Source organism: Platichthys flesus, chromosome 21 (genome assembly GCF_949316205.1).
Source record: "Platichthys flesus chromosome 21, fPlaFle2.1, whole genome shotgun sequence".
Classification (NCBI taxonomy): domain Eukaryota; kingdom Metazoa; phylum Chordata; class Actinopteri; order Pleuronectiformes; family Pleuronectidae; genus Platichthys; species Platichthys flesus.
In genome coordinates this window covers 17,502,356-17,646,534 of record NC_084965.1, presented here as the reverse complement: position 1 = coordinate 17,646,534, position 144,179 = coordinate 17,502,356, and the positions used below count along the sequence as shown (strand labels likewise).

Here is a 144,179-nt window from a genome sequence, read left to right as displayed (position 1 = left end):
AGAATCAAGAAAGTACAATTTCTTCAAGATAAAGCAAAACTACAAAACTACAAAGTGCTCTAAGTAAGTGCCATTTAAGTGCTACTAAAGTGTTAGTTTCAAAGAGTTGTTAATTTTTATTTTTTTTTGTTTTTTTTTATTCAAGGTAAAGTCGGAAGAGGTATGTTTTTAGTTTTCGGCGGAAGATGCGTAAACTTTCTGATGTCCGGATGTCAATGGGGAGCTCATTCCACCATTTAGGAGCCAGGACGGAAAACAGTCGCGTTTTTGATGAGTGTTTAGCTCGCAGTGAGGGAGCAACGAACTGATTGGCCGAAGCAGAGCGGAGTGAACGGGGTGGGGTGTAACGTTTGACCATGTCCTGGATGTAGACTGGACCGGATCCGTTCACAGCATGGTACGCAAGTACTAGTGTTTTGAACCGGATACGAGCAGCCACTGGTAACCAGTGAAGGGAGCGGAGGAGAGGAGAGGAGGCTACAACAGTAGCAGACCATTTAAAGAGGTAGCTGGGAATAGATGTTGGTAGCTAATACCGCTGATGTTCTTCTGAATATTCTGAATATGCCTCCCTTCAGCCTTAAATATTATATTGTTTAATTGAAAGTAATGAATGCATCTTTTAAAATTGAGTTGTAATAGAATATTTTCTATGATGCATTAATTTGACCAAATGGTGAAGTCACTCAGTTTAGGACTTTGACTTGCATTACAAGAAAAAATATGATGTTGTCCCACATCTGAGTTGTTAAATACAATTGTTGTTGCTTTTTGTTCAACCCCAGCAGGGTCCATCCGGTTTTGATTATCTGCTTATTATTGTCTTTTAGTATTAATTTTTAAGGTTCAGTCGGTAAGATTTTGGTGAAAGTGATCTATTTGCAGTAATTTAATATCAAATAATCCTATTGGTGTTTTCACTAGTGAGTTTCATCAAACTGTTACTATTGGTTGTTTTCTTCGCCTAGAATGGGCCCGTTATGTTTAAATATTGTATATTTACATCGGGAGAGGGTCCCTACTATGTTTTTTTACAGTAATTCAAAGTGGACAAACTAAACACCTTTTCAGATTTATGACAACTGAAGGCTGCTTATTCTTTGTTTGGTTTATTTGCCCATTTCTATATGATATGTGAATATATATATATACAACTGCTTATAGAAATTGAATAACTCCTGATTGATTTATGAGTAAATGTAAAATGAAGCCCACGTTTTTAGACTTTTGGTTATACTAAGTACATGTCTTCTTATTTAAGCTACACTTAAATTTATCTTAAATTTAGTCTCTATGTAGAGTAAATATATTGACTTAATAATGTGTCTATACAGCATTGTGGACTTCTAGTGGTTATACTGCAGCATTTTAAAGCCAATGGGTGCACTTCACCTTTGACTTATACTTATACACTTCAAAAATTGAGCATAGGACTCAGCCAGCATGTGCATGCAGCATGTTTTTCAGTGAGTAGTGTAGTATGTCTTTGGGGCTGTTTATGGTCGGACAGAAGTGCATTGTGAGTCTTATCAGGACAACCAAGAGACAACAGATTGTCCATGTAAATAAGTCATAAAAGTCTCCATGTTGCTCTCAGCAGTTACATTGGAGTCGAGAGGAGATGTGTCATGCTGCCTTGGCAGCTGCGGAAGAAGTGATGGGCTTTCACAGCCACAGCAGGAAGGCACTGTCAACGGGACATTCGTACCAGCTTTGCATGTAAAGCAAAATGTCTGAGTTTATTCCTTGCACAGTTTGCACTGATAAGGTTGTACTGTTGAAGATGATTCGTGTATTCAGTATGTATGTGTTTTGCAGGATGTCAGCTCTGCCATAAGCCATAAAAAAAGATCCTGTACACCACACCTCTGTGCTGTTTACAGGGGGGAAGGAGCAGCACAACATACACAATTATGTACCATAGTCTTCTGTTTCATCAGTAAGTGAGTGCATTACAGTTGTGCTAAATGTGGATACATTAAACTTGCCTTCCAAATGAATGAATACCACTTGAAGTAAAGTCAATGTATTATTTGTCAAATTTCTCTATGACAGAATTAAATGACCGCTAACAAATAAACCTCTGGTCTACCTGAGCGGAACATATTTATCATTTAGGATCCTCAGTTCACATGTTCCTCAGAATTCAAGGTAGATTCATTGAGGAGGAGTGTTTTTGCCTTTAAATTTAAATAGGAGATGACAAGGTCCGTGCCAGGTGTTAGGTAGGCCGGGTAGACCTGACAGGACCGCAGGTGCAGGCTTTGCGAAGATGCCCCTGAGACAAAGCTTATATATATATGTGTGTATATATATATATATATATATATATATATATATATACCACTAGTGTGTTAGATGCACGCAGGCACAGCTTAGTCTAGAGTATGGGCTGGAAGTTCCAGTGTCAAAATGGAAGACACCTAACCCCAATGGTCCTTGAGAATGACCAAGCTAAACTCAAGACCAATAAACTGGAGATGGCTATAAACATTGGATATCATGGTGGTCAACACACAGCAGATGAAGGCAGTTGTGATCCATCAAGAAAAAGGAACATGAAAAGTTAAAAAAATACTAAGGGCTGAACGACAGATGTGGATGTGTGCTAGAGAAGATGTGGAAAGCGGAGGGAGCAGTGGTTGCCAGTGGTAATTGGAGCCATATCTCTCAAAGTGGAAGAGTGAATGGATAATTGAATGCCGGCCTCCCTGGCACATGCCAATGGGCCCATGGAAACAAAAAGCCTCTAATCCTGAGATATTTTTGGAGAGTGCCCAGATAAGCGAAAAATGTCTTGATCATATTTTCTACTCTTGTCCCTTTAATCATGGCCCTAGATATCAAATACCTGACCCTACACAGTGCAACTAGGGAATTGTTTTTTTGTTCTAGTTTTTCCTACAAATACATTTCCATGCAGTTGGTAAACACTACTATAAGCCCCTTAATAAAATAGGTGGATTATGTTTGACAGCTAAGTAGCTTGGAACCACCAATGTAATATTTAGTTTACTGTTCTGTAGTATTTTGTGAAATATATTTACAAAATGTGCATATGACTGCAATGGTAGAATGCTTTGGGAAAGATCTGGCATGTGTTCATCATGAATATTGACCCACAGCAGCAGCTCATGGATTATGGACTGATATAGATACAAAATGATGGTAGGGGTTCATGTCCCGTATAATCCGGTGGCTTTCTTTGACACATCAACATGGCTGAAAGTGTGGAGACAACTTACAGACGGTCCGATCTTGACATGTTTCAGCCATGTTTTACAGTTTCTCAGCTCGCACACATCTGCAATTCACTGCACAGTGGTCAACTGTAACTCCACAAATGATGCACTGGGTTGTGACCTATGCCAACATCCTTTTTAAACAGGCTGATCACATTCAACATGAACACTGATGAAGGGCTACAGCTGTTTTTGTTGTTAAATACAGATGAGCTGTTATAAAATAGATACTGCACTAACAACCCTCCAGTGTTTTTTATTTGGATCTTTATTTTTATTTATTTTTAACAGTTTTACACCATTTAATTATACTCTGATCATAGTAGTTGTGTGCAAAATTATTTGTAGATACCCAGGTATCCTATTTGGATTAAACGATCATCTGCCAAGACAACAACCTCCTAAGGTTGTCTAAGTCGTGCGCTGACTATAGTGTCTCTGCCTGATCCAGAACATGTGTGGAATAGATCCTGACCCTCTTGTAACTGCAGTCACCATTACAACCATCTCCTGTTTAGATTTCGCTGCTGCACTGGATGCAAACAACTGGATTCCAGCCGGGATGAAAGCCCAAGGTCCTGGTTAAGTCAAACCACAGCCAGACAGGGCTTTTCCTCACAGTTGACAAGGTGGCAAGGCCCCCTATTGTCCAGAGTCATCTCAGCCCTTCCAACTAAAAGCCATTTTAGATGGGCAGCACTTTGCCCCTCCCATTGGTCATCAAACAGACTGTGTCTGATCAGTCTTTGTCTGTTTCTACCTTTGGATGGTGAGCCACACCAGCTGCATGCAGTCCACTGGTAATGCCCCCTGTTTTCAGTCAAGATCCTCCTGGGGCCGGTATTTCAAAACTTGTAATCCAGATCAGAATGATCCGGATAACCAAATCCCCCTGTCCTCAGCCACGGATCAACCTGATCTATCCCGGTATTTCAAAACTTTGCTGGATTGGATCAGAGTGATCCTGATACCGGCAGATTGGGATGTCCAAATCCGTCCCGCCCCCTGGATCACAGACAGGAAACAGGAAATGGAGCCAACATTTTACAGAAAAAGGAGAAGCTAGCTCAACTATTGTCTCTGAATTAAAGTATAATCTTAGCCAGTGTTGATGCGTCCTCAGACTAGATGAAAGGCAATCATTATATTGAGTTAACCAATTATGTAAATCAGCACAAAGTTGAAAGAAGAGCTCGGCGATCTCTAATTAAGCAGAGTACGCGCTAATGCGAGCTAACGCTGCTCCATTGACTCCTGTGTTAAGGAGCTAACAAGCTAGTAAATAGGCTAGCGTCTGTATGTCGCGGTCCACAGTCCATTTGAATGCATTCACTCGCAAGGCATTGTGTGTAGATTTTAAAATGTGTTGTACATATCTTTTTAGGAAACAGTTGTTAACAAAGGGGACAGCCCTAAAACCTTAATATTAGATTTTCTTTACAGATGTCTGTGGGAAGAGACTTGCACAGACTTGCTCCAAATGGCATTACTTTTTGAGCTTTGGCTATGAAAATTAAGTGTGTGTGCTGAATCTATGTGAATAAAAACATTTGACAGAGTTTCAGTGGAGGCTTTTATCAGTGGGTAACTTAACAAAAAAAACTGTTACTTAAATAAGGCATTCATATTCAAACTTAAACATACAAATCGAAGTTTTGTTAAACAAAAGCACCAGACCTTATCAATGAGGATCAAGAGAAACACAAATTAACCATGGCATTTCGAACTGCTCTTCCTGCTGGTTCATCTGCTTGATGTGGTGTTGGTGGTGGTGGTGGCTGCAGCTGTGGTACTTCTGCCTCAAGTGGTGGTCTGTCCAGGATGTCTTCATTCAGAGGAACTCTTCTCAATTGGGCAATGTTATGAAGAACAATGCAGGCAGATATTATATTGCAGGCCTGCTTCGGCTCCACACGAAGATAGTTCAGGCAGGCAAATCTGCGTTTTAAAACACCATTGATATGCTCAATTGTTCCCCTTGTTGCGCTGTGTTTATTGTTATACCTCTGCTGTGGGTCACATGTGACAGTAGCAAAGGGGGTCATAAGCCACCGTAGAAGTGGGTAGCCACTGTCACCCAGGAGGATACCATCCGGCGCAGTTTGTTGCAGTCTTCTGTAGAGATGACTTTCTCTTAGAATCCGTGCATCATGTACAGAACCAGGCCATCTCACAACACAGTTGGTTATTTTAAGGTCAGCATTCCCTATGAGCTGCACGTTGATACTATGCCATCCCTTTCTGTTGACAAATTCCCATTCTCTTTCATGGGGTGCCTGAATGTGTATGTTGGTGCAGTCAATGGCACCAATAGTGTTAGGCATCCTGGCAATTGAGAAGAATTTTCTCTTGGTTTGTGTTATTTCTTCCTCAGTATCTGGAAATCTCACATACTGGTGAATTAGACCAGCCAGGGCTGCTGCCACTGAATGCATGACGTGTCCCACTGTAGACTTTGTCACAGCCAGGCCATCTGCAATGACTTCATAGAAGGATCCACAGGCAAAGAAACGTAGGGCAATAAGCACCTGCTCCTCCACAGTTAAGGCATGACTCCTTCTTGTAGGACGTTGAAGATGTGGGCGAAGAATTTCACATATATACAAAATATCTTCTCTTCGAAATCTAAACCGTGCATAAAGCTCATCATTTGAGTACTGCTCAATGAAATTACCTCGTTGGACATACTGACGAGGCTTGTATTGTCTCTGACGGTGCCGCAGGACATGTACTATGGATGTCATGTTGCAGAAGCAAAGGTCATTGACCTAACGAGCCCAGTTGTAAAGTCTGTGACCTGTTCTTTCTCACCTGCTTTCAATTTAGCTTTATGGTATTTAAGGCCTTCCTTAGTGATAGGGCTTTCTCAGACAACATGGAGAAGAATAAAGGAAGTAATTTCACAACAGCAGAGACAACGGCCCTTTTGGAGGGTGTTCGTGCCAATTACCAGGCCCTTTTTGGAGGTTTTAGTGGTCCTGGACAGAGTTGTCTGTCCTCAAAAGTAAAAAATAAAATATGGGCCGACATAACAAGGCAAATTAATGCCACTGGTAGTGGCCAACGGCGGAGTGTTGAGCAGGTTCGGCTTAGGTGGAAAAACTTAAAGCAAAAGGCTACGAAGGACCATTCTGAGGCGAAAAACCCCCAAACAGGGAACAAGTCCATAAAACGTGGGGAGTTCACTGATACGGTTTTGGACATCATAGGAGGTGAGAGTTCCCAAGCCTTGTTTGGAATACTGCCAGCTGGTACAGGGGAGTCAATCGACCCCACGGAGCCTCTGAACCTGTCTGCTGAATTGGTCACCCTCACCCCTGTGGAGCTTGCATTTGAAGAGCCCAGTACAAGCCAGATCCCTGTCTTGGAGGAGATGTGGAATCCACCGGCACCACCACCACCATGTAAGCGCAAAAGGCAAGCTGAGAAGGGGGATGGCTACAATGAACTACTGAAGGTGGAAACGGAACGGGCTCAGCAACAAATAATTCTAACAAATGAACAAATCAAACTAACACTTCTTAAACAAGAAGAAGTGAAGTTAAGAATTCAGTTGCTGGAAAAGCAGTTAAAAGACTGAAATGTATACTGCATAGTTTAACACTGTTTGTTTAATAAATCACATTGTTTTTCCTTCATAATTCCTTGTTAATTGGAGTTTGTAATGTCACTTACACGCAGTAGTGTAATGTTTATTCTGTGTTGCACTTCTGACGCCGATTTGTTAAAGCATTGCAGTGAACAGCGTGCATGTTTGCAGAAAAAAAAAAGGAACATGAAAAGGAAATAAACATTGATCAAACAGCAGTGAAGCTTAGTTGTATTAAACAAAGAACTTTGGGAGCAGTTACACTTCAACTGTTCAAATCTTAACATGTAATCTCAAATCCACCTCTGAGGTGGGATCAGGGTGATCCTGATTTTTAGGATCAAACTGATCCAGATTTCCCACTTAAGTTTTGAAATACTCAACAGCAGCTTTTAATCCGGATCAAAGGCAGGATTGGATTGCCAAATCTGAATCTGAATCTTCAGGATCAGATTTGCTTTGAAATACCCGTTTTTAGGATCTGATCAGGATTTAATCCAATCCAGGTGGATTAATCCTGTCGGATCATTTTGAAATACCGGCCCCTGATGATCAGCGATTCAATATCAGGAACATTTAATGTAAAACAGGTGGAACACATTGCTTTCCCAGCGCCAACATCTTCTGAAAACATCAATGATTTTGAAACTTGAAAATACTATTCAGTGTCATCACATGCATGGCTACAGTCAGCATGTCCCTCATACAAGTTAGCTTTTATTGACAATTTGTATCTCTTCCGTCCTTTTTTAACGGCGATGCTATAAAGATAATGCATGGTGTGATTTGGCTTGATACAGATAGTATTCGATTGAACTGAACTGAATAGAGTGACTTCCACTAATGCCATCACAAATCAAAGAAAATCAAAGACGGCACATCCTTTCTTTATGTGGCCTCCAGCAGTGCTGAGCTCATTACAGTCCAATTTAGGGCCGAGAAAGACATCCTCTGCCATCACCGATTTTACACAGTGCCATCAATTCAACGAGTTTGCATTTTCAAAATTCACCCTGCAATGAATGTCATGAATGTCCAAATGACTTCAGGCCGTTCAGGCTGCCCTTGATAACATTAAGGGCTATTTTGTCTCCTGGTCAGCTGATGGGCAATGTCTGCTATTTAAGTAGAAAGGTGCAAATCAGTTCAAATCATCACATGGTGGAAGTTTGCTGCTTTCTTTTTACACAGTCTTTTTGTAGATGATTTAGTCTCACTGAGAGGGAATGACATGTGGGGCTGTCAACCTTGCTCTGGCCATTTTCACAAGCGATACCCCTGGTTTTATTTTTTCAGATTGACCATTAACCTCTGTGGCTGCTAATTAACACACCAGGGTGCCAGCTGTTACTTCTGCACCTTCCAAGGTTCAACCAGGCAACATCCTGGGAGGCTGACATTGTCACCCACTGACTGATTAGAATGGCTCTGGTACAGAATATATCAAGCACTCTGGCAAAAGACAAAGTTGTTCTCGGTTTATTTATGGTTCACATTTGCCAAATGAGATATCCTTTTGCGTTATGGTGCTCTGTCGTGCAGTGACGGCAATGACTGACGACGTGCATCAGTATCACTTGCAGCTGATCAGTTCCAGGGTCACTGACTGTGAGGACAGAGGGACGATGTCAGCTAGAGACACAAATAACAAGCTGAGAAGAGCATGAGGGCAGCTTCGACAATGACAAGCGGCAGCAGTTAGAGTGACAACAGCTAAGAAGCTGAAATGAAGGACAAAGCAAGAATACGAGGTGGGTACGGTCTTAACAAGCCTCTCATCATCGGTCCAAAGATGAGGATGTGTTTTGGATAAAACCACTTCTGAAAATTCCTAAGGAGAAAAATGACGACATTAACAACATGTTTAATAAATTACGAATAGTCATCTTGCTGCCATCTGGTAGTCATCTGCCACCTTTATTTCCAATAAAATGAAAATCAATTTTTTTTATTTAGATCTAAGATGTGAATGTATAGAGAAACGCTCCTGATTCTCTGGTGAATCTGAAGATTATCTACAAAGTCTGATTCACCGTGATTTACAGAAAAACAGTTGGGCCAGACATATCACTTACGTAATGTCACCAGCTCCGCTACACACATGAGAGGGTGTAAATGAGGAGCAGGGGACAACAAGATATTTCGTAAGTTAACTCAGAGGGGATGTAGCGTACACATGTGCTAACTGAATAGAAAGTTTAATTGAGTTTAAAAATATATGCAGAATATATTACTTTGATTAAGCCAGTCTCTGATAAATTACCATGCAGCAGCTGTCAGTGTTTGGAGGGAATAATGTTGACAGACAGAAGCCTGTTCTCTTTGTCACAGTTAAAAGACTTGAGCACTGATGTATCCTTGGCCACCTCTGAGATCCTTGGCATTGATATTCTCCCACAGACATTTCTCATTATACCGGTAGTGTCATAGAATCAATCAAGGCTCCATAGAGGTAAAGGACAGCTTTTATCATGCACTCGCATTAGGAAACAAATACTGGAATTGTACAACAACAACTGAGAGCACATGATGAAGTAACTACATCTTGATTCAACCCATATTCAGGATCAGACTTTTAAGATTTAAGATTAGTAAATTCTAGATGTAATTTCCTCATTATTTACTAAAACTAAAAAAAAAAAAAAAAATTATATATATATATATATATATATATATATATAGATATATGTATCCCTTTTATTCTACTTATCCAAGTCTAAAGGAGTTTATAAGGAAGGGAAACCATGCTTGCTACTATCTAGCTGCGTATTTCAGTTACCGAAAGGGATACCCCAGTTTATGTTCAGGCCAAATTGTATATGTAATCCTTTCAACAGGTCCTGAGTTTGTCCGGGGTCTCCTCCCAGTTGGATTTGCCCAGGAAACCAAACTCAGTATACCAAGAAATTGCATCGACATCGGATTGATTTTTATTTCAAAATGTATGTCCGATGCCAGTGTTTAGTAATGCAATTGGCTTTATGGATGGATCGTCACGCAGGAGATCAAAGTTCATTATATCCTTCCAATTTAATCATCTCAATCTTTTAATCACATCGACGATATTGATTCAAGATATGCAGGTACAACGATATATCCAAGAGATACAAGAGAGATGTTTAATTACAGTGTGATTAATAGGGTTTAAAAGCTTTTGTGATTAAACAAAGTAATGGGAAGAAAAATAACATTTTAAAAGAGAAAAACAAAACCACATAAAAGAATGAAATTTAAAGAATTACAAGGATTCAGCCACAGAAGGAAGAGAGGCTGGTTAATCTGGCACTGCAGTAACCTTGGCGGCTGGATGGTGGATAACGATTGATGTCTTTTCGCAGCTCTCTCTACCATTAGCCCTGTAATAAGAAGGAGCCCTTCACCTGTGTCACCTGCGGGGCCGACGCCGCCTCCACATCCATCAATACAAAACAAAACAAAAGTTGACCTGTGTCTTCCAGCTCTAATAACGCTGACTGCTTTGAGGTCGCTGCATCACTTACCATGGTAGCAATCTCACTCGCTAACTAGCAAATCTTTACATACCGACTTGAATTTTAATTATGAAAACCTAGTAGTAAACAGAGAATAAGCAGAGCTAAATCCAAGGTCAGTGAAATGTGAACTAGTGGATCTATAACAAGCCTGTAAAAAATGGCTGCTTATTGTGATAATAGTTCCATTTTACTGTTAGGCGAATTCTGGTCGTTATGATGGTGGCGACAGAGGACGTAAGGAGCTGTAGTTAGAAGGAGGAGGGTTGGGAGGGACGAGTGGGACGCAGGACTTTCACAAATAGAGACCGCTGTTGGTGTACATCCTCTAAACTTTTAGATGTTGCTGTCATTTTAGGCATTTGCAGCGTTTGCCGTTTTTTTTCCGTTTTACCTCTTTGGATCTTCAGGCCTGCCAGTCTCCCACTGCTTCAGGCCTGTGTGCATTGTGCTGCCACAGCAGCTATGTCACACTTAGGGAACATACATGCCCGTCAGTAAGGTAGCGAATGCACCTGAGCTAGAACCAGCAGCTTCTCCTTACTTTTAAAGCTGGCAGTGTTACATCCTTGATGTTGTGAGCTGCAGCCCAAAAAAGCACCTTTAATCGGTGGTCAGGAAACTAAATCACATGGCAAAAACAAATAAAGATATAAGAGGTATACTGTGTTTAATTAATTTAAAAAGCAGATAGGAAAACAGAAATTAAAGAACAACACCCTAACAATTACTGAGTTCCTCGTCAGAAATTATGCATTTCTCATTTGCAGAAGGAGAGTTGTACCATTCTCCGTAGTAATGAGTCACTGACAGAAAATCACATTAGAAAATGTTAATTAATAGCCAGTGGGAGCTGAAATGAGTAGAGATTGTGCAAGGAGCAGTGAAAACCATTCACAATGAAGTGCAGGATTAAAATTATTTTAAATATGGGTTATATGAAGAAGTAATTAGAATTAAAAGCAATGCAATAGAATACAAGTCCAACAGATCCACCTCAACAGATTCAGACTTTGACCACTCATTGGTTCCTACTCAAGACATAAAAAAACATCTCACAAATTAGTTTAATTGAAAATAAATTAATAAATTATATTATTTGTGTTCATGGTAATGAAGACATATTAAATTTAATGCAGCAGTGTGGCACACTGATGTGTTTTTAATAGCTTTTGGACAACAGTGGAACTCCATTGCAGAGAAGAATATGATATATCAGCCTTTGTATAGACAAATAAAACATGATAGTGGGATCTTTGCTTCACATGCTTTAGATGCATTATCCTTTGGGCAAACTTAGGCTAATTGCCCCGTAGCTTGGGAAAAACTCGATGGGCTGCAGTCAGTTGAGTGCACCGGACAGAGGTGCATATAGTCTGCAAAATCTAATCTGGGTTTCATACAGACATGATGCACTTGAATCAACAAGTGTTTTCTAGAGACCACATGCTCTTTAGACACTGAGACTGTTTCTAATTTACAGATGAATGTTAAACTCACTTATATTCTGCAGGTTTCTCTGACTCCAGAGTTGCAGGATCAAGATCTGACACTTCACTACTCAAATTATTATTATTATTATTATCAACTGGTGCTGCTATCAATAACAATAACATATTTTTCATGCTTGTTGTGGTAACTTTATAATTTTGTACGGTCTTCACCTTGCTATGTACAGTAACTTAGCAGATGGTGCAGATAATGCCAATTGTGATTTGGGGCGATACAAATAAAATCTAACAGAAATGTTGAACTTATATGGACTCGTGTCTTGAAACCACCACTTTGTCACTCTGTGTGGGGGCCACACTGGTGAGGGTAAACGTCTTGGACAGTTCCTGTGTCAGATCACATACCACGGAGCCCAGAGTGATTATGCCGCCTCTGCAGTCGTTCTTGACAGTCAAAATTGGATGTGGCAACAGGAATCAAAGAGAGGCATGGGAGTGGAAAGATAAACTTTCCAGGAAAAAAACTAAACATTGGCTTGAAGCCGTGTATATATAGCGCTCACCGCATTCCTTCTCTGATGTCGTGTTGGTGGCATTAACACATATCCCCTCTAACAATTTTGAACTTTGAATAATAAAAGTTGGAAAGAAAAGGAAGGCAGAGGCTTGATGATTCATTTTAGGCAGCGGAATATGAAATCTGTCTTGGTCTCAACTCCTTCCTCACATATTTCTTTCATCCGTCCATCTTCCAGCCTCCAATGCCTGTGGTCCTCATTAGTAGGAATGACTTAAACAAATGTGGAGCTCAAGGTTGGACTGCTGTGAGGCAACAAGCTGGACTAAGTGAAGATGCTGTCTATCAACCACAGTTACACAATCAGTTCTGTAAAAGAGAGCTCTGCTAGATTGTCCTTGAGCAAGTCATTGAATAAAGCTGCCCCCACTGTGGCAGAAAGACATATTCCATTCAGAATTGCCTTAGGCTGTGGAAGCAATTTACATTATGCAGTTTTAGAATTAGATGGTATTTCTTTCCAATGAAATCCAACAGGTTTGGAAGATTTTGGACATCACCTTTGCATTCCAATGTGTTTTATCTGCCCTGTCTCTGAAGGGGTCAATATGATTACATTCCAAACACGCACAATATTATAATATTGGCAATGTGAAGGCTACTACCACAACCTTTAATGACTTGAACACAACATTCTCACCAAATTCATGCAGTCATTGGCTGGGTGTGAAATGGGTGAAAAATGTTGGGTGCACAAAGAGAGACTGGACCTGGAAATTAGCACTTTGCTCCATTTGTAGGATTCAGCTCTTTGGGTGAGGTCAGAGAGCAAACCTGTCTCCTAAAAATCCCGTTTCTACACGTTTTCCTCAAAAGTCAGAATAAAAGACACACCCACGCAACAACCTCCAGATTACTCAGTGTAATGTTTGCCTGGCAGAAAAGTGATCCTATCTCTATGTACCTTTGCTTACCAGTCGTAGGTGCATTGCCTTACAGCATAATGCCTCACACGCCAAGAAAATGCATGTGTGTGATTGGGATCATGTCCCGTTATGTATTTATCAAACTGTTAAATAGAAAGGTTGAACTTACATTGAAAATAATAGTAATAGTAAATAATACAAAATGTATTTATCAAACTTCCTGCAGCTCATAAGCACTACACTAATTAGATAAGATATATTATTTGAGTTCAAGGTTTCGCTTGACACAGTTAAAAATATATATCGCAGGTGTTTGCAGACCCAGAGGCACAAACCACCAAGGAGGTTATGTTTTAACCCGATGGCCGTTTGTTTTATTGGCTGTTTCGTATGTTTGTTTGTCAGCGAAATTACACAAAAAAAAACCGACTGAGCAGATTACCAAAAATTTTGGAGGAAGGGAACCACCCATTAAAAAAGCCTTTACATTTTGGTGTTTTGGACCCACTGAGGGTCCAAAAAAATCTGGATTATTAATGGGACTGGTTTCTATGAATATGGGCAATTTTCTGCAGCTTTATTGAATTTAAGGGGGAATATTGGACCTTGGGGGTATGCGCTCAATCGAGTGGACTTCTTGTTAAAATCCCAAGTTATTAGTAGTATTTGCCATTTTATTAATTTATAAACCTTTGTGTTGTCATCAACAACAAAAACTAAAATGCAGCTGTAAATAAATGTCCCCATTATATGATGATGCTGCCTACTTATGTGCCAGCAGCAGTTTAGTTTTATTCCTAAATCAGCCATTTGCCTTTCATGTTATTCATATGAATATGTGACATTATAAATATAGATTATTGCCAATTTTATATTTACATACTTTAAAAGGAAAAAAATCATCTAATTTATTTATTTCATTCTAAAGCCCTTGGCTTTGATCAGTCATGCATGTGATTAATCGTGATCGCTTGATTTCTGCTTTTAAATTTCATAACTCTATCTTGATAATTATTATTCTTATTTGAAGCAGAGAAAAAGTAACCAAATGAGTACTTACTGTACTGTAGCCTTCCAGCTCTCTTGAACAAAGGAACATTCACAGGCTGCAAATTCTCATTCAAATGTTTTTTTAAGACATTAAGATTAAATGGTAATTCTCATATTTTGAGAATATTACACTAAGGAGTTATAAACTGTCTCAGAAAGGAATGACCACATTTGAATTGGTTCCAGTGACTGAGTAAGATGGCAGCGATCGAGCCCAGCTTTACAACATGGCCTCAGAAACCAATGACTGACAGCCCTGGGTTGTCAGTGCACTGAACCCTCACCAGCTCCAGAGGAGCTTCCCTGTCAGTGACCCAGTGTACTGACTGTGCCCTCCTCAGCAAGAGGTTAACAGAAGACTGAATTCCCACTTCAGGATCAGAATATAAAATATGAATTCTGTGAACAGTTTCCAGGGCTCTTGCTAATTTTTTGAAAGGTTGAGGCATCTACGTTACGTATTTGTGATTACTTCACGTCCTTTTTCAAAAGCGTCAACCAAATTGCACCGGCTATTAATTAGAGCTTAACTCTGCAGTTTCAAAGATGAGGGATCAATCCCATTATCATGGAAATCTCAGCCCTTGCAGCCCTTGTTGTACGGAGACTGAGCTCAGAGTGGTCTGTGGGAGCCAGCGGACAATGAATAGCTCATTTAATTCCTATGTACTGTATAGCTTCCCCCTTGCAGAAAATGAATATGTCATTAGCCTGGTTAACCCCAGAAGTAAATTGTTTTAAATCCAGCCTGCCCTGTATGCATTATGTAAAGCAGCCCTGAATCTGAGCTGGACCATTACTTTAAAGCATGGAGTCCACTCAGTAATTAATTTGAAATGATTGTTCGCAGAGAACAAAAGAAAACCTAATTTATTTTTGATTTACACGTCATATCGATTTCATGCCTGCATGGCTAACCTGGTTCGAAAAAAAAACCCTCTTCATAATTAATTATCCTCTGAGGGATTTGAGACCTTGTACATTGTTCTTTTTAAGTCTATCGAAAATCCCAAATATGCTTTTAAAAGCTCTTTGAGAGCAAATCAATTGGAATAAATATGTGAAAATTTCTCGATATACTGAGAACCGAAAAGAAAAGAGGCAGAATTTAGAAAGATTGAGCTTTGCTAATGAAAGATCGAATAATCCTATGTGCAGGTATTACATATTATCACAAATTCTCTACACACATTTACTCTTAAATATGTTCCCAGGAGATAATGTACCTTTTTATATAAGTAACCCATCAGATGCGTGATGGATACCAGCTGTTAAGAAAATACTTTTGGTTAAGGTTGGAAAAATATAAATGAATGAATGTAAATAACCACCTCGCATCTGAAGTCACAGAGATACATTTTCTATGCAGAGCATCATGAAGCAGCATGATATGACTGAGTATTCTGTAAATAGTTTTTAATATAATGTTCTTTCTTTACATACAGTATACATTAATGTGCTATCAGTGGCTCGAGGATATTTCAGGGGCCATACTTTTCACAGAGGGGGGCAATTATATGTCCAGCATACTTGCACAATTTCTGATTCAGTCGGATGTACAATCAAGTCATTCCCTTTTTCAAAATACACATTAAGTATTATATTTGTTATTATAATTGTTCAAGCACATTTTTGTCCTCAAACGAGGTTGGAAATAAAATTGAATAAAGACTACTGATGAGACAGGAGTGTTTCAGGGGCAAATCAGGTTTCAGCTTTGGCTGCCGCCCTTGCCCAGCCCTGGATCAGCCCCTGTGTGCTATTGAAGATGTCCCTCTGATTTTGTATTTCTTCAAATGTAGTTTGAACATGGCTGCTTGATGTGAAGCTGGAATAGTCTGGAAATTAAAGCGATGGATTTTGATAAACCTTCTTGATTCTCAGATAAAGTGTCTTGCACTCCTTTTGCTTACACTTCATAACATTCAATCGTTGCTGTGTAGGGTTTCAATAAATGTGCTGTGCATCCAGGAGTTAAATGAAACTGGTCAAATATAGTTTTGCAAGTATCAAAGCCGGATCGATAAGCTCCCAAATCCGGAAATGTGACACCTCAGTCAGCTCGACACCTCAGTCAGCTCGTACAAATTTAGAAACACCAATGATGAAGACGAGGGATCCAGAGAAGAGCGGGAGTTGGATTTAGCCGGTTTGATGTGATGATAAGCCAGTGAGGACGGCTGGTGCAACGCCTCCGTGGCCTTTCTGATAACGAAGCTAATCCATCCATCTTAACCTCCTGGCCTCTGCTTTGAGTCCCCTCATCAAACATCCCACCGCCCCATTGTTAGCCATGTTTGCTGCCTGTCCTGCTGCGGCACTCCGGCCATAACTCTTCACCCTGCGACGTGGCTAGCGGGTCAACTATTAATTTAGGTGAAGTACCACTGCGCCTGTACCTGCTGTTCAGCTCAGCAAGGCTAGACGCGCTGTGGGTCTTGATGAAAGAGACACGCCGCCTGTCATCTTTCACGAGCCTGGACCCACGCTCCTCTGGGCCTTCTTCACATTGTCTCCTCAAAAGTCACTTGTCTTGCAAAAAGTGCCCGTCGTGCCTGGCAAGACAAATTGCGATATTACAGCAAAACTATCAGCAGGACATTTACAGTGGCCAAGAGTTAAGCTGGTATCATAAGTCAGACCTAAAAGACAGCCAGACATGGAGTATGGAGGGCGGACAAGAGAGGGAGGAGGAGGGAAGTGGCAGGGATGGGGAAATGAATTGATGAGGGCTGTGTTTGAAACTAGACGGTGGCCACACACGTTAAGCTAAATTCTGTTCTGGTAATTTCTGACTACAGTGAGCTTTCAAAGGTTGGATTAAAGGGGATTTATAGGCAGAAATGGAATATAAAATTAATAATATGTTTTAATCAGCGTATAATCACCTTCAAGTTGTGTCGGATACTTTAGAAAAATCCCAGAATAGACACAGAATACATTACATATAAGGTGGGACAACAACCAAAGGCTGTAGTATAGATCGTAAACTGCGTAAAATGTTTATTAGTAATTTGATTTTATAAAAACAGGGTGAGACATTATGATCTGAAATCTGACTCTGTGTATCAGCAGCACCTCAATACTTTGATCAAAGCTGTGCAGACTCTGGCTCCAAATGCACAAGATGGCTGAATGATGGATGAAGTGGAGACTTGAAGAGGTTCTCATATACCTCCAGGCTTATGAACCCCAAGTGGTGACATTTGGGGAAAAACATAATAACTATATCATATTTTTATATGAAATGTGTTATTAATTTGTGGGAACGTGATATCGAACCCGTGGCCACATGATATGAATCTGTTCTTTACTAACAAGACCTGGCAAATTGATGTGAAGAAGCCTCTCGGATGAGAGATGAAACGTTTCACTTAATCAAATGATCAAGTGAAACGTTTCATCTCCTTTAGTTGGACACACATGGACTGCAATCCCTCTGATTGAGGTCACACTGTTGTGGAAGTGTTTACAATTACCAGTTAATGTCAATGTCAACTTTGTTTTTACAGCACATTTAAAACAACTTGGTCGACCAGAGTGCTTTAAGTAAAAGGTACAACAACAGTAAATAAAAACATAGGGCTCCACTTTTGTTTCATTAGGTAGAAACAACCCAAACTTGAAAGAGAACCTGTGGCAAACTTCAGTTGTCATGAAAACTCAAAAGGTGTTTAGTTTGTCCAGTTGGATGACTTTAAAAACATGGAGGCCTCCATAGAGAAGACCCACTCTCTGAGGAGCTGCTCCCTTTTATATGTTCCTTTAAATAATATATATTTATTCCTTATATTTACTTGGAATGAGAATAGTTTACATATTTACCTTGTGAGAGCCTCTCTCTCTCTCTCTCTCTCTCTCTCTCTCTCTCTCTCTCTCTTTCACTCAAATGACACTTCACTGTTGCTTTGTTCGTACTCTCCTTAAAAGGAAGGATAAGGGAGGTATAAAACAAAGTCAATTAAGTCAATGCCTGCTGCTAACACACACAGTACATCTCAATCTCCCATTTTCCAGATGCTCCAGACGCTTTTTGTTACCGCCTATACCAAATGTGCATTGGTCAATGTCACCAGAGGGACTTTGTGCAGGCCACATCTTTCTCTTTGACAACATTTTTCCTGAAGCCTATTTTCATTGGAATAACATATATTTGGATAAACAGGAAAGACATGTGTCACTATGTGTCACTCAAATATCATGGACCAGCACAGCACACTGAGCAGCTTTCAATGGTGCTGAATCTGTCAAGCAATTCTTATAAACGGTTTAATGACAAACTGAAAATCACTAAAAATGCTAATTAAATTAAGAAGAGCAGCCTTCTCAGCAGCTTTGGCACAGTTTACACAGCTTATAGCTTGGACACATTCGAAAGAAAGTGCATGTTTTGATCTCTGAGTGGTTTTATATATATTTTTCTCAACAAGTTTTGATTTGAATGTGTTTCAGCTTTCATTATACTTCTTATGTTTTCAGTAAAACTTAAGGTACGGTATCTTACTGAGTCTTGAGGAATACCATGTGTTTTATGAGCTAATACCATCATGGTTTTAATTTTGAACAGGATCCTGCTGGATGGAGCTTTTTCAGTTGTCGTGGAGATGTCTGAGTTGTTATCACACAAGGGAAGTACAGAGTCAGGGATACATCCAAATGTATTTTTAAACATAACACCAGATACCTTTTTATTGTAAGTGTATCAAAATAGTTTAATGCTTTTCTATTACAAAAATGCTAAATATATATATATATATATATATATATATATATATATATCAGCCTTTTGAGGTATTCGTTCACTAGGACACTGATTGAGTTGATTAAGTGGACCATTTTTCAGAGCAACAGCTAATGAGGCATGTCATTAATCTGACATGAAACCAGTCAACAGATAGTTCAAATAGTCTGACCTACAGTGATGAAGGATTTTACCTCGCATCAGCAACACTGACAACAAGGCAAAGACGTCATTCATCAGCTGATCAAACCTTTATCCATGGCAACTCGTTTCTAGGGAAACAATTATTCAATCATTCACTTGCCCACGTAACAGAGTTATAAAACAGCCCCCACTAAGTAACATGCAGTTACAAGTTGTGAGCTCTAACAAATCTTAGTGGAGGTTGAGATATCAACCTGATGTACATGACTTTGCGGCACATTGTTGATACTGATACAACATGGCACAGCGCATGTGTATATCTATTAAGTTAAACAATAATAGCATTAATAAAATATTGTTGTACAATAACTCTGAAAGGCTTTAGAGTTTTCTTTTGTTTTTGTTCATGCACAACCGACGAAAACTCAACATAGGTTGAAAGTAGCAACCTAACTTTAACTGTGGGGTGTTACTTAGCTACAGGACACCTAAACAAACACCAAAACCTAACAGGAATTGTTAAAAATGTATCCCTCACCTTGTGCTTCCTCTCCCTTGGGTCTCGCTCCATGTTGGATCATCAATTTTCTGAGTGTCAATGTTCTGATCTCAACAAACCCGGGCAAATTATTGAGGAGATACAGGCTGCATGTATCGATTTTCATTATTATGACGTCATCACATGGACGTCTCGCTGAAAGTATGTTACAGTATTTTGAATCCACAGAAATATGAAAACATGATTCTACAGTATTTCCATCAAACCTATCATTTACAAATTACAAAATACAATTTAGTATTTCTCATAAAAAAGAATAATACATGTATCATGAATAATGCCCAACCCTGCACAATGTTAGATATCGTGTATGATTTAGCATTAGTGTAAGTAACTTGTGCAGGAGAGAAAATATTCTAAACAAATAAACAATTTACTCAAATTACTAACCTTGAATTTAGTAATACTCTAAAGGGTGTGCTACTTTAGAACAGCCAAGGTAAAAGGTAAGGTTACAAGAATTCATAAATACATTTCAATCAATCAATCAAATGTTTTTCTATATCCTTAAATTGCCTGCATGCGATATGGGATTGGGCTGTTACTATTTTTACATTTGCCTCACACTGCCCCTGACGGGACAAATGAAGACTTTACTTTATTTTTTCTTATGGAATTGACTGCGTCCACTTGTATTAGTTTAATGGCTTAGTTTAGTTTACTGAATCTGCTTGGAATTACAATTTATCCTTGTTCCTGCCTACTTCACTCCACTGAGTTGAGCTGATGTATTTAAGGGGGGTAATTTGAGAGGGGCAGCAGAAGTAAAGCTGCGGAGGGAGTCGCTCTCATTGAAGTAAATTTTGTCTGATTACACAAATTGATGTGATCAGCATTCCACTGCCAGACTGCATTCCCTGAATTTCCTAATAAGGCTTTTAGACGCTTGAAATCATTGCACGATATGTGATGACATGTGGCGCTGCGCTCGTTTGAAGTGTGCCTGCTGCACTGCTCTGCTCAGCCGGCCCCAACATGCACACACATGCACGACATCCAACGACCCTTAAGTCTCTAATCTTGACTGGATGAGTTGCTAGTTGGTCTAGTGAAACTTAACTAATGCAGAGGACCAAGTCGGGCTTAATGAAGTGAGACTTTCATCAACAGATGTCTTGCTCTCCTCGAGCTTCCTCTGTGAAATGCCCCCCCAGGTAGCTGACAGCTGCTCCCTTGTTTGAACATCAATTTCATTTTTTAGCGCTTCTTTGCCCCTGCCATACCAAATCCCACAACAATTACGATACAGAGAAAGTGTTCTGAGGGGGCCACGCTGCTAATGAAATGTATGCACTTGTGTATAGTTATGTGACAATTCAGTGGAATTGCTTCGGGAGAGTAGTGCGTCACCGGCTTACCGTCAACATCCACAGGCATAAGGAAATATATGTTTAGCAATGTGTGTTCATGCCTCTATTTTAATTGAAACATTCTCCATCTCACACAGCATGTCTCTACACTCCTGCTGATATAACTGTATTATATTTATCAAGGCCACATGTAGGGTATTGGATGACATCTCCCAAGCTAAACCACGTCACCAAATGAGTTCTGTACATAACCTTATTGCAGAAAACGTGATTTCCGGCTGGATAATGTTCAGCAGCAATGCTTTTTTTATCTGTACAAAGTGCACACTGTTTCACCAGAGACCACTATCTGTGAACATTCGATCATCAATAGATCTGTAATACTAATTACTGCAATGTTACTTCATTCACCTTAAAAAAGAAAGTATTCCATTTGTTTTGCCGTATACTTACGGAGGTCTCAGGCTGAAAGCTGCTTTGAAATTCAAAAAAACGTGTACAGCTACTATGTGAAAAAAAAAATGTGGGTGTCTAGCCCCACCTAAACCTCTCAGCTATTTGCCCAGTGTCCGAACATTAAGTTAAAGGATTGTGAGAACAAAAACTCCATGTCATTGATCTTGGCTTGTTTATATTGCACACTCAACTTGCGATTCTGATGTTTGGCAAGCACCTGAAGGCAGCACTGTGCTTCTCTGTTGGGTTGAGAGGTTGAAAATATCTGCACCACAAAATCTGTCACTGTCAGCTCAGGGTAACAACCAAATTTCATTTTACAGCAATGCAGCTGGACTGACAGTCTGACCAGCAGAGGTACTCCTCCATGCCGTCTCCTCCCCTGCTGCTCTTGTAAAACCTGTGCTTTAACAGCCTAGCTAAACTCACGGGAGGGCAGCAGCCAGCCTTACGGAGACAAAGGAAATGATGCTATTACTATTACCCTACGTTACTAAAAGTGTCCCTGAAGGGGGAACATATTTAGCATGGATTATATTCTTTCCACATTTTTTGCTCCTAAGTATCAATTACACTAATCGTTCACAATTTTCTTTTTCCCCTTTGGTGTGACTGTGAATTTCAGTGACTAGTCCGACCTGTAGCATGAACAGCAGCGATGGATGTAATTTTAGTCCCATTGACTTAAACATGCGCTAACAGAAAACTGAGCGCATGTTTTTTATTAATATATATAATAAAAGTAAATAAATGTGTGTTTTCATAAAGTTGGGCTTTAGGAAAATCAGTCACTAGAGTTCAGCACATAGAATTATGCAAATATGATTATGAGCAGATTCTTTTTTCTAAAAGATTAACTATTTGGGTAAGTTGTGAATATAAAAAAAATTTCAGACACATCTATTTAAATGACAGGCTGATTCAAAGTGCTTGATAAAATCCAAGGAAATGGATTAGAGTAGTATTTAACAGAACAAAGAGAACACTGGGGCTGAATAAACTGCTTCTCAGGTTACAGTTTTGTGCAAATGTACAGGGAATTATCGGACATTGTCTGCTTTGGACTGCTATGTACATACCAGTAACAATTAAGTTGTGAATTGCTTCATTCTTATAGGTCAAAAAAAACGAATTACTGCCAATTATGCACCCAGACTGTTAATCAGGCAGAAGTCAATAGTCCTTAGAGAGGTGGCGGAATAGTGGCAGAAACTTGGACTCTCGGCAGAGAAGGTCTCTGGTTCGTCTCTGGTTCAACTCCACGGAGAGACGACAAAAAGACGAACCTGGATTGATCTGTCCAAAAAGTCTCCCTACCCTGTCTAGTGCCCCTGAGCAAGGCACCTTACTCCCCCAACATCTGCTCCCCGAGCACCGTACATGGCTGCTCACTGCTCTGTGTGTCCTGCACCAGATGGGTCAAAAGCAGAGATTAAATTTCCCTACCTGCATGAGTGTGCCTTTGCATGTCTGTGCATGTGTTTGGGACAAATAAATGCATCTTAATCTTAATCTTATGTGTGTCTATGTGGGTTCGGACTTTAGAACTTACAATCATGGGCCTAAACTTCTTGTTGAATCCTCTTACTCTGTCTATGACAAGTTTATGGTGTGGAATGTAAGCAGTTGAAAACTTTCCATATGAATATTAAGTGACACTGTTTGCTAGCTGATTCTGCAACGAAGGGTTGCTGATGTAGGTTAAACTTTCTAATGGTGAAATCAGCAACAACAGATTTCATTTTGGAAAATGACAGAAAATAAAACACGACATTTATCTTTTTTCATTCCCCAGACTCATGTTCAGTATAAGTTGCCTACTGCACTATATCAAAATGCAATAGAAAAAATGTATCCTGCAGGTGATGTCGTTGGCTGCTTTAATCATGAAGTTGGTGCCATCAGTTTTCAGCATGGTAACAAAATGTGGCTTCACCAAGTGTGATTCTGATCAAGAGAAAAAGGACTCCCAGTGTAGTTAAGTTCAATGAAACGTATACAATACACTCTGCAACATGATTAACGTGGGATTCACTGTCCACACTGTTGTAGTCTTGCAAAACAAACAAAAGCGGTGAGGATATTGATGGGAAATTAACGTTAATACACAGTCTTATTCTTTTTTTATTGTCAAATAATTTGCTAACACTTTAAGACCATGTCAGAGGCTTATAACATTAAGAAATAGTTAATTTCAAAGCTTTGTGGAATTTCTAATCTACACTATTGTTAACTAAGAATCCAACCGTGAATGCACAAGTTGGATTTGATGTGGCGCTCCACACCAGTTTCCCGGTCCTAGCTTGGCTGCCGATGCCTGGATCATCTGGCAGCATCGTGATGCAGCATCCAGGCCCGAAGCATGAGTGGTGGAGCTCATTTCCTCCAGCTCACTCCTCTGGGACCCACCCAGCTGACCAGTACAGTGCCAGTGTTCATGGAGGCCGGCCAGGGGAGCTTGCGCGGTGCAGAAGCCGAGACCATCTGGGACATTAGCTTGGACAGCAACAGTGGAATATGGCGAGGTGAGGAGAAGGAGCAGGCTAGCTTTCTGTGGCTGCCAGACCATGTTGAGTTTTGAATGGGATTAATTGGGACTGCAGACAAGAGACTGGCACCAACATTAAAGCGAGTGCATGTGAGGAATGTCTACCGGTGGTGGCGGCTTGACAGCGGTGTATATGGGGAAATTATGGATGCAATATGCTTGCCTGGGCAGCAGTTACGGAGACAAAGCTGAAAAGCAGCTTATCCTTCTTTTGGAGCTCTTACTCCAGGCAACTGATACTATCCCCTAACTGTGAATAAGCAAGTTTGTAGTCCCTATAAAAAGATATGGCTCTCATTGTTAATGTGACTTATAAAACAACACAATTCATAAAATCGGATACTAAAAACCGATTTATTCAAAACAAATTTAAAGATAAAAGTAATGCAACAATAGCGGTGAGATTTTAAATTTGTGAAAATATTGTTGGACAGGTAGAACAAAACATCAGTAAGTGTCCATATTAGAGATCATATATTTCACTCTCTGTAGTGGTGGACCTTTAAAGTAAAGGCAACCACAATATGTGCTGTGAGGTCCTAAAGTCTCAAAGTGGTCTCAGAGTGGTGTAAGACAATATTGAACAGACACACTGCAAAAGCTTCCTTAATGCATTAAATTGATTGGACAATCAAAGCCTTTCTATAGTGTGTTGGATGCATCATGGTCAGAGAACGGTGTCAGAACACAGGGGGCTTAAATTCCTCTTGCATGATGTGTCACATCATAGAAATATAATTCCCAGGGGATAGAGTTTATACACAAATTCCCCAACACAGCTGGGATTCACAGGAGGTCTGCCGAGGACATGTCAGTTTTCTCAGATAAAAATAAAAATATGCACAGATGGAGTTGGAGATGAGAGGGTGCTTCTATCTCACTGAATGAAGCATGCAGATAGCATCACTTGGCAAGAAGTGAGACAACAGTGGATGAAGAGATCTTTCCATAACTACACTTGTTCCTGACCATAACGGATTGTGGATAAGGGCAGGTTGTCCACTGATTGGCTGGTTGGTGGTTTGATCATCTCACAGTATCCTTTGACAAGACACCCAGCACTGATGAGTGCTAAATAAGTGCTATATATAGAACTGATGTATGAATGGTGGTAAATTAGTGAATACGGCTCACAGTTTAAAGCATATTGAGTGGCAGTTAAGATCAGAAATGCAAAATATAAATGCAGCCCATACCACTAAGTGCCTCTGCTGCCTTAATGGAACTACATATGTTGAATACCTTGTACACCTGATATCCAACCAAACCTCCTATCAGTGATTCTGTTGCTTTCCATATTTATAACGCTTCATTGGCTCCAAAACACATGTTGTCTGTGTGAACATGATCCAGACAGTGATTGTGTTTCCTTCTAATGTATTTGCAATTGCTGTTTGGTTGTATAGAGTCTTAACCTGAGGAGATAGGGTTGTTTTATTAACATTTTTACATCAAGTATAACAATGCAATAAGGCACAATGACTTTCAATCTTAAGTGCTTTGCAACACCTGTCTATTGTCAACAAAACTAGAAGCTTCGATCAATCACCACTGTAACACAATTGGTGATGCGGGGCTGCCCTTGGACACCGCTAGTGCTTTGAGAATGGAATAGCGTTTTATTTATGATGTATTGTACACAATTCTGGTTGATGCATAAAAGCTTAATAAAAGTTAGCAAGTTTTTGAATAAAGTAGAAATTAGGTTATACCTTTTGTGAGTCTCTGACAGTTGATATGTTTTTTGTTGTAACCGCTAGCCAGGCTAGATGAATGGCTCTAGGGATGTGAATGAATGTTGGTCTGTCATTCCACCACATTTGCCTGAACCGATTTTATTGATTTGCTGACTTTTCCTGGAGTAGCACTAGCAGGTTTTCATGAAGTTTTCTACAGACATCCATGGACCCCTCAAGACGAATTGTAAGAGGGTTCTCTCACTTTCAATCTGGGCCTTCTGGCTTGAATTGCAATATGCCCAGTTCTTTGGTTTGGTCTCCAGAGCTAGACATTCCCAACAGTCTCAGGTGTTTTGTAATACTTACAATATAATACAACATTATGCCTGCAACACATCAACATGCCCCCCCACTCCAAGGCATTGCAAACACCAGATACATTTCTCGAGCTGAAAACATGGTGTCAAAGGCTGTTCTCACCCTGGCCACCAGCAGTGTGACCTACTTCCCTCAGGCAGACGCTACAGGTCATTTAACCGTCAGACCAGCAGACAGTGTCTTTCCTCAGGCCATTAACTATCTTAATTAATTTACAAAAATAAAAAAAACATTGTCCTACATTTCATTTTACACGACACTCACTATTGAGAGCTGTGCAATAGTTATTAGGAACTGTGCGATAGCTACTCTGGGCTGTGCAATCTGTTATTGTATTGACTTATCCACATTGGGGTTGTATTTAACTGTGAGATGTATAGTGTGAAATAGGTTGTGAATATAACAGTGTTTTTTTTATAAATGTTCAATGAGCATTTGGCTAGGTCAGATACACAAAGGTGGTAATAATAATAATTTATTGTTCTGTTCAGTCTTGACTATTTCTAATAGATTGAATTGACGACTTTAGTGCTTGGCTTTGACTGCAGCGAGAGACAGAGAACTTCACCCGCTTTAATTATCTTTTAAGATTTAAATATAATATGGTCGATGGTTGGGATCTGAGCAATTTACCTTTTTAACCTAATGTTAAGAGTTAAATGAATAGAACCTGCTTACTGCTTTTCTCTGCTATTATACTGTATACCGTGTGGTATTGTACAGCCTTGATAATAACACACCACATTTGCTGACAAAATAACTCATATAACTAATATTTTCTCATCAGGTCTCACAATTATATTTGACATCCAAATAACAGTCGTCAAGCTATAATAATTTCATCATTTTGTCACATCAAAACATTCAGAATCAAACGCAACACATGTTTAATACTGTAAGCAGCAAGTGTGTAGCACCCCACTGAGCAAACTAGCAAGGCCGTAAAAACAGGAGCAGTATGTGATCTTGCATATCCTAGTGCTCCCTTAAGTATCTTGCTTTATGCTCAGTGTTTATCAGGTTGCCAAAGGAAGACTTCTTCAAAGCAACTGACTCGTGAAAATCCTGGAAAACTGAGAGAAATTCCACATTCCACTGCCCTGTAGCGGCTGTTCAGCAAATGGCTTCATGGAGGAGAAACCACTGCTGCCTGTGAATGAATCACATATGTACAACATACACAGAAAATCAAGTTTTATAACGCTAACTCTGGAAAAACACTCAGAATATGCCCAGAATATACAGTTCATTTCTGCAGCCTCTTTTATGTTCATATTTCTGCTCTGTTTGCTCTTTTCTGTGAGTGGATTAGAGGCTTTGGTCGAAATGTTCGACAATCTATGGGCATTCTATTTTCTTTACTTTAGTCAGCTATTCCTTGTGTTACCAAGGACCTGGTTCTGTGGGTCACAGGTGGCCATATAGAAATATACTGCACATTCAGTGAACAAAAAAACTATAATACAAATTGTTTCCGGGAAAAAAAGGGAAAGTGGGGAGAAAACATCTCATATTGTGCGTGCCCAGTTGTCCAGATGACAAAACAATCCATTTATGTTCATTGGCTGCATTCCAAACTGTTCTTTTGAAGCTTTATTGTGCGGACAAACTGGTATCCCGGCACCAAACTAGACTCTAGAATGACGCTCTTTGATTCCGGGAGCTTTATCTACGTGAAAGCATGTAGCACATGCCGGGGCTTTCTGCTGGCAAAGTGGTATTTAACTACCAACAACCACTCCCGAGATAGAAATATTCAACAGGACTGGTGAAATTAAAGGTGAAGCATGGGGACAATAGGAAAGATAAAGGTCAGACGGGCTGGAACTATGGACGGCGGAGCAAAGTGAGAGCAATGACGCACATTTGACGATTTATTCAGTGCTTTGGAGGTACTTGACTTAGAGTTAGAGACAAAGAACAGTCAATACAAAGAAAAGGGCATAAGAAAAAAAGGGGGTCGATGAAGAGAAAAGGACATGCTAGTTTAGATGGTTTAATTAGCAGGTTGCGGGGAGGCCAAGGCTGGGTTTGGTTTCAAAGTCTTTTTTCTCTGTGATCCCTGCGTGGTGCGAGCTGTTATATTTAAGCGCCGTAGAGACTGCTCGGGGTAAGGGCTACAGTGCAATTTGGGTTAATGTTAAGGGTAACATATATTGACTGCTGCAAAATATCTAATGAAAGATATGTTCTATACCAATGTCACCAGTAGGAGATTTATCATTTTTCTCAGCTTGATATTGGTGCAGGGTGATTCAATTCAACAGTTTTTGTTAAAATGAGACTATACCCCCATCAAAACTTTTCTACCTCTGTCTGTCTGTTTTTAGTTTTTTCCAATAAAGAACCCATAAAATGTTAGAGTAGATCCAGACCAATGATTTCATCCAGTGGCCTTTAGCACTTTCCCTCAACATTGCGAGATTGGGTATTTTTCGCCAATTTCCAAAGAAATAACACGTGGATCTTGAATGAAAAAACAAGTCATATTTAGAGTCTGAGTTGAGTGTGTGCAACTTACTGTGACTTGATTGAATTCAGGGAGGCTGGTGGGCCTTGGCAGATTTGTATCCACTAGTTTCTGCAGTTATGACCAAAGAACACATGTCTGTGATGTGTGTTTGAATGCCATCTGGCCTGTCAGTTTATGTAGTGTGTGTTGAAAAGCTTATCCTGTATTGACCCTTGACTCAGCTCTCAGAAAGGAGTACAAAATTACAACAAAATTGAGAGAAAATTATTTCAAATGAGCAACATTATCTGCTCTCAAGAGGCTTCGTTGCAATAAACAGATTTCCCTTCGTTCTACGCAGGTTATGTTAATGTGAACAGCACAAAGCACTGACTGTAAAAATGGGCCTGGTAAAGTAACTTAACCTTTATTTCAGGGTTGTCTCTCTAGTGTGTTCACAGTAGAGTTGGCCACAGTGCCAAAGGAGGTGAAGCCTTGCGTGGAATATTCCTCGTGATGGAACATGCCTTCAGAATATCCAACACACTGATTAAACTCAAGCCGTCGATGCTCTGCTCATGGTTATGCTGCGAAGCATGCCACTGCACCGCTCACATAAATGCTCTGCGGCCACTTGCTGCTGCTCGCGTAGAGTTTACAAAGCTCAGCTCCACCACAGCACACACCCGCAGGCTCCAACTCAACGTCACCTGTGAGAGAATTTATTACACTCCCCGCTGTGCTCAGCTCAGTGAGGTCAGAGAATGAATTTCAAATATCAATGTTGTACATATTCAGAATTGACATAATGATCCATGCCATTGCAGTTGGCTGATAGCACTGCAGTCTTAGAATGAACGATAATAAGTGAAGACATGTGAACACAAAGGTTTAGCAGCATGGACATTTTGTTGTAGAGATGGCTTGTTGACAGCCGGTTGTTTACCACGTTTAGGAATTCCACTGCTCATGTGGAAACTATATAAAACATTTTTTTCCCAGCAATCAGACTCGATGCCAAACTTGCCATTCGACCAACTGTTGATTGTTTGCGCTGCTGAAGTGGAAATTTTAAATTCAATTTGGTAATTTTGTTTCCAAGTGACTGAAAAGTTTGAGTTGCTGACTCACAGTGTTGTGATAAAGCCCCTCTACAGATTCCTCTTGCATTAGTCGTGGGGTGATGTTAAAAGCTCATTTCATGAGTCAGTTAGACATGCTGTAGCATTGTTGTCTCTGGTTTGTTTATACTCGGGGCAAAGGCCCATGTGGGATTTCTAGTTATTGATCGCCACAATGATTTATGGTTGGGGTGGACAGGCTGACTCTTCTGGTGGTTTCTTTGTACCGAGTTTCACTGCGAACTTTTGCATTTGTGTTAGGAAATTTCATATGTATATTGTCACCACTGTTTTAGGTTAGTGAAGAACGGAGCACTGAAAGAACATGTTTACTCTCTCTCTCTCTCTCTTTCTCTCTCCCTCTCTATCTCTCTCTCTCTCTCTCTAATTCTGAAGACGTTAAAACAGAAAATGGTAAGTGTAAAAAGCTGAGAAATGTCTTGAAACTGAAATATAGGTCTTAACACTTGTGAGTTACAAGTGCATCAGAAGTGGGGTGGCATGGTGGTGCAGTGGTTGGCACTGCTGTATCACAGCACTAGGTGGCCAGTGTGATGTAAGTTTTCTGGAAGCTGGTGAAAGGAGAACTCAGGCAGCAGCTGATGTCTTATGCAGAAGGTTTCAATGTAGACTTGATGCATCAAGGAGACCAGAAGGTGACACAATATACAAACGCTACCAGAGTAAAGCATGCATACCTAAATACGGTTGAGTCTTGACTACTTGTGTAATTCAGAAAAGAGTTGAAGTGTTGGTGCCTCTCTGTCTGTGGCCTCTGAATTAGATATAAAAGTCAATGAGTGTAGATAGTAAAATGTACTGCTATGTGGCCCTTTATCTTTAACCTGACCCTGGGTATTGCTTGGAGAGATTATGTGTTGAATGAGACAAGCTCTATTCTCCTTATGATGAACAGGTATAATTTTTGAGGATGGTCAACGATTATGGATGATTGGGCTTCTGCATACTTAAATGACACCACATGAGCAGTATGGAGACACAGTATGTTTTTTACTGTTGTATTATTACATCTGAAGACAGGTCGCTAATCAGGTACACTGTTTACCCCTGCAACCCCCAAAGTGTTGGTGTGTGAACTATTCCTTTAAATAGAGATCCTAAGATCCCTAGAGAGGGTTTCAGAGGCCCTAATCGTTCAGGTTCAGACGCTTCTTTCTCATTCTTCATTTTACACAGCCCAAAATCTAATTGGTTTCCAAAGGAAAAGAAAACTGCACAAATATGGGCAAATGAAAAGGAAGCAATTCAATTCTTTCCTCTGTTGTGAAGCATCGTGTATAAAACACAGGGTATTAAAAGTGTCTGCGATAAAGGGTGACATTCTGTCAGGAGGCTTAAATATCAGGAGTTGACTTTGGAGATTATCTGACAGTCATTTGCATACAGACACTTCTGACGGAATCAATGAAGCACAGCGCTCTCACTCTCTGCCCCGGTCTGCCAAATGTTGCTGAAATTTTCATGAAGGAGGAGACGCTCGTCTTCCACATGAGAGGGAAGCGCCACTTGCCGCAGAGTGATACCATGTATGTGCAATGATTGCAGGCGCTGCTTCGACATCAGTAGAGGGTGCATGATCAAACCAGCTCACCACTCTGACTGCTGTCGATCTTTAATGAATAAAACAGTATGCAGGCAATTCTTAATTAACGTAACATCCTTTTTTTGGGGGATCAAACTTTGATCATTTAGTTTTCCTGATATCAGACTGCTAATGGGATTCAGGCAGCTGTTCTTGGAAGTTTTAAACCACTACTCATCACATGTGCTTACCCTCAGAAAGAAGAAGGTTCTTATTTTCTGTGTTATAAACAATGTTATAACAATTTTCCTAATATTAGATATGTATATATACTGAACCCAGTAGAAAAAGTCCTGCCCTTAGATGCATTGTATAGCTGTATAATGTATCTGTACACAGATGTCCGTTCTTCCCCATTTGTCATCTTTTTTATATCTCCTATAGATATGAAATATTGTTTATAGGCTATTGTTCTAATTAAAGCGGAGAAAAACAATTAGGGATGTGTCAGTCATGCATTGATACTTTCAAATGTCATCTTTGACTCAATTTTAGACTACATTTATCACGGAATGTTGTTTATCAATAATTTATTATTAGCAATAAAGAAAGAATTAGGTGATTTAGATGCACAGGATGGAGAATATGGTTTAGCCGTTGAATATGTTGTAATTCCATTATTTAAGGGTGAATATGTGAAATGGTTTTGAAGCTTTTTTTTAACCAGCAGAAGATAAAAACAGCATGAAAATGTGAAAAACTGGAAAGCACATTAACATATGGATGTGTATTTATAAGCCTTTACTCATTTTAACATCTGTTGAAAAATATAGCACCTTTTCAAAATTTCTCCGAGGTATGTTTTTTATTACAGCAATCTTATAGTAAAATCACTTTCAGTTCAATAGACTCTCTCAGTGCAACTTGCAGGAGACACATGAAGAAAGCAATTGAAATTGAAGCAACACTCTGGTGCCACTCATATAGGATACTAAACCTTTTCAGACATGGCCTCCGGAGGATTTCCGGAACATTGAGTTTGCCTTTCACATATGAACAACACAGTTGGTCATGCCTCGCTAAAAGGCATTTTGAATGGCACATCATGCAGACACATTGCTTTGCAGGTGTTTTTGTTTACGTCATATCAATATCGTCGTTGGCCCTTATCCTTAAAAACGGTCTTAACATCATCAAACAGTCCTCCACAATTTCTGTGGCCCCTTTACTCATGGGCTGGCTAGAGAGTCCAGAGGCTTACAGTCGGACATTTGCATTCACGTATACTGCCCCTCCTGAGAATGTCCAGAGGATCACCGGAGTTCAGTGCATGTCTAAGAGCAGATATACAGTGAGATCATGTCGTTCCGTTAGACCCTCCCTCTCTGGTAAAGGCCCAGGTCTTTTAAACTACTCAGGCTTTGAGCTCTTCAGTCAATGTTTTATTTCTTTTGACTTGAAAAAGATCATCCTCAGAACCACAGTCAATATTATCCATTTTGTTTTTCAACTGGTTATTCCTTATGGCAGGGGTGTCCAAACTAAGGCCGCCATCCATTTTAAATTGTCCTGCCTCAAAAAAAAAAAAATACTTATAATACTTTGTAGTTTTGCTGTATTTTTGAAGAAATTGTACTTTCTTGGTTTGCACCCTCGGGTACCCTTGAATGCACTGATTGTAAATCGCTTTGGATAAAAGCGTCAGCTAAATGAATTGTAATGTAATGGACTTTGGCCCACTGTATTGTACTTCTCAGTTTAGACACTATGTGGCGCCCAACTCACCACTGACCTGCCAGCTGTCCCTCAGAATGCCGCCCCGCCCTGAGCGACGAGATTGATGCGCACTGTCAACAGTCCGTTCCAGGGCAGGGGGGCGTGGCGGTGTGAGTGGCCCAGACCTTCGAATTTTTTCTGCATGTGGCCCTTGGGACAAAAAGTTTGGACACCCCTGCCTTATGGAAAGTAAACTGAAAGAGATTCAAACATTTCATTACTGTTACAAGTTTGTGTGCACGTCATGTATGTGTAATGTCCATTGTTGCTCTTTCATTTGAACCTAAATGTGCCTGGATATCACCCTGCATTTGAAAAAGCTAATGAAAGTTTTAAGCCTTGAATAGATTGCACTCTGTTTCAAAGCAACACCAGCACATCACTTCTTCTCCTTATACATCATTTTCTTACCACATAACATTGCACAAGTTGCATGTTTTCATTTAATTCACACTGAAGACAATATATCAGCGGTGCCTTACATTTCTCATATGTATGTTAACCTAATGATCTCAGAAGAGGGACTGATAATAAACACTGATACTTTGAACCCTATACATACTGTATATATATGCAACCATTTTCATATTTAAGCTCTCAGAATGTGAATATCAGACTGATTGTGTATCAGTTGTGTTAGTTTGTGCTCTCATTTTTCTTTTCATCTTCTGTTTTATCTCACTGTGATTTATGTCTGCTTGAAATGTATTAATTTGTTTATTGTTTTACGCTTACTCTTTCTTGTTATTCTCATGAGAAAGTACCCTGGTCATAATCAAAACTAAGTTCTTAAGATTTGTGCCTGGGTAAATAATGAATGAACGAATAATAAAAAAGAAATGTGTAAATCAAATTGTTAATTGGTAATGATCAACACTTTTGATCATGACCTTGTATCTTATTTAGAAGCAGTATGGATTTGATGTACTAATTAGTCAGTTGTACCTTTTCAGTATGGATACTATTGTTTTGCCTTTTATAAAATGTTTGGACATTTATTTCTCTACCATCTCACATTAAGGATTCCTGATATGTACATTATACCCTCTGTGAGCTGTTGTGGCACTGACGCAAGACTACTTGGATGTAAGTCCCCATGTTTTTCCCAATTACAGCTTTTTGTCACAGCTTACATGTAACAGCTTACATGTAGGAATCCTGCTATTCTATATCCTGTCTTTGCTCTCTCTCTAGTAAGGGGAAAGTAAAAGGACAGGGTTTGAGGAATTCAGGACCCAAGTGCAACACTCAACTAAGGCAAGTTGGTGAAGCTAAAAGTATTTGGACATAAATAAAAAGGCGTACAGACGCTATTGCTGTCATGAAGGCAAAATAATGGAGAAAATACATACAAAACAGTTCAAATTCTACATACTCTGTTAATCACCAAGGGCCAATGGACAGGGAGTTGAAGAAAAGAGCCAGGGATATCTTGGGAATGGCTTTCGAGCCGGGTGGGGGCTGAGGCTTGGGGGGGTAGCAGGAAAATTGGACAAACTGGTGTGGGTGAAAGCATAAATAATGACAGGACGACTGCTGAGGGCGAACAGCAGGTATTCCTAGGCCAAAGGCTGGAGCTCAGTGGAAACCCAGCAGCAGCAGCAACATTTCTCTTTAGACAGAGCAGACAGGTGACTGCAGATGTGGATCCACCCTGGAGGCTGAGAAGGGACAGTTGACTGGGCATATGGAGCAAATGTTGGACAGACCAACAGCATGAGACCAGGAGCAGGTGTTGGTTGGACAGAGGGATACATGTGACAGCTGGAAGCCCTGATGCTGGAGCAGACAGGATGGTGACAAAGGAACAGTAGGACTGCCGAGGGGATGGCCTAAAAAGGGTCCAGCTCTGAATCTGGCTCCAGGTAGACTGTAGTGCTGGTTAGCAGTGACTCTGGATTACTGCTGTTCAATTAGGAATTCAAAGTAGGACACTAGAATAAAAGAAAATAGAAGATGAGCTCAGCAGCTGCATAGTTTTAGCTTTGGTTTTATTAAGGTTGGGGTTTATTTTAAATGTTATTTATGCTAGCACTATGACTGCTGGCATCTCAGTGTCAGTAATTTATGTGGCGCTCCCTTGAATCTCAAGTTTAAATTTCTAAATACAACATTTCAATGCCATTAAACCTAAATAGTTTGAAACACGTCAACACTTAACTTCAAAGCATTAATAGAAAGGAGAAGCAATGTGAAAACTACCGTATGATAACGTAAAAACTTCATAGATTTTTCTTTTCTCTAACTGCAATTATGTAGCAGTGTCGGAATCAGCAGTGCCCCAGATGTGATTAACTGTATGATGTATCACTGTTTCAGGAGAGTAACTTAGAATCTCGGAGGAAAGTAGAGTTTTTGATATGAATACTTTCATTTACAAATTACAGATGTGTCACATTTTTACAAAGTACAAATCAGTTATCATAACTCACCAGCTGAAGGTGATATTTGTTCTGGGTGAATAAAGCCCACTTAAAACCACTATCTCTCCTGAAAAGCACCACACGGACGTATCTTTAACATGTGCAGCAGTCCAAAATTTGGCAATTGGAATACTGAGGCCTGATTCTCGCTCTTGTTGGAGATTGTCGGGACTTCACAGCTTATCCCGGCAACAAAAAAAAGAAGACTTATCGTTTCAGTAAGATTCCAGTTCGTGAAAGGCAAAACCTCAGCTTGGCTTTCATCAAGCTGACTCCTATTTGCTCGGGTTTATTTGCCAGCAGATATTCGCAATGTGACTGAAATTCACTCTACATCTGTAATGACAAGCCGACCAAATCCTGCAACTGAGGAACATTCAGCGGCCATTTGTAGATGCTGTGCAGCCTGCAAAGTTGCACATTAGTCATAGTGGAAAAAACACTGAGCCCCACTTTAGTATAAACTGAAAACAAACACCATGCTGTCAATGCTTACAGAAGGCACCAGGTACTTGGAGACGTGCTTTCCACAGATGGCTGACCCATCAAGGTTTGAGTTGATCTTTTTATTCCCTTCTTTTGTTAAGAATTCACAACGAGAGGGTTCGTGGTTTGTCTTGCGTCGCAGAGATGACACCCGAATTGTAACTAATGCCCCTAAGCTCACTGTGGTATAAACTCATTCTGCCTGGCGAGCCGTGCAAAATCAATCAGGAAACCATGACAAAGCGGCACTGTGCAGTGAGTCACTCAGGCCCAACATCACGATAAGCCAATCAATTTAATTACCCATACAATATCTGTGAACATTCTGTGTGCTTTGAAAAGGGAAGCGGTTGCGTTGAAGACATTTTGGCTGATTTGGTAGGACGCACTGGAGACCAAGAGGACAGTGGGGGTTCCGTTCCCACCCCAAGTTATACAAACTAAATGAAAGAATGATAGAGGCAAGGAAAAAAGGATGGTTGATTTGGGTAACGATCAGGGCGAAAATGGGATGAAGGGATGTGGATTGTAAGGATGGGCTGTGGGTAAGAGAATGACAGGATGTGGGTAGTGATGAGAGAAGGGGTTAAGAGAAGATGAATGGATGAGGGATGAGAGGATGAAAAGATGTGGGTGTAACGATCTGGCAGTTAAGATTTTGTAGAAGTGTTTTCTGTTAACTGTTAGATCTCTGTTGTTTTGTGTTTGAGTTGTTTTCATGTGTGCATTCTGTTTCCTGTTTTATTTTGTAGTCTCTGTTCCTTGTGGGTTGTTTCGGTCTTCACTTCCTGTCTTGGTGATTGTTTGTCTAACTCCTCATGTGTTTCACCTGTGGCCAATTACCCCTGCCTTCCCTGTGTATATAAGCCTCTGTCTTTCCCTTTGTCCTTGTCAGATTGTCTGTTTTGCTTCTTGGCTTTTGTGGTTCCTATTCGTCTACCCGCTGTCCTGGGTTCCTGTCCTGCCTTGTCCTGATTCCCTGAGCCTCTTCACTTTGAACCCCTCATGTAAGCTTCCTTGTCTTTTTGTTTAGTTTAGTTCTTTTACATTAAATAAGTTGTTTTTGTTAAACATCTCTGCATCTGGGTCCATCTCCTTCCACAAACGTGACAGTGGGTAGTGATGAGCCAAGGGGGGAAGAGAAGATGAATGGATGAGGGAAGAGAGGGTGAAGGGATTTGGGTAGTGATGAGGGAAGGGGGGAAGAGAAGATGAATGGATGAGGAATGAGAGGATGAAGAGATGTGGGTAGTGATGAGGAAAGGGGGGAAGAGAAGATGAATGGATGAGGGAAGAGAGGATGAAGGGATGTGGGTAGGGATGAGGAAAGGTGGGAAACAAGTGAAAATAATGTGGGTAGGGATAAGAGAAGAGGATGAAGGGTTATGGGTACGGATGAGGAAAGGAGGTAAACCAGGATGAAGGGATGTGGGTAGTGATAAGGAAAAGAGGATGAAGGATCGCGGGAAGGTTCAGGTAGGGATAAGGGAAATTGATGACAGGATTGGGGTAATAAGGGGGGAAAGAGTAAACAGAAGATGAAGGTATGTTAGGAGAGAGGTTTAAGATATGTGTGTAGAGATACGGAAAGAGGTGGAAGAAGATGAAGGGAGGTAAGTAGGGATGAGGGAATAAGTGAAGAAAGGATAAAGGCATATGGGTTGTGGTGAAGGAAGGGAGGAGTAGACGATGAAGAGATGGGGAAGAGCGATTGGAATGATTTGGGTATAGGAGGATGAAGGGATGTGCATAGGGAGGGATGAGGTAGAAAGAGGAATGAAAGGAGAGAAAGGGTATGAGACAAATCGTGATTGGACGATTCGGTTGACTTGACAGGTGATTGAAGTGATGTGGAGGTGTGTGTACAACATCAGGAGAATACGCCCCCTTCTCACTCAGAAGGCGGTGCAGGTTCTGGTCCAGGCTTTGATCATCTCACGTCTAGATTACTGTAACTCGCTCCTGGCAGGTCTACCTGCTACTGCCATCCGACCTTTGCAGCTCATCCAGAATGCAGCAGCTTGACTGGTTTTTAACCAACCTAAATTCACTCACACTACTCCTCTCCTCCGCTCCCTTCACTGGTTACCAGTGGCTGCTCGCATCCGGTTCAAAACACTAGTACTTGCGTACCATGCTGTGAACGGATCCGGTCCAGTCTACATCCAGGACATGGTCAAACGTTACACCCCACCCCGTTCACTCCGCTCTGCTTCGGCCAATCAGCTCGTTGCTCCCTCACTGCGAGCTAAACAATCATCAAAAACACGACTGTTTTCCGTCCTGGCTCCTAAATGGTGGAATGAGCTCCCCATTGACATCCGGACATCAGAAAGTCTACACATCTTCCGCCGAAAACTAAAAACATACCTCTTCCGACTTTACCTTGAATAAATAAAAAAAAACAAAAAAAAAAAACACTAACAACTTCTTGAAACTAACACTTTAGTAGCACTTAAATGGCACTTACTTATAGCACTTTGTAGTTTTGCTTTATTTGAAGAAATTGTATTTTCTTGATTCTTGTCGTCCTTGATATGTACCCTCGGGTTTGAATGCACTTATTGTAAGTCGCTTTGGATAAAAGCGTCAGCTAAATGAAATGTAATGTAATGTAATGTGTGGCCCTGCTCCTAGACCTGAGTCAACTAGGACCTTCATTTACGTTTAGTTTGACTGAACATGAAGCCTTCTCCAAAATGTTAGTGTTTTCTCAGTTTGGGCATAATCACCATCACCTATTAGTTAAGAAAAGAGTGATTTTTCCATCCCTGACATATAGATGGACAAATAAATACTCAAGAAGACATATGTGTGGCTGTGGCTGAGGGGTAGAGTGGTCGTCCTCCAACCTGAAGGTCGGCAGTTTGATCCCCAGTCTGACCTATCTGCATGCCAAAGTGTCCTTGGGCAAGATGCTGAACTCTAAATGGCCCCCCATAGAATAACAAAGTGCTGCGAATAGATGTATGGAATAAATGTGTGTGTGAATGCGTGAATGTAGAACTGTACTGTAAAGCGCTTTGAGTGCTCATCAAGACTAGAAAAGCTCTATATAAATATAAAACCATTTACCATATCTCCCCTTTCATCTCCTAACCCCCTGTGATTTATCTTCATCGGGAGCACTGAGACGACTCATTTTAAAATGTTTGACGCAGGCACTGCCTGTGGACTGTGGCTGCATGTGTTCCCTCTGCATGCGTAATGCTTAGGTTTCCTCTCACAGTCTCCAAGACAAGTAGGCTGGGTAAACTGGCAACTTGCCCCGTAGACGTGAGCATGCATCTTGCATGAATGTGCGTATGCTTGGGAGACTGATTCTAAGCCTGTTGGATAAAAAGCACATTGTAAATGCAGCCATGTTCTCTTTTTTTTTTTTTTTTTTGCCATTTTTGTTGGCAGTGGAAAACTCTGTCATATCATCACCTTCTAAGATTGAATGACCCTCCCGGCATGAGATTGATGACCGGAACAGTACTGGTTTACTGTGATCGTCCCAAAACGATCATCTTACCCCACTGTGCGGACAGTTAGATAATATTAAGTCGCACCTGTCCACCTCAACTTTCGCTCTGTTTTGGTTTTCAACAAGTCCTGAGGGAAATATCTGCTTCTTTAGCTGCTAAATGCTCCACTAGGAAGTCCAGCTGCTAAATGAGTCTGCCCACTTTTCGGTGCTGAGCAGGTAGTTAACAGTTGATTGATCAGAGCTTTCGCACTGAAACCATCTGTCAGTTGCTGCTGGAGAGGACCTGAGCATTAGAGTAATATATTTTATTATTTAACCAGAAATAACACAAACCAGAGTTGACCCTCATGATCTTGCAGGTCACCAAGCGAGACACCTTTTATAGACGATGGATTTATCTATTCAATGAATGGCATATTTATTATTTTCAAAACAACCAGTCTGGCAGAACTGAAGTATGAAGGTAACACAAGTGCCCCCCCCCCTCTTCTTTCCCCTCTTATCCACCCATCCCTCCTCTCACCCCAACCGATCGAGGCAGATGGCCACACTGAGTCTGGTTAGAGGTTGCTTTCGGTTAATGAGGAAGTTTTTTCTCTCCACAGATAAGTGTTTCTTATTATGGGAACTGTCTTGACCTCACTATGTTAAGTGCTTTGTGATAATGCATGTTATGATAAAGATAAAACATTGATGACGTGCGATTCAAAATTCACGTTGCATCAAAATTGCCTACATGATTGAAGAATTAAATTATTTATAATTCTACTATAAATGTATAATATACATAAACTTCCAACATTAGATTGTTTTGAAGCTTCTATAGGATAAAATGTGGCATATCGTCAATTATCGCCTTGTATATCACATTTCATGTATTTATCATATGTTATAAAATGCTACCTATAAGGGAGAAAACTATAAAGCACAAAATTACATTACATTTTCGCTGTGTTCATCAGATCCCGTTGTGTGCATGTACGTGCGAGTGCTCATGCAAATCCACACGCACACACGAGCACGCACCATAAACAGTGTCTCCAGGCTCTTGAGGTGTTAAGAGAATATCAGAGCATCGGAACAACGCGCTCTGCCTCTTCTCTTTCTGATCTTCTCTTCAGACCCCCTCATCTCTTGATGGTTCACACGTTCTCCCATGCCTTTGTGATCTCCTCGTGACCTTTTCAAAGTTATACATACAAAATGAGAATCTTTCCCTCCAGGAATGCGCCATTTGAGGGCGTTCCCATTACTCAGAGGACACTTACCAGAGTCTCCAGGATTTCCGAATGCCCATTGAGACACACTGGGCATGATTTCTTTCGTCTTTTTTTTTTTTTTCCCCATCGCAATTCTTCTGCCTCAGCGTTTTCTCATAGTCATTCCACACTTCAGCTCTCACTCTACATCTAATATTGGGCCAAGATTTCAATTTGTTGTGTGACCTTTTCTCAGCTACATTCTTTTGGTGGAGTGCAAATAGCATTGTGCTCCCAGGGCTTTAATTCAGGGCGCTGAGCTTCTCCGAAGGAAAAGTCCATCTCAATTCTTCAAACTAATACATCCCCTCAATAGTGTCATATTTTTGATCTTTTGCAAATATAGCTATTATTAGCAGATAGCACACACTCACCTTTATAACATTGGGTTCTGTTTGTCATTATGCGTCCCTGCCGCTCCCTCACTCAGACCTGTAATAGCTTTCTGACTGTTTTACATGACCAATGGCATTTTCATTGTGCAAATGCGACGCGGATCATAAATAAGCTTGTTAATTTTTTGCCCTGCTGTTTGTGATGACAAATCACCCGCTGTGTAAACATTGTCAACAGATGGCAAAATTACTCAGGCGAGGGTGTGCCTGATACTTCTGGGAGGTGTAATGGCGGGGCTGTGTCTGGCAATGGGATGCTAAGTGATGCAGGGCTCCATCCTTTTTAGCTCAGTCCTGGCAAACAGCTTCATACATCATATTGACGCTCCTCCTCAGACAGATGTGTGCAGGGGAAAAGACGGAACACATACTACTAATACCTCAGACGGATCGCGCAACAACAAAGCGCCCTATAGATATTCCACAGTCCCTGAGCTTGACAGGCCTTGGCAATAACTTGTCGCCCTATGTGGAGTGCGTTTGTGTGCGTGTGTGTAAATGCGAGTCAGGCCCTGTGTATATGCGTCCTCTCCTTACCTTATGTGCCCAGATGTATCAAATTCCTGTCTTTTATTTCCTGTGAATAACTTTTCATTCAGTCATCATTGCAATCTTTCATTGCACTTTTTCCAGGAACTGACAGGAACAACACAGTCCACATGTTTTATCAGCGTCATGAGTGTTTGCGACAATTCCCCTCTCCCACACTCAGCCACCCTTTCTTCTTCTCCTTCCTGTTTGAGAGAGACAGACAAAAAAGAGGAATTGCTCGATGGCCAGACACAATTGTGTTTTTGTAAGTGCCATTCATGTTTCCCTCAAACAGAGAGAACTAATAAGTACTAGACAGCCGTGTTGGCCAGGAGACTGGACACTTCAAAGCAACAGGGATATTAGCCGAGCCAAGATCCCAGTCCTTCCTTTTGCATGTTGAATCTGAAAATAATAATTTCCCCCCAAATGAGTAAATTAGAGGCATTATAACATCACCTGTTTTCAGACATGACCTCCGGGTAATATCCAGATAAATTGGCTACAGAGGTTACCCAGAGTTCACGTTTCTCACAGCGGGAGGATCTCTGCACAGACGTGTTCACAACAGCAGCAACCCCCCCGTGTTATTCATGTGAGAGGTGGAGCAGGTAGAGGCAGGAAGCAGAGTCTGCTGCGTGGATCACATTTGGACTTGTTGAGGTGGAGTAGTGGCAGATAAATTGGACTATGGGCAGAAAATCAGACTGGATGGTCTCTGGTTCGACTCCACGGAGAGACAACAAAAACATACCTGGATGGACAACACCTGGATCTGTTCAAAAGTCCAAGAGGACTCTCCTTACCCCACTGTCTAAGTGCCCCTGAGCAAGGCACCTTACTCCCCCAACATCTGCTCCCCGGGCGCCGTGCATGGCTGACCACTCCTTTATTAAAGGAATGGAGTCACTAAATTGATCATAGTGGGTGAATGTGAGAGTGTGGGCCTGCTATAGGTTTACGACCTGTCCAAAACCTCTCACTCAATGTCACCTGGGGTTGTCTCTAGCTCCCTTGTGACCCTCGAACGATAAGCAGTATTGATAATTGATGGATGGATTTCGAGTGATTGACCTGTTGTGTGGAGAAAGGAGCCAAGGACATGTCTCCTTATACACAAAAACATGTCTCCTTCTCCTCTCCATGTGTGTTTTTATTTGTACTACCATCAGGGTACATGAGATTTAAAAAGACGACATAATGTGGCTAAAGTTGGCTGAAAAACCCAATGTTATATATTTAATCCATTTTCAGACAGTGGTAGAGTGTTGGGGTTCCATGGATAAGGGCTTGCTCTCCATATACAGTACAGTAGCACCTCTAATATACTGTAAGTGTAAAATGAATTCAGACCAACGATCATTGTCCAAAACTTTATGTGCACATGCGGGTGGTTTCGCTGCCTCTCCAGGTTCTACCCACATAATCCCTTCAGGTAATGAAGGCTCCTGAACACTGAAGCAGAACGCTTTCTTACTTCTTAAGATCAAACAGGCGATATGCAGCGGACAGATAAAGTTGGTTTCAGTGCACCTGCACGTGATTCTTAAGTCTCAGCATAAATGCTAAGCAAAGCTTTGATTTGAAACAAAGTGAAGGCGGGAGGCGAAGCTCCGACACACACAACCAATGACTGAGTATGATATTAACATACTATGCTAATCCTTTCAGCAACGCAGCTGGAGTCCAACTTGTAAAGGGAGCTACATCTCAGTTCTCAGGTTCAGGTTATTTTAATACATAAGAGACCTCATTTTCAAAGGAAGTATAAAATGAGAGGGAAAAGGTCGGGTCCTGAATAGAAGGATAATTAGGTATTCTCTGCTAAACTAATTATCCCTGTTGTTTTTGACAGCAGTGGAAATGAGGGCTTGTCTCTGACTGCTTCTATCCAGTCGCAGATGTGTATCTCCTCTCATCTCATTCATGAGAACATTTGATTTTCTGGGCTTTTCACCGAGGAGCTGTGCCATGTTTCATTATTTCATCATTCTGTGTAAAGTGGTAAACAGCGCTGCATGAATGATTACCAAATAGTGGATGAGTAGAGGAGTGGCGGGGGGGCTCTCAGTCACCTGTGCATAGCATCAGATTAGGAATTGTACGCTCGGAAGGAAAAACTGCTTAAAAACTCAATGTGCAAATGAAACTCAAATACAAAGAGGAGATCAGTGACAATCACAAGTTTTCCCTATGATTCAGCTCATTTGTCTCTCTGCCTCGTCTTCACAGGTAATGACAAAAGGTCGACATGAAGGATGTCTTTAATGGAAAGCAATTTCCAAAGCAAGTCTCCGGGGGGAACTTCAGAATTCTAGTCTGAGCCTGCCAGAGTCGCCTATCAAATCTGTGAGGGTAATTGTAAATTGAAGCCATCAGTTGAGTGTCTGGCAGTCCCAGTGTAAATATGTAGCAGTAAATATGGGTTGTGTTGACTGATGGACTGGATTATTTGCTGAGGAAAACTGTTAGACAACAAGGGGAAATAGAAAACCATGCACAGCATGCAGTAAGAGGTGGTAGGAGAAGGCGAATGGAAATATGTATATATTCATATATAAATGCATCTTGATTTACAGCCGATTCTTCATCCAACTGAACATGATCTATTTTAACTACAGCCCCTTCAATTATTGTATCGCACATGTTATAAAGGAATTCACAGCTCAAACATTCATGGTGTAAATTGGAAAAAGCATGTGAATCCTGACAGTACAAACAATGGTGCTTAAAGTGACTTAGAGTCAAGGGTTAATAAAGCTAGGGTCTAAATTTAGTTCAATTCAATCATATATGTATAGAACCAAATCATGACATATATTAATTCAAGGCACTTTACATAGTGAGGTCAAGACCCTTAAAGTTAAATGGTAAATGGTTTTGTATTTATATAGCTCTTTTCTAGTCTTGATGACCATTCAAAGGTCTTTACAGTACAGTTTTACATTCACCCATTCACACACTCATTCATACAGTGCATCTATTCGCAGCACTTTGTTATTCTATGGGGGGGCCATTCGGGATTCAGCATCTTGCAAGAGGACACTTCGGCATGCAGATGGGTCAGACTGGGGATTGAACTGCCGACCTTCAGGTTGGAGGACGACCACTCTACCCCTCTGCCACAGCCGCCCGGCAGTTAAAAACCCTGATTAACAGGAAGAAAGCTCTGGATTGGAAGGAGATGGGGAAGAGAGGAGAGGTGGGTGGAGAGGAGGTGAGAGAGAGAATGCACACTGTATACATGTATCATAAGTTGATGCAGGCCAGAAGTATTTGGTTGCAAGTTGCTAGTTACGAGCTATGCAAATAAAATGCAGGTTGAACATTTGCTTTTGCCCAACAAGTCCTTGAATTTTCCTCTGAACATGGGAAAGAGAATGTTGGAAGAATGCCAGGAAAAGACTGCGAGTGGCATTCAAGTTGCAATAGTGAATATAAACTTGTTTTTAAAATGCCTCTTGCTTTTAAATCATATATAAATGATCTGGGTAAGCTGGTCAATTATCTTTATGCCTCTTTATTTTGGTCGATCACATTTGATCGGGCTGTGTTTGTGTTTGTGTGCGTGTGCGTGTGCGTGTGCGTGTGTGTGTTAGTGTGTGTTCAGACATGGTGGGCTGGTTGATTCTTTACAAGCCTCACTACATCTGAACCGGGGGAACGAACACAATGATTGCAAATGAACAGCAAAGTGCTTCAGCAGCTTTTAGCCAACACTGGCCTTTTCTGCCCAAAGGATATGTTGAGGTTTTTTGCTGTTTGAATGCCTATTACATACTTAAAGATAAACTAAAAAAAAATAGAAACAGTCCACTGAGTGCTTTCCTCCTTTCTATTTCATAACCGGAGCAGAGTACAGGACACTTCCCCAGTGGCGTAGCTGCCACTGTCCCCAGGGAGCGTTGTGCATATGGATGGAGGCCTTACCGAGGCTTTCTAATGGGGTCCTGAGTTTGTTCATGACCCTTTTCTTTATTTCCGCAGAGACTTCAGCCTTCTTCTTTTACATAACTAAATAAAGAGAAGACGAGTCAGCCAAACTGAGCCAGGGACATAGTCCAAAAACATATGTACGCTTAAAATGCAGCAGTTCTTATTTTGTCATTAGAAATAAGCTCAAACCCCTTCTATCTGCTCACTGCAGGAAGTGTGTTGAGCTTGTACCACATTTTGCTCGTCGTTGCAAAGCGTCCCTGAAGTCAGCGCTTGAGGCGTGTGGGAAATTGACACCGGCTTGTTTGTAGCACTCCCCGTCACACATTAAGAATGTAGGGCAGACTGAATAAGAGGTTCATGTGGATGAGAAAATAGCATGTTGTCTCACACTGCCGTTGTCAACACATCTTTATTGCAAGGATTACATTCTGTTTCTATGTGCGGGGGGAGGGAGGAGGTGATCCGTTGATTGTGCATGTCAGAGTGGGCGATGGGAGTCGGAGGAGTTTGTTTAGAAGCCTTATTATTGGCTCATTTCACCTTGGCCTGAGTATCTGGAAGTGGCAGGAGCTGAGATGAGAGTGGAGAGAAACAAATGCACTCACAAAAGTGTGTTTTTGAAATAATTGCCCACCAGAATGCTTTTGTGACTTAAGGAAGTCCTTTTTTCTCAGCACAAGAAAAAACATGTGGCTTCAAACTGTGCACTGCTTTTTCGTCCTATTTAACGCTTGAAAGTTGTGTCTAATAAAATCTGGATAAAATCTCTCTAAGAAACAGAACACACAACAGGAGTTTGAATTGAATTTGAATTAAACATAACTCAATTAAGAGCTTATTAATTCTTCCTTTTTTTAACTGATATTTAAACGTTTCAATTTAAGCTACTACTACTAATTAAAGCTACTACTATTCATTTCTAATAAGTGCTTGATTAGGTTTTTGCACTAACAAGGTCAGAATTGTTATAAAAAGAGTACATTAAAATTGGTATAATATAATAATTTAGTAATAATAGTTATTATTATTATTACTATTTATTATGATATTACAGACAAATCACACAAACATCACAAACATCATGGTTGCCGGAGTGTTCTTGTGCAAGATACTGAACCCCAAATTGCCTCCCATAGAAAATAAGAACCACCTTATAGATGGGTGTATGAATGCATGCATGGCAAAAACACCTGTACTGTAAAGCACTGTGAGTCATCATCAACACTAAAGTGCAATAAAAAATACAAAACATTCACTATTTAATATTAGTGTTGCAGTAATGAAACAGTACTGGGGAGTGTAAGTACTGAAAGTAACTGCATTAATCCAACACATCAGAAAGTAGCTTGAATACGGGAGAAACACAAAGTGTGTAGGGGATTGATGATAACACAAACGTAAACTAGCCTTCACATCCCTGGATTACAATCTAAACAACACAATGATTTCCCCCGACATGTAAACTGTGTGTAAGAGCTGTGTGTAAAAGCTGGTTGGAAAACGTCTTATATCAACGTACATTGAACTGATGTTTATCAGTCAGACTGGCACAGACACTGACAATAAAATGTTGCCATGGGCAATTCCCACCTCCAATCTTACACTGTTCCGTTAAATAAATATAAAAAAGCTGTTTAATTGCATAAATAAATAAACATGGAAAGTCCCCACGACAGTCTGCTCTCTGGTGTTGAGATCCTTTCGCCCCTATCTCGTCACTTATACACCCGTGGATTTAAGCAAGGAACAGCATCGCTCCCTGTGTGCCGATCACTAACTGGCAGAATTTATTGGCTGCAAAATGAAAGAGACACTGGAAGAGAAAATGTTTAACAGGAAAAGAAAATACAGAGAAAATATTATGATGTTATTTTTTGTTTTTGCAGATAAAATAAAAAATCACAATTAACACGGAAACACTGGACATGCATTTTCCATCACTGGGGGGGTCTGAAGAATCAATTCAATCACCGCTGATACAGAGAATGCTCCACTCCCTTGGATTGTATTCCAAGTCTCTGACTGTATTTTCCTTGTTTACTCTAATATCTTGCAGCGCTGCGGCTGCCAGAAAGCTTCCTATCACCTGGGCATTCTGAGCAAGTCCGACTGACCGCCGCTTGAGACAAAGCCAAGATCAGGAATTATTCATCTCCCCCCCACCGCTCTCTCAGACCATCGTCATGCTCTCCCACTGCTGCTCTTGCTGACGGCCTGTCGCTGGTGGGACTGGAGGGGTCGCCTTTTCAACTCGTATGTCCAGACTGACCTGAATAAATAGCGCTGGTGATTGGGGTGATAACAGCTCTAACCATGGCGGTGACATTTCTACCAGATTCTGTATCCACAGAAATGACATTTCCAGCTGTAGTGATGATGTTTCCACACACTGCAGTGCTGTGTTTACCCACAGACGACGTTTTAGACCCCAGGACTGACCCCCAGTGATAGCATGTCTACACACATTTTTATTGTAGTTTTCCTGTGTTTGGACGGTGGCAGCCTCTAGTTTCCAGTCATAGAATGCGATAGCAGCTCAGTTAATTAAAACAGACTGCCCTCTGAACCTGGTTTCGTCTTTCCTCCTCTATCTTTAATTTCCTAACATGTAATATTTTGTTCTACTAATTTCTTAGGAAGATGTTGTGCAAAAATTATCAAAGTCAGGGACTGGAATCTGGTCCAGTCTTCTTCCTGGAGCCGTGTCTTCAGGTGGCATATGTTTTATTCATTCACTTATTTTTTAGGAATTCAAAAACTGTCCACATTTTCTACCTTCATTATTTTCAAATTTAAAAAGAGCAACAAACACAAGAAATATCTTCCTCAGTCATTTCAACATCTTTTAAAACAGATAAGGTAATAATGATAATAATAATAACAGAGGAACCATTCTCCACTTGTACCTCGGATCAGACTCACTGTGTTTTTTTTTCAGGTGGTTATATAACAATTGAATTGTATTTATCTCCACAGCATTCTGTTGCCATCATCACTCAGGTCAAATGCTGTTGGCCTCTGTCTTTTCAGCTTTTCTCGGGAAATGTGCTTTTTGTTGCATGTTTTTTTTTCCCTCTGCTGAATGTCAGCTTCTCTTACATTAACACTTCGTCCCTTAGATACTCAAAGATAGCACAGAGTGGTTAAAACCACACAATAAATATAAGAGCCACAGCTTTTATTGATACCCAAGAAATCATATAGACTCCGCCTCATCGTACATGCATGATTTCACATCTTCCATACACCACATTAAGCCTGTGATGTGCTTTTTACCATAACATGTGTATCGACATGCAGCTGGGATGTGAGCGGTGTTTGTTCATACTTGACTGTGTTTTCTGTACCTGGAGAAATACACACACAGTTTGTGGTGTAATAGAAACAGTTGTACAAGCTGAGTGCGTCTCTCAGGGAGTGCGATCACTTCCTCCCTCTGTAAGTTCAAACACTCGCTCCATCTTGACAAGGCTCTGTTGCCGTTTGATTTGAATGTCCTATTTTCTTTTACGTTATTCTCTACTGTAAAAATCAAAAATTCTGCTGAGCCATTGATCTAATGCGGTTCATCAGATTTACAGTATTTTCCCCTGAGCGCTGTTTACACTTGGTTTTACCCGAGGTTCAGTGTTGAGAACCAGAAACGGAGTCACACCAGTTAGCAGTCGAGCAAATGGGTGCAGAGGAACTGGAAGGTGTCTGTTTCCTTTTCACTGCCATTAGTGTTTGTTTCAGGTTACCAGTTAATGGACTGTTAATTTCTAGAGGAAAGTGAATGAGAGATAGGAATAATGAAGTTGAAATGATCCTTTTGTTGATTGAATCCTCCCGGTAGCTGAGGTAAATGGCACACGAGCAGTATTTAAGCTCAGCATTGTATCTGATGTACTTGCCGGGCTTGTGTTTTCAAAAAAGTCGTCCACTCTGAATGACCATAACCTTTATGTCTGTCGCTCCGATCCGCTGTCTCCTCTGAAAGGACCCTAAGGAGCATCGCATGAGACAGAATCCCCACAGCGTCAGATGGACCTTTTTGGATGAAGGCTTTGACCAAACACGTTTGAGCAGCGTTGGTTGGTTGGCAGGCAAAATGCATCAGTTAACTGCTTTTTAAATGATCTGCACTCATATGCAGATCTCAGCATGTGTGAGTGCAAATGTCAGAGTCCAGAGTTTCACGGAGCTTGTGTGTGAATGCAACGAACATGAATCCTTTAGGGGGGGGGGGGGGGGGGTCGTGGGGGTTTGTAGACAGTTTGTTGTGATTGGAGCAGTAGCCGGTGTTGATGCGATGAAACAAAAAAAGATGTGATCTCCACAGCCGAATGAAAACGATGCGTGCCTACCTCAGTCGGCTGCACCAGCCCTCACCTGAACGCTCTGGAGGATTGGTTGCTGTTGTGAACATGTCTGAGTGGAGATCCTCCTGTTGTCCTATGAAAAGGAAAACTGGACCCAAATCTCTTTCAGATGATCCTCTGCAGATCATGTCTGAAAACAGCTGGAATGTCATCCCGACCTCTAACACATTTGAAACGCATCGTTTTTTTGTGTGGGTAAACGTTTGACATGTGAGATAAAAGTCAGACTGTAAACATTAAACCACCAGCCAAAGTTGGACTGTTTCAGGAGATGCCTCTAAAGGTTGTGTCAGAAGGTCGGGACAAACGACCTCTATGGTTGTTCAGGTTGGATAAACCCATTAACTCCTAGTGGCAAGGAAGCAATATTTGGAATCAAATTGAAAACTATTGAATGTGATTGGCCCATAATGTTTCCAAACAAAATGAAAGAGCTAAACAAATGAAGTGATCGTATTCTACTGTATTATATATAGATATAGATATAAAGTTAATTGTGTTTATGGGTGAACTGTGCAGCGGCAACTGATAAGGATTCAATGATGAAGCAGCATTAAATTTTGCGTGTGCTTCATGATACACTGCTTCAGTACAGCTCTGCTGTTAACATTAAGCTTAGTAGTGCCAACACTATCCTTCAGCTGCGACATATTTTTCGAGACAGTTTTTTCCCCTGAGGACAGAAATAACAGTCATGACTTCCATGGAGTCTTTTCTGAGCCCCGTCACTCTCCTGGCCTGATGTCAAATTAAATCAATCTGCATGTCACACTGTTACACAACATGCTCTTCAATGTACACACATGGCAGCACTCATGTTGTTCATGAGTTTGCAGTACTGGACTAAAATAAGCTTTTTCAATAATGTAAATCCAGATTATGGCTTAACCCAGACGTACTCTAGCTCCTCAGAATGCACTATTTCAATTTAAAGCAGTAACACACCAGGGAATTTAATCCATGCAAGTCTGTTCATTCTTCTGGAGGATGACTTTTTCACAGGTAGCCCGTCGAAGGGCAAGAGTAGAGAGGCTAACAACGAATGTAATGAGTCTGTCCCAGACATGGCTCTGAGGTTGGCCTCGAGTTAACAACATTTTGTGTTAATTAAAATGTTAATTAGACTGTCCCTCTAGCCAAACCCAGAGTTGCAGTGCTCTTTTTTTCAGGCCACTCCATCTAACCTCCCATGGACACGGGAAATGTCATGAAACAGCAGGGAAGAAGCGTTGATGTCATTTCATGAGTGTGAATAGAGACGCAGCAGTCAAACAGACACAGGGAATTGTGTAGACCAACTCTAATGAATGCTTTATATATGGAAATTATTTCATGGACTTTATTGGAATGTTCACCATGAATTAAATGTTAGGTGGGGCAAATTCTAATTTCATGGGAGGAACTGTACATCATGGAGTGAATCACCCACAATCTACATGATCATTTTATCTGTTTCATTGTGAAACTCCTCCACAATATGGGGACTGCAGCTTGCACGTCAACACCTCACCTTTCACTCTCAAATAATAAATTTAAGAACAAAGATTGTACATTTGCAATTTGGCAAACAATAGCCGAGGTCATTGCAAGAAACATAGCTTCACCGATAGCCCAGGGAAATATTTGGGTGAAGGTCAGAGTGCACAAAGTATACTCAAGCAGCAGCACACGCTCAGTTTAACATTTATCAACCCATTGTAAACTTCCCCGAACCCGAAAAAAAAAAGCTTTACATACTTCCTGAACTTTAAGAAAATAAATCATTTTGACTGAAAATAGCTACAATCATGCAGAGGTGCCACCAGTAGATATTTCAGGGGAAGTCAATGGAATGTTTAGCCTGGATGCCAGACGAACTAAGCCCCGCCCACAACAGTTTAGGTCGGGAAGTTCGGTCTGGAGTCGCTCCGTTGAGGAGAAATTATGCCCGACCGGGCCAATCAGATTATCAGGGTGGGCTTTATACAATGATGGACAGATGATCAACGGTAACGTAATCAACCACGTCATCAAAGTGCCCTTGGGTTGAATTCGTTTTCAACAACCATGCCTGCCGCTGGAGAGCTGAGATGTGTAGATGCTGCATTTGAGTCTGTTTTAGAAGACATCGACAGCGGATTCATTTTGATAGAGGAACACAGAACGTGGAGGTGACGCCAAAGCACCGCGCTAATCCCTATCGCGCCAGCGCTTGGCTGTTCACACCGGACACTGAAGCGACGCTGAACCGCCAGGCAGCGCTAATAATATCACCCGTTGATCCAGTAGATTAAAAGCATATACTTACTTGTTGCTCCAACATTAAGCAATAGCGTCCCATGTGTCCTCCTTGGTGTTGTCTTTATACAACATGTTCCGAGGATCATACAACTCACTGCACTTCTCCACTTCAATTATTAATTTAATGTCATCCATGTTGAAGAACTTCGCTGTTTGCTCTGTTAAGTGTCGGGGGTAAATTACGTATTCTCCACTCAAGCCTATGTGGAGAACGTAGCTCCCTCTCCCTCTCTTTTTATCTGTATCACTGCTTGTGTGGCTGTAGTAGATGGGCAGAGGGGGACATTTAATAATGTCATTGGTCAAATGAAAACTCCAGGACTACAGAAGGGGACTTCAAAGTATGGGATGCATATTTGATCATTTATATCATATAAAATAAGTCATCAATATAGTTTAAGATCGTTTTTCAGTGTGTTTCCTGGTGCGATACACTCGCGTCAAGCTCAAAAAACAGATGCCGAAACGATCGCTGCACGGCTTTGTGCCGGTCACACCGGAGACTGAAGCACCGCGCTGCGCCAAGGCTGCCTCGCGGTGCTTCAGCCTCCGGTGTGACCGGCACAAAGTTTTAACATGGGAGTGGATGGGAGCCAGCTGTAATTTAAGGCTTGCCGCTGCGCTGAAGCATCCGGTGTGAACCCGGCGTTAGTAAATAACTCACAATGCGTTGCTTAGCATACGTCACATACTATGTTGCTCTGATTGGTTGTAGGTCTATCCAATTTTATTTCCTGGTCAGTTGAAACACGCCCCATAATCACAGCCCAATGGAGCGGTCTCAGACTCACATTCTGACTAGAATTGTGAGTCTGACAACGTCAGGCTATGGAATGTTAGCAGTGGACATTTTGCAGAGATGTTTAATATTAATGTTTTTTTGATCGGTAGATAGATATAGATACAAATACAACAGGCACCCAATTTAATTAATCAATTGATGGATAGATTGATAATAGTTGTAATTTGTGAATGTTAAAAAAAAATTTTAATCCTAGCTTGTAATTTCATTACAAATAAATTGGATTCAATCTGAAATATGTAGCTGTGGACCCACATATCTTTATTTACATCGTCTTTACAGCCAAACTACAGTTCATATTTACTCATTCACACAGGGTACACACACACCCACACACCGATGGAACATCAGGGGTAATTTGGGGTTCAGTCTCCTGCCCTAGGATACTTCCACATGTGGAGCCGGCGATTGAACCATCAAACTTCCCATTAGTGGGTGACCTGCTCTACCTCCTGTGCCACAGGCGCCACAAGTAGGAAAAAAGGCTGTAGGTTCAGATTCACACTGTGAACCGTATTTCAGTTTTTGCGAAATATTATAAGAAATCTTAAATTCAATATCAACCCCTTTACAGGTGGTATTGACAAGACTTTTTCAGGAAAAACATAGAACCCACTGCAATTTCCAAAAGTTATCTGTCTTGAAGCGTAATTGTTTAACTTAATAAAGTTCTGCCTTTATTAAAGGCGGCATAACCAGCATGAGGTGTCTTGGGTGGATGGTTGTCTCAGAAGACAATTAATTAAGTCTATATCTGGGTTAACTAGGTTTAGGCAACAAATGTTATTAGGTAGGGGTGGGCATTTTGCATTTGGTGTCACAATTTGAACCTTTGGTTATTTAAGGTCGTGGTCATATTGCTTTGAGTTATGGGTAAAATCACAAAGTGTTAAATTACAAGTCACGAAACAAGAGCATCGCTAAGTCATGATTGATGGTATCTACTTGCATCTTTAATGCTTGTATTTTCCTGCTACCTGTAGACTATGCTTCATGCTCAGTCTGAGGATACATTAAGGCTCATGTTGTCAACAAGCTCTAAATAATGCATTTTAAAGTAGCTTTTTACAGCTGGGAACTGAATGGGCATTGGTATAAAAGCACTATTCAAAACAGTCTGTTTAACTGTGGCTCATCCTGGAGACTGAGTGGATGTGAAATCTAAAACAAATTCACAGATATTTGACGCTGCAATTATCCTTAATTGTGTTCCTGTGGTATCAACCTTCTGTTTTGCCTAATTTCCAACCTGCCTCATGTATCTGGCAATATCCACACAGTCAATCATCGTTAAACACACACCGGCCTGACTCGCACAGACAGAAATGCAACACACTCATCCATTTATGGATTATTTACAGCTGCCACGGATGAAGACACGCAGTGTTTTGAAACTGGACTCAAACTTGGCATTATCTGTGAGAAGTGTCGGGCTAAATGGCTTCAAGACACTCGCCACAGCCGGGAGAGGAAGGACAGAAACATATTACAGCGCTATTCAGCTGGCGCTGTTCAGCCGGTCCTCCATTCCGCAGCGTGACATCCATTACAATACTAGTCAATGAGAATCACAGAACGGCAATGAAAGGTTCTCTCAATGTCAGCCCCCTCTATCTGCGAAATGAAGTCAATGATTAAAAGGAATAAAGACAGGGAGCAAAAAGGCAATACCCGTGGTGACAGACAGGCAGCCAGAGAGTAAGAGGGACTTCTTCAAGAAGCCATTTGCGGCACGGCCACAGAATGACGGCCTCAATTATATCCTAACGGCCCGTGTGTGCAGAGGCAGCTGAGCAAAGCATGAGAAAAATGAACCCCGCTCACTCTCTTCTAATTAACTATTACAAACATATTAGAAGATCTAGGGTGGCTCTCATGTGAGTAACTTACGGCTTCTATTAAAGCAGATTCTCATCAGCGGTCACATTACGATGGTGACACAGTCCTCGTGTCCACTAGATCGGATCCTTTTTTTTCCACAGAGGCATCACCGGAATCCCCCAGCATGCTGATATGTATTCTCACACAAAATGTTGACTTTGATTTGCTTCAAATTAAATGTTTTGTTCAGGCATTCATCTTTTTTGAATGGTTTATGCTTCTGCGTAGGGTCACTTCCATGCAAAAGACATAGGATGAGGGTTGAGCAGATCATGTTTTGCATACCAGCTTCACTTTTTACTGCAGTACAGAGAAGAGAACGGATTTTTCGAGATGATGTGGTTGACACTAAACTGACCGGAGAGCAAAGATTCCACTTTTGAAAACCCACAACTGTTTCTTAATTGACAACATGCCTAGCTTGCAGCTATCAAAGTTTATACCATGGCACTTTTAACAAGTAGCAAAGAACATATTCTCCACTGGCTATTTTTGGCTTGGTAGTGTCTGTCTTAGGCTTTGACGATGAAACTAATTGACTGACTGTGATTTACGATAGGCTGATTGATATGTTAAAAATACTAGACAATCCTTTTTTGTTTCTGATTTATCCAGTTTGAGATGTTTTTGCCAGTGAGCTTACCCATGTACGCTCAGGGCACTGTTCATATAGATCAAGTCCAAATCAGACTAATTATAAATTAAAAAAAACATTCATCAATGACCTAACTGCATTGACAGTGTGGGAAAGAGAAACTCCCTTTCAACGCAAACACACCTTCTGCAGAACCAGATGATTCCCTCGTTGAACCAGATGATTCCCTCGTTGACCCACGAGAGGAGGAGAAAGTTTCCTTTGTTTGGTTGGTTCTGAGTTTTTGTAGGCAATTATTTCAAGACTTACAACGTAGGAAAAAAGTGCCAAGGTCCTTACCTGTGATTCAAATTTGGGTAGGGTTTCAGAAGATGTTGATGATCTGACCATCACAAAGTATACTGTGGCCTTAAGGTATCATCTTCAACGGAGACAGACATCGATGTGCATTGCCAGCAGGTGACTGGAATCAAAACATAGATCTCTGTACACCAGCTACTGGATTTCAGCCACTGGTAATCATCAACATCATCTTGCTTCGATCAAATTAATCCGGCATCCTTGAATTCGAATACACCATTGACATCATTAGCTTTGTTATCAGTTTTTCGTGGTTATTTTATTGTGCTGAAGAAATCATAACTAGGTACGGAACAGGTTCCACATCTGCCAGGCTCAGAACTGAACAGTGCTAAACACAATTCAATGTGTGAGGGAGATAATAAGGAAATACATATTTGCTTTACAATATATTTAACAAAGAATTTGAAGAGAGAACAAAATACGTTAGTTTGTTTATGAATGCCCATGTTGTCATTATATAACAGAATAATCTGGCCAATGGCCCCATGATATTCGAGTTTAAGAACTAAACTGTGTATGTATTTCAACTGTTGGGAAATACTTGTTCTCTTCAAAAAACTTAATTGGGAATTCTTTAATTTGGATATACCATTGACATCATTAGACTTATTGTCAACCGCTTTCAAGGTAATTTCATACTGCGAATGAAATGATTACTAAGTATTGAACATCTGTCAGATTCAGAACTGTAATTAATAGTTTTCAATATATGAGGAAGATGAGAGGGAAATGCACATTTTTTTAAAGACATTTAATTAATTTATTTTGGGAGAAACATTTATTTCATTTATGAGTGTCCATGTTGCCCTAATTTATTAGATAATTATCTGGCAAGTGGTCACACGTTATTTGAATTTGAAAACCTAAACTATTTACATATCATCACTGAAGGGACATAGCTAACTCGTTCTCTTTCTGTATTATTCTTTTTTTATGTAGGCTCTTTCCCTCATATCTTTAAACCACTTTCTTCAGACTATTCTCACCTTTCATTACCATGAGCGAAGTACAACTATCCATACTTAGTGTGGCTAACACAGACAGACGAGGTCAAAACATGTCTGGGCCTAACCCTAACCCTTGCAAGAAAACACAATACTCTAATTAACATAACCCTGCATTGTATTGGCAGTGTTTCCCCCAGTAAATCTGTCAGTCAAGGTGGTAAGCAGGTGGCGGTGCTGTTGGCGCGGCGCGTAGCGGCGCGGCGAAAATTTTTGGGGGTATTTTGCTCAAAGATGCCAGTACGCATGAATGAAATAAACAACTGTTTATTTCAATATAAATAAACAACAGTAGGTACAAATGTTGTGGAAAACATGCAGACACTACAAAATAGGGTTTAAGCCGGTTTTTAAGAAAAATCAAGCTGCCTCTGAAGATGACAGTTTGTGATGTCGGATTCCGTTCAAATTAACCGCCTATTCATTGTGGACGGCAAGAAAAAAAAAGTTTTCGCGCATGCGCACCTGATTCTGTATGATTTAACATGTACGCAAATAAGCATCATTCTTTGTGCCTTTTTTACGTAAATGGTATGCCACATAAGCCTTTACGTTACATATCATTCATGGACCAATTAAAATCGAGATATTACTAGACATTTACGCAGCTTAAGGCCAATGTATGCTACTCCGAGTCCGTTGCGGACTGACGGACGGACGGAGCGGACGGACCCTTTTTGATTTATAGTTCTACGAGCCTTTTTGTTGTGAAAACAATTCACCGCCAGAACAGTAGATGGCGCAACTGAAGTCGAGCTTAGAGAAGCCTACCTCATGAGGTATATAGAAGAAGTCCACGCTGGTTTATTTACGTCCTCCCGGCTCCTCACACACAGTGAACGATGGCAGCTAACAGAAAAAGGATGTTGATGACGCGACAGTTTTTGCTGAATAAAGTGACACCCAGCGGGTCATAATGCTTATGTTATCGTGTCTTAACGCAGCGGTTCCCCGGTCTTGTTTCCAAACTGCGTTGCTAATTCAACAGCTGCAACAGCTTGAAGCTACACGGAGGCAGCTAGCTTCCCCCCAGCTTCCACACACAGTCAGCAGGGACACCCGATACTAACTACTACCGTTAGTTAGTATCGATCTAAAGTGTTTGCTTCTAACCTGACGGTGTTTGAGAAAGAGTGGCATGAGCCGTGGGATTAAAGTCAGCGGGTTTTTGCGCTGTTCCCACCGCAGTTAGCATGGTGGTTAGCCCGCTAGCCACGTTATGAAAGTTCGTTATAACAGTATGTGACCGTACACACGTGCCGTAAGTGCTCTAACCAGCCACCGTCAGCCGGACAACGCTGCTGGCTTAACACACTTGTCACACGAATTACAGAGTCGTAGTTGTGATTTTGGTTTATTGTGATGTAGGGAATGGAACAGGAAGTTTCCATTCCGAAATGCTGGCGTTAGCGGACCAATCACCAATATTTTTTTCAGTACATTGGTAGTCAAGGCGGGGCCCTAGTCTTGTTAAGGCGGCCGCCTTAACAAGATAGTGCTGGGGGAAACCCTGGTATTGGCATGCACACAGTATTTTAATACAGACGAACACCCACGACAACTGTTCTCATTTACACGCCTATGCAGTGCTGTTGTAAGGCCACAAAACCAGTATGAAACAGTGACTGAAACGCAGCCCATTTAGGCCACATGTTAACCAGTAGTCGCTGCGTGACACTCCACACCGGTGTTGCAGTGAATCTGGGCACAGCTTTGGACTTTGCTGTGGGTAAATAAGAGCATCCTAAGGGGGATTTTCTTTTATTGAACACTTCCACCCTGTCATTGGAAATCTGTTGATTGGATCCTGCAGCGGAACTGACACATCAGGCTGCATCGAAACTGCAGCACAACAACACTGAAGCTCCAACCGCCAGTTAACAAACATCAGCACCAGCCCAGATGTAATCATTCCAACCGTTTTGCTTTCTTCTTCCTCCAATTAAAATTATTGGATCCGTGCTAAATGCAGGTGCGAACTAAGGAACCATAAAATCCCCTTTTCTACGCTTTTCCGATGTTGTAAGAGATTCATTCACGGTCTTGTCTCTTTTCCTTTTTAAAGTGCACCGTGGCTCACAGTCAGTCAGGTGCGGGAGGAGAATCTGATGAATTAATTCCTGCCCCGGGCGGGGCTTTTGAGTCTCATTTCATTTTGGGCAATTTTTGTTTCAACCGTGTATCATAATACAATCTCACCTGTATAATAAACGAATTAGCCCGCGGACAATATTCAGAACTTCTATTTGTTATCTGTCCTCATGGCTCTGTCGTGTCGTCTTTTGTGAGGAAATCATTCATGCTGATGTTGCTGTCAAAAAATGTGTCTCCTATAGCTCATTAAAAAAACATATATAGACCTATATTTCTATACGAGCAACAATATGTTTTTACTTGATTATAATTATTATTATTTTTATCTTAGCCTACAGCAATAAGCTGCAACGACATACTCAATAACAATTCACTGTGCTTGAATTGGATGCACTTTATGTTGATGAATATGGGCTGAATTGTGGTTTTATCGATATTAAAATGTTCTGAAACACACACACTGTTCAGAAAACCTTGCCAGGGGATCCAGCTGTGCATCCATTGTCAGCAAGGGACACACACACATACACACACACACACACACACACACACACACACACACACACACACACACACACACATTACATAACATTAAATATAATTTATATGAGGCTTTTATCCAAAGCAACTTAAAATAAGTGCATTCAACCATAAGGGTACAAACCCAGAACAGCAAATATTTTAGCACATTACACATTTTCAAGAAGTGTGCCGACATCCACTGAGAGATGTCAGTCAGACAAGCAGAGAAAGCTCTATCTATCTATCTATCTATCTATCTATCTATCTATCTATCTATCTATCTATCTATCTATCTATCTATCTATCTATCTATCTATCTATCTATCTATCTATCTATCTATCTATCTATCTATCTATCTATCTATCTATCTATCTATCTATCTATCTATCTATCTATCGTCCTATAAGTAGTTGGAACGGTCCATTAAAAATGTATTTGATCAACTCCTATTCCAGATAATATTCCAGAATTGGAGATAACAGCCATGTTTTTCTAACACGGCTGTTAAAAATTGATAAATATCTGGTGAACATTTGTCACATTGAATATATGCCATTGAAAGTTGCAGTCGTGTCAGTGTAATGTATGATTTGGGGTCACTATAGGCAACCACACAGTGCAAAGGTAAGGAACCTGTCTCGGGCTTTCACATTCATGTCGTTTGGTTTGTTTTCTGTATCTGGGATTCACCACAACAACCTTGACTTGATCTGACAGGAGGGCTCCACTCTCATATCCTCCTGTGGCTGGAGTTTTCCGTCCTTCACTCAGGCCCCCCGCGGCAACATGAGGACGTGCAGGAGAAAGTAGGATTTAGCTCGAAGGGCCTTCCATATTGCGTGGCACTATGATTTGCATGCTGCATAAAGAGATGTAATAATGCTCGGTCCAGGCCGACACACACACACACACACACACACACACATTACATGCCTCTCCCTGGTTATATAGTTAAATGAAGCAGGCTTCACATTCTGTCAACACACATTCAACACTCAATACTCTTGGGCTTTCTTTTTTAATCAACACACCCACTCACTTATAGCAGTGCATCACATTCCCCTAACTGCCTTCTTACTGCCTCATCCGTCTCTCCTGTTGGGTTAAACTCACAGCTTTTATTCACACACTTTGAGGAGACACGGCCGCTGTCGTCGCATTCGTAAGTCATAAACACCCATCCTGATCTCGCCACAATATATCCTTGGCCGATGAGCCAAGTTGATTATCTTGAGGCATGCTTAGCATTGATGGGTCCACGCAATACCCATTCCCATTCCTTTGGGCATTTTGTGGGACAAAACAATCAAGCTGGGTGAGAAAGTCACACGGTACATTACAGTGACGGATTCCTGAAAGCTCAATAAAGACCCCTACATCAATGCCAGCTTCAATTGATTACTTTTAATGACTGCAAATAAATAATGCAGGACCATTCATGGACACACTCTCTTTCTCTCTCAGACGCACACACACACACACACACACAAACACACCCTCACTGGAAAGCAACAGAAACTTTAGTAAAGTTTAATGCCCTTCAATAACTTTGCCTTTGTAAAAATGTCTCTGAGCGGAATTGCTCAGCACTTTGCCAACGACCAGATCCCAATAGCACCAATGAGATGATGTCAGAGGACCCTTCATCCTCTTAAGTCTGGGGTACCCGTCAGCATTTGTGAAAGCATGTGGAAGATTTGTGCTCACCTCTGGGTTTTATCCAAATGATTCCGAGGGCTACATCTGTTTTAGTCTTGGCTGAGGGCAGGACATCTATTATGTTTAACCAACTCGTTTGGATGAAATTGGGTTTGTTCTTAGTCCCATACCTTAATGTGGGAAAAAATGCCACATAAACACAATCACGCCAGGTGGCTGACCCCATTTATCTGAAGCGCACTTGGCCCAGAGCAATTTATCTCATTTTATTTATAACAGTCATTTCAACATTTTCCCCTGACCAGCGCTAAGAACATTCTCTAAAATACAAGTCAAAATTGTGGCTGAATATGTATGAGCGTACTTGTATTAGTTGATTGGCACCAGGTACTCATGGTTCATTCATCAGCTGCTGACTTCCAGCTGGGTAGCACAGTAGGTGTACTGCATGGTCTGGCATACCACGGCACTATATGCTGCTGATGCCGCAGCTTCTCCCGACTCCCCAGTATCCCTCATGTGTGCTAAACCTTGGTGTTTTGTCACGTTTGTCATTTTGCTCAGATTCGGTGAGAGACAAATTAACGGAACCATTTTTTTTTTTTGATGAGAATTTGTCATAAATGTTAGTTAGCTAGTCACGGATATTTATGCTCCCCCAGGAGATGAACTTTAACTGATTTGTGAAAAATGACAGCTTCATTAGTTTGTTCAGATTTTTACAACAACAACAACGTGTGACAAGGACTTCTTGTGACCATGTGAATAATGACTGCTGTCTAGCACAGGGAAAGGCAGAAGCAGGGTGACCTTGTTGGGAGGAGATTCACATGACTGCACTGACCAAGCAGGCGCCTGATTTCCTTGGGGCCTTTAATGCCAGGTTAACTGTTTGTTAATTGGTTGGTAGTAATTTGGCCAATAATGGTAAAAAAAACACAGGATAATGGTTTAAAGATTGGTGCTGCTGCACTACCTGATCTTTACAAAGGGCTTTGTCAAAATCTACTTGAAGAGCTTCATTACCCCCAGCTGATAGTGGGCAAAAAGCAGGTTACACCCTAGACAGGTCGCCAGTGTAACACGGGGCCAACGTACAGAGACAAACAACCCTTAAAAATTCACGTTCACTCCAATCCACCTAATCCCAGTCTGAATGTCATGACTGTGGGAGGAAGCCAGAGTATCCAGGGATACAAGGATGACAGATCCCATGGGGATTTCAACTGGAAATCATCTTGGTGTGACCGGACCACGTGTTTTACTATATAACCATCCAGCAATAAGGTCATGTAGCACGCCACCTAGGGAAATTATCTATGGGGGAGCTGCTATCTGCTCATGGCACTGACAAGCAATGCATATATAGTTATATTTAGAACTTTACATGGAAAGCCACCTGAACAAGCTTGTCAGTGTAAGTACAAAAAGGCATCCGTGAGGCTTTGGACATTTAAGTAGATTCAATTTGATGCTTTCTTGCAGAGTTGCGCAGGGAGGTAACAGCATGTCTTGTTTCCTTGTTTTTCTGGCCCAGATACTTCCAGTCAAATCCCCTTCTCTAACCTTTGGGCCACTGAATTCCCGCAGTGCCGTTATGGTAAGATCTTTCCCCATTTCATCTGATACATAATGTCGTCCTTGCGGCGTCAGGAAGCAGTTGATGGTACAAACACACAGAGGGTACAAACACATTGCCGTACACATGCAGTGTAACCAGTGGGGGGCTTTGCATTAAGGCTAGAACCACAGCGGCTCTCTTGCTCAGCATGGATCCTGTCGCTACAATGTATGTATGCATATTTCATGAGGATGTGAAAAAAAATCCAAACTTCGTTTAGCTAACTGTGTTTTTGCCTTTTAACTAGGTGGAAGCACACAATAGGACAAGCAGATCTTGAGATTCAGCATCTGAGATTCCACAACAACGTATTTCAATATGCAAAAAGTTTGTGGCCACACGATAATATCCTCATCCTCAATTTTTCTGTGCAGCAGAAGGATCCGTGCCCTGATTAGAGTGCCAGAGGCAGGCTGCTAGTTGGCTCTGTCTTCACCTCCACATAAATAACTGTCACTGCTTGCTGAATTAACAAACACGGACCGAGGGTTAATTGTGCATTGTTGCTCGTCTATCTTTTTCTGCCTTCGCTCTCTTTTGCGACTGTGCCTGCTTTGCATTCTGAATTCACTGATTAAGTAAACCTGATTAGTTAAGCTACTGCTGCCAAATTCACTCCTCGGCTCCAAAGAGGATCTTTTCTTCCCTTCCCCTCTCTCCCCCTCTCTCTCTCCTCATTTTCCATTCCTCTATCTTGTCTTTCAAACAGATGAATGGATGATGGGATTTGACAGGCCCATTTTTACCCACAGAGAGGTGGTTTCCTGCTGCCGAGGTCTACGCTGATGGAGGCTGACTGCCAAGACCAAGAGATCTGCAGGAAGACCAATTTGCAGTATCACCTGCAAACTGCTGCTCTTTTTCGCCTCAACGTGCAGATCAGGAAAACCATTTGTGAGGGGACTGGTTCTCATTTTGTTCGGGAAACTATCAAAGTCTAAAGTACAGTGTGGTTATTTTTTCCTGGGTACCCTCTGTGTTCCCTTTTTCCATGTTGCTCTCTGGTTTAAAACCACCATGTTTGAAGTCTTTATATTGATAAATGTACAATTCCATGTAGTGCCAAATCAATTCAAATCAAATGCAGGCATTTGTGCATTTAATGATAAAATATGTTTTGCGATATAATCTCCATAGACATTCATGCTTTGTATTGCATAGTGATGATCTATAAAAGATTTCATTATGATGACATTTTAAGTTACTTGAATTATGTTATGCATTAAAGTCTATGGGGGCCCCACTCAGTATTATTGCATTAATACCACCGCAACTGTGCACACTACAAATATTATATTTGTAAACACTGTGTATTGCATACTGATAAACTGTACGTAATGGCATCATGATGACATGTACAGTTATGAAATATCTAATGCATTCAAATCTGTGAAGGCCCATTCAGCCTCAAGGCATTTATAATATAGCCGAGCATACGATACAAAACAAATACATTTTGAAATGCAGTCATTATGCCAACCTGTACTGATTGAGTTGTATAAGCATTATGTATTAAAAGCTATTGCTGATGTGTTTTAAAACTTTCATTCCTTCGAGTTGCACCATCGCTCAGTCAGTACACAAGGTTCAGGGACTCTCCTTTCGTGCTCAGCTGCTGACGCGCCTGGACTTTGTGTGCTGGGCAGTGTTGGCCGCTTGAGTCCCTGGAGCGTGGGGATGTCGGTGGAGACCTGGCGTTCACTTCTGTGGGCCTTTGCCACCTTTTGCGCTGGTGCTCTGGAATCCAGAAAGAAGGGGGTGTCCCTTTTTTTCCTTGGCCGTTTCTCTTTTATTTTATTTTTGAATTGTGTCTGTTTGTGTGTGTGTTTGCTTTATTTATTTCTTTTTAGGGTATTTTTTATTTTATTTGATCAGATGAAAAAGTTCAGGAAATGTTTTTCTAGTGTAATCTTACTGTAACTTCCTCTGGGTGGTTTGGTGTAAATGAATGGCCGGATGATTTGAATTGTGATTGGCTGAACTATCAAATAGAAAGTGATTATGCTTACACAAAAGTAACTTTCCTCCGAGTTTGAAACTGGGCTGGTATTTGGCACCGTCAGCACTCTCCCTCGTTCACACACTATGGAGCTCAGTATGTTATCAACCAAACAGATGGACCCCTTTATTGTTTGAATTTCATCTGTGAAAATGATTTATTTAAATATTATTCTGATATTGTCATTATAATACAAACTGTTGCAATGTTCCAGTACAGAAGCCTCACACAATACCAAAGAAGAAAAGAATTATAATTCATCAGGATTTTTCGACAGCTCAACAAACAGACAGGACCGCATTGAAATGAAACACATTAGAAGAAACAAATACATCTAGAGTGGATGAGGAGCGCGGCATATAAAACAGAACAGAAAATGGTTGTGTGATGTTTCTGAAATAACATCCCTGGATGAAGGGAGCTGCTGCTTTAGCCATCGTCGTGAACTGTTCTCCTCTTTGGTAACAGAGGCATCGTTGCCCGTAGGCACCTCTGCCTCCATCGATACCCAAACTTCTCTTTTTCTTTTTAACAAAGCTTCATTTAGCTTCTCTCTGATCACAATATCAAATCAATCGTCACTCCAATATTTCACTCATTGTTATTCAATATGCAGAGACTCACAGAGATTGAGTCCTTTAGATAAGGATGAAAGCTTTATAAAGGAGATGTTTCTAATATATATAGATATATTTTTTTTTTTCTCAAATACATTTTACCCAAGTTCATTTTGAAGAGATGAAGACCCACTTTGGACTTGTTAACACTTCAATATGAGTACATGACACCATTGTTACGAGTACAGAACATCACTGGCCTCTGCCTTTTTAAATTGACTTCTTTAAAAAAAAAAAAAAAAGAATCTTAACATGCTGATTAATTCATTTACAAGTTGTACAGATCTGTTACTTTTTACATGAGGGCTGGACAAAGTCAACATGTCCACTCGACCTGTGCACATTCTCTCCAAAGTGCTCAGGCACTTTTCCAATATACTCCACATCCCGTCCCAGTACCTCAAAATAAGCTCTACCGTTTTTTTTTTTTACATTTTTTTATTCCCTGCAAACTTGAACATTCTGAATCATATTACACAACATGTCTCATTTCAAAATGTAGCAATCTATTTCCAGTCACAGCAGAGTGGCATATATATGAAAGTGATGCAAGATTAACTGTCCAAATAAACCCTGAAGCTATTTGGAGCTCGGGGGGATTAGACAGGGTTGCCCGCTATTGCTCACACATCTTGTACCGAGGCTGAAGGCTGCTGATCGGGAGACGTCTGTGGTCTGATCCCAAAGCATGAGACGCGCCGTCAGCCTCTGAACTCCCGATGCTGAATCAACAAGTTTCCCACCACAGTTCTTTGGGAATTACAGTACAACTATACAGTTTTGCTTTGTCTGCAAAGCGGAATAAAAGCACAAAGTGAGGCGAGTATTTTGCTTTCTGAGAGCACACAGCACAGTAATTATTGGCAATTACACCTGTATGTTATGTATGAATGTTAGATTATACCATACAACACATGAGGAACTAGATAATCATGCTTCATGTTTGAACACCTTAACGTCAGGTGGAGGTTCCGGGCATCAACTGAGCAAAACAAAAAGTGTGTGCTTAGGGGACAACATCGACCAAAGTAAAATATTGATCTTATTGCGGGGGGCAACTGCTGCACCGGCAGCTTACACTCATGGTGGATAACATTCACTTACAGCATGATTCTGGAGACATAAATCAACTACTCTATTATTTATAAACATTTCAGTTTGAATCGGAACGTCTGCATTTCTAAAGGATGGTGTACAATTTCCTTTTTCAGCTCAAAAGTTAACAACAAAAGAGGTTCAATCCTGGACACCCTGACACTGTACCTTGGTGAGAATCCGAATATAGGACTTCCGCACACATCCGCCTGGGTTTGAGTCAGATTGTCAAAGCCTTTTGCTTATAAATGCTCTGGGTGGATAAAAATCTCAATCATATAATCATTTGGAAAATAAAAATAAAAAATATATTATTGTGAGATAAATTATTTCTCCCAAACATGGGTCTGTTGTGTGTTGCACAATGTGAGGATATGTGTGTTTGTGTGACAGCGAAATCGTCACGGAAACTAGCTACTACTTATGATCAAAAGTGGGTTAATAGGCATCCACCCTCTGTCATAATGAGACATAACAGGGTTGTGCACAGCAGCCGCAAGCATGCCTTTTAGAAATGCTGCGGGTCAATTCAAATGAATCATCCAATGGTCACATATCAGGATTTTAAACGACTCGTAAATCGTGACATCCTTTTTATTCCTACTGATGATGCAATACAAATTTAAATGACAAGGGACAATTTTTGTATTAACATTTGTATTAACATCATCAGAAATAAAACATAATTCTAAATACTTAAGCGCTTTACTCCAAGTGTATTTCTAACAACATATACTCTTCCCTTTTAAGGTTCCATGGCCTATCACGAGAGTGTCAGCTACGTATACAGCAAATACAGTTAATTCTAGGTGTTTCAACTAAAACAGATATATATATGCATATCTGGAATCATATTTATTACACAGATAAATATTCCCCTTTTTTCTTGTTCACTTTTGAGCAATGAACACATGAACTGGAACTTTGAAACCATAACAGAGTCAATCTTCCATCGTCCAGTATGATACAGAGTCCGTTTCCACACCAGAGCACTTCACCTCAGATGGTGTCGGGTCGACGTCTGTACAAAAAGGTAATCCAACTGGCTTAAAGGTGACTGGTGTTTACACTGGCTAATAACAATGTGCTGGGTGCAAGAGCAGTGGTGGCTGGGAAATGAGGATTCGACTGTGCTGTCCGTGTGGTGGGGCGAGGGAAAGTAAAACAGGCAATTTTCTTGTTCACTTTGGGAGCAAACAGAGAGAGAGAGAGAGAGAGAGAGAGAGAGAGAGAGAGAGAGAGAGAGAGAGAGAGAGAGAGAGAGAGAGAGAGAGAGAGAGAGAGAGAGAGAGAGAGAGAGAGAGATATATCTTGGAGCAAATCACGTCAGTTCTTCAAATTACAACAAGGCACCCCTCACCAAACCGCACGCCAGGAGGAGGACAGTCAGCCCACAGCTGGATAATATTCTTGTACCTGCAACGAGAAGGAGCAGGGGATTAAAAAAACACACAATGAATATTTCATAACATGCAAACATCCTTGTTACGGGGGTCGAGGTTGGAAATATGATAATGTTCAACAGCGAAAAACAAAGAAATGAGTCAATCGTATTGCTCCCACTACAGTGTCATATTGCAGATCTACAGCACATACAACTACATATTAATAGTGTATTGTTTATAGATATAATATTTACATGTCAGCCATAAAAAACAAAGAAATCTTTATTTCCAAGCTCTTTATTGTTACATTTACAACATCTGTTCTTAAGACCTTGAGACACTAATGGAAGTGGCCTCAGAGGTCAAATCTGCTTTTCCACTGGACAGACCCATTTTAATTCATAAAGTCCCATTTTTACTCTCATTTAGCTTCGCAAATGACTCTACAAAAATATTCTTTCAGCAGGTACATTTGTGTGAGGCATAATTGTGACCGGATTATGTTTTTTATTAACAAATGGATTGAATATGTTCTTATTTTATACATTTGGCGAGTCACAAATATGTTAATAATGAAGGCAAAATTAAAATGATTATAAATTACATTTATTAATAGCTCTGGTCATCTTGCCTCCTGAAATAATATATATATACTAAATATATTTGGAAGGCAATTTATATATTTAGCATTTCACAAATATCTCAATAGTAAAATATTGATTTACAACAAATATGTTTTGTTAAATCAGGCAATTTATATATTTAGCATTTCACAAATATCTCAATAGTAAAATGTAGATTATTCATAATTATTTGCGATAATTGCTGCTTATGGCTAACTTTTTTAATGTATATATTATTACAAAATAAGAGTCACAGAATCAATCATTTGATCTGACTTGTCTTTGCCTGCCTGTGTATCAGCCTGTTCTTTATTTCACATGTTTCGGCATATGGCTTCATAAACTGTAGCCCATAATGCTGCAGTGCAAAGCTGTCAGCTCTCCTTGGCGGCAAAACAATGTTTAAAAACAAGGATTAAAAAACCATCAGACATCTGGATTTCGGTTTTTCATCATATTGCTTTAAATGCTTTTGCAAACGTTGGGAAACCACAGAACAGTTCATATTTGCATTAATCTATGTGGCTTAAATGGTGGGAATTTACTTTATTTTTTCATTTAGTAACAAAAGAGGAAAAGTGGACTTTCTGTTTTGTAACAAAAGCATCAGCACATGTGCAAATATTGAATCTCAATCAATCGCAATGCCTTCATTTACATAGTTGAGCATTGCATCACACGAGGCATCTCACCCTAATTGCAGAGCTGGAATAACCCCCATCAATGTCAACAGCCCTTGAACTGGTATAGAAAGGATTTATACGGGCAGCGACCGCCGTCTTGGCCCCTGACAAAGTGCTATCATCACTGCAGGCTGCTCCGACTGTTTACTGAGCATCCGACATGCCAACAACTGCAAACTAGTACACAGCCTCCTGAGCCTATATCTGATTCGCCTGCATCTCAGGGACAGTGAACCTGAAATGTTGAGAGCCAAGCAACACATGACAACTGCAGAAATCCTATGTAGCAGAGTTGCAATCCGCTCAGGAACTGCTTAGATAGGGACAGAAAGGGCCTGAGAGTGACAGAGTGAAAGAAGGCAGGAGTGAGAAACAAGAGAAGTTGTAAACCTGTAAAAACACGGCAGTACTTGGGTAATAGAAAGTGAAATATTCACTGAATCATATTGACATTTGCTGGATCCCTGTGCCAAACCAGGAGATGGTTCTAGGACAGAAAACACCCAGGGGAGCACTTTGTTCCTCGCGGCCCAGCTCTGGATTGTCTGCGCTGGGGGGGATAAGGGGATATAGAAAGGAATTGTAAAAAGGAGAGAAGGATGGGGAGACACTTAGGGCGCTGATTCTTTATTCCATCCCCACCACATCTCATTTAGCTCGAGGTGATCTACAGAACAGGAGGGCCACAGAGGAGCCACAATCACTCTGGGCCCAAAAATCCTTCACATAGAGATTCATTAATAAGCCTCAAACAAAAAGTCAGAGCCAAGCAGATGTGGAGACAGAACATCAGAGTGTTAACGTTGAACATCCAGTAATATCAGGTTATTTTTCAATAATCTACTCAGTACAATAAATTGTTGAGACACATGCTCCTGAGCCATACGGAGTGCGTGAGCTTAAATAGTGAAATTCCATCAGCGGTGCATCAACAGCACTGTCCGTACCAGTTATGGTCACAGTCACAGTGGTGGAAATGGTACATGAATTATTCATTTTTAAAAATAGTATACATAAAAACACCACAAATCAGTGAATGTCAGGGTTTGGTTACCACCATTTGTTATGCACATTATGTGAGCGCTGACTGCACTTCAGCTATGTTAATTCACTTAATGCATGGATCAGTGCCTTAGCAGATTGCATGAGGAAAGCTTTCTCATGAACTGGAATCAAAAATCTTCCACCAAACGGCATTGCTTCAGAATCATCAAACAATAGGTTTGCTAAACTGCAGTAAATGTCTTCTTTGTGTTGTTAAATGCAAAATTAACATTGTATTCCAAGGAGTTATGTCATTAATGCTTAACCATTGAAGTAGCCCAGGGGCACAGTGTGTTCAGGTTGACTGCTAACACTGCCATACACATTGACTGTTGGCCATAGGGTGAAATCCCAGAGCTTGCATATTCACTGAAAAACCTTACCAAACCTGCACAGATGGGCTGGTAGAATGGCTCATGTTAAATTGATGCTAGCACATTCACTATTCCCACTTGTAATGTACTATAAGATTGCTTTGTTTCAAAGCAACTGCAGTGGTTTAATGTGTCAACGCTTCACAAAATTATTCGTTATTATAAATTATGTATATTGCCAGCAAATCTCATGAAAAGATCCAAACCAAATATAGTTGTTACATATTTACTTTGAAAAGATTTATGCCTTCAATGAGAAACAATGGGCGTAAAGCTGTGTGCCAGACAGGGAAAAGTCCTGAAATTATCATAATCTGTACTTTGCATACTGACATTAAGCTAAACTCGATTTGAATTTAAACTTATTTATATGACTAATTCTATTTTATTCCAAACTATTTCAGTAGTACTGATGAAAGCCAGCACACATACAGTATGTCTGTTATGGAACAAATGGGGACTGCTAAAATACACTAGAGGTGTTCCCTGACATAAACTGACGTCTGAGAAATATCCATAAATTATGCTGAGGGGCTGTATGTTTCGAGTCAGTTGCTGTGAACATCCTTCAGAGTTTCTCCTGCGGGCTCCCTTGTAAAAACTCAGGATATTGTTAGAATGAGTGAATGTGAGAATACAGAAGGAGATAATCTGGAGGATTCACTGTGAGCGAGCGGGTGTGTTGAGGACGTCACTGATATGCAACAGACAAAAAAAAGAACATAAATTAATAAGGATGAAAAAGAGGAGCCAAGCATGCAGGATACAGTGAAGCAGATGATGTCTAATTGACATGAAACAAACAGGTGATCACCACAATGTAATGTATTTATTTATTTCCTTCCTCCCGAGGCTGGGCCACCCCTCACCTGAATGATGCAGATACTTGTATGTTGTTTTGAATATGTCCGACTGTTAAATCTCCTGCTGCTTTCATCATATGTGAAAGGCAATTTGTGAGGATATCTTTGGGGCTTCATGTCTGAAAACAGCTTTACATAGGCAGGCAGGAGAACTAGCTCGACCGACACCTGGTCCAAACACAACAAAGCTAATAGTGTAGTTTGGATGATGGAGTTGTAAATAGAGTTTTCCTGAAACCGTTTTAAATTGACTTGACCAAGTGGGACCTTAAAAAAAGAAAGAAATCTGTCACTAATCTTTTGAACCAAACCCTAATATTACACGTCTTCTGGATTTAGAGCAATACAAAAAGTATGGAACAGGAGTTTGTATGTATTTTATTCATAGATTATATATCTGCTGTTGTGTTTTTATTGTATCTGAAAAGCATTTTTTTCAGGTTGATGTGAGAAAAACATGAACAGTAATTGAATTTGAATGTAGATACAATTGTATCAGGTAAAGAATAATAAAAAAAAGATATGAGGGCTCACAGCCTAAACAATCCTCATCTCCAACCCTTAACCTCAACCAGGACTTCAGGAACAATCTTTTTTGTCTCATTAGGCCTGGGCTTTGAGGTCTTCTGGTCCTGACAAGGTCCAGCAGCAGTAATAAACCTAATTAAGTCACCTTAAGAACATATTATTATCAAAGGACTAATATTTCAGCAGGATGTGAACTACAGGCAGGTGCTGGTGACTCAGATAGAAAGACGCATGTTCAATTGTCAAATCTTCAACTTTGAACTTTTTCAGTTGGCCTTTAAGTGCTGAATGCTTTAGGGTCCTCATTTCTGATCTGCAGCGACATTATAAACCTCTCAGATCCGGGACAGATCTTTTTCCCTGTCCCCAGAGTTAACATTAAACATGGAGCAGCAGCATTCAGGTTTTATGCTCCACATGTCTGAACAAACTCCCAGAAAACTGCTCCTACTCTCAGGACTCTGAGAGCAGAGCTTACAAATTTCCAGTTGGGTAGTGCCTTTTTTTTCCATCAAATCTAAGACCATTTCTTCATATCTTTGTAATTTTTCCTGACTTATGTACCTTTTTCTATGTTACCTTAACAACAAATGACAAGTTCCTGTTGGATTTTTATACAATGACATTACCATGTCACCAGAAATAATTTATAATTCTGCCAGAGCAGGGATTTTCGATCCTTGCATTGCCAGTTCACTGTAATAAAGTATGAACTATAATACTAATATTACATATATAAGACTTTTGAACCAGCTTCTACCTATTAGCTTGCATCGGGTGTGTGAACGTTTCCATTTGTTCCATCCCTGAAACAGACATCACATAAGCCAGCCACAAACAGGTGGAAAGCAACGCAATGTCTAAAGCTATTACTCCAACATATAAATCACAAACATTCTTTTAAGGTTGTTTTTTTGTGTGTGTGCTGTTTTTCCCTTGAAAAATAACCTGTGCCGATAGTAAAGGTAAATGTACCCTCTGTGCTCCCATGCTATTTTTAGACAACAAAGGCGGGAACAATTGTGACTTTTTGTTGTACTCTGCCATGCATTTTAATCGCTGAGCTAAGAGGAAAATTACTTTCAGCAATTCAGTTAAATTCTTAAAAAACTATCCTTTATGTGGGCAGTGATTGGAGTATTTCACATATCCAAGAGAACTGGAATGAAGCTCAATTCCTGCAAAACTATTCACCTACAGAGGTGGAACTTGAAGGGGAAACGAAAGCTTGGGGAAAAGGTTTTCATTGCAAATTTGAATTGAAGACATATTATAGGATGTCTCAGGACTTTGAACTGTGCACGACGCCACATTTTTTCCATCCATTTGCCTTTTGTCCCCCCAGGCCACAGTGAGACCTCTTCAGGCTTTCTCGGTACATGCAGGGATAGAATGGACCCACACAGAATACTCTTCATTTTGTCCTACTTAACCTTACACAACGCTCTGCAATTTGCCAAATGTTTTTGGCTCGGAGAAATGGTGATGTGAAATATCGATTCCAGGCCAGCGAGGCAGTCAGGTTCAGTGAGGCAAGGATGTGAATCACCACAGCACCTCCACAGGGAGCTCAAACTGGCTTAGTGCCAGTTCCATCTATTCCTGCTGATCCCTGGCCGGCTGACTGGCTGGCTGACTGTCTCTTTGACTCGCTTCCTCACTTGCTTGGTGGCTCTGCCATAAAACCTGCGGTCTGATTCCCTTGTTCGCTGATATCCTACACCCTATGTCGGACTGTCTGCCTGCATGAGCCGTGACTGGAATTGTTTTGCTGACTGGCTGGTTAAATACAAATGGAAGTCATTACCTTGCAGCTTGACTGTTCAGCTGTGGGTCCGGCGAAATGTGATCACACAGTTTGGTATTTGAACTCCAAAATAACCACTCACCTCATTTGAAAGGATCACACAAGCAGTTTTGTGTGACATTACTGCAAACACTTTCCGAAGCACCTAGCCATAACTGATAAGAGGAACATGCAGCTGATTAGGGCTTAAAGTGTGGGCCCACTGTGTGCTGTAATATAACTTCTCATTCAATCTTTTTTCAATTTAGGTTTCTTTCCTCAAACAAAAAGCCAGTTTTTAACCTTTCATTAAATGTACTATTACAAATTCTAGGTAATTTTTTCTTTTTATTTCAGATTCAAATATTGGAGTCTAGTTCTCAGTTCACCATTGTTGTTTGATATATTAACATACTAGTAGATTGACAAATAAAGATTTTTTTGTATTCAAATTGAAAGCTTAAAAATGCAGATGGCTTATAAAGCTTATATTAAACTGACCGTAAATGCAGGTGTTTTTGATAATATCCCCACCTGAATGAAGAAAATGCTAACTACATACTTTTTCCTAAAAAGAAAAAAAAAATACATATATACAGTAAAGTACACAGACAGGATTGCTAAAACAACATTATATATACAGCAACATTATAAAAAGTCTAACCAATGCAACTACAAATGTAGTGAATGCAATAATGTTGTATTTGTAAGAGTTAGGTTTGTTTATGAATAAAAACGACAATAATTTGTTTTATACACAACTCTTTACCGAACATAAAGCTTGCTTGCTGCTATCTCCACCATTCATAAACTTGAGTAGTCCGTATAACGTGCAACATTTGTTCAGATTAGAGAATACTTGTGAGTGGACATATTAGTATTAATCAGATGAGGCCCGTGAATCGATCCCTGAGGAACCCCACATTGTCTGCTGCACATATGTCTGCTTCACCTAAAATTTAAACAATAATATATACTGCAAAAAAATGCTTTAAAGGGCTGTACACATGAATAATTCAGTATGTTGGATCTTTTATCTATCATGTAATTATTATTAGATTATTAGATGTATTACTATTGGCAGGTCAGTTATTAGTAATGTGGATTACTTCTGTAAACATTTTTCACTGTTCCAGAGTACTTTCAAAGGGAGTCATGTAGACAAATCCTTCATGAGACTTAAGTGTTGCTCAGAACTGGACATTTTCCCGACTGTGCACTTAGGTGCTGGGCAGATTTGCATGCATTCGCAAGACCTTTGTTTGAAAAGGACGGAACAATGGACTCATCCACATGAAACTGAAGTGACATAGAAATTGCGTGCAACTGGTCGAGCAATGTGAATGCAATCATGAACAACAGTCCTGCTGTTCCCAACCACCTAGTGGAGTGATGACTCACTGGTGTTCTTTCCTTAGACATACACAGTCAAGGCAGTTTAAAAAAATATGGTGGTTCCTAAAAACAAGGTCACCGATTTTTTTTTGTTTGGATGAATGCTTACGCAATCAAGCTGAGTTCATATTTGTTTTTTCTTTCATGCGGGAACCAGGCTGGCCTCAGGAGTAGGAGGACAAGTCTGGCTTAGGGGACATTTTTCTTTCCTATTTTTTCTCGTTCAGCTCCGGTCACCTCTGAGCTTTGAGAAAAACAACACTGCCAGGAACGATGGAGGCTGAGCTGTGATCTAACAACAGCTGACACACTGGTGGGGAGTAGCTGTGAACAACCACTATGCCTCTGTCTCTGATGCTGATGCTGATGCTAAGGCTGATGCTGATGCTGATGCTGATGCTGATGCTGCTTCTGCTGCGACGGCGGCAGTGCAGCCGCTCCGCCAGCCGCAGCCACGTCCCCCCCCCCATCCGGAAAGTGATTACAGATGCAGCAATGCGGAAATGGAAAATATCTGCACTCTCCCAGGTTTAAATTCATCTCATTCCATTTACCTTTTGTTGATCATCTGCCTCCAACCTGAGCACAGGAGTAATAGAACTCTGTCGCCTTCAGCTCAACACCTCTCTGCTGCTCATAGAAGGAGGCTAAGGCTGTCTGAGCAGCTACGGAGAGGCATTTATCAGTGTCAGACACACCGCACAGAGGACTCACTGCAACACAGTTGTCAGCATAATTTGGCTGGCTCATAATCTCCGACTCTGCAGCCCCGGGGATTATTCAACTTTTTACCTCTATTCAGTAGCAAGTAATATCTTTCTGTGTTTTGCTTCAGGGTGCAGGGGGCTATCTGAGCCCAGAGCAGGTTCTGACTTTGTGTTTGAACTGTCTGGCCAGAGAGGACATTACTGGAATTCATAGATGAGAAGGAGCAGTTAAATTATAGCGTGGTTTGATATGAAAATTTTAAATATTTCCAAAAGTTAATGGTTAGCAAATTTAGACTGAAACACCTGAAGGTAATCTGTGCGCTGCCAACAGGGACTGATAATGTATAACTACTGATGTTTGACTGGACTAATTTCCTCATCAACTATGCTGAGGTCCACAAAATAAGAGGAGAATCTATATATAACTGGAGCCTGTAACATGTCCTCCCAGCCATCAATTTGACTTTCTTTGCAAGGAGTCTAGGTTTATAAATGTGTTTGTTTATTTGAGAAAGCTCTTAGTTGAGTTGCTTAGGTCAGTCTTAAAATATTTTTTAGCTTATGGCAAGTTCTTTGTTTTATTTTGTATTAATTGTGGTTTAAGGCTCTTCAGAAAGCAATAGGGCGCAGATGTTTTGTTAACAATCACATTTCTGACAACCATTCTATTGTTATGGTGCAATAATGAATGCCCTTGACATGTAATGTCCCAGGAGATGTTTCCAGCCTTGCCATCATACTTTTAAATCCCAGGTTTATTTTAAACCATAGGAGTCATGGACAGACATATGGTTATCATCATAGTTGTCTTAGCATCATAAAATCCTATTGGGTGTGAGGTTTAGACTTTGCGATCATGATTTAATAACGTAGTGTCCAATGTCAAATATTCGCCAAACTGGAAACGAGTACATACTGAATATGGGTTGTATTAAAGAACAGTCAAACAAATTGTCTATATGTCTCTAATACCAGATTAAAAATAATGTTCATGTCTTATCATTGAATGTGAATTTTGTATGAATGGCCTAAAATCAAAATAGAGTTTTAGTGGTAAATATAATACTTAATGCACAATATTTTCGTGTAATGCAGTGTCTGAATAAAACATTTTTAATTAACCATAATTCGCACTGAGGTGTGAGCATATACACATATACTTAGAGGTTGGTACTTATTAATTATTGGGAATGAGGTTTGAATATTATATATTGCACATTTGATCATTGATTATAACAAGATTACAGTGAGTAGCTAATCCACTGATCCGGATTTTGTTCACATGTGTTGAAGGGAATTACTTGGAACTCTTGTGACCTCAATATCCATGAAATGGTTAAAAGATCCTCCACAAGCTGTTAGCACGTGCACATTTTCCATTTTTTGACATAGGCAGAGCATGTTTGCACTCACTGAGACAACTCAGTTGGCATGAGCCCGCACACGTCTTTGAAATTATTCCCCTGTGCTTCATGAAGGACAAAGGTAACATTAATATTCTCTGCAATCGGCTGAATGCAATTACAGACCTGATCTCAGAAGGGACCGACAGTTAAAGATGTGCTGGGGCTTCAATGATACAGATACACTGCAGTGAATCTCATGAATTACATTTGCTCAAGTCCAATAGAAATAATAATAACTTTGAGCCAGTATATGTGATGTGTTTTCTGTGATTTTAGCATCTTTCAAATTCTTAATTTTTTCACTGTAGAACAATGGTTCACCCAATGTGGGTTTTAGAGTAAGCAGATGAGGTCTGCCTGCCTGAGGAAGTCAGCAGCCACTCATGGGACATGGACATTTCTAAAATTAGGCTGGGAGCCTGACCATGCAGTGCTTTAAACATTAACAGTAAAGTAGTAGAAATTGATTTTGAGAGTCACAGGCTAGACTCTCGTCGTCTTAGTGGAAAGGCTTGAAGCAACACTTTGGGAATGCTGGAGGCAGGAGCTTGACTCTCTTATCCCAGAATAAAGATTCCAGTCCAGCACGATCAAATAAAATCAAAGACTTCTTCGATATCTGTTGTGGGAGTAAAAAAATGACTTTGTCGCATGCCTCTTAATGTTTTTTTCATTATCAAGGATGTATGTGTGAGACTGTGTGTGCAGGTCTGCTGCTTTCCAAAAGAGCTATCACATATAGTCAGACCACGTGCTCAAATCCCCTTTACATCATCTCTTAAACACATTCCATTCAAATTAAACCCTTATCTAAAGATCCCTTATACTTTTCCTGTCTTGCTTTGAAATATAGATTGCATGCAAGCACTGCCAAAAAATCCATGAAGTTTTCACTTGTGTGTCTGTCATTGATGGTGTTGGCGTGTGAGGCATGCATGTTCTGGCCAATCACAACCCAGAGGACCCAAAGTTCTGTCAGATTCAACTTTCACATTATCTGTCATGGTGATTTAAATTTGCAATCACTCAACTGACATCCTACAGTGACCTGAGAAACTGAAATGTACACCACCACCTTAAAGCCACAGTCTTGGCAGGATGACCTTAGAATGGCAGAATGTCAATAGTCCGACTTGGCCCAAAAAACTAGATATTAAACAGAGATGTATTCCTGCTACTTGGCGCATGTTGTGAAGTCAACTTAAGCTACACTTTTCCTCTCAGCTAGGCAGAGAGCTGATCAATACCATAGGCTCATTCATTACTCGGTCAGCTTCTTTGCATTGTGGCTTTCAAATCACATTAAAACGCTTTGACTTCTTTTCTGCACAACACGCGATCTGTCTAAGTAGTTCTGTGAGAACAGAGACTCTTTAGCTGTCCAGCATCAGCAGACACCGAAGATGGCCTCCTCTTCACCCGGGATCTATCACAAAATCGATCCCGGGTGAGAGATAAGATAATTCTTAGCGATGCAGGTTGATCTCAATCAGTTTGCCAGTTACCTTTTTTATAATGGAGGTCGGTTTTCTGAAGTCTGCATCTTACACTTTTTCTGGATCTCAGCCAAACAGCTAGTTCTGTTGGGTACTTGGCAAGTACCTCACAAATGTGTCAAAGAAGTCAGGAGGTATTTGGACAAGACTATATGCTGGAAATAAAATCTTTGGCTCTACGGGGGTTTATGCTCTAAGGTGCCCTCATTATTTAACCCTGCCCTGGGGCCTTACCTGAGCTTGGGTTCTGTTGAACTGTATTGGAGGATGTGTGAGAGGTGGAGGTGGAGGACACCCTCTGGTCTGAGCTCATGCTGTCCTGCGGTGAGTTGGACTTTCTTGGCTTCTTGTCCGTCAGGTGCAGTGGCGAGCTCTTCTTGGGAGGTGTCAGTGGTCGCCGGGGTCTGGCCGTGGTGTTGACCTTCAGCCAGGCTTGGACCTTGTACTCCACAATCTCCCCGTAGTTAGCTCGCGTCACTCGGCACTCGTACAGCCCTTCGTCACTCTTGCTCACTCTGGACATCTGCAGCTTGTGTGAGATGTCGTTGCCCTGGACCTTCACTGTCTGTAAGAGTAATTAAAAGAGACCACAGTGTCATAACATTGAACAGCATGATATAATACCAGAAGGTTCCATGACAAGTCATACTTCTTTATTCTACAAAATTCTCTGGGATTCTCATCCTGTCACATTTGGATACTTACACGTTAAAAGCACAGTGGATTTGTGTATTGTAACCCGGACAGATATGGTAATGACTGTCAGGGATGAAAAATAGATATCCAGAGCAAGGTGTCTTGGCATCGAGGCAAAAGGTTCTCATCTGTCTGCAGTTATCATCTGCAGCTTTCCCCTCCATCCTGAGGGGCACGAGGGCTCTGAACTAACCTTTTTAAACTGGTGGGATTGGAGCCAATATCTTTCACTTACTGGCCTTCAGCATTCAATCGAGAGGTGTCCCGGGGATTCAAAGTGAAAATCCATCCGAGTGCACTATTGTGATCTTTCAAAACATCATTATTGTGTAAAATAAATAAATAAAGTCAATCGAAAAAAGTGTCTGATCCAGATAGTTGCAGGAGTGTCTCCTCATTTTTGGCAGAGTCAAATGAAAGTACTTCAGATGGACTGCTTTGAGATCAAACTGAATGGACGTGATTGTCTCGTCTATATAATGATAACATTGAAATACTGTCTGCAATAGAATAATTGAAGCAGAATTTCAAAGTGAGGCTGCCTTGGTGCAAATATAACATCAGTGACAAACTTCCAGTGGCTCACAATAACCCTGGGGGATCATATCCCCCAGGGTTAATATGTGTGCATTCTATCTATGTGTGCATTCTATCTATGTATTCTATTTTATTTTCAAAATAAAATAGAATACCAAATTTGAGCTTAGCCCTGATAACCTGCAAGTAACATGCATTGGATAACATTTTACATATTATTAATATTATGATGATTCCAAAGGGAAATACTTTATAGTTATATCCATTATTTTATTAAGTTACTATGATGTTGTAATCATGTTTACTCAATTTAAATACTGACATATGAGACAATGATCGGTGCAAAACAAGCATCTAAAAACAGACATGATGTCCAACTGGTCACTTGATGTACGGCTTTATGTAAACTCCAGTGACGTCATCCCAAAGAAGTCTATGTAGTTTGATGGGCGGTAAAGATGAAAGCGCCTCTGTGCGCAGCTTCGCATTTAAAGTGGCAGGGAAGAAAAGGGGCGAAACAGTTTCCCGGTCATGAATGCAGGACGAGAACCACTATGACAGTAATAATACACTGCCACTGATTTCAATGATTAGCTCCTTTCTACTGCTGAAGGTGTGTTATTAGGGGAAATCAGTTGCGGTTGTGTTTGCTTGGAATGAGGCAACTGACAACTTAGGTCTTGGCAACATGTATTTGAGAGGCACTGGGCAACAACCAAATGATCTCCAATTAGGGTGGAAAAGGTTTTGAGCTCGTAACACGATGTTCACAAAAAAGTTTGTAAATGCAAAATATATGTCAATGTAAAAAACTAAAAATGTAGATGTGATTGGAAAAGGATAATGGCATCATTGTCTTCATTTCTGCCACTGGTTCTGAAAGGTTTTTATGACCTAATTGGGTTTGTATACATTCACAGCACATAAATCATTTTCCATTTTTTTCTACGGAATCATCAAACATAATTCCAGCTAGCACAAAAATCTGCTCCACCTTTCAAGACCTTCCTTGGGGATGAAAGTGACAGGGCTGTCTCTTCATCTGACTGGATTCTGCTACAGGATTGGACTGTCGGTGTCCAATCAGATTCAAGTGTTTAATGCACATTGTCCTGCTTTTCATACATACACAGATGTTCACAAAACCACTTTGGCAGTGTCTTTGTGTAATCCCGACAGATATCAGCGATATGATTTGATCATGTTACTCATCCAGATTTATTTAATAGCTTTACCTTTGTTGTAGCTGCAATCTTTGAAATGATGTGAACATCATTTCTCTCACAATCACTTTGACCCTATGTTGAGCCCAGAAAAGGATTACACAATGCTTTCCCTCTACTTACACTTATTTTTGTCCCCTCATCATCAGGATCAGGTTCTGGTATCATCTCCATCTGGAACACAGAAACAGAACACAAGAGAAAGAGAGCATTAGCAGAGTGATATTATCCTGCCGAGTGCAGCGGCTCTCAAGCAGACACTCTGAGGACATAATCAAGGACGTATTTTGTGCAAGTTCGGTGACGAAATCCCTAAAACCAACTACAAGATTACTATGACCACATTGAGAGAAAGGCATCATCAATCCAATGAGGGTTATAAATCAGTCATTTGACACCGGCAAGTAGTTTACAGGCTGAGTGACTGCGTCGCTGCTGCTCGGTCTTAAAAAATAAATGCACAAAGATGTCTCTCCTGCAGGGTTTTTTTTGATTTATTTTTAGATTCTTAAGTGGTTCTGTGGAGAAATTAAACAACTCCTCCAAACGCTACAGCAAATTCGGAGGAAACAACTGCTTCAAACCAGCGTGATGTGCGACAAACCAAGACCTTCCTGAGAGAAATTATGCATCAAAACCTCCATCAGTTGCCGCAGTAAAAGTAATATTACTCATAAAAACTTAGGACAAATAATAAAATGTCAGAAGGCCGGGAAGAGCTTTTCACCAAAAAAATTAAAAGGAGAGAATACCATTCCTCCTGGGCCCACAAAATGCCCCTTTTTGAGCCCTAGTGGTGTAATTCTAGCATGGTGGCAAGCACTGAGCCTACAGCCTACATTGTGGACCGAGCATTGATTTTAGAGGCTATAATTTATTTATCCCACATCGGATGCCAAATGGATGTGTGCCCGGAAAAAAAGTCTGCTGACTACAAAGCTGAAGAAGAGCAAGAGTGGGGCTGCAGAAAAAGGCTTGAGAGAGGGAGGAGGAGGAGGAGGAGGAGGAGGAAGTTTCTCCAGAGGACATGGACGGCTCCACGGCTGAGACAAAAAATAAAGGAAGGGCAGGAGAGGAATAAGACGGCTACTTATGAGCATTTGCTGGGGAGAGCATTATTTCAAGCACTGTAATTACCTCGGAGGAACCGAGAGCTTTCCTCTGGAGGATGTTCGGCAGACAGGTGATTAATGAGCAGAATTAGGAGCCATAACTTTCCCTGCCTGCATGTATGCATGACTCCTACATCTCGACTCCACAGATCGACCTGGCATTCTCTATTGTATCAGAGAGACGTCCTTAACGGCGAGGCAGGATTAATTGTCGTCAGACTGTTTCAAGCCATCAAGTTCAGCCTTCCATTCTATGAACTTCTCAGCGGTGGCGTGGGCGTGCAGTCTGCATGCAGTGTGTCACCTGAGGGAAATAGAGGCTCTTCTGCTCATGCACGTGGTGGGCGTTGCACTTCGCTCACAGTCAACATTAACAGCCTCTTGCACATTTCATCATGGAAAATCGCACGGGACTATTAAAATGGCTTTTCATCACGGCGAGACTGTTTTCTATTCCTACCCTGCTTCCAGCACATAATTAATAGTGCATTTTTCAATACAAGTTGAATTGTTTTAATTTCTCTCATTATTTGACTTTCTTCACCGATTACTCTGAATGCAGTAGCTCCTTTGATTAGGTAATAAAAGTAGGTAGCTTTGCTAGCTTATCACGCTGTTATGTGGTACAATACAACAAGATTTTTCAGGCTGAACCCAATCACGGTCAACCAATTACCCTTATGTATAGTGTAACAAATGAAGTATCCAACATGACCAGAGCTATGTGAGGTTAACGGAAATACTGCAACATGCATGATGTTATCAGGGTTGTCTTGGCTTGTGCTTGGAGATTAACTTTTTGAAGGCAAGTCACGTAAATGGCACTAAGGGTATACCTCATATCATGAAGTATGCAATGTCCAATATGTGGTATTTAAAACAAATATATGTATATTGCCATATATGTGTTTCATTAGTGTATCATCAATTAAAACTAAGAATTGTTTTTGGTAGCTTAAAATGTACCCTTTAAAGCTAGATGCATAGAGATCAGTATTATCCGCACAATGGATTGCCATGTTTCTCCAATAGCCAAGAACAGACCAACCAAACACTGGCTCTACAGAGGGCCCTCCCTAGGTCCCCCCTTTTATTTAATATGAAATAAAAGGTACTAAAACACAGTGCAATAGGAAATACATTAACATACATGAACATCAATTGTTTAATAATCAATTCCACTCTGAAAAAGTGGAATAAATACTCAAAACATATTTTATGCTAAGGATGAATGCCATACTCCAAACACATTAGCTGCTATTTCAACAACTCTGAGGTTCTTCATGCCATTCATTTACAGCACTTTTGCTCACATTTAACATTTCAAATTCTCTCTTCATGGCACTTATCCTTCTTTAGGTCATGGAATGTAAACAGTGCGCAAGTAGGTTTTTCAAAACTCCATGAAACTCACCCTCTGATGTTGTAAACACTATGTTCCTACAGTCCATTAGCTCCACCGTCCTCGCTCTGGGCGTAGACACACTATTTAGTAAGTGCCTGAGAGCCCAGGTCTGCTACAGTATAAAATTAAACACACCACTCCAGAAAACACTAACAATGGAGTTCAACCTCTGTATAAATCTAGCCACCGTATATCAATTTGCAAAACAGCTGAGCTGTGATATTCTAATAATGTATGGGTAGGAATGAGTAGAGAGACGTGTACCTTTGATACAAGCAGCTTCAGTCTAGTAAGAGCTGCTATTTGTTTATAAAAATATATTTAAATTCTAATTTCGCAGTATTAAGAGTAATTTTTTGCACTATTGTTGACTGAAACGAGTACATTTTGCTTTAGGTGAGAGACTAACTGAGACACCCCGGATTAAATGTGGCTCCCGACTGATTACCAAGTCAATTTATAGACCTATTCAAGGGAGTCGTACTCTGTCGGCTGACAGGAGCTTTTGACGTCCATGCAGCTGAATATGATGCTTTAAATGGATTTCTGCTGAATTTACAATGTGCGATGTGGGTTACACCGAATAAATCAAATTGTTTTAGTCTTTGTAAATGTCTCTTGAGTCGGCCTCTTAACACATGCCTTACCTTAAAAGAGATACAACAATGTATCATTTTTGGTTGTCATGGCAGCATCTCCCCTCTGAGGCCAAAAGACTGCACCTGCCTTATACTGAGATTAAACCCACGCCTGGGTTCCCCTCTATCTGCGGAACGTTTTACAATATTTTATTCTAACACACTCATTGAATTTATGGGCACTAAAACAAAAAAAAAATAGCTGGTATGTTACGAGTGTGAACCCATTACTCACCCAGCACTGTACAAGAGCAATTAACATAATAGTGACATAATGGATGTCCAATATCAATTAGGAATCCAGACATTTATCATCTGATGTAAAAGGCATTTATCTGCTACAAAGAGGTAGCTTTGTGTCTTCTAAATAAGAATGGATACAAATGGGAGCGTGCTAAACCTTTTATGGAGCATAATCACTCCAGTTGAATTTAACAGTTTCAACTTTTCAACGACTTTTTCTTATCTAAATGTACGCCTGACAAAGGTTTCTTCAAGCAAGTTAGGAGCCTGTGACAGTAGTGTGAGTTCCAATGACACCTTTAGACCTTTACCTCCATTATTTTCCCATTTATAACCCATTTCTATTAGATGAGTAGTTTCAGAGCCAAAGCCGCGGCCGCACAAAAGTATCTCAATTTCAATCGCTTGGCGCTTTATTCCAAATCCCGTCCACCATGACAAGCTGCCATTCCTCATACAAATCTCAAACTGACGTCTCGTAAAACGGGCTCCACAATTATTGTGGGTCAAAAAAAGAAAGTTTCAGAGATTTGCTGCTACTATCAAGAAACGTCTACTGGCATGACCAATGAAAACACATTTAAATGAGACAATGTTTATAATAAATTTGTTCTGAAGTCGCTGGATTTCACAAACGCAAACACAAAGAGGAGGATAAACTGTGGACATGGACTTCATATGACATTTTAAACTCTGTAATCTCAAACTGTATAGATGGAGGAGATTATTCTGTGCTCACTGCAGTGGGAAGCTTATCGTGAGCCAGTTTGCATTACATGATGACAGCTGAGTAGTGGTATTTAAGTACCCTTTAAAAGAACCTCTAGATTATCCTATTCATATGACATAAAATGATGGTATTTATGACAAATGCCTGTGGGACGCTATTTGATAAGTTATATTAATATATGTTTTTGTTTTTGTATGAAGGATGATGCAGATTCAAACACTTCAAATAACTTCAGAAATGTAATTTGCTGGTAATCAGTGGAGTGTTTATATTATATATATATCATCCCACGTTTCATTTGATGTTTGACTGTTTAGTCCTAAGTGAAGGCGGCTGGGGCTGACCTAAGATTATGCAGTGTTTGTCTCTTACTTTTTAAATATCATAAATACATTATTAAGGGGTTTTATGTATTGATGCTGTCTTCTATATGTTAAATAAAAGTGTAGCTACATGTAATGTAATTCAACCTCCCTTAACAACATATCGTTGTATTTATGCAACTTGTTAGGAAATACAACCATTTCAGTTTCTAACATTATAAAAAGGCACAGATTCATCACATCCTTTGCATTTTAAATGGAGGTTTGGATGATTTTGCAGATTGTGTTTCTTTGTTGAACAATTTAAGTTTCTTTGACACGTGGGTACTGAAATGCAGGTGTTTCATCATGACAGCACTTTACCACTGACAATCGTCAAAAACATCTTGCTGGCTATTTCCTATTTCTTTAGGATAAAAAGGTCTCTCCCTGTGAGTTCATTTTTCTCTTTCCACGGAGGCCTTCATGGAGATGACAGTGGGAATGAAGAATAGTTTTGCACAACAGGGATATCATCACTGCAGATTAATCTAGCATACAACTCGGCTTTCAAAACACTTCACACAACGAGTGCTAAAAAAACTAAATAAATTATCTGTTGCATCTGTCGTCCTTTGAATTTTTTTTAATCCTCCTTCTCTTGCACCCTTTTCCTCGGGGTTCAACTGCGGCAGAGGAATGTCATATCTAGCTCCAGAGACTCCTGGATACGTTTACATATATCAGCACACATGCTATGACTGTTTCCAGTTTTTGGCTAAGCTATGCTAACCATCTGCTGCTGGCCATAGCCTTTTTCATTTAATTTGTAGTCATGAGAGTTGAGAGTACTCTGGCTTTCTCCTTGAAATATGGGCAGGAAAGGAAACCGAGGCTTATGGCACATTGTTTGAAGTGTAATTATGAGTAGGCTAGTAGGATTAAATTCATTTAAATAAATCAAACCTATTAAATCTTCCACTTGGTCAAGTGAATTTAACATATTCACTTGACACTTGACTTTTGACATATCAACTGCTTTTTGGGGAATTCACTCCAAATGACAGTTTCATCTAAATAAAACGTAAGAATTACCAGCAATGTAATAGATTTAGCTTATTTTACAGAAGCTGTGTGCACTACACTTTAACCTGATTTTATGTTATAATTAACTGGTATAAATGTATAGGCTAACAAAACTAAGGTACAGACATTAGAGGGTGGCCTGATCTCTATCACGGAAACAACATTCATAGAATAATTTCCTATTTAGAAATTTGTCTTCAAACAAAAAGCACAATGTTCTTGTTGCTGAACTGCTTTATATTGAGCTAAATTAAGCATTGTGAAGTTGGGTCTGAACATTGAGTTGATTTCCTTAACAGACCCCTGAAACAGCAGACATGTAATGTATGAAAAAAATTACAGCAATTCATTAGAACATTCAGAATCATATACCAGCCACGCATGAAGACAATAATATAGTAAATTTCCATTTAATTTCCTTACAAATGTAGACAACAAAATCTTCACTAGAGATGAACCAGGTAGGATGAACAACTAACAACTTCTAACTTCACCCTGCACCATAGACTGGTTATAAAAAGCTTTGCAGCCAAACAATAAACAGGAAGATCTATCTGAGGAGGACTCACAGAATGATAACAAGGAATAATTCTGAAGGAGCTCTGGAGCATTAACACAGGACAAGCAAACTGCCTATTCCAAAATAGGTTACGGTCACTGCACTCACATAATGTGAGAACATTTCAACTGCAGCACTGATGTGGTTTGATAACAGGAAATGTCTTAAAGTTCCGAAAGACCATGTCTTTGTGTCAGTCTCTCATAATCAAAGAGCAAGGCTCTCTTTGTAGAGTGGCCGTTTCCATGGAAGAGGCTAAGATAACCATTTCTCCGCCCTCAGCAGCAGGAAATAAACCAGAATCCGGTGCAGAAAATATGATAACATGTTCTCAACAAGACAAATGACCCGCAAGTGAATGTTCCCACTCTGCAGCTAATTTCATGCCTGTACAGCCACTTTTACTGACACAAATGAGTTCATGGCCTTTCTCTGAGGGAGGCTGATGAGGAATGAAGGACATCATGAGCTGAAGTCAAGGTAGATGAGGTAACCCCTGGGGCATCAAAGCACAAATTGATGATGTTTAACAATGTAAGATTATCTGTGGGGATTTCTTTTTTTCTTGCTTCAGCTGAAATAATTACATCTGCTATAGAATGAGAAAGATTCTTTGATTTGAGCAATATCATAAAAAGACAGCTGCCATAAATGAGGAGAAGCATTGATGCTTTCTCTCTTAGGGTCGTCTGACAGAGGAGGAGCAGGCTGACTATTAAAACATTAAACAAGTATTGACATGGATTCTTACATAATTTTTAAAAATATACTAGTTCAAACTTGAAAAAGGAGAAACATCATCATCTTAAAAGAGACTGCTTGACTGCCTCGCTGTCTGAAAGCAGAACTGATCAAGACTGTAAAAAGCAATCCCAATAGACGCTGGCCTAGATGAATTTAAACTCAGCCAGTGAAAATCAATGCAAATAGTTCTTATTTTTATATTTTGTATTTCTTTTGAGCAAAAGCAGCTGCCCACTGAAGCTTATGATCCTCGGCCAAATAGGCAAATATTTTCTTATTTAAATGAAAGTTCATTCATGTAAAACCCAATAAATACAGTTTAGATATAAAAAGTGGCAAATGTTCATAAATACTAATAATAAGGAGGAGCAGCAATGGTAAATGTGGGTTGGAAATTGTTACTTATACAAGCATTATATTATGCTTTATTAAATATTATTATATTACATTATATACAATCCTCGAACAGTTGCCAGACTTTAGAATGTGATGACATGTGGACACTGCACCAAACGCCTGAAAACGCCTGAAGTGCTTGAATTTCCCTGGGTTTAATGTACTTCTGCTGCTGGAAACGGCCCCATCAGGAGTTAAACATGACAAGACGTCTCAGTTAAATGGTCGAGGAACCACTTAAGACCGACTGGCAAATCCCATCCAATCGTCTCTTTCTGTTGCCGTGTATGTAATGAGTAGGATGGAGAGTTGTTAGGTCATATTGAAGAACATCTAACTGGACCGGAGTGAGATTTCCAGGAACGTTTACATGCTGTCTAATGTGCTGCAGCTGAGCAGCTTATCGGCTTTCTAGCCTGCAGACTGACGTTGGCTCGCCACTTGTCCTCGCTGATTGCTTGTTTGGTCATTCATTCAATAAGACAAGGTGCAGGACAAAATGTGTGTTCCTGTCTGCGAGTTAGCAGCGAAGCTAACGTGGCTGCTTTCTGGTTCAGTGTGGCTGTTTGCTCTGCGTTTGATTCAAGGCTGACGTTACAGCTTTGTTCTAGACAATACTGGGCTGATGACGTTTCTTACTCGAGACCGATGCAAAATGAGAAAAAACGACAATCAGAAAACAAAAACCTCCGGATGAAAATGTGGAGCTATACAAGTACAACACATAGAAGACAGTTTTTGGAGAAATAGGTCGATGTTCTTATCATGTAAACAAATTAACGTGATCTCCGCAGCACAATGAACGCCCGTTTCACTACGGCTGTGGTTGCACACCGCAATGAAAGATAATCTTCTCTGTCTATTCTGGTGTGAGCTACTGAGAAAGAAGTGAGACCTCAAATCTCTAGAAGAGCAGTGCGTCTTCTGTGGCTGAACCGCAGCCGGTGTGGCTGCTCTAATGTGTTAACAAGGGTGAAGAAATAAATAGCAAGTCATTCCCGCAGTTTTTCCACGGTGCAACCTGCTGCCAGTGTGGCCCGGGCGTAATGCGTTTTTTCCTGCCTCGACCTGGTGCAACATCCCTCACCTGAATCCTCCGTGTTAGTTGCTGTCCTGAACGGGTCTTAGTGGAGAAAGTCTGCATGCAATTCTCCGGACTTCTTCATCACTTCTGCTGCTAAATCTGAAAAGCTTTAGGTTTGTTACATGTTCTGCCATAGAGAACCTGAACCTCTCTTATGCACTTCAAATTTTGGGGAAATAGTCCACTTAAAATCCAATAATCTATAAATATCCTGGAATCCTGCCCAATAATCGAGGTCACTAGTTTGTGAACTTAGTTTAAGTTTAGGCCATTCATCATGTAAACTACATATGAAGAAAGCTCCAGAGGGAAAGCAATATAAGAGTAACCACTGCATGTGAACAAATTGACAGTGTATTGATTAGCAATGACAGGTTTCCAGCTATGATTGATGTGTTTGGTGTTTGGAGCCATCAAGATCCATTACAGTCCGGACAACTTAATCATATCCGATAATGAGTTGTGAACGCTGTGTGTATTTTGAATCCAATCTCTCCTACCAGCTGTGGCTCCTCTGTGGCCGAGCAGTCCACCCCCCCTTCAGAACAAAGTGAGTTCGTAGTGGGTGTAAAGTTAGTGTACATAAAGTACAAAGTGCTTCGTAATTACAATGCTCACTGACTCCTGCGAGAAGATGTTTGGGGTCTAAGCTTGGTTGTTAACCCTAATTACATTCCACAGCTGACAGGGGTTCCATTCACAGGCAAACACTAATCCCCTTCACAGCCCATTGGTTTATGACAAGAACTATGTTAATTGCATGTAAAGTCGCAATTGTGTGTGTAGAAAACATGAAAGTACTTGAATTGTGTACAATTACAGCCATTACTTTACCCAGTAAGGGGGAAATTATCCTTTGACAAGCCAATGTTGTTACAGGAATTAAAGATTCCTTTAATTAGTCCCAGTGTTACGTTGCTTTCAAAAATTGAGAGGTATTCTGTTTTGTCAGGCTCTGTTTTCAGAACTAGCCATGCAGACATTCTCAGACATCCACCAGACTTGCTTTGTGCCGGAGCATGAAAACCCTGCAGTGATGGCTCCAACGAATAACAATTAGTCCCGAGAGCTGTTGGGGCGATTTGAGCTCTCCCATTTCCTGTTCGCCAAAATTGCTGCAATCATTTATCGGAGTGAGTGTTTATAAAATGTCATTAAATTAAATAATAGTCTTAAAACCTTAAATACAGAAGTGTTACAAAGATAATTGTTTTCAATTGATATTTCATAAAGTGATGAACTTTAGATTAAATTGTAATTATTTTGAAACAATTTCAGTCAAAGACTGTCTTGGAACAGTAAAATGTGCACAAGATGATATTCTTTAATTGTAATCTTTAAAATAACAATGTTAAATTTACTTACTATCCCAAAAGAAAATGTGTTCAGCCTTTTGATCTTGAAAATAATGTTCACCAACTTGAAATTATTTAGAAAAAAACAATAAAAACATATTTTTTCTCTCTGTAGGAATTCCCTACACTTGCGCCTTTGTTACTGCAATTAATGAATGAATTAACTATTTAGGCCACATTTATATAAAAAAAGGTTCTCTTGTGTGGAAAAACGAAATTCCCTTTATACCAAATGCGGGAAATTTGCCCCATTTGTGGTCAGGTACATTGCAACAACTGGTTCCATTTGTTTTCCACTTTTTTTATCTCCCCACATGAACTGTTTCAATTTTCTATCAAGTGTTGGATCTGAAGGGTACTTGATGGGCGCATACCTTCGCCAAGGCTGACTGTCCACTTTATCCCCAGATACCATATTGATATCAGATACATACTGTGTATCATGTACACTTCAATGTTTTGCAAACCGCTCATGTTAAAAGGAGGCAAAATATCCCTTCTCTGATTTAGCCTAAATTAATATTTGTAACCCAACAGTATCTGAATATAGATCATCCCTCGTTGAAATATACTCTTTGATTCACAAAATCCAAATGATCTGGATACACACCAAATGCCCCCCGTAACTGAAGATTAGCAGTCCTCAAATTTTTTCACAAAGATCTCTGCATTATTTCTTGAGAATTTCACATTAATCGATAAACCACAATGTGAAGGCATTTGAAAGAAGATTCCTGGAGCCTGAACTCCCTGATCCAGTACCCCACCAAAATTGAACTCCCTGACGCACCTCATCCTTCCAGCAATTTTTGCGGATATCTGTTGTGGTGTTGTTTGCGTAAACTTTCTTAAAAACAAACATTAAAACCCCAAAAACTATTACATATGGAATAGCAAAGAGAACTGCTAAAGAACTGCTGAGTTGCAGCACCATTGTTTTGTTTATTTATGATCATTAAAAGAAAACATGTTAAATATATATATCTGTCTTTTGTCATACATTGTTTGTTTTCACAAAAATATACTGAGAAATCGGTAATGTGATTAATCATGATTTATCCATAGAAACTTGTGATTAATTTGATTAAAAATTGTAATCATTTCACAGCCCTAATCTTAAGTAAATTAAGTTAAATACTGTAACCTGGATGAGATTATGTGATCAATTATTTTCTCCTAAACGCATACCCCTAGTCTAATCAACTAGTGAGAATAATTAATACACCACATCCACTGTTATCAGGCCGTTCATGTGGACAGGTCATCGAACTGCAGTCGCCTATGTCACTAAATCAAAATAGAGATTATTGTATATAACCCTGAAGCCCAAGCCTTGATTTCTTCCCCACTGACGTAATAGTAACAGTTGGATGATTTATAACCGTACTTATAACTGTGTCCTGCAAGTTACGTTAGTGACAACCATTTGTGTACAAGGCCCACCCATCAAAATATTCCTGGATATACTGGTGCATCTCGAGCACCAACTCTGTCAGAAATGCGACAGAAGAGCAGCTGGATATGTATCTGTTTCCAGCACAGCCAAAGAAAACGTGGGCTGACTTTTAACGGGTGACTGTCTGCAAATTTCAGTGACTATCACTCATCAGTTGTCAAGGCATTTCACTTTAGGCAAAAAACGTCAATCTGCTCATAGTGCAGGAGGGGAAAAAACTCGGAGGATAAACAAAGCCGGTTGACTTCATTCAATTTCACAGCAATCAATGTGATTGCTGTTGAGATATTTCAGTCTGGATCAAAGTGGGGACTGACTGATTCACATTATCAGCCCTAGGCTAATATGAATAAACATTTTCAAGTTTGTAACATTAATGTTTGGATAATTTGAAGCACTAAAACTTTGTCGAGGTTGGGAGAGATTATTTTCAATGTCAAGGAAAATTAACACTGACTGTCCTGGGAAACAATAAGACTTCCACATCTGAGGCAAGCAGTTTGTTGACTTATGTACCTGCTTATCCTTTAAGTAGTAGAAATGAAGATGTTATACTGTTTTTGACTTATGAGAATAGAGGCATTTTCTTTTTATTAGTTCACTAGTAACAGCAAAAATCAGATTCAAATTCAAGTGCTCTTTCTTAACCCTGAATTAAAATCACATCTTCATACTCAGCATCAAAGTTTCTTCTAAATGTCAACAGTTGTAGGTTGGCACATCGCCGAAGTTCACCAGCAACCCAAGTTTGGAAACACAGTTAAAGAGTACACGCTGTGAAAGAGCACGATGAACAAGCATGGAAATGAATCTGCACCTTTGACGAGTCCTAATTGATTTGGCAGTTTAATTTTTGTGCACGCTGGATAATCCAATTCCAGGGAGACAAAAAGGTGAAATGGCATGGCTGGAGATGAGGGGAGCGAGGCAAAGGCTGCCTCAGAAGAATGCTGAATGAAATAAGCGGCGCTGAGTGAAATGTCAATTCAAGTTGACGTCGAGCAGGATGACGAAGTACCGACTGCCCGCGACGCAAATGCCTAATGAGAGCCGAGAGGTGACATTTGAGTATGCCTGGTTCTAACATCTTTAGTCAAGTTTTTTTAGCTCGACTAGGCTATTCAGTACGCTGGCAGCTCCAACTGACAACTGAAAGAAAACCTGAACTGAAACCACTCAAAGATGACATCAGCCAGTGTTCAGTCCAACATTACCCGGACTGTGCATCACTCACTGCACTTTAGGAGAGACCATTAGGGACGTTTAGATTTTTCACTCTCCGCGGACGGGCTTTTCCATCAGTGGCAACACAGAGAATAGAATCTAATTTGGACAAAAGGCAGAAACTACAGCCGCTCAATTAAGTGAAGGGCCTTTTCTTTCCCAATCCCTTTGTGATTTAGGCAGGTCACACTTACATCAGCATTTAGCCCATTACAGCTTAAAGTTAAGCCTTTGAACTTGCAAATGAACAGCGCTCTTTCTTTGGCGAATCCATCCTTTTCTCTAGATGTATTCCAATATGTCAAGAAGTGTGGTGGCACAAAAAGACAATATTTTTGATCTACTTACTGATGATCATAGCACAATATGGTCAGAACATATTGAGGTGTACAGAATAGATCCCCAATGAGTTTAAAAAGTAACTAAATTAAAAGATTTTAAGCATACCCCAAAAGAGTTTGGGGGAACAAGAGTGCACGTTCAAAGCACTACGCGTGGCTGTCGTCTGCTTACAGCAGTGATGAGAGCCTGATAAAAAAATTGCCAAAGGGGGAGTGCAATAACCGGTGCATCACATGAAAAAGGTCTTTGAAATCACTGGATCGCAATTACAAATGCAGCAGCACAAGCGAGTCAAATCCAGTTGAATGACAATTAGTTTATTTTGTCAGCAGAGAGGAAGCATGTGAAGTTTGTCAGCCATAGAATATGGAATATGGTACATAGTATATCGGTTTGTAAAGCCACATGAAGAACATTTTCAATTGATGTAGGCATGCTAGGTTTGAAATGGCTATCAAGAGGTTTAGAGCACTCATTTCACTAAAAGGATACTCGAAGATGGACAGTGGAGGGAAATAGATGAATCCCTTCAAAACATTGTAGCCGAGCTCATGGAAAGGTGCACATAACCTCGATGAAGAACTGAAATCATATGCGATTACCCTTTCACATGTGTGATTTCAGTTTACACAGGTTTCTGTTAAGAAAAAAAGACTGAGAAGCCTTTACCTTACACTGTCTGAAACAACTGAACATATGTAGTTCTGGATGTGCCTGTTTGTCGTCATGTAGCCAGAAGAATGAGGGAGAGAGCACAACTGTCTTTTATAGTGCCCCTGTGTTCTACTCAACCATTCATTATCTTCACCGCCTGTCCTTTAAGGGTTGCTTGGGGCACTGGAGCCTTGACACTTTATATTCAAGCAAAAAAAGGGATATAAGGTTTTGCCATCATTAAAAAAAGAGTATGACTGCAGTTACATTCAATTAACCAGCCAGGTTGTTAGCACAGCTCTGCGTCAGATTGAGACTACATGCAATTCAGTTCAAGTTCGAAACATTTGTGTCTCTTTAACTTATGAAAGTAGCTGGGTACTGTCGCATTAGCACAATCCCTGATATACGTACGCTGGGGAAAAGAGAGGATGAATGCCTGTTGTATTTTTATCAGAGGATTTTCGTCTTCAAGCCTTTCACCAGACACTATCATGGCGTATCCCCTTACATCTTAACTTCAACCGCAAGATACATTTTCCACCCCTAAAAGTGGTAAGCATTTAACTATTGATCACTTTAAACTGCTTTGTACTGCACACAGCTCGCTCATGTTTACCAACCAGACTGATGAGTGCTGCTACTTAGCAAGAGAATACCAAGGGGAAAAGGGGAGGCAGAGAATCTATCATATCCTACAACAATTGAAAATATCCGCCTCTGAGGTAGGATCATACGTAGAGGTATTTTTTATTTATTTTTTACTGTTCTCATGAATTGTGTTCTGTCAATATTTCCTGTTCTCTGAGGAGGCTTCCTGGCAGTTATCATTACCAAAACGTGATTTTGTATGGACACAACCAGGCCTCTTGCTTTACTGTTTCCCATTTCTTACATGTGGAGTGGCACACATCACTAATGGGTCATTGAGTATTTACAGAATGTGTGTTTTGGCTGCTTCTCAGGCATCAGGGCATCTTTAGCTATGCTTATCTTTATTTCTTTTGCAGCGGATTCACATTAAGCACCAGAGCATGGATGGTTTATCAACTGAAATATGCACGGCACTTGAATCCAATTTATTATAATTTCTCAATAGATCACTGTCCTCTGGAGAAAGTGGTTTTATTTAATTCTCAGACAGTTGGATGGCAACCAAAGTTTTTTTTTCCAGGTTTTTAATCTTCGAGGGGTTTTCAAAAGTCTACTCGACCCTGAACCCGAGTATGTCCTGGGCTCTGTTTTTTGTTCAGGTGGATTTTATGTTTCACGGCTCCTTTTCAAATTTGGTCTAAAACTGTTTAGCCAATTTCCAAGTCTTTGAAGACAAATACTTAGACTCTCAGAGGATTCAAAAGCCCAATATTCAATGTGTTTAAATGCCTGATACATATTCCTCAATAGATTAATAAAACAGGAGGTCTATATAGGATCTAATGTCTTGGAACCCTAAGTTAGTAAGGTTTTATAGCTTTATACATATCTTTCCATCCATGCTTCATCTTGTGTTTCAGCACCTTATTCGTTATGCAAAATTATTTAAAGTGGCTTTGACTTAATGGCGCTGATGTCTATGTTTCAACCTTGAAACAATTTTTTTAATTGTTCATAACTCCATTCCCATTCAGCTTATTTGGCTCCTGTGGAACCTTGAGTGTTTTTTTGTGCATATACTCTATCTAAATTCTGGATATTATTCAAGACACGGTTTAGGCTTCTACCAATCTACAATATACACATTTCAATTGCAGAATTTCCAGTTAAGAATTTATGATGGAAACCAACTAGTTTTGTGTTGGACCAATTAGTGAATTGGGAAACTGTACAATTTTCAATTCCCTGTACCATCAACAATCAAGTACATGGTGGGGATGTTAATTTAAACATGATTCAGCAACTGCAAGGAATATTTCTGGATCCAAACATATTCACACTAAGAATCTTTTCAAAATTGAATATCTGATGCTTAGACAGCGCCGTGAGTAATGAACCAATCGTGCGTGGAAATGGTTTATGTGTGAATAACAAAGACAACCGTCAATCATTCCATGTTTGACAGCCTATTGAAGGCAATTTCAAATAGTTCTTTCCACAGCATCATTGCATCACAGAGAGAAGCAACATGGATGTGCTTTTTCAGAATAGTATTGGATGATATGATAAGTAGTATCCAATATTTAATGGTGTAAATCAGCAGCAAAACTCCCCATTTCACCCAGTTCACAGCTGGACAATGTTACTACTGGCAAGCCTAGGTTTCTGTACAGTACTGTTACTGATAGTACTTACTATTAGCAGATACAGATATGTAGTTCAATTAGATTTGATTAAACTTTATAGTCATTGCACATAGTACAAGTACATGACATGCATATTAACATCTAACCAGAAAGTACAAAGGGAAACTTAAGGTGCGGTTGAGGCAATATTTACAGGTGAAAGTATATGTCCTATATTGTATATAAACATGAATAAAAAAACTGATATTCAAAATAGTCAGTCAATTATTTGCCGATATGGAATATATTAGTATATAAATGTAAGAAGACTATTATATATGAGCTAATCAGACAATGTGTTTTGTTAGATTGATAAATAACAGATAACATGTAGTAGATAAGGCAAAATCAGGTGGAGGGGCATGAGACCTGAGGTAATTATTGAGGTGTGACATAATAAATATGTTAGGGATTAGGATAAATTACCAAGCTTTACTTGCTTTGTGTAATTATAAAAGGCACCACATGAACAGTGATGCATTTTCTTACCGTTGTAAAAGAGGTGCACAGTGTACTTTTCCAAAGGCAAAGTGTGGATTTTGATGTGACCTAATGTGTTGTGGTAAGAGACACAAAATGAACCGAGATGAAAAACCAAAACGAGTGACGAGTTATCTATTCTTTAAAATTACCAAATGCTACCTGGTGCAGCGATGCTTTATGTCTTGAAATACCGAAGATATCAGACCCTTATAAGTTCTGACATTTAACTCTGACATGACCTCCTGTCAGGACCATCAGCCACCAACTGAGTTTTGATCAGTCAATCAGAAGATGTGAAGAGACAGAGAGCAGAAGGCCTTGTCTCTCAGAATTGTGTTTAACGGGCAAACATAGCGAATTGTAAAAGATATAAAATAGAAATAAAAACTTCAGTTTGCTGTATGTCTGTGACATTGGGGTGGCGGATAGGAATACAACTTCACTTTAAGGGGGAGCCCAGCATATTTAAAGGACGGAGGACTTTACCATTGTTGTGATCTAATTCTGTTCGTTTGAAATTCTATGACATCTGTATCATCAGTCACTTTGTGGCCATTAATGCATTTTGTCACATCCATGTTGAATAATTGCCGTGCAATAGTTATTAGTTATGCAGAGTATAATAACATGTAATATATAATCTTATTTGAGGGGAAATTAATTGGCACATCGGTCAAATGTTCTCACATTGGGACGTTATATTCAATCACGGGTTTTAATACGATTCAAACTGGGGCCAATTGTATCACAAGATTTAGGCGTCAGATTAATGACTCAACAAGGTTTGAGTTATGGGGAAAGAGATGTTGTGTCTGAGGTGTAGGAAAATAGTTCGGGGAAGAAATAATAAGACCGGAGGTGCTTGAAATCAGTGTTATTTTACAATTGCTTTGGGGGTTTGGAGTCGAACCTTTTCCCTTTATTCTCCTGTGAGCCACAGCCAGGGAAGGTGTGCGTGCTGCATTATTGAGAGGCTGTTCTCCAGCAGTGCTTTGATTCCATAAGCAATAGACCTCTTTAAGCAGATAAAAAAGTTTGCCAGAGAGAGGCTGAGAGAGACGGAGAGGGAGAGAGAGAGCGAGTATGTGTCTCCTCTGAATACTTTGCCATGAATCCATATCGCTTTGAAGTTCAGATGCCTTACTTCAGAAGGTAATAAAATAATTATCACAAAATTTCCCAAAAGTTAAAAGGGAGAAGTGGAGGCAAGGAAGGGGAGAAATTGCACTTAGATGTCACATTCCTTTAAAGAGACTGTAAAAAAGCTAAAACGGGGCTTGAATTCTCATGCAAGAATCTGCTCCCTGGAAAAGGTACAGCAGTCTTGTACTCATTAAAACATTATTTGTAAAAACAATTTCAAACATCAGAGTATGCACTCATATGTTGCTGCTATCAAAGCTTCAGTCAATCAGCGTTAATATCTGTGGTAAGTGATCCAATCACAAGTTGACAGCTTTAAGTTCAGGTGTATCAGAGGCACATGGACGACAAGTTTGAGATCTGTTCACTTAATCCACATTCGTAGGTCAGCTTCCCGTTTTTCCAACTGTTCTGAATCGTGCTCTTAAAAGAACAACACACACAAAACAACCCAGAAGGTGTAAATAAAGCCCCATTTCTTGCTGGATATGGTGGATCAAGGAGCACTCTCAGGTTCTGTTAATGCTGGTGTTGATCTGCAACTAAGATATCTACAGAGCTACCACTCTTCTGCAAAGCGTCACGTACTTTGATGTACTGTACTGAGTCCGTTTTTTCCACTTTAACCTGAAACTGCACTGTTCCTGTGCAACTTCTTTATTAACTCTGATTACTTATCATTAGCCAAAATATCCATGAGGTTTCTCACTTTCTCCTGAGTCCGCGTTTGTCCCCTGCCAGTTGAAATTTTGGTCGCAAACGGTGTGGTCACTCACCGTTCATCAAAACAGGAAGTAAAAAACAATGGTAATGGTAAATGGTTTTGTATTTATATAGCGCTTTTCTAGTCTGGGGACAGGCGATGGAAACATTGGACTATGGGCAGAAAGTTACGGATATCAGGCCGGAAGGTCTCTGGTTCGACTCCTCGCAGTGACAATAAAAACATACCTGGATGGACAAATCCTGGATCGGTTCGAAAATTCCAAAGAGGATTCTCCCAACCCCACTGTCTAAGTGCCCCGGAGCAAGGCACCTTACTCCCCCAACATCTGCTCCCCAGGCGCCGTGCATGGCTGCCCACTGCTCTGTGTGTCCTGCTATTTTCACCAGATGGGACAAAAGCAGAGGACAAATTTCCCTCATCTGCATGTAGTGTGACTGTGCATGTGTTTAGGATCAATAAATGTATCTTGTATCTTGTAGTCTTGATGACCACTCAAAGCTCTTTACAGTACAGTTTTAAATTCACCCTTTCACACACACATTCATACAGTGCATCTAATCACAGCACTTTGTTATTCTATGGGGGGCCATTCAGGCTTCAGCATATTGCCCAAGGACACTTCGGCATGCAGATGGGTCAGACTGGGGATCGAACTGCCAACCTTCAGGTTGGAGGACGACCACTCTATCCCTCAGCCACAGCCGCCCAATGGTATGACACATATACTGGTACACCTCCTGTAATTGGTTCAAATGGTGTTGACACCAGCAATGAGCCGCTCCGGAGTTCACTTGACATCAGTCGGAAACCATCTCTTGAGGCGGCCCGGAGTGCGGTTGTTTGCTTCCCAACAGAGTTTGAATCCAGTGTTCACACCATCCAAAGGAACTGCAACAAAGGTGTAAACGCTCCAGGGTTTGATTCAACCAGACTAAACTACTCTGGTTAAAACTTCCCTGGCCACAATCGTGAAATATTTGTGGCCAGGAGCTGCACACAGCACTTCTGCTCAGCCGCTCCTGGTTCCTCTGTCTCCCTTTTGACACACTCACACATTGACGAAGGACACGTCTGTAAACACAGACTGGCCACAGACCACATGATTTGGTCCTCGCGAGCAGAAATAACGTACGTGTCTATTTGCATATAGAGCGGGGAAGTGAGCTCCAATCACAAGTGGCCACTCGAGACACACGTGGAGACGCGTTCATCAGGTGTGAAGTGACGCACTTGGAGCTGTCCTTTTGTGATCCAATCAGCCCGAGACGCATGTTAATGCCAGGTGGGCACTGAGTCATGTAGCGTGGGCCTCGCTTCAGCCACACTGTCACAAACCCACATATCCTGCACGTCACCTGAACAGATTGCCATTTTATCCATTAAGTTTGATTGTGTTTCGCTCGTGGATAACGGATAGTGTTTCAATCTGAGAAGCAACCCCGGACAACTTCTTCAACTCGGCAGGCATTAGTGTCTTAATCAATTTTATGAGGTAAACAATCACAGCAGCCAGCACAGACGTCAGAGGTGTGCGTGTGTGTATGTGTGTGTGTGTGTGTTTGTCTGTGTGTGTGGGAGGGGGGGCAGATGGCAGGATATAAATTGTGGGAAAAAAATTTACTTTACTGCAGATGTTTGCAATTATGACTGTGAATTTAATGATGTGATGTGGAGAGTATTGATTTATTCTAGTGTTGCACTGGGGAAGTCATGGTGGGTTTCTTTGAATTTTAAAGAAATACATTTTCACAAGACAGTGTCACCGGTGAATCAGCTCGCCTGTAGAGAAACACACCTCAACAAATAGTGATGAGTCGGCTGGGGAAGCTGTTGTGATATCTTTATGGTTCCCAGAGGATCAGTGCAAATAACTCATGATTCCCTTGACCTGTTTTGTGGCACAGCGATTTTGGGACGATTTTCCTCTTGACAGCACTTTGGTCTTTGACATGGGTCTGTGGATGTGTTTTGTCTATTATTTTTGCCTTTACCCCACCTGAAAGCTCTGCATAATGCCAAACACAATAAACACAAACACTGTTGTAATTCATCAACCTGCCTGGAAAAAAACATCCTGTTAGTTATTAATTTCTATCCCATGTGACCTTCCCTTTTCTTTTTTCAAAAGGCTAAATAACCAAAGGAGAACAAACAGCAACCAAAGTGACAAATTGACAAATGTGTTATACGAATTGGATTTTCTTTTGTTAAAGACGACAAAAGCTGTGCTGAACTGCAGTGTGGTCTTTGGTGCTGTTGTTCTGCTCACCATCGTCCTTGGAACCGGCGCAGTGATGCTGTCAGCGGCCATCAGATGCTCTGCCCTTATCTCAACAAAACTGAACCTTAATCTCTCAGCTTCCCCTCAACAGGAAACTGTCTTATTCACTTCAACCGAATGAAAAACAGTTTTGTATCGCACCAGCTCCTCTCTCTAGTTCAGGTCAGTAAAGGTTCTTGTAACATTTGTAGTTAGATTTTCCTTTTTTCTAAATTCCTGAATGAACTTTGAATGTGATGCTGTGCAGTGCGCCCTTCTTGCTACGTCACAGACTGTCTTCCTTAGAAACATCTATTCCTGAGACTGAAAGTCATAGACACAAATAGAACTGATTAATTTCAATGTCTTTGGTCCATTTGATGAAATACACTGAAAATAGCGTGTTTGATGGAGCCTGATGGTGACAAAGCGATGAGATGCCTTCGTTGAGCTGGAATACGAGGATACAACAACTTTCCTGTTTATTTAACCCATTTTATTGGACTATTGAAGCACACACACACATGACCATGCACTTGATGGCAAGCTCTCCGGTGGTATTTGAAGGCAGAGTCAGTTTGTCGCTGATGTGTTGAACAATTGTAGAAATTGTAGAAAATATTGAGATAATATGATATTTTGTGAATGCTATTAGATGTATTTGTGTGCTCATGAGCACATGGACTTCAAAGGTTTAATTAAACATGACCTAAGGTATAGTTCTTGAGTGGTTTGAAAAAAAATGTATCAGGGAGAATTTATCAAGGCTCTTCATACTGTGCAACCTCTAATTCCATTTATAGAATTAATTAATGCAATTTAAAAGAAAATTGCAGTGACTACACAGTGCCTTTTGTCAGCACTGAGAAACAGGTCCACCATGCACATTGACTCTTTAACCTTTATGACCATAACATGTTATTTGAATAGCAGCTGGAGAACCCGCTCCATCATTATATACAGGATGACACAGTGGCCGCATCACATCATTTACCTTAACTGTTATGGAAACAGGGACAGAAGTGATGGTCAAGTGTGTGTCACTTTGATACTGAATGCATCACGATGTAGTCAAGTAGCCCCATATTGTAGAGGATGTTAAGATAAAATAAAATCATGTGCATGCATTAAGCAAAAGTGGCTGATCAGATTTCACTTCAAAAGAGTGTAGCCTGAAAAACTCTGGTAGTCACTGACTGCGAGCATGGACAGAGCGAGGGAGTGAGAGAGAGTAACCAGTCCTCAGGATGGGACTCATGTCATTGCATTCCCAGTTTAAACCCCGCTGCACTCTGGGTGATTGATACCTCCATCTTCAAGCAGATGTCAGTGATTCCCTTTGATTGACAGTTTGAAATGACTTTCTTTACTCACGCAGAGTGCTTTCTCTGTCTGCTTCCACCTGAGGATATTGAATCCCTCCCTCAACCCCCATGTACACACACATACACATACACATACACACACACACAACACACACACACAAACACGTAATGTAAATACTTTTTATTTTTCTGTCCTGAGAATTGTGCTGGTCTTCACACTGCCACTGGCCTGATAGAGCCCTATTAATGGAATGCTGCAGTTTAAGTGTATTTAATTATTATACACCAGCCGCTGTTCATTCACAGCAACAATCGCTTTGCATAAACAAGGTTTAGTGAACATTAGGGTTTTATCTCATTTGACTGAGTTGAATTGTTCCTCCAATTTTCTCTTCAAAGACACAAAGAGCGATGTCATCGGGGTCTGTGTAATTCACAGTCACATTCCCCACCGCCGTGGCACCATGGCAGCAAACATGTCAGTGCTGCGGCATTTCATCTGGGCTTATGTAAGTGGAGACCACAGATAATACTTAAATAAAGCATCACTGGGAGTTTAATTCCAGGCCCTGAATGCAAAAGTGGCGCCGCTTCATCAGCTCGAGCATGCTGTGGAAAATTGCCTTAATGTTAATCCAACTGTTGTAGAAGCTTGTGACAACTGCTCTCCCCCTCCACACCAACAGCAATCCTCTCCTTTCGGTTCCCTCCCTGTGTTTGCTGCCCCCGTCTTAAAGTAATTCAAATCGAAGCCCACAGGAAGAGTCGAGATTTAAGTGGCCATTTAAAATTAGGTGCGAGGAGCTGGAGTGGAATGAATGCCGAGTCTCCGGTGATGAGGCCGTGTGGCAGGACGAGGGGCATTTTCAATGAGCCCATCCACCCAAAATAGAAAAACAGCACATAACTGAACAACTGAGATCCATGACCTTGAGCCGCTGTGTCAATGGTCATTTACTTTAAATTAAATGTATTAAAGACCGTCTCGATATTAACATTCAATTAAATGACTGTGCTAGGTTAAAGCATTGCTAGGATTTCTACCCCACTGGGAATAATAGCCAACCCTGCAGCTTTATGCAACTTGTAGCCAATTTAAGCTCTCTGTTTGGGGTCTCTGGGCCGTGACACATTTTGCAAATACAGCCTCCATCAGAAACAGAGGGAGGTAGATCCACTCTCCACAGTCTCATCAGCCTCAAGCATTGGTTACCAACACTGATCAATCTGCTGTACGCTCCCTACACAACACCAAACCGTTTACAGACACTACGCTACATAGCTGGAGACTCACTAGTCAGTATAGTCAATCACTTAGCTCCTAAAAAGCCAAATAATGCCCCCAGATGTCGGTGGAACCCAGAACAGAGCATAAAAACGGTTACACTGAATCGATATAATGCTGTGTTCTCAACATGATTGCTAGTATTTTGTTAACCATCTGAGGTGTTGTCGAATCCATGTTAATTTGACCCCCGATGTGGCCAAAGATAGCATGTTTTTTATTATATTGAAAAACTGGTCATTTTAAATACACAAAGATAATTTCAATAAATAAAACAAACACTACATGGAAATGCCTTTAATGGGAAAATTGATGTAATTTCCAGAGCTGTTAGATCTGCCAACCAACCAGTAGAGTCAAAACAAACGAGAACCCTCATCAGAACAACTGAGCTGAACGCGCCCCAGTAATTGACCTCAGTTCCATTTTTTGTCATGTGGTCAGAATCTTCCCCTCTGTTCCACCCATGTGTGACTTTCAAAAGATGTATTCCATTCCCCCCCCCCCCCCCCCCCCCGTATTTTCTGAGATACTCCTGAAACCCTCTGATCAGTGAAGATACACTCATTTGTATCTGTCGGTCTACGTAGAGTGAATACTCGTGCAAACCTAACATATTCAGTCAATCTAAAATTGGAAGATCAAGCCGTAATCAAGTGAATGTGTTTTCCTACAGCTGTCTCTTCAGTGGCAGCTGTGCTTTGCTTTGTGGGACAACAGCTTCCGTCAACACCAGAATCACCTGCTCCATCCTGAACACTCCCAATCTGGTTAGACCTGATTTGTGTTGCAAATTCGGGACAAAGTTCCATTTTGCGGCAATCTCTCCCTAAGTGCAGCACTTAGCTCTTTGTCTTCCCAGCCATCCCACTCCAACAGGCACTGTCACTGTAAACAATGAGCAGCACCCAATACGAGGCTTCATTTAGAAAGCTACATTAACCTTAGTTAAATACAGTCAACAATTAGCCTCTAACAGTGCAAAGGGATTGTGAGCAGCAGAATATTCACTGCAGCGTGTTGACAACACTGTTAGTGATCAATTACATTGTATCACATCTATAGATATGAAATACCTGATATATATATATATACTATAATATAATACTATATAGTTGCTTGTCCATCTTTTGGGAGCTTATTTTCTTATTTTGATTACCTTATAACTAAATAAAAACTTTATCAAAACTATATGATGTGCCTGTGTCCCTGTCTGACCTGCATTGTTTGGGTTCATGGCTAAGGGCTGTACACCTGAAACCACAAGAGCAAACTTAAATATAGCCACTATACACTAATTAACTGATCAACAAGAGCCCACTTAGGAACAAGCCGGTCATGCGGCCTAACGTTGGCCTCAGGCAAACATCCGTAATAGCTGATTAAATCAACATTATTATGCTTACATATTTTTCGTTTAAAGAACGAAAGGAAAAAAAGGTATTGTGAGAAAAAACAAACAAGTCGGAATAGACAAATTGAAATTGCCCATTGCTGTTTGCAAGAACACAATGGTAAAGAATATAATTACAATTCAGTTTATTGTCAACACAGAGAATACAAGGAAATGAGTGGTACTTCAATCAAATAAAAATAATAGAACAATGAGATAGAGTGCTGTTGTGAAATATAGCTCATTTGGTTTAACTATAAAAGCAGTAACTTTACCTATTTGTTCTATCAGTGGATTGCTATAAAAAAAACTGAGTAGTTGATACTGGGATCCTAGAACTTGCACATTTACAGTCCATTACACAAACTGACTTATTACTTGTGGACTTTAAATACGTTTGTGAGGTGCATTTGGATATAACCTGAAGATTCAACATATCCGGCGCAGTTGGATGAAGACACTATGAAGACATACACCATTGATATTAATCTAGAATAACTTTCATCTATATTTTTAGCCCTGAAAGGCAACACAACTGAGGAAAGCAAGAGGGCCAAGTGGCTTCAGAACATCAGGCACCTCTTTGCACCAAGACAAGCTGTAAGCTGCCCCGCCACCATTAGTTATCAAAGATTCAAAGAAGAGAAGAGAACTAAGCATCAATCAAGCTTAAGAGCCTTTTTGCAGAGCTTTATGGAGACCAAACTGTGTTCGAGTAAATTGAATATTGGACTTCAATTCATCAGATCAACAGAAAGACACCATTGGGATGTTGATGTAAGTCTAGGACTGTTGGATATGTGAGGGGGTTGTTGCTTCTACAACAGGACTGTTTGTGTTTTTGAGCACAGTGCTCATTACAAAATGGTACTACAATAGAGAACAGACTCCTGTCCAACTGGTAAACTCCTGAGACTGAAATTAACTCTGGTGCTGAGTACTGGCATCGGGCAAACATGCTAGAAGGGGAGGGAGGAATAACCTCACACGAGATCTGCATCATGAAATCCATCAAGACGTTTGAATCAACAGCTGCTTTCTACGCTGTCACATGGAGGTGCTAAAGTGAGACATGGCCGCAGTGCAGCATCAGAATAAACAGTCTGACATTTTGGAAAATACGCACATTGATTACCAGCTTACCCAGAGTCAGATGAGAAGATCAATATCATTTTCATCTCAACCACTAAACTGATGTTAGCCATGAAACACTTAGCATGGCTGCACCACAAGGGTAAAGAATATGCCTACATAGGACTCCAGAGTTGTCCTTTTACACCTTGTATTTTATCGACCTTGGGAAATGTAATGGATGTAAAATCGATACAGTTGTAATTTAGAGTGCTGTTGGACACTGGAGCTATCGGCAACATTTATGTCATATTTTGCAGATCTCTAAATGTACTCTGAGTATTTCAAGTTTCCCCGAATTGGATGTTGTGCACCTTTCAGGCTACAGGATGGCAAAACACAATAATATGTGGATATGCAATTGAGATTAAGCTTCATCATCCTCCCAAGCTATAATGAAACAAGGCCATTTCCATTTTTACTGCCTTCAAGTCAGACTGAATTACGATATAGATTTTTCAGACTGACCTCTTTATTACTTGAACTGCTCCTGTTTGGCAATGTGTCTGACGTCAGATGGTAGTGATGTTGATACTACTCACAGCTGGCTTGGGTCAGATGATCTTGAACGGAGCACAAGTCTTTTAAAGTTTTCAAACGCTCACAGCAGCAGGTTGTCTCAACCAGAGAAACAAACTTGAGTGTGTCTTCTCAGGACTGAAAGATCCTGAGGACTTTCTTGCAAGGTTTGTCAATTTTTTGGTTTTTAATTTAATGAATCCCCTCTGTGATGGTACTGTCACACAAACTGACCCTTTAAAACAATTTCACTTTGTCCAGTGTCAGCAGAATAGTTCCTTTACAAAGTCTCCTTCTCAATAAGGTTTCATCCTCTTAATCATTAGCTCCCTCAAAAATGAAACGTCACCTGAATAACCTGTCTCTGTCAGAACATGGTCTAGTGAAAGCTGCTTGTGGGGTGCTTAACTCAGAGTGTATCTGCACAAACTAGGCAAACTGGCTTATTTAAAAAAAAAGTCATATATATAGTTTTTTCCATTTCTCTTGAAAAGCATGAAATCCTGCATCTATACTTTCCTTTTCCCAACATTAGACATGTCAAAGATGATGTGTAACAAGTGAGTGCGTGTGGCATTCACCCTGATGTTCACCCTGATGTTCACCTGGATTTCGCCAGAATCTAAGATGACGTTTGTTGCTCTTTGTATGAAACAATTTCCCAGTGGCGACTCCAGAGACTTGACATCTTTCCGAAACTGTCAAATGTGATCGAGGAGGATCGATGTCATCAGCTTGAAGTCATGGCTGAGAAGGTGGAATAATCTTTTGCAGAGCGAGCTGAAGCTGAGTTGGAAACCTATTTTAGTTACAGCTATACAAGTATACGCAACATCTGGTTGGTGACGCTTCCCAGTCAGCTCGCTCTCATAGGCAATTGTCAGAGCCGATGCTCGGGGAGGCTCCAACACGATCAGTAGCATTAAGATGTAAAATTTTAAACACGCTCCAACTGGCCTTTAATCGGAAAAAACGCCCTTGCGAAGTCGGAAGGCAAAATCGTGCACCAGCCCTTAGTTTTTGAATAACCTTACAATACCTGTTTCCACTCCAATTTTCAGGTGTGTCATTTATAAGGGGAAAAAAAACACTTAATGAGCCAGCAGCTTTGTCAACTTCACAACTCAATTTTGCTTAATCAATTATTTCCTGGTCTCTGATATTGTCTGGCAGCATCTGAAACCTCCCTCCCTCACGCCTGTCTTACTTTGGAACAAGGGGAGCTGCATGCGACAATGTTGGTAACATGCATGCCCAGTTTACAATGTTTGGAAAACCATGAGGCTTTGAGAAGGCAGGAAAACCTCCACCGCTCTTTCAAAATTGTTGTTTGTCTTTTTTCATTCTTCGCTCAACTGCTTCCTCCACTTGCCATGTGTGCTGTCAACTCAGACGCGATGAATACCTCAGAAGTGTGCATGTTATTTCTGCTTCTCACCCCCTGGCTTCTGAAGTGGCCATTTGGAACAGCTATAACAAGTATAACTTTTAGACAGCTTTTTTTAAATGGACCCATGGATCCTTGGCAAACAAGGTCATTGTGGAGCCGACTGGGAAAAGAACGTTGAAATGAAAAGGGAATGGAAAAAAGTCTCCCGGTCAAATAAGAAGGCCCCTGAGTTCATGCACCAGCGGCATTTGATCCCCGACATATGACTGAAGATACATTTTAATCCCATTCCTTTAAAATTGCTGCAGAATAAGAATAGGGTTGAAAGGAGGGGAGTGCTAGGATGCAGGAAATCATTAGTTTGGCTCAATAGAATATCCCAGCTGCATGGAAACACAGCGCGTCTCTTCTGAGTTATGCCCCTAATCAATCGGCGTAATTGTTTGGAGGCGGCCCCAATCGATGAAAGGATTATTGGCACTGACAACACATGAGTACATATCAGTGTGTGATCAGTGTCATAACTGTCCTACTGCAACAATACATAACGTTTAATATCCTCGGACTACAATCCAGCCGGCGGAGGCCTAAAGCAATTAAAGGCAGAATCAATGCCCTGAGTCAAAACACTGTGACAGCTCTATTATCCCTGGATATAGGATGCCTGGTAGAGTCCCATTTCTCTGCCTCGCTCTCTGCCTGTCTGATGCACACACACACACACACACACACACACACACACACACACACACACACACACACACACACACACACACACACACACACACACACACACGTGCATCCTCCCTCATCTGTCTTTAAATATCTGCAGTGGAGTAGATACTGCGCAGCGCCGTACTATCGCACAGATAATGCGCCAACCTTTCACGTTTTCAGCCATTTTCCTTCTATTTCCAACTATTTCCCCCTCCCCTCCCTAAGAACATTCTTACCGTCTTTCAACCTGAAATGATCCGTTCTGCTATTTTTCTTACTTTTTTCCTTCTTTACCTGCCTGCTCTGTCTCCCTGTCTGTCAGCATCAGTCTTTTGCCGTCAAATTGCAAGGCGTCAATGTCAGCCGCACATCATCACTGACAGTGCTTTTATCTAATCCTATTCTTTAATGTGCTCTGGCTCTGTTCTCAAGGTAACCTCGGTGAAAATGACTTTTGCTTACATTTTTTTCGTTTTGACACATAATACTTTGCTTCATTGACCACTGCAGCCGCTGCGAGCTTACAATGATCTCACATAAATCTTTCCACATTACATTCTCACATATTCTTTTCAAGGCTAACACTTTCGGCCCTGACACACCGTGCCAGCCAACCAAATAAGAAGCAACAATTAGGAACATTGAGGTCCTGTACTTTGGTAAATTCACTGGGAATTTGTGGGGTTTCGCCAGCTAAAAGGAGGTGATGTTGATCATTTCAAATCATCACTCATCACTCATCATCACTCATCGTCATCCGCTTATCCGGGGTCGGGTCGCGGGGGGAGCAGCTCAAGCAGGGGGCCCCAGACTTCCCTTTCCCGGGCCACATTGACCAGCTCTGACGGGGGGATCCCGAGGCGTTCCCAGGCCAGTGTTGAGATATAATCTCTCCACCTAGTCCTGGGTCTTCCCCGAGGTCTCCTCCCCACTGGACGTGCCTGAAAAACCTCCCAAGGGAGGCGCCCAGTGGGCATCCTTACCAGATGCCCGAACCACCTCAGCTGACTCCTTTCTAAGTAAAGGAGCAGCGGCTCTAATCCGAGTTCCTCACGGATGACTGAGCTTCTCACCCTATCCCTAAGGGAGACGCCAGCCACCCTTCTGAGAAAACTCATCTCGGCCGCTTGTACCCGCGATCTCGTCCTTTCGGTCATCACCCAGCCCTCATGACCATAGGTGAGGATAGGAACGAAGATCGACCGGTAGATCGAGAGCTTTGCCTTGCGGCTCAGCTCTCTTTTCGTTACAACGGTGCGGTAAAGCGAACGCAATACCGCCCCCGCTGCTCCGATTCTCCGGCCAATCTCACGCTCCATAGTACCCTCACTCGCGAACAAGACCCCGAGTTACTTGAACTCCTTCACTTGGGCTAAGGACTCATTTCCTACCCGGAGTAAGCAATCCATCGGTTTCCTGCTAAGAGTCATGGCCTCAGATTTAGCGGTGCTGATCCTCATCCCAGCCGCTTCACACTCGGCCGCCAGCCGATCCAGTGAGTGCTGAAGCTCACAAGCCGATGATCCAATGAGGACCACATCATCCGCAAAAAGCAGTGACGAGATCCTCAGACCACCGAACTGCAACCCCTCCCCACCACGACTACGCCTCGATATCCTGTCCATGTATATCACAAACAGGATTGGTGACAAGGCGCAGCCCTGGCGGAGACCAGCACCCACTGAGAACGAAACTGACTGGCTGCCGAGGACCCGAACACAGCTCTCGCTTTGGGAGTACAGAGATTGGATGGCCCTGAGGAGAGACCCCCTTACCCCATACTCCCGCAGCACCTCCCACAGTTTCTCCCGGGGGACCCGGTCATACGCCTTCTCCAGATCCACAAAACACAAGTGGACCGGATGGGCATACTCCCAGGCCCCCTCCAGGATCCTTGCGAGAGTGAAGAGCTGGTCCGTAGTTCCATGTCCGGGGCGAAAACCGCATTGTTCCTCTTCAATCTGAGGTTCGACGATCAGCCGAACCCTCCTTTCCAGCACCTTGGAGTAGACTTTACCAGGGAGGCTGAGAAGTGTGATACCCCGGTAATTGGTACACACTCTCTGGTCCCCCTTTTTGAACAGGGGAACCACCACCCCGGTTTGCCACTCCTTTGGCACTGTATCGACTACCACGCGATGTTGAATAGGCGTGTCAACCATGACAGCCCCTCAACACCCAGAGCCTTTAGCATTTCTGGCTGGATCTCATCAATCCCTGGGGCTTTGCCACTGCGGAGATGTTTGACTACCTCAGTGACCTCCACCAGGGAAATTGACGAGGAAACACCATCAACCTCAAGCTCTGCCTCCAACATAGAGGGCGTGTTATTCGGATTCAGGAGTTCCTCAAAGTGTTCCTTCCAACGTCCAACGACCTCCTCAGTTGAGGTCAACAGAGTCCCATCCTTACTGTACACAGCTTGGATGGTTCCCTGTTTCCCCCTCCTGAGGTGCCGGAATGTCTTCCAGAAACACTTTGATGCCGACCGAAAGTCCTTCTCCATGGCCTCTCCGAACTTCTCCCACACCCGCTGCTTAGCCTCCGACACGGCAGCAGCTGCAGCCCTTCGGGCCTGTCGGTACCCTGCAACCAAGTCCGGAGTCCTCCAGGATATCATATCCCGGAAGGCCTCCTTCTTCAATCGGACGGCTTCCCTGACTACCGGTGTCCACCACGGTGTCTGAGGGTTACCGCCCCTTGAGGAGCCTAAGACCCTGAGGCCACAGCTAGCCACCGCAGCTCCAGCAATGGAGGCTTTGAACACCGCCCACTCTGGCTCAATGCCCCCAACCTCCACAGGAATGCTAGAAAAACTCCGCCGGAGGTGTGAGTTGAAGATACCTAGGTTGAAGATACCTGCTGTTTGGTGCATACGCACAAACAACAGTCAGAGTTTTCTCCCCTACAACCCTTAGGCGCAGGGAGGCGACCCTCTCGTCTACCGGGGTAAACTCCAACACCGCGGCGCTCAGCCGGGGATTTATGAGTATCCCCACACCCGCCCGGCGCCTCACGCCCTCGGCAACTCCGGAGAAGAATAGAGTCCAACCCTTATCCAGGAGTACGGTACCAGAGCTGAGACTGTGCGTGGAGGTAAGCCCCACCAGATCTAACTGATAGCGCTCCACCTCCCTCACAAGCTCCGGTTCCTTTCCCCACAGCGAGGTGACGTTCCACGTCCCCAGAGCCAGCTTCTGATGCCCGGGTCTGGTCCGTCGAGACCCCTGACCTTCGCTGCCACCCATGTGGCTGCGCACCCGAACCCAACGGGTCTTCCCACAGGTGGTGGGCCCATGGGATGAAGAGAGGGGGGGTGCCACGTAGTTTGTTCGGGCTATGCCCGACCGGGCTCTGTGGCAAACCCGGCCACCAGGCGCTCGCCATCGAGCCCTCCGTCTGGGCCAAGCTCCAGACGGGGGCCCCGGGCTTCCTCCGGGCCGGGTCACATCTCCTCTTTTTCCGTTATTCATTGAGGTTTTTTGAACCATTCTTAGTCTGGCCCCTCACCTGAGACCACTCTGCCATGAGAGACCCTACCAGGAGCACAAGGCTCCAGACAACACAGCCCTCAGGTTCATAGGGACACGCAAACCTCTCCACCACAATAAGGTGACGGTTCCAGGATAGGCCTTTTCAAATCATCTACATTTTTAAGTTTAATTCCAGACCTACTCTTAGACCCAATTTTCTTCGACCAGGCATTTATTCTTGGCCCTATGGAGAGAGCTCCCTCTTGAGAAACACTGTTGAAAATGTGTGGAAAAGCCTCAACCTTACAAAACACAAGGGTTTTTAAAATCCTAGTAAGTAAAACAATCCAGCATGGGGGTGACCACCACATTACTAAATTCCCTCATTTGTGTTTTTTTTATGGTGGTGGTTGAGAGCAGGGTCTAACAGACCCAATAACAGACAATTTAATTAGTGATCAGTTGTGAGAGCTGGTATTTCTTATATTTTTCCAACAAGGGATGTATGACTGGTAGAGCACATGGTTGGCCCTTTCTTGAGTTAAAACCCTGGCTTCTCCAGGAAACCTAAATGCTCACTGATTATAAAAATGTATTATTTTAACTCATATATTGTGATGATCTGTTGAGCATATCAACAGTCAGTCTCTCCAAGGCTAATTGAACATGATGGGTTGTCTAAAAGACCACTGGAAAGGACAGACTGTAGTGAGCAACATGTCCGATGCAAGTCTTAAAACGTTGTCTTTAGTTATTTGTTATTTATCATGATTGCAAATCCTTCCAAATCCCTCTGTAAGTTTGTATTCATCAGAATGAAAAGAAAATCCACTATCTTCATCCCCGAGAAAAAGATATACACAAATAAACTTTTCTCCATGAACCACTGGCGCATTCAAATATGTACCTAAGTCAAAATGAATTAGAATTTCAGTCTAACAGAATAACAGATGCACTCGTCCCGTATACCTGCGCTGCTTGGTCCCAACAGTCAATCAGCGTCATGGTTGTTAGTGAGCTTAACGCCAGCAGACAGACACGGCTGACTGATGAGGAAGCTGCCGCAGGAAGTCACACTGCATGCAGGGCCCGACATGTTTTTGTCACTTCACTGACAGTAGGGTTGCTCTGATGAAGTGGTGCAGGTGCTGCAGCCCGCCAGCTTCATCACACATGAGCATTATTATCACACAAGCATCTGTGATTAACATGATGCTTTGTTTATCCCGAGAATTACAAATGAAGTCAGTGACATCAGTATCATCAGTATCATCCCGTACATATGATTGGCCGGGATGTTAAACATCAGAATGAGTTGAAAGGACTGTACAGCCTTAGTGTTTTTTAATTGTTTGTTCAAAGCAGCTTTTGTTCAAATTATTATTATTGAAAAATATTCACGGAGCAAGTCTGAAAAGGTGCTGCTCCTATTTGAAATAATTATAATAATAATAACAATACATTATTGATCATATGAAGTTCCATTAATGCAAAATACTTACAACTGTTGTTGTTTTCTGGTCATTGTACTGGCTGAGCAAACAAGGCCAGTGGGCTTCAAGGGGCCTGAAGGCTCCACGTGCATTGTTTAGCAATTACATATTTTGCCATCTCTTTTTTGATTCAAATTTGTTTGAGGGGCGTCATGGCAACCCCTGCATTGTATTCTGAGGCCCATTGTGTAAGGGCTTGCATTCATACATATAAAGTATAGATTATGCCTACATGATGCATCTCATTAATATATCTGTGCCATTTCGAGTTGACACAAACAAATGATTACTAACGAACCATAAATCACAGCAAACTTAGCTGCTAACTGTGTTTGTATCTGAGTAGAAGTAAAAAATGGAAATATAATGGAAGCTTTCAACAGGGATGAATAATAGTTTGAAACAGTCTTTTGGCCCCACCGTTTTTTTTATCTCTTTAAAACTAGACATTGTGATAAACAGAGACAAAGTGTCTGTTTGTTGTGAGAAATTGAAATATGCCGTCAAATGAGACATTTTAAAATGATTTGTAGACAAATAGCTCTCATGATCTTTTCACAAATATATTAGATAAAAAATTATGTGCTCTTTTCCAGTCCTTTTTTTTAGCACACTATATATGTTTGGAAAATCTGCACCATCGGCCACTTGGTTCAGTGATGACACAATATTTTGTCTTCATGGACACGTGTCCCTGATTCATTCTGAAATAGAAAAGAGTGAGTTCAGCTGATTGCAGAAATTGTCCCTGTCCGTTTAGCTTGGCAGATTTGGATGCTGTTCAGATCTGTTCAGACCATAGTTTCCCTTCACATCAGAGTAATGTATTTGTCTTTTGCTACATCCCACAGTGAACACACACTGTGGAAGAAAGTGGACGCCCAATAGAGGCTGACAGCTCATTTTTCTGATCTGACTCCCCCAGTGGTTTAATCCAGCGCTGTTGCTGTTAATGATTGGCAATGGCTTCAATTTGTTCTTCATTATTTCAAAGCACATGTCGGAAGGTTCCATTGATTTGACAGATTCGTAGTAAGAGGAGCACATGATTCTCTCAGTCTCTGCTTCTTCCCACAAAATTGACTCAGCTAGTTTTGAGCATTGTGGCTCCACCATGTCTCTTACTTTTCCAGTCAAAGCCAGAGATAATTCTGCGGAGTCAGTTCCTGCCAAATCTCTGTCTATACCTCCATTTACTGTGGTCCAGCAGGCAGCGCCATTTTATTTGAGGTGCTTAGCATCTTTTTAGGCCTTTGCTCAAAAATAGGAATGGAGTTATAAATGGTTTAGGTGACTCCCCATTGCTAAATAAAGAAAATATAGTGTATATTTAAAATCTGACAGTTGGCATGTAATTATCTATATCTCAGTGAAGAAATGGTTTGTGGACCTCCAGCCATTAGAGAAATTATTCATAATAGCAGATACAAGTCCACTACATTAGATTTGAGCTCCTCGGGGAAACCAATATGCAGCTTGAGTCCTAAGCTGAAACAACTCATCCCCAGCTCTTCCTCTGGTAATAACCTGCTGCCATTAATCAAAAACTATACTTTCCTCCCCATGTACTGCTTAGCCAAGTTAACTCCCCTCCCATTTCCATTACCTCAAGAAAAATAACATTCTTTGTTGTTTTATGTATAAAGTTCCTTCTTTAATTAGCCCCTAACTCTCAAATCATTCTAACTGTGAGGATCATATGGATGAGGATGTTGTGTAGAACATAAAGGAATATAGTCTGTGGTTTTAGTTGTTGTTGCTGTTCCTGTGGTGTTGATTGTATTCACAGTAACCTGACATATTAAATATGAGAATATAAGGTATAAAGTATAGACATAAGATTCATAGGTGAAGGTCAACACAATGAAGATAAAGGTAAATGAATGAAGGTAAATACTCGACTGTGTACTCTATACACAACCACTAAGAGATGCAGTATGATCATATGATGTCTTGAAGGGTCGATGCTAAAAGCAGAACTGTATCCAATAGGCTTAATTATTTTCACTTACTAATTGCATGACGAGAAACTATAGGGCCGCACTACACTGATTAATGAAACGCAGCTACTACCTAAAATGAGGTTGCGTTGTGTTAGTTGTGTTATTGGATAGTCATTAATCCCAAACAGTATGAGGGCGCATTGTTTGAAGAAAACGTATAAATGATGTGTTTTGATGACCAGGAACCATGTATCTGAATCCACATATACAAAATATCAATAAAACATGAAGGTTGTACCCAGTCTCAGCTTTCTTTCATTGTCCCTCTTCACAACATACATGTATTGAGCTGTTTTTAATGGTTGACTATGATGCTTTCATCTTGTCTATTTGCTTTATGGGCGAGGGCTTCTTTTGACCTATTTGCACGTTTTTCTACCGATTAAATTAATTTGTTCTGTTTTCATGCATGAGAGCATTTAGAATTAGATTTTTTTTTTTACATATCAATCCAGTTCCATAGTTTTGAAATGTTTTGCATCGTGGATCTTTGATTGATCAGCTGTGTCCCTCTTTCCTGCCTGTCCTGGCACATCGCTTTGTTTCTTGATCTGATAACACCACCAACTGCTGATCAGTGGAGAAGTGTGAGGCTGTCAGAGGGAATGTGTGTGTCGCATGCTCATGAGTATGCATGCACATCCTCTACTACGTGCATGACATACAAAAAATTAGGGCGTCCAGTCATTAAAGCTCTACTCCACAGCACCACTTGTGGTCAAACCAAACTGCCATCCTGATGAAAGAAATAAGCTGAAACATGTATTCTCAATGTTTCAAATGTACTATTCCAAAATTTACCTCTGATTTGTATTTTAAATTGAATAATCATTCAACTTACTTTTGGAACTTATTTGAGCTGTGAAATTTACAACATGGACATCAAGAATGCATATTTTGTTCAGTGTTTCATTTTTAGAGTATAAGCACATATTCATTAAAAAAAGCCTTCATTGCATTACCATAGACTGTTAATAACTGATTTAATGATCACTCTGTTAGATTACATAACTCACATAATGTCAACTAATTTATCGTCACACTGTTAATTTACTTACAACAACTATTTTAACCAGAAAGAAACAAAAGCCTCCTTTTTACGAGCTCGCTGAGATCATATCATAAAAATAGGGCCCAATAAAAATAGGAATAGATAGCCACGGATAATTATCATAACAAGAATAAATAAATCAACTGAGCATGTATTAAAAACATCAATGTATTAATTAAGATAATCACAGCTAAGATGAATCTACTCGTTATGGGTTCTTTGAAATTACTTGGGGACCCCAGCCTATCAAGCTTCGCGATCTATTGGAAGAGATTCCATGAAAGTGCAGCGTGAGCAGACTCCTCCGGCTCCCTGTGACGGAAATGGAAACTACTGGATCCCCGGGAAGGAAAGACAAAATACCCCGAGGCGTCTCAAGGCCCCTCTGCACTGTGGTGTTCATTCGGAGATGGAGGCTATCACAGGGATATCATTGACCTGCCACAGTCTGCATCAAAGTTGATATCCTATACATTTAGACCGTATAACATCCATCTCACTATTTGCACATCAAAACACGGCAGCACATGCTACGATAATAATACGGCCAGAAGTGCACATTACAGTGCTGCAGTGTTTCCCATATTTTACACCTAAGTGTATGTGATTCTATTTTGATCCGAGTCAGAGGAGAAGAGTCCCTCCTATGTTTTATCTTTGACACAAGATGAAACCCACAAAAATGTACTTTCTCTATTTAACCATCTGAATCAGTTTCTGAAGCTGCACCTCTGTCTCTTAAAATAATCTAGATAAGAAACAACCACCTACACATCTATAGAAGGACTGATTTTATCAGAGCTGTAAATGTGTTCTATTATTCACACACTATATTTTACAATAAGTGCTGGTTTGCTGTCATAGAAAACATATCTTGTGGTTACATCTGTGGCCTGAATGAACCACATGCTATGTGCTAAGGGTTAGGGTTAGGGTTAGCTCGTGTAGAACTTCTTCTTTGTCAGAGTCTTTCAACTGAGGCTATACACTATTTTATCTATTGAGTGCCATATTCCATATAGTATCATTTATAAAATTCAGATATAACCAAAACAATGGAGAAAGATTTTCAAGTTGGCAGGATTTTAGTAATTTTAGAAATGTATTCACCTTGGGTATTGGTTAAAACAGTTGCCCAGGAAATAACTACCCAAAGCTACAATCAGAGGGAGAAAATGAAATAAAATAAAAACTTATGCCTATATTTTCAAATGACACTGGCTCTGACTTACACTGGCATATTGTTAAAGGTCTATTTAAACTGCTTTCAGACATGCACTGAACTCTTGGAGATCTATAAACATAGGTGACAACCAGAAAGATGTCAAGAGAGCTTGAGAGACACCGGTGTCGATGTGCTGTAAATAAAAACCTGTGATCTCCACAGCGGAATTAGCACGTTACTTCCTGCCTCTGCCTGCTGCTCCACCTCTCGCCTGACTCCTGCAGAGGATCTGTTGCTGCTGTGAACGCGTCTGAGCAGAAAACCTCCCGCTGTGTTTTGCATGGCTGATAGGCAAACTGCAGAGAAAGTCCAGACCCTATTCTCCGGATTTCCTCTGCAGATCAAGTCCAAAAACAGCTTAAGAGAGAGATACTTACCCTTACATGCTGTCAATGAGACTCTGTTATCCTCCAGACTCTGTGGACACTATGTACCATCAACCAGACTTGAAAGTTAACAAAACTACATCATCAGATAGCACAGCTCAGAGTGACAGAGTAACGTTTCCAACAGTGGAATCATATTCCAACATGAAAGGCATCATCTGCAGGCATTTGGAGAAGCCTTTGTTCCATTTGAATAGTATTTCTCTGAGTCTGACAGCTGCTGTTGTGACACTGAAGGGATTCGGTTTCCTTTCTGTGACAGTGCAACAGTGGGGTCAGGAAGAACAGTGACAGCAAAGGGGTTTGCTGATTGAATTATCTGCAGCTGTTGTTAGGAAAAAGACTGATGTGAGGTCGGCGGCCCGTCGTGTTTGGACGCGGATCGGCTGCGAGGCGAGTCTGTCATCAGAGGCAATGAAGAGGCTTTTTTCTGTTTGTGACTACACTCTAGAGTCTGTACGGGAAGGAATAAATATAACCCCACGCTCCGTGTGTCCAAGGAAGAAGAAGCAGTCCCCAGCACAGTAGTTTGGGGCCTCGCTAAAGAAGACGCAGGAGATGGCGGTAATGCACCTTGATGTTGGTTGCCAGACGCAGATAAACCGCACAAAGAAGAAGATGTGGGCCCAATCAAGGAGACTAGATTGAGGAGGCTGACAAGACCAGTGATAAACCCTCATAAAAGTGATGCATTGATGGTTTTTGAATAAATACATGCCTCACACCAGGCAGCAGCAGCAGCACGTCGCCGCTTTTTCGACGTGATCCTCGCCGCAATATGAGCAATAAAAGATATAACATAAAGCTTGTGCAAACACGTCTCCATGGAGAATATAGGCGGTGTATATAAGCTGATTTCCATGGTGTTAAAGCCACAGCAGACCTTAACACCTCGGTCATTACGAATGTATTATAATCTGCCTTTACTATCAAACAGCAGAGATAAACCATCTCCCTAATCCATGTTTAATTTCCGGTCCCACTGTGAGGTATATAAGCTCTTTTTCTGCCATCACTGGTCATTATCCGCTGCTGATTAAAGCACCAAAAGGAATATTGTGTGGAGTATGAGGAGGTTGCTGGTAAATACGTTTGCTGCAGTGAATAGAGTCGTGTGTGTGATAAATGCACATTCCACTTTTCCTTTTCTGTGGCCTTTTTCCAATTCTGCCCCAGTGGCTTCAGAGTGGAGCTGGGAACAGGTTATTGACATTGAAGGTTCAATAAAGATGGTTCTTTTTAAAGTCCACACTCGGTTGATTCTGGCAGAGATGGATTCATTTCCAGCTGTACTCATGAAAGCATTTAACATTCTACACTTGTGTGTGGTGGATTACTTCTAGGAAATAAAAAAAAGAAATTGGGGATGGATCATTCAGAGTCTGGTGATATTTAAAGACAAGTTACAGTTTTTGCTTTGTCAGTATTTGTCTTTCCTCGAGATTTTAGGGGAGGGATGTGTTTGTAAAATGTCCGATTAAAGTTAAAAAGTAAACTCTGCAGTTAAGGGAGCTCATAGCCTCGTCATTAGTCCATGTGACATCAGGATGGTATGGAAGTATAGTTTGTATAAAGCACCTCTAGACTGGCACAACTCGCAAAAAAGCAACGAGCAAGATCGGGGGCTGACATTTCCCACATGTGCTGCCAGCGTTTGAGCGGTTCTAACAGTAAAAAAGGGGGCCAGCGAGAGGAGGGTCTTGAAGGGACAGAAGCTGAAACCAAGCATTTCAGACAGAGGCTGAATAGAGGAGCTGCAGCGACAGACAGCACAGGGGAAGTGATGTTTTCTGAACATGAGCGCAAGTAAACCTTTTCAGCAAATAAACCAAATCAAAATAAAGCACCTCAATATGAGCATATTTTTTTGCATTTTAACTCAAATTATCATGAGCTATGGTAAATTTGTCTGTCATAGCATCTGACTCTGGAACTGCTCCCAGCTCTCCGGGATATTTAAGCATCTTTTAGCTCATTGTTATGAGTCACATCTTTACAATCTCAGTTGAAGGCTTCAATAACTTACTGTTCACTACCCTAAAATATGGAGGACTCAAAAGGCGAGTGATTTATTTTCTTTTGTTGCTTCTTATTTTTCAGATTTTTTACATTTGGTTGCTTGTTACACTAATTTGTGTCACTTTCAATGGATTTTTGATTAATGTACTCCAAACACCAAATACATAAAGGCCTATGGTATGTTGGCAAGTTATGTAACATTGCAGTCATATCTTCTTTTTGCTCGGACATGTATTTTAATTGCTGAAGGCTTTCTGCCAGAGAGGCTTTCGGGAGCCAGATGAGATGATATGAAGAGCGACCAAGTCTGCATACAAAGCAGTTTGTGGTGGATGAACAGGTCAAGCTCGGGAATGGACTGGAATTCAAACCCCGTTTTATTCATGGCTTAGTTAACTTACCAGATTTTGACTTCATTTTTATTTAAAATCTTTCAGCCAGAAAGCCTTGAAGAAAAACTTCTTTTGGACAGTCCACCACCCTACCAGGATTTGTCAGGGTACGCCCGATGGCCGGTCAACAGGCAATTCGGCTCCTCTGCTCTTTTATAATCACACTTAGAGCTGATCCGTGTAATGACCTCATGAATTTATAACACTGAGCGTTTTATGGGTTCCTGGATAAGCTGGCGTCGCTTCTATGCTACGATGAAGTTAAAAGGACCATCGCCTTGAGTGATGATCTGGAGGGAGGGGCTTATCTCTTGCCTGTGAGTGTGTGTGTGTGTGTGTGTGTGTGTGTGTGTATCCTCCTCTCACTGTTTAGAAAGTCTGATTTATTTACTTATTAATCAAAGCTCCATGATGGTTCCGGCTCAGCTTAACCCTTGGTTGCAATCCACACACAGAAGGGAAATAATGCGATGAAGGGAGAAAGAACAGAGAGATAGAGGGAGGGCTACACGCTTATTTTGAATTAGAAAAAGAACTTAAATATAAATAGGTAACTAAGGCAGTAAGTAAAATGGGATTTGAAAACATTTGTGCTTGAGCAATTTATCCACCACAGCCTGCTTTGGATATAATGCCAACCAGCGTTGCCAGATGGGAAAAGTTGCAGCATCGTACCAGAGGCTTAAAATTATTATATTTTCAGGGAAATTATTGTTGGTGACCAAAGTAGGGATGGGACTCTCAATACCGACGCTTCAAAGCTGTTTGGAGATTCTGCAGCGATGTGGTGACCAGAAACAATCCTTTACAAGGCACAAGGCTCTTATTTTGAAATATGAGACAGGATTAATAATATTGGATCACCCTTGGTTACTGGAAGAAACCTCTAGCAAACCTCAGTTTGGGCGGCCATCTGCCTCGACCGGTCGGGGGGAGCAGGGAAAATGGGAAAGAGAGGATAGGTGGGTGGCAAAGAGGGGAGACAATGTTCATCATCACAAGCATGATTGGCTTAGAAATAAACCACAGGATTTGCTGGAAAACGTCCAGTGAGACGAAATACTTTAACACATGCAGTATCCTTATTTTACTATCCAGATTACAACTGATAATACTAAGTGTTCCGAGATGATCAAATCATCCTGGATCGTGCATTATTGACTGTACAGAGAGCTAAATTATCAGCAGATAATTATCGTACATTTGGCAACGCTGATGCCATCTTTTAAACTCACTCATCCGACTTTCAATAGCTTATCAGGTAGAAAGCCTTTGCCAATTGAAATATATGTCTGGGCAATAGACAGACATGACAGTGGTGTTCAATAATTTGCTTAAACACAATGTATGTTCCTTGAGTTTAGAGCCTGAGCCTGTATACTGTACATTTGTGTATGTATGCAGCTGTCTTATAAACAATCGTAACTAGACAATAATGGGAAAGACGTACGGCCAGCTTGCTTCAGTTAAACATTGGATCCCTGCTTTGTGAGTCGACTGTGTTCAGGTGATACAGTCGGGCCGACATACAGAGCTGCAGATACACAGGGGACAGTAAACAAGGATTTGCTTTGCATTCACGTATAAATCTCTTCTTAGAGATTTCCCCTGAGGTGTCCTGTGTCCTTATTGCATCATGCCTCCCATATGTTTTTTTTCCATCTGCCCATCCCTTTATCCCTGCCTCCATCATCTCATTCTTTCCACAGCCGACGAATGGACCCGACACAGTTGAAGCCGCCCTGGATCCAACAATAGAGCGATTTAAAGTTCCAGATCATCGTTTTGCTGGCACTTTAGAAATGAGAATGCAGAGGAGGAAAGTGATATGGCATTCAGAAATAGAAAATAATAAAGCAGCATTATCGGCGGCGAGAGCGCTGGCCGGTTATTGTTTTCATTTTGTGTGGTTGTGTGTATGTCTGTGTGTGTGTGTGTGTGTGTGTGTGTGTGTGTGTGTGTGTGTGTGTGTGTGTGTGTGTGTGTGTGTGTGTGCCTTCAGTTTTTGGCCGGAGTTTATCTTTCTGTCTGTCTGTGTAGATTTGGTCAACACATTAGCGTCACAACTACAAGATACACAATAGTCACAGAATTTAGGTGTGTAGTTTAGATTCAAATTAAGTTTTAAAAATTATAGCAATCCCCGGGACTACTGAATAGTCATGTAATAATTTTGCAATGCAGTAATGTGATATTGACTACCAGGTCCTCATGTAATGTATAAATGTCTAGGTTGTAATAATGTTATAATAATAATAAAGAATGAGTAGTCATGTAATAGTGTAGTAACAAAGAATGAGAACTCATGTGATAATGTTGCAAAGTCTTTTGAGTACTCATGTACTTCAGATGCGAATGCAAATACATTATATTCATGTAACCTTTAAAATATACTAAGAGCCACATGTAAACCAAAACACACAAATTGACAGGGAACCGCAACAGAGGCCAGGCACAGAAAAACTCTTCTTCTTGACCTTCAAAATTTCACAACGCATTATGTTTGTATTGCATGACATCCCACTGATCCATTTCAGCTCTTTGATTTTCACAAAAAGAAGAAAAAAAAACAGACAGACAATCAGATTTATCATTATGGAGGGCTGTATAGCTTTTCTTTTCAGGTTTTCTGATATCAGCACTGTTGATCACCTTCTATAACTCTCTGCTGCCATCATGAGCGGATAAATGCCCTCTAACTGCCAAACCCTCGGCATCTCCCTAATTCACTGTTAGCCTTTCCTTATAGTCACCATTCACCTAAAAAACCCTGACCCTAGCTGTTTTTAGGTATTGTAATTTTTCAGCATCAGCCCAATTATCTCCTTTTATTCACTGTATATTTCCACCACCAGATTTATTTTACAATCCAGCTCTGTATGTATTCAAACCCCCCCTCTATTCAGTATATCATTCCCTCCACTAAGGATCTTTTTGTGTGTTGGTTCGGTCAGGGGATGACCCACACAATCTGATGCAGGCCCGGATCAGGGGTGTGTGATCCAGGAGTTGTTCTTCAACACTGTGAGATAAGGCATTAAAAAAAAAAAGAAAAAAAAAAGAGACATCTAAGTGTATAATAATTCATGGGTTCAAAATCAAAATCCAGATCCAGTGAATGTTACTGTGCTTTCATAAGGCGACCATTACCATTCAAATCCCTCTGTGCAATAGAGCTCCACTGTTACTGTGCACATTATTGCACACACACTGTCATGACTGAATCCCAGATACACTGCCCTGATTCCAGAAATAACTCACCACATCACAAATGTGCATTAACCCACTACTTAAAATAGCCCCCAACGAAAACTGTTGTTCCTTCCCATGTGACAAGCATTGACATAAATCCATAGTGACTGTAGCTTGTGGAAATGTTCATCCTCAACCCACAAATTGATAGAAGAGTTATTGAGAAAATGAAAGGTCCGATGTAAAGGCAGACGGACGGAAACTCACAATAACATACAGAAGCACAGACTTCAGGAGCACATAAGCTATTGAGATGTACTGTATATCAGCAGCACCCCCACTCTCTGGCTGAAGGACACATAAGCCATTGGGCTACTGGGCAACTGCAAGTTCTTCTTATTTAACGTACAAACATGGAGGAGAGCGTTCAGGGGCACATTCCCCAAAGTGCTCACATCAGTTTACAGACAAGAGAGAGATAATTAGCCACCTGGTTATAGACATTAAAAAACTCTTAACATCTGTCAAATGTCAGCGGCTGTCAGTCAGTTTGATCCAGTTTTTGCCGAACCTCATCACCCTTTTTTCGTTAGTGCCACTGATAATAGAAAAATAATAATAAAAACTGTTTGCCCTTGGTTTGTTTACGTTGTGATGGCATGCCCTTGTCCGCTGTCAATCAAACCAGCACACCAGTCTGCCCACTCAGAGGCTCAGAGGCGACAGGAGCATGTCTGCTTTATCTACCATCTCGGATCTTTTATTTCTTTCCTTTGGACAGATAAAAACATCACAAGGCCGAAATAACACTACAACATTTTCGTAAATAAAATTGATTAGAGTGAAAGTAGGATGTGTTTTTCTGATGGAAGTTTCTTCAGTTTGATGCTGAAACACTTAACGTTCTGGTTTTGAACTTTTCAAGCAATGCTTGTTATAATTTTTTTGTTTTCTGATATGACAAAGATAAGACTGGAGGGAACAAAGGCCATTCTATGCTATATTCATTTTGTTTTTGCATTTAGGGGTTTTAAAATGGTGAAAAAGTGACACAGAGGCAGATAAACAGGCCGCTGCACCAGGAGCACAGTGCGGTAATGCAGCAGCTTTGTGGTGTCAAAGGAATCCTTCTTTCCATAGCTGATGACTGCAGTGCAGGCTGCCTGAGCGGGCCCACTGTCCACTAACTGGAAAATAAAAGCAGCGCGCCCTCACAAACTCACAAACCCACACTTGTGTGCAACAACCTGCGGCTTCCTGCGGGGAACGCGTGTTCGGCGTCTAAACCATTTGGAAGCCATTACAATCATTGGGACGTGTGTGTGCATAGCAGGGAGCGACGGAGCTGAAGAGAGCGGTTCCCGGTAGCCCGCCTGGTGCATCGTATCAACTCCCGGTGCATTTATGAGAGGGGGAATGTTGGCGGAGGCTGCCGAAGCTGTAGTCAAGCAATGATGGAAGGGCGGGGAGGCAGACAGTAAGGTCAGCCGGGGAGCACGGCAGCCAATGGATTTTATGCTTCCATGCTGTTACACGCACTGGATTTATAAACTCACTTGTTAAGAGAGGTAAAGCTCGCTGTGACTTGAGTACATTTTGGTCAAAGTGCAGAGGTGGATGTTTTATGTAATGGTCGTTTGTATTCTGACCACAGGCCGCGGATGATCTCTGTTTATGCTCGGGGGCTCTGCCGAGGGGAAAACTTGCATCATGTCTGCTTAGCTTATATATTTTTCTTTATAATAGAAAAAAAAGTGTCTGACTTCAACAGACACATCCCACTAGCTTTTAACATATCCCAGGTTAGGTAAGTCCACGTTTGAAACCAGCAGCAAACCTCGCCACTCACACTCCAGGCGGTGTTTGAGGAATGGAATGCAGTATGAATTTTTAAAAAGCACACATCTGCTTCGAGTCTACACATTCCTCTCTTTTCTTAGTGGTGCCTTTTGCTTGATACAGCTTTTCGAAATTCATACTATCAAGGTGAAGCCTCTCTAATATTTTCACAAATGCAAAGATTATTTTCAGCTCTTACATCAGGCATTAAACCGATCATAAACATTTATTTGTGTTTATTTATTCACTTTTTAAGAAGGAATAGAGAGAAAATATATATACAACTGATCAGGACTGTTTCCCTCACACACACAACTCATCTTTTCTTTACCCCCTTTATATCCAGACATAATCCCACACCAAATATAATTACCACTGGACAGGGATGTAAAGATTTGCTCAATAAACGGATCTCATGGCAAACAACAGTGGCATGATTAGCAGGATGAGAAACAGGGATCAATCCCAGGGAAATGTTGAATCCACCTCTTCAGAATAAGAGGGATTTAGTGTGTTAAACCAAAAGGGGGGAATTCTCTAATGTGTTTTTAAATTGAAATTCATGGAAAAGAGGCTCGTTGTCCACCAAGTGTGACATGCCTCTCGGTTATCGTCATTACCCAGGAGGCTGCTGGGTAATTCCGTCTTGGCTTTCTGGATCTATGATGGGAGGTCAAAGCAGAAATTCACAGCCTCAGGATATATACTTTGTACTATTGGTGTTTGTATTATCTGCACTAGTGAAACACCACATTATGCTTTCACCCTTGACTTGTACTTGTGATGTGACAATAGGAACTACACATGGGATTGATATGTGATGTTAGATCAGACAGATGCCATTGATGTGGATCTATAATGCCATGTCCACTATTAGGTGATTTAAGGGTTTTTGGTCATAAATACATGAACATTACCATTGGAATGCCATTTAATAGATAATGACGATAAGAAGATACATGAGAACCAATAAGATGGATAGATCTGTGCTTTCTTGTCAGTTATAGATTTAAATTGATATTGATTTTGCATCTCAGAAAGAACCTTTTTTATTGAATGAATAACATATATACGAAACTAAGCACTCAATCTATTTAAGACTTCAGTGTGCTGCTACGCTCACCTTTGTTATTGAAGTGGTGCATTTAACTGTTATTGCAGACTTTGAATTCCTTATTTTGAATCCTGCATCTCCCAATGTTATTATCGAAAACTAATGATGCACGCTTGGTAACAAAATCTAGAAATTACTATAAAGCATCAGTACACCAACCAACGGGATTTCCAATGTTTGATATGGGCTTCACATGAACACATTTCTGTACCTCTGCTGTGCTGAGCTCTGTGTTTTGTGCTCCTGAGGAGTAACAAGATCAGAGCCTGGAGACGGACATTGGTTACAGTGGGGCTATCAATTAGTAGTTTTAGGATTCATTGAAAATGAGGTTGCAAAAGTGAATAATTCACTGCTGTGCCTTGCATACTTAGTTTCTATGATGCATTTTCCCATGTTGTTGTTACAGGATAAGTTAAAGGATATATATATAGCTATACATACACAGCTTCTCTGACACTATTCTCTGACATTTCACAGACATTCTCTATGCTCTTTATTTGATCACTCATACTAGCCTTTTTAGTTTACTGAAATAATTTAATTGAACAATTTGAGCTGTTATGAAAAGGAAATCAATCATATTTGATTCACTTAACCCAATGCTGGGCCTGGAGAGAAAACCATTAAATAGAGTGTGGAGGAAAACACAAAACATATAAAAGCTGAATAAAAATTGCAACACAGGACACATTTCTTCAATGTTTCAATCTTCACTAAATAGTACTGTATTAATGTTCACTGCTAAGGACTATTTTAATGACAAATACATGAATCAAGTTTCCAAAAAGAGTTGAAAAAGGTCTACCCCACTTAAATACACATACTGTATTGTACCTGCAATGTGGGGTCAACAGTACTCTATTCAAATAACGATGTTGAAATATTTGGAAAATCCACCTAACATTCCCTGGCAGTATTTAATTAGCTTTTTTCAACAATATAAGGTCATAATTCATGTATTTATTGTTATGTATATGCACTTAGAGCAGTCTGTCAATTACAGATACAGAATGTGCTCTTGTTTAAACATTGGAAAGTGGAGAAAGCTTTGAGGCAGCAGACAGGTTGTGTTTACTTTGTCAATATTCAGCCAAAATCATGATCTCGGACCAAAGTCTCTGTTGCCTGAGCGTAAGCACACACACACACACACAGACACACACACACACACACACACACAAACACAAAGACACACACACACACACACACACAGCTCTCAGTTTCTCTACCTCCAAACCCAGCCTCCTCCCTGTACACAGTTTAACCCTGCAGCACATTTCAAAGCAGCAATTTACATTCCCTTCAAGTCATATGTGACTAAACAAATAAGCAGAATACAGATGTACAATGTCAACAAGATTGTCGAAACCGTTTTTTGACGAAGGAAGTGGAGAAGAGCTGTCCACTATTGTGCCGATAACTGAACTCGAATCCCCGTCGACCAGGGAGATACCAGAAACAGATCGAAGAGATTTAAAACGAGTGGGCTGTGTCGTAGCTCTGCAGAGACGTGGGCCATGCCGGATCAGCGTGACACTCTGCACCTCTCACTCTAGTCCTTATGCAGCTCATTACTGTCATCTTGGACAGTTGATTTCAAAAAATGGACCCCGCTGTTAAAAATGGTATGTAATGGCTTTGCTGGGACACATCGGCCCTTTTAAATGACAGAACTGCTACGAGCCTTCCAGCCAAGTGCTTCCCCTGCTCCTAACTTTAAAACATTCTCCCTCAAATCCATGAAATAATGATGCACAAGATAATGCGGTTTCAGAGCTATTCATCCAGTATTCAGGACATGGAAGCAAAATCAGACAAAGGCACAAAATAATTTGCAATCATGGCCATGCACTGGTTAAGTTTGCTCACACTTCTCCGCTCGGCGCAATCTTTACTCTCCGGGTTGAATCAACAACATCACAAGTGTAGCAAACCCCGTCAGCGACACGAACCCTCTTACTGTCATGGAGGTGTTTGTGGGTTTTTTTTGCCGTCTGCCAGTGTTTGTGCATAATTATGAACTGGCACCGTGTCATTCCAAAATCTGAGAAGATGAATCGTTCAGCGCTCATTGTGAAAGCCGAAGCCAAACAGCAGCTTTCTCTGGTGACACGTTTGGATACTTTACGTCTCTCTAAGCCACGTCCGGTGTGTTTTATGAAACAGGCTCAAGCGTTCTTGCTTGAACAGCGTGGACACTATTTTACCACAATATAAAAAAAAAAACATTTCGTGGACACAGCACAAAATTGGACCAACTATTTTCTGACAAAAGCAAACAATTAGGGACAGTCAGGACCATGCCAGTGATTTTGCAGTTTAATCTCCAAATCACATCAACTGCAGATTAAAAGACAGATACTGATATTTGTGATATTGCAAACCAATCCCATGTGTAAGTATCAAGTATTATTGGAGCTTCATTGTCAAAACCAATCAGTGCGACACACTGTTGCACTGGCTGATGTGTTCCTTCATCTCACACGCACACATATGTACAAAGAGTCCCATCTTCATTTGAAACCAATGGGCAAAGAGCCGCAGGTGGGGAAGGATATTGGAACATATCGAGAGACAGGATGTGTTGGCTTTGGTCTTTTGTGGGATTTGTCAAGAAATAGAAAAAAGACCGCACTCATCCTTTAAAATTAAGCAATGTCTGGTTCATATGTCTAGGGGTTGAGATCTCGTTCCTGTTTTATTAGAATTTTTTCAGGGACTCACCGGGGGGAAGCAGAGATAGAAAGGCTGTCTGCAAAGTATTTATTTTTAATTTTGCTCTCTCACTCTGGCAGTACGTCTCATCCGGCTGTCATCTTTCTATTTATCTTGATTCCCTGAGCATCTTTTCAAACGACTGCTGTCGGAAATCTGCTGGCTGACACTTTTTAAAGATCCAACATCATTCTTGTTCATGTAGGAAATAAGTAATTATACATAAGCTGCTATGTATGGTTATGTGAACACCTGTATGGCCACATGTTGATTGTATGTATTTTATGTATGTTTACTTTTCATGTGATGCTGTAAAAACTTAAATCCCTCTTGGTTCAAAAAACATTGAGACTATAATATCTCTAGGAGGGAATGTTACGTTATTATACAAGAGATGAGGTTTCTTTAACGATCTGTGATATCTGTATTAATTAATGTCTTCATTTATTGAAGACAGACTAAATATTGTATTAAATGAACCTCTCTACAAGAAACTAAACCCTCAGGCTGGTCACAAAAAATGTCAGATAGTTATTTAAAGATCTCAGCAGCTCAGTGTGGATGGTAACAGCTAACCCTAAAGACGTAAAACACTGTTTAAACCCTGGTTGAATGAATTAATCAGTCTGCTGCTGCACTTGACTGGTTGCACTGTACTCTTTTATTGAGATAATAGCTGTGAAGACTTTAAAGTAGTGAAGATGTTAAAGGAATTAAATAATATGTTAATTGTCAAACTTCTTATACAAAGACATTTAAGTACATTTTAATTGACTGTATTCGTGAGAAAGATCATTGAAAGTTATTTGTATGTTCTCACATGCTTGACTAATGAGGCTGATTCTGAAAGAGACCTAAGCTGTAGCCACGACACGAGACAATGCTTCAAATACGGATACTCCTGAGAAGAAGCTGCAGATTCTTAAACATGGACACTTCACATCCATCTTCAACCTGACGGGAAGGAGGATCTTATACATATAAACTCACTTTCAAGGTTGGAACCCAAGATTATTGCCAGCAGCTCAGTATCAGTGAAATATGGCCAAACTCTCTCCTTCTGTTCCTACGTTACGGTGGATAATAAATATTGCTTAAATTATTGAATAAACGACCAGAAAGGTTTTTATTTGCTAAATAATGTAACAGCGAAGATGACCTTTGACCTGTTGGAAATAAGATTTCTATATATTTTCATATCAGACAATTGTATCAAATGTTTACTAATTCATTGTGACCTTGTCCTGTTACCACAACCCTCAGTTCATAACTGAGTTTAAAATGCAACCTGTTTCTGACATACCACGGGCAAAATAATGGAATGATTATTTAAACATTTGCACGAGCAGCAGGAACAACCCAGGAACATAAATATATAATAAAGGAATAAAAACGGATTAAATGGAGTTTGGAAATGTTTTTTTTTACAGATCTATGGAATGAATATTTTTTCAACTTAGTTAGAACTGGTACCAGTTTTTTTATGTGTATTAATGTGTATTGCTTTATTACAACAAACTTGACTTTATTTCAACCCCTGTGCGGGTTAATAATATAATTTGATGTATTTTTTTGTAATGCTGTTGAATCAGATTGTGTGTATATCAGGTTTAACCATAGGGATACTTGTGAGTTGTGAACTGTGTTTATACACCAGGCGCACAGACACATTTACAGACATAATGGATGTGTGCAATGATTTATAGGATAAAGTTAGACTTTCAATCCCATATTTTTCTCTTCGTCTGTCTGATATATATTGCTATATTTCCACTTCTCTGTGTGTGTTTAACATCAGTATTAATCTTGTCTATGTGGCATTATGGATGGGAATATATATCACAAGTGAGGGTTTTGTTATGTTTTGAGATCTACTTTAAAAACTCTTCAAAAAATATGTTTGAATAAGATGGATTCGGGCTAAAAATACATAACAGACTCACAGTAGAATGCTTGTAAAGTTGAGAACTGATCCCGGGTCGTTGAGAGTTTAAAATGAACTAACCGCCCACCCATCTACCCCAAGTCTCACTCTCCTTCCTCGGCACTATTTCAATGTCAAGCTGCAGCCTGTTTCCTCGACATTCCTCTTTCCGTGTCTTCCTCGCAAGGACCCCCCCACAACTCTCACTTCTCACACATGCAAGCTCATATTTGCATACACGTTTGCTTTCTAAGACATCATCATCATTTCCTCTGAATTTTCAGGAGACCAGCTGGTTCCCAAGCAGCATCTCTCACACAGTCTTTACTCTGTTCTCATTCAAACTGCAGCACTGCAGGACACACACACACACACACACACACACACACACACACACACACACACACACACACACACAGAGACACACGCACACACAGACACACAAACACACACAGAGAGCAGCTTTCATTTCAAAGAGCCTTGCATGATAAGAAAATGCGGGCAACAATGCGATGTCTGCATCAATAGGCCACTTCAGCCCAACATCCAAAAGTCACGTGGGATCAAACCCACATCAAAGCCTGTCCGATGCCACAGTGAGAGCTGAGCAACAATGGAACAATAATTAAAGCCACATGGATATCCAGTCACCCCTCCATCTCAACCCCACACACACCCACGCACAAACACACATCTCTCTTTGTCGCAGGAATAGAAGGCGCACCATTTGATGCCTGTCACGACAACACACCAAACCCTTTCAAATCTTGAAATGCAGCTACCTGCCACACAATATGTAAGCTAGTCATTTCCATTCAATTAAATGCAGTAAACACTTTCATCCACTAAGCAGCAGATTATTTGGGGGCGAGTGCTGTCATAACCAGCACTAATGCAACAGAAAAATAACAAAATACCAAAGTACTTCCAGTGCACTGTTTAATGAGCCAATGTACAAGAATATGCTTTGGCTGTATTGATTCAGCCATGTTTTATCCATTCATGAATAATCAGGCTCATTTACCTCATTTATCGTGTAATTAATATCCAGAACGAGCTAATCTTTTCTTTTTCTTTTTTCACAGTAGTCTTTGATTAATGCACTTAGTCTTTGTTTTCCCTTCACTGCTCCTTGTTTCAGTGTGTGGGGGAATTATTTTTAACTGTTTGAGGGAACCAAGGGACATCGATTCTGGTATTATAAAAGTGAGGTTGCACAAATTAAATTGCGGGATGTTTGATAAAAAATGTTCATTATCAACAGTAATTTCCAAATAGAAAAGAAAATGTCTCCGTGGAGATTAGCATTTATCTGCTTTACAATTGTTTCGAGGGTAGAAAAGAGGTTTAAATCAAGCATGAAGTTTATGATCTCCTCGATGCAGCAGCTGCAGATATTTGAAGGTTACCACGTTTGTTTGTTTTTTCTCTACTAGAAAGTGGGTAAATAAAAAGTTCTAGCACGAGTTCTTGACATTTTCTTCGGGGCTTCAACACGAGCAAGACGCTGACATAAGGTGCTTGTGCGTACTAGCGCTGAAACATGTTGGATGCCCTTTTTTCCCTTCATGAGTGTGTGTGCGTTATAACATGACTGGCACAGCTCTTGATGGAGAAAGGAGAACAAGAAAGAAGGTCCCCTGTACCTCTTCAGTATCGACGACATCCTCGCTGTCAGTTGGCTCCGGCGTTTTCACGAACCACCACTGGATCTCCAAATACACAGACGTAGTTCCGCTCTGGAACGCGCACGCCATTTCTATGTTTTGTCCCTCTTTAACCGTCATGTTGGAGGGCAGATCCGTGAAGCGACCTGCAAATGAGAGAGGGGAGAGAGGTGGGAGGGGGTGCATTGGGGGTTGGGGGATTATCGCTTTAATGATCGGCTTGTGGCTGCAGTCAGTCATGACCGTAGTGGGCAACGCTGTCACAGCAGCCATGTTATTTGAACCAAGCGCTTTGAATGAGGTGCATTCTTCTTTTAATTGAAGGAGATGACGGGGTCTCCCGTCTAGATGCCACAGATACTGACTGACGCGTCTTTATCTGGAATTTACATAACGCGTAGTCGCACCACATTTTCCTTTTCGTTTTTGCATCATTCTGTGACTGAAATCCAGATTCATCAAAAGGTATATAAACTTCACTGTATGCCAGAGCTGAAACATTAAAGCCCAAAGTGAAAAACACAAGAAATACCATTGGAGTTTGGTCTGAGAGAGGCTAAAAGGGGAATACAGTCTAAAGGAGAGTGGAGACGACGGTGGCACAGGGGAATAAGACGCGTGAGGACGTCCATGCATGCACACTTTCCCGTCAGCCACCGTTTAAATGTTATACAGAGAAGAATAGACTATAGCTTTTAATTGTGATTTAACAGTGCAGCTTGAAGGAGGAAGAAGAGGAGCAAACACGCAGTTTGAAAGTAACCTGCGATGAAGCTATGGCTCTGGACTGTCGCTTTCAGGACCATGGACAGCCACGGTCAGCAGCGGTAGCAGCTGTCCGTGGTGCTGAACCCACCGCTTTCCTACAAACTCGCTTTTCTATTAAACTTCTTTCTTGTAATGGCCGCAACCTGTTTTCCAGCAATGGAACAAAAAGCTGCTGGTTCTCATGCGCACGAAGCCAAACCACTTGATTTCAAAGAATCACCAGTTGCATTTTCTCGTCGTCACCGTCCTCGCTTTTCATCGTGAGCCCGCTTTTCCCTCACCGCGCTTATCACAATCCATCTTACCTAAAACATTTCCCCTCGAAGCGTTCCGCTCCTGTGCTCTTCCACAAAGGCTGCTCACTTTTAACACTTTCTCCAACCGAGTAGCTTCCGCCGTGCAGGGGCATCAACGCGAACACACTGATGTAGACTGAAGAGAAATAACCATATGTATATGAACGTGTATATGCGATTCTTACCTTCGAAGGAGAATCCGAATTGCACACAAAAACCGGTTAAGAAAACAAATCCAACAGTATCATGAGAGGTCCACATCTTTCCAATGTAGAGGGAATGATTTTTTTACATCAGCCGTTGGATGAAAAATACGAATCGTTCCACTGCAAATGAAAAATAAGCCAACACACCAGCAAAAGTCAAACAGTCGCTGAGCGGATTTGTTTAAACGGAGATTGCCGAATGTGTAACATGCTGCAAAAGCACAGCTCGTCGGTGCTGAAGTTGTTTCGTTATTCTTTATTTCCCCCTCTGCTCCTCTGTGTCTCTCTCTGCAGGAGAGGATGTCGACTGCTCGGCTGCACTGAGGTCTGTTGAATAGCCGGTGCTGCGGTGTAGACACGTCAGTCTAGTGGATCACTGTGGAATCCGCACGCTCCGCACACCTCTGCATATCCAGTCCTCCGCCGGCGCACCGCTGTCACCTTGACCGCTTGATTCAAAAATGCGCCGCGAGTTTCTGCGACACAGAGAGAAGAAGAAAAACAAAATCACAGCATCTTAATGAGGGGGTTTGGTTTGAGGTGGAGTTTTTATATTTATTGCTATTTTGTGTGAGCTGCACTTTTGTTTAAAAAAAAAATAAGATGCGTTGAATGGTCACTTAACAGCAGATAAACAGGCAGAATAGACCGCACCCCCCAGTTGAAACCATAAAAGTCTATCACGTAAGGAAGTGTGGCGTATTTAGAGAGTTATGCAGTCAGTCCCACAGCCAGAGGCTATAAAACAATACTTTGGCATTAGGGGGGAGAGAGGGAGAGGATGGGGGGGGGACCAGCGACTCAGCAAGTGCAGGGCGACCAAGGCACGTCCACTGTCATTAAGAAAGAAGAGACCCTGCTGGACGATTATTGGTCTCCTGGGTAGACTGGGAAAACTCTGCCCTTTGTTACAAAAGGCACAAATCGTGCCACTCCTAATATTTGCTCTTAATTGATTCTGAGACCAATCAGGGATCATCCGTCTGGGACTGAGCACTATACTCCTCCATCAACACGAGTGTGTGTGGGCAGAGGTGTTAAAGAGACTGGTCTAAAGTCAGCTGGATAATCACTGGTCACAGCTGTCATCTGGTTCACAGCACATCCACGTCTGCTCTAGTGTGGGTTTGATGTATAAATACAATGATTTCCTTGGTCTTTTGTTTAACACAGACAGATAACTTTACCCCCCGCCCCCCCCAAAAAAAAAAAAAAAATATGTGTTCAAGGTAATTTGAGGTGGTATGAGTGCACACAAGTAGATGCGTCATATCCAGCCCTGGTGTTCAGGTCATGTTTTTATCATTTCTATTATTGAGTTTTTGCTTTCCTGTTGTATTTTGTATAATTGTCTCATTTCGGATCTTCACTTCCTGCCACCCCAGTGTTTGATAACCTGCTTTTCTCTCATGTGTTTCATCTGTGTCTCATTAGCTAACGCCCATCAGAGTATTCACTCTCAGTGTTTCTTCTGTCTGCTGCTTTCCCTCGGGAGAGTGGTTCCATCTGTTTTTTCCTGAGGTCTTGGATACCAGTGCTTGTGTGATTGACCCACCGTGTACTGAACCTCGGACTGAACTCAGGTATTGTACCTAATTCCTGCGTCACAAATTGTGCATTTCTGTCATTTGTTTCTTGCAGGTAGGAATGACGTACACACACTTGTTGTGTTCAAAACAACTCAGGTAAAGGTGAAAGTACTCAGTCAACGTCTTTACTTTAGTCAAAGTGTAAAGGTACGGGTTCTGAAATGTGCTCCAAGAATAATATATATATATATATATATATATATATATATATATATATATATAAATATTTATTCTGGCTGTGTCTGTGAAAAGCAAACTGAGACTAATGTCACATTAATATAGTTCAATGACGATTCAACTCGAACCACTCACTTCAAATAAAATAAAAAAGCAACAAAAAAGTCAAAGCAAGAAAGGATTTGTGAGCATGAAAAACTGTCCAGGAGCAAATATGTCCAATGTATTGAATTAACTATTCTTGATTTAAATGAGGCCAGGAATGGAAAATGTGTTGCTCACCTTTTGTCGTATAGGTTATGAACGTTATCAGTAATGTTGGCCAATTCTTTGCCTTCTTCCATGTTGTTACTCCTTGTAACAGAGAAATGCAGTGCCCCTCTTCTCTGCACTTGAGATTCCCTCTGTTGTCGGTTTTGTCTTGATATGTCCTTTACACTGTGTCACATATGCACTGATAGATACACAACAAGGAATCGTCCTTTCTCTGTAATTGTCCATTAAGAATTGAAAGCCGTCTTTTTGTTGAAAAGGCAGCGCGCGATCATGCAAAATCAAAAAAGACAATTCCCCTCAAAAGCATAGAAGAAAAATAGTAGGCAGCGTGTTTTGAAAATACAAGGAGTAGAAAGTAAAAATGTAAGAGTAAAATCCAAAAAGTTGTCATCTAAACAAATACTCAAGTAAAGTATAGATACCTGAAAAATCTACTTACGTACTGTGATACAGTATTTGGTCTTCAACAGAACGAAAAGTCTGTTGTCTTGTATTATATTTGATAATTCTGTTATTATAATCTACAAGAAATGTCAAACCATTAATCTTTGACTTCGTTGTTTATCAGTAATTGTGCTTGAGCATTTTTGGGACATTTCCTGGTTTTATTTTGACAGTATTGATATAAGAGTGGTGACAGGAAATGAGCGTTGACTGATGAGGCACGAAATGAATAAAAGTTTTCCAGCTGGACTCGAACAATTTACAACTCTATAGTCACTGTGGACTCAGTGAATCATTACAGCAGCCAGTAACCCAGTATATGTATTACAAATTAGCCTGTCGATATTATTTAAATATGTACTTGAATAATGTGAGCCTATCCTTTAATTCTTAAATGAAGAGGGAGAACAAAATGACAGTTTTTAAAATGTTATCTCAGTCAGATGAAGAGAGAGGGATGAAGAAGTTTTCTGTAGTTCCAAAACTCATATCAATCAATGGTTGATTAGTGCAAATTGATCATAATCCACAGAGACCTCTCCAAATCTGTGAAAAGGCAAAAGGGAAAATAAAAAAATACTCCATGTGAAACAAAACCGTTCTAACAGTAAGAAATTTAAGTTTGGATGTTGGACCACATTACTATTACTATCACTACAGCCTATTAACAAACAAGCATTCAGAGCAGATTCACAGTAGCTCTCGTAAGAGGAGGATACTGAACAGTTGTAAATAGTTGACCTAAAATATCTATTCGTAATTTTAAACGACTTTAATTGGTTAAATTAGACACATATAATCAGCCTGATGCTGACGTGCTCTGTTTTCAGAGAAGATGCAGCAAGAGGAGAAATGTACAAAACGCTGTCATCAAGGTCACCTTGAAAGAACACATGTGTCTGAGTGGCACTGCACTGCATGTCTCTGGATGTAGTTTGTACTTTGTACTTTGTCACATGATGATATTACTTTGCATCCCTGCCCTGATTTATTTGACCATTCTTCTTCAATTAGAGATGAACGCAGTGTTGGATGATGAGCAAAAAAAAAAAAGAATTACAGCAGACGAAGCACAGGATGTGGTTTGTTCTCCCGTGTCTTCTCATTGCTTCAATCCTTGTGCTCCTCCTTTTCAAACTACAAAAGACAAACAGCTTTGTCAGCACGATGCGTGGCTTGTCTGTTGTGAGCAAAGGCAGAGCTGGCCACACATTACAGTCCAGCCACCAAACGCTGGGCTGGTTTGGGGTGAAAAAGAAGATGTGGGTACTCACTGACCCTGTTTTCTCCTTTGGCAGAAGTCATTAGATAATCAGAGCATCTGAAATATCACAACTTAAACCAAACAAAAACAAAATTCCCCATATATGAGTAAGTTTGTGAGTATTTCAGGCAGTGTGTCCCTTCTCTGTAAAGCGCAGCAGAAACCATTTTTTGATGCCTGTACAGACTGTGGACATTTTATTAAGTCAAACGTATTTAGGGATATGGGCCATATCAAAGCAATTTAAACTGAAGATAGACGCCAAAAATTAACAAGAAAAATGTGTGCTGATTTTTAAACCTCTTTGTCCTCAGTGCAAAGCAAATGAGTATTTAATTCAAATAGTTCACACTAATTGCCACGGACAAAACCCTGCAAATGTTACGCCAAGGACAGTTGCCTGCAGCTGATACTGCAGCCACAAAATACAAAATATTTGGTATAAAAATGCTATGGTTAAGGTTTGGTTAGGTTTAGGCACAGTGTTGCAGTTTAGAGAAATAACATAGTTTGATGTTAAAATACGAAAAATCTATCATCAATACATTTCTAGTGATTGCCCATATTCACAATGTGTCCCCTAAGGATCAACTATTGTGACAACCTCTGTCCTTAACTCTCAGTTAGAGTGAGGACCACTAAAAAATAAACTTTCAACAGGAAAAAAGAAAAAAAGAAACATGTGAGATACTCAGGATCGACAGAGTGCATTAGATGCTGTGTGTAACAGAGCATGTCTACAAAACAATATTTACAACATTCATGTGAAGAGAGTGTCTACCATACATCGAGAGGTCAATCGAAGTTTAAAGTAATAACACAAAACAAAACGTGTTTAACGGAAGCAGTGATGACAATTTTAATGACATTTGGTATGCATATATAAATTGGTATTGCCTATAATGGTAGTAGTCCTATATGTGATGAGGTTTATTGTATATTTAAGCAATCTAGTTCATGGATTAATCATAATCCATGATCAGCTACCACCATGATCCATGATCCTGGATCTACGATAAAGCACAAGGACTCCAAGGAGGAAGTGGACTCAGCAACATGTACTGATGAGGAAAGAGAAGCAGCTTGTATCATGTGTCCCCTGACAATCTAGGCCTATAGCAGCAGAGCTTTTGCAGAACTGGTCTAAGACAGACTTCAACCAGCTAAATATGGGTTAGGGTTAGGAGGGGAGCTGTATGATACTGGCTACAATAATAAACACATGGGTAAACTGATGGACGGTTTGGGGTTTGAAGGAACCAGTGGTGCCAGGAAATTTACAGTGTTTTTCATGTTAATATTTTATGTTTAGATGACCCTCCCTCCGCCTCCTCCGTCCTCCCTCCACAGATTTGTCACGCTACACTAATGTCACCAGACTTCTCCCTCTGCTCCCATCATGATTCTTACAGGTACTGGAAGGCACTGGAAGGCTTGTTGTTCCTCTCGAAAGAAGGTTTCCAAAGGTTATGTCCTGTTGTTCTGGGAGGGGAATGAACATCTGTGGTTAAGATTTCATTCTATTAAGATTAAGATCCATTTATTCGTCCCAAACACATGCACAAACATGCAAAGGCACACTCATGCAGGTAGGGAAATTTAATCTCTGCTTTTTACCCTTCTGGTGCAGGACACACAGAGCAGTGAGCGACCATGTACGGCGCTCGGGGAGCAGATGTTGGGGGAGTAAGGTGCCTTGCTCAGGGGCACTAGACAGGGTAGGGAGACTCTTTTTTGGACAGATCAATCCAGGTTCGTCTTTTGTTGTCTCTCCGTGGAGTCGAACCAGAGACGAACCAGAGACCTTCTCTGCCCATAGTCCAAGTTTCTACCACTAGACCACCGCCTCTCTATACAGTAAAAAACAAAAGAAAACATAAAGGATTCTAAGGATATAAAACGGGATGTTTCCAGTATTTTTACTGTACAAATAGCATGATTAACTGAGCAATATATGTAACTATGATAATGAAAACTATAATATTTAAAAGTAGCAAAATCAGGAATAATTACAATTTATTTTTTATTATTTTTTAATGATCCTCTCTGCTTACAAACTGCCCTGACCTTCATGGTGCAAACTCAAACTTGCAGACAACATTAACTGACCAATTATCTGAATAAATAAAGCATTTCATTTCAGCGCCTTCTGGGAGAAAGAGGTGATTCAGACAATTGACCCGAGTATCTCTCTAATCCTGGCCTCTGCCTTGTTCTTTCTTTTTTTTCAACCTCCTAATGGGGTTTGAGAGCGAGCATTCATATCTTCAGTGTGGTGCCATCTTGATGTTTTCAGCTGTTGCAGACACTGATCATTAGAGGAGGAAGAGAAAAAAAAAAAAACACCCTTCACAATGGAGCAGTGTCACCTCCTCTGCAGCAGACCTCCTTCACCAAATACCATCTGCCCTGTCAGTACAATAGCCATTAGGCGGTGAAACCACAGTTTAGCTGGTTCCCTGCCAGCATGCATTTTGTCAGCCCGAGCACACTCCACGAGCCTTGCTGAGTGCAACAGAGTGCATCAAAAAATAATTAAACACTTTTTCCAGGGTGATGATGCAAGCAGTAATTAATTGCCTTTGCATTCAGTAATGTTCATTAATGTGACTGCCACAATAATAATGCTTTCTACCAAACCCTCTCATCTCTTGCTATCTTGCTTCCCAAGGTTTCACAGCCATTATATCTGCTTGTGGAGAACAACTAGCATGTCAATAAGGCCCCGAACCCCAAAGTAGCCAATGTAGCAGTACACAGCGAGCAAACTGAAGCACAGGAGGAGGATTCTATATGATTAAAAACATAAAAAAGTAGTTCATTTAAATTCACCTAAACTGCTTATTTTGTGCTTTGCTCCTTTAATCTTCTTTTACACCCCCAAGGTGGATACTTCTTCAGTTTGTCTTATCATCATCAACCTCCCAGCAAAATGTCACATCCCTCCTGGAGCAGCTTGATGGCAGAATAATGCAGCTTTGGTGTTTGAGCATTGTGAGAGGTCTGCAGGACGAGCCTGCCTTGTCGGTTAACATTTGATGCAGAATGGCATTCATGAGAGAACCGCCCGAGCTGAGCTTGTTTGTGTGAAACAGGATGAACTCCACTGAACTTGAAATGGCAAATTGTACCTAAAGGATCATTTCGGTGCAGGTCAAAGGTCAAGGTCAGTTACGAGGGATCTGATTTGCGCTCATGGCTTCACAGAGTGAATTTGTTTAACCATAAAGATGTCTGGTCAGTGACCACCCTTCAAAAACAAACACAGACCATTGTAAACTTTAACACAATTGTGGAACAAATATTCTTTCAATTACCACATATAAACTTGATAGTATTGTCTGTAAGGCCCCTTGTCCATGTAGATGCATGAATTTGAGTCGTGTGAATAAGTGCATTAACTGGCTGCATCACAGAGCATTGTATCATTGAAGGCACATTAGCTGAAGGAACCCAGTACTGATGGAAAAGTTAAAAACAGTCCAGGTGTTGGGGAGCACTGATGTATAAAGCCTGTGCAGCTCCAGAGGCAGCTGTGTGATGCTCAGCTGGGCAGCTGGGCAGGCCTCTGTGGTCTAAATCAAACCAGCGAACACCACAAAGTGAATTAAGTTTCTTCTACTGCTGAAAACTACAATAAAAATAATTCAGTGACACCATTCATTCAAGGAGATCTAGCAATTATATAAACCTGAAATATTCTGTCAACAAAATTAATGTGTTTACATCACAGAGGTAAGTTAGGGCTGTTGCTGGGGTGCCAGGGGCCGACACTAAACAAGGAAGCCCTTAGAGATGGATAGCTTCATTTAAAGCTGATCCAGCTCTATGACCACATTCATCCTGTCACAATATATATTACAAATGGTGGTCGTTATTGGAGGGAGGTTGGAGTGAGATCATCTAATAATCACAGCCCATTCTCGAAGAGCCTGACACTTTGACTCTGGCATATCCTGATGATAGTAAACAGCCTGAATGTTGGATTCAGTTTAGTTAAAGTCTGTGCCACACCCTGCTGCCCTAGATTGGCACCTTGATATATTGTAGTAGGATCGTGAGGAACATGAAGTAGGAAACTACACCAGGCTACTGAAAAATTAATCTTTAAAAACAAATGCTTCTTTTTTTTTCCTATTTAAAAAATACTCTGAAACTGCCAAATATACACTTCTTATTTTCTGCTCAACCACACAACCTGCAACCATATACTAGTGCTGCCATCTTTCATTTGTGATGTCATTTTGAGCCACAGCCTCAAGGAGGAGGCGCTGTATCAAGTAAGTTTAAGCTGTCATGTTTTTCCCCATTTTTATTGCATTTTAAAAACAAATCTAAAAAATGAACAGCTGGACGTATATCAATGTGAAAAGAACTATCACACAAAAATATTTATCCAAAAACGTTTTAGTTTGGTCCATGTCCCATCTGCTAATGTGGAGGAGGCAGGGTGTATGACCTATACAGCAGCCAGCCACCAGGGGGTAGCCCAGATGTTTGGGGAGCTGTGATGTCATTCATCTTTGTATACATTCAACGGTTACAGCAAACAGTTCCACATGCAAACATGCAAAGAGCGGTATTAACATTGATTTGTAAGTTTCAGTCTAATACTATCTTCTTTTTGCTCTGTTTGGGTCTCCATTATCTCCTGAGGAAAACATATATATTTTGCAACACCTGCCTGATGTTGCTGCTGAAGAGAATTCACTGAGACCGAACCACATAACAGTAAGACTGTGGCTGTAAAACCCCAAAAAGATTGCAGAGATGAGTCATTGAATTATCTTTGGGTTTACGACTATAAGACGCACTTTTCATACTAAACAATTTCATTTCACCCTCTGTTTGTAATTTTGGTCAAAGAGTCCGGTGATGATGTCTTTCTGAAGTCTGACACTCCCATTTGTTGCAAATTAAATTCAAATTGCAAAACCTTGTGTCCAAGCAACTGGTGACCTGTCATTTCATTAAGGAGGCCGACAGTTTAAAACAGACAAGTGCATCCCCTTCTTGGCATACAGCTGCAACAGCTCAGACCACTTGAATAAACTGCACGATAGCAAAGTGTGGGGACCTTGACAACAAGATATCTTGCATGGAGGATATCAGCTGACATCTGTGGCACAGCAGTCACAGATACACGATCATGTGGGTCACCAGCATTACCAAGAGGATATGGCCTGTGTGCCCTGTGCAATGTGTATCACACGTTTTGTTATCTTGAACCACCATGTCCATCACCTTGATATTGTAGGTTTGGGTAAATGTCTCTCACAGAACTACTTAAATTACTATGAAGTACTTACTATTTTCTGCCACAGCTACATTTCAAAGAATTAGAAGGGAGGTTGGGAACCTTATTCCTATCAAGGGCCATCTCAATTTTTATAACATCCTTCAACGGCAATACTAAAATATTTAACACATATTACACTAACTTCCCTAATGCGATGGCTAAAACTGCCTCTCTTTTGTCATGAGATGACCGAGATGATGATAGAGTACCTCAAGGAAAATTGTGCAATGGGAAGGAAGAGGAAAGGAAGAACTGTTGCAG

The 144,179-nt window shown here is 40.8% G+C and overlaps 1 protein-coding gene across 1 annotated transcript; it reads right to left on the bottom strand.

Annotated features, from left to right (window-relative positions):
* Positions 1-67,128: 67,128 nt before the first annotated feature.
* Positions 67,129-135,338, bottom strand: vstm2a (V-set and transmembrane domain containing 2A). The gene is made up of 5 exons (XM_062379057.1): positions 134,849-135,338; positions 133,579-133,745; positions 81,245-81,295; positions 78,900-79,230; positions 67,129-67,788 (listed from the first exon to the last, which is right to left on the bottom strand). Exons 1-5 carry the CDS (start codon positions 134,922-134,924, stop codon positions 67,712-67,714), a joined length of 702 nt encoding a protein of 233 aa, XP_062235041.1. The 5' UTR covers positions 134,925-135,338; the 3' UTR covers positions 67,129-67,711.
* Between the last annotated feature and the right edge of the window lie 8,841 nt (positions 135,339-144,179).

Coding starts and splice junctions, on each gene's coding strand:
- vstm2a (XM_062379057.1), bottom strand. CDS start 134,924: ATGTGGACCTCTCATGATACTGTTGGATTTGTTTTCTTAACCGGTTTT. Junction 81,296..133,578: donor ATGTCGTCGATACTGAAGAG/GTACAGGGGACC, acceptor TCTGTGTTCCAG/ATGGAGATGATACCAGAACC. Junction 79,231..81,244: donor ATGAGGGGACAAAAATAAGT/GTAAGTAGAGGG, acceptor TTACTCTTACAG/ACAGTGAAGGTCCAGGGCAA.